This window comes from Tachypleus tridentatus, chromosome 8 (assembly GCF_004210375.1).
Source record: "Tachypleus tridentatus isolate NWPU-2018 chromosome 8, ASM421037v1, whole genome shotgun sequence".
Taxonomy (NCBI): Eukaryota; Metazoa; Arthropoda; class Merostomata; order Xiphosura; family Limulidae; genus Tachypleus; species Tachypleus tridentatus.
Window position 1 is genome coordinate 319,949 of NC_134832.1, and position 144,179 is coordinate 464,127.

Consider the following 144,179-nt stretch of genomic DNA (forward strand, 5'->3'; position numbering starts at 1 on the left):
GTTTGCCTTTGATGAGCTTTAACAGGAATATAATATATTTGTGATTGTTTAAGTATTTTTCGAGAAACTTGCAATTACTTGTGTTGTAACTAGCAATACAATTCGAGTAGAGGCTATAGGCCGTTGAAATCGCTCCTTTTGTGTTCTAATTATACAAGAAAATACAATATTTTTACTGTCTATGATAAGAGAATGTATTGTTCTTTTACCATAAAGCACCAGCACTTTATTAGAGGGCGCTGATAATCTGAAATTTCATGGATTAATGAGGGCCACAAACACAGGTCTAATGAGCTCTGTTGTAAAATCGAGGCTCGGACTAAAGGGAGTAAAAGGGGGTGATGTAGGTCGCGTCTGGATCCGAGCGGCCCGAACATGTTGTTAACTAGACTCCAAACGTGCACTATGGTCAGCGACTTCGGCAGCTAAGGAGAGTAAGGAGTTCGACAATAAAACCGGCTAGACATGCATAAGAACAAATGGTGTAGGAAAGCCGCACAATATACACATAAGATTGATACAGCTACAAGCTACAAATGGCGTGCCAGATCTAGATCACAGAAGTTTACGCTTGGGAGTAATATTTTCGAATTTGATGCTCTGTTTAATCTGTTGTGATGAAAATTTTACTTAATCTTACACTGCGTACAAGACGTAGGTAGATTCTGTGATAGTTCTTTCAAGCCTTGCATGTATACTTAGGCCTAGTGACTGATACTTATGAACTATTGCTTAGATCGAAAGGCTTAGAAGCACACGCATATTAAAGATGTACATTTCGGCTACTGAAAAAGCCTACATCTAGGCCTAATTATGTCATTCGATTGGTAACAACACGAAAATCACAAGAACAAACACACAATTTGTAGGCCTGTGATGCAATAAAACAATTCAACAGACCAAACTGTAGGGGGATTATTGTATGCACCATACCCCCACCTAAAATGAAGGGGGGATGTATCTCCCCATCCCTCCAGGATCCACGCCCCTGCATAAAACACATGAGTATTACTAGTTACAATCATCCAAAAGCAACACGATTCTGAACAAGTAACAACATAGATTAGAAGTGTATTAAAATTTTAATCTCCAATAGGTTATCCCACAATGCATATAACTATTTCTTCAGGGAAACTGATAACAAAGAAAGTAGAAAAAGAGAGACTTTGACTAGCCTCTTTTTTTTATAAATGTCATCCCACCAACGTGGACCCTGTAGTTAACTTTCAATTCTACTATTCGTTGATAAAAGAGTAACCCAAGAAATGACGGTGAATGGTGATGCTAGCTGCCTTCCCTCTAGTCTTTCACAACTAAATTAGGGACGGGTGGCGCAGATAGCCCTTGTGTAGCTTTGCATGAAATTTAAAACACGAACTGTAAATGATCGATATGCTATAAATCTCGTACAGATGTTTTCAGCGAATTAGCCAAACGTGAAAGTAAGTCTTGGACCAAATTTTCAAATGTGTGTCAGAGTTCTATGGGAAAGACGAGTGCATATTTAAGTTGGGCAACTTCTGTTTGTCTAGAACTAGTAACAAAGTATAAAAATCTATAATAAAACTCTGAGGTAGTTTAATAAAACATACGAGGTCTGTTCAAAAAATACGCGGACTGTTTGAATTGCGCGGCTCCAGTTGGTTCCAGGGGAATCCGCTTGGTGTCGCTAGGTTTGCACAGATCAGCTGATTACGACGTCATTTCCCGATTGCAGATATCTTCATTTGTGTATTAGCTACGCGGTTTTAAGTGAAGTGCGATTTTTTCGTTTGGCGGATTTCAGAATGAATGACCTGAAGGAGCAACGACTTGCTGTGAAATTATGTGTTGAACTTGAAAAATCTGCGACTGAAACTTTTGCTATGCTTAACACGGCTTACGGTGATGTTGTTATGAATCGTACGGCATGTTTCAAGTGGCATGAACGTTTTAAGGATGGTCGACAGTCCATTTAAGATGATGAGCGTCCTGGACGTCCTTTCACGTCAACTGACGACCCACACGTCGACAAAATAAACACCCTGGTGCGAGCAAATCGACGTCTGACTGTCAGGGAGCTTGCTGAAGAGTGTGGGATATCAGTTGGATCTTGTTACGAGATTTTGACCCAAAAATTGAAGATGCACCGCGTTGCTGCGAAATTTGTGCCTCAGAACTCGTGAGTTTTTGGTCAAACACTCGATCACTGTTCTTCCCCACCCCCCTACTCACCTGACCTTGCTCCTTGCGATTTTTTCTTGTTCCCCAAACTCAAAAGACCCTTGAAAGGAGAAGATTTGAGACGATTCCCGAGATTAAGGCAAATGTGACGAAGGAGCTGGAGGACATTACAAAAGAAGCGTGCCAGGACTGTTTCAACAAGTGGAAACACCGTTGGGATAAGTGTGTGCGTTGGGGAGGAGAGTAATTTGAAGGGGTCCCAGGCTTGTAACTTCTAAATAAAGTACATTTTGTTTTATGACGTCATTCCGCGTATTTTTTGAACAGCCCTCATATGTTAACATGCTATGAGCCAAAACGACAATAAAATTACAAATATTTTCAACATGTAGGCAATTGCAATAGAAAATAATTATTAATTACTACTGTCCTGACGAGACAAAATTGTATTGTTTGCAATTTACTGACAACAAACCAGACGATAGACACACAAAACAAACGCCAATTGCGCTGTGCATTGTTAATTATGAATTGTTAGTGAGTACATCAACTTCAGAGCATTTTGCCGGATTTTTTATTGTTGGAACAATTAATGATGAGGTTATGTGAGACATCTTAAGGGCACTTTTCAGTGTGACATAATGCTTTATTTCAAATCAGACGTGCAAGTCTCAATGTACACCCTTAAAAATGAAACTTATGCAGTGAATAATTTTCTGCAATATTATAGAGAAAATAAGTTTGCATCAGTTCATGCCTATCAGTGGCGCAGCAGTATGTCTGAAGATTTACAACGTTTGCAACCGAGTTTCGATACCAATGGTGGGTAGAATATAAATAGTCCAATGTGTAGCATTGTGCTTCGTCTCAAACAAACAAAGTATCAGTTCACACTTCTGCATAGAAATCACGGACCAGTGAACATCGAGATAACATTTCTTGAACACAGAAGCCGAAGAAAGAAAGTGACAAATGTAGAGGACGACGTTTATGAACCTTTCATCTTCAGTTTCAAACTTTAACCTTGCATTACTCATTCTTTTTCATATGTCTTTAACTGTGGCATCAGGAAAGAGTGAGAGAAACTTTTTATGTTTGAAATTACTAAAAAATTGCATTTGTTTAATTTTGTCCCAATATTATCTGAATGGCTTGAAAAATCAGTTGAGTATGATATTTATCATAAGTTGGATTTGTCTGATATAATTGAAGCCTAGCTTTTTTTCGCATAAACGCCGAAGGCCATTTCAAAATTATTTAGATTTTTACTTTTACTTTAACTGAAGTGACATTTATGTTCTGAAGAAAATTAGTGTCATTTTGCATTTTGTTGTTACCTTTTAATTTGTTCAGTTGTGTAAGATAGGTATCAGCACATTTTGTGAATGGGTAATATTGTATACTCAAACATCTATTGAATTTATCTATAATAAAATTCTGAAATAGTTTCAGTGTACTTTCAATGTTTTTTGGGTTGTTTTAGTTTCAGTCATCGTTTCAGTTCAAGTAAGATTTGTTTTATTTACATTTTATCTGTAATTTGCCTACTGAATTCACACCTTATTACCACGTGCACAAATCTTGTACAAATGAAGATCATATTGTAGTTACATAGCAATGACGGTTAATTAGCTAATTATTTATCGCAATGTGAAGTTAAATTAGTGAATCAATGCTGGTTTGTACATAGTTCTAATTTATATGAAGCTTGGCTATAGAGTTATTACTATAAAAATTAAAATGTAACTCTATTAATTAACATATGATCCAGGGTGACTTATTCATATTTTATTCTTCAGAAAGGTAAATTCTGAGTTTTAAACAAAGTGTTATCGTTATGGCTCAACGACATTAGAAAAAGAATATTCTGTTATGTATATTGTCGTCCCATGGGTTGGATCGCGGTAAGTCAACGGTAAGCAATGCTAAAATCTGAGGTTCGAATTCCTGGAGTGGACACAGCAGCTAGTCCACTGTGACTTTGTGAAAACATGGTCTTACAACTGGGTGGTGGAAGAGACCCATGCTTTAACCTCTGTCCTGGGGACCAACAGGCTAACTTCAGCCCTAGAAATCAGCTCAAAATGTTCTGTTTGTCATATTTTTGTTTTGCCATGAATTATTAGAGTTAGAGTTTTGTTTATTTGTAGTTAAACACAAAACTGCGCGATGAGCTATTTGCGCTTCGCCCACCATGGGTATTGAATCTAGGATTTTAGTGTTGTAAGTACACAACCAAACCATTGCACCACTGGGGGGGGGGGCATGTTAGAATATTGCCCATTATATATATTATGCTATGCATGGTTTGTTTTGAATTTCACGCAAAGCTACATGAGGGCTATCTGAGCTAGCCGTCCCTAATTTAGCAGTGTAAGACTAGAGGGAAGACAGCTAGTCATCACCACCCATTGACAACTTTTGGGCCTACTATTTTACCAACGAATAGTGGGATTGACGTCACCTTATAACGCCTCCATGACTGAAATGGCGAGCATGTTTGGTGTGACGTAGATTCGAACTCGCGACCCTAGGATTACGAGCCGAGTGCCTCAACCACATGGTTCAGCATGGAATGGATTGTGAATTTATTTTTTTAATATTAATATATGAAATAGTATGGTGAAACTAAACTATAAATTTCAGTATCATATATTAAAATATTTATTCAATTTTGACATTAAAAGAAGAAACAGCTTTTACAGATTGCCGTAAAATAATTAATTTTTAATCACATTAATATAAACTAATTCCTGCTCTTGATAAACAGCGCCATAAGGATTGTAACTCAGTTTTAGTTGCGTGATGCCACTTGTTTATATCACTCATCGCGGCAGTGATTTGAATAGGAAGGTTGTGTAGAAACTTGTGAAGCAGAAAACTTGATTTGTAATTTTGTACCTTTTAAGTTATAAACAGAACGTTTCACAGCGGAACTAGGTAATCGTATACTTTGTGTAGTTTTTAAGGAAGTCTTTGCGATAAACATTTTAATACGAACATAGATATTGTTATCTTCGTAAGATAGTACATAGAATTGCTATAAATTTCTGGTTTAGAATTAGGCTTATATTTTAAACGTCATAATTGTCAGATATACAGAATATAATATTTGTGGTTACGTTTCACTAGGTTAGTCTGCTAGGTACAACAGCTACAAAGTGACCTAGTTGAAACGTTGTAACCATATATATATTGTACTCTGTATGCCAGACAGTAAACAAGTTTTAAGTTCTATGTAACGGGGTGTTTGAATTATTTAGGCTTAGCATTTATTGCTACCAATTTTTTTTAACCAAACGTTTTGTATTATCACTATGAAGTTTTAACATACTATCAGATGTAGTAATACTAGTATTTGCGTATTCACATTCTCGTATTCATGATGAATACAGCTTTTGGTGAGCGATAGAGATATGACAGCGTATCATCACCATTACTAGTAGTAGTAGTAGTTCATGTTTTTGTACTTTTACAACTACATTTAAAGACAACAGGAGAAAGTTGGAAAATGAGTAAACATTAGAGGTCTTAAATAGCGAAAATGGTAAAAAAATACACTACTGGATTTCACAGTAAAAATATTAGTAGACTTGCACTATAGTTTGAATTATGTAATTATTAATTAACAAAAAACAATAATCATACCTGTAAATTGACCTTTTGCACTACCCTGGTCTAATATCTGATTGAAGCAGTGCAAATAAAACTGCTGCACTTGGTAACCTTAGATGTTGAACAAAACTTGTTACAAGGCAAGATTAAAATGTAAACCAGTAAAAGTACTTCAGTTTAGAACCTGTACATGTGAATTTATGTTAATAAATGAAATGGAAACTGTCGATATCCAAATATTAGAAATAAATATGAACTAAATATTTACCTCATCTTGAGGTTGGACATACAGGAACCTTGCCCTTCCACAGTGCAAAGTATACATAGCAATTGAGATAAAGGAATAAACAAATAGCATGATAAAGGGGAAATTTTGTTCATTCTGCATATTCTATAACAAAAAAAAATTGCACACATCACCAAATAGAAAAGTGCAAGGAGCTATATTCATTTTATAGTTTGAATACTTATACAACTTTTTATTCGTGATGTTTAAAAACACGTAGGTCCAAGAAATCTTGATAAAACTGAAATAGAAACCCTTATAACCTTGATGCTTTCAAAAGGTGGACCTTTCTTCTTCAGGGGCAATCTGGATTCCCAAGATTGTTCCTGAAGAAGAAAGATTCATCTTTTGAAAGCATCAATGTTATAAGGGTTTCTATTTCAGTTTCATACAGCTTTTTATACTTTCTGACAAACTTCAGAATTTACAAAGCTCATTCAGAAATTCATTTCATGTTATATCGACAGCAACACAAGATACATATATATATATATACACTTGTTCCCTGCCTCATTTTAAGATGATTTAAAGAAAAGTATTTTATGTTGATGAACTTATACTTGCTCATATAAAATTGATTTTCTCCTCATCATAAATTCTTAGTTCATTGTTGAAATTTGGATGATAGCTTAAAGATGAGCTCTACATTATAGACTATTAATATGGTTACAGTCCTCACATTTCAAGACATTAGTTATGTAATGCTTAATGATATTGATTTAAAACATGAAATATCAGATAGTCTTCCATGGTCTATAATGCGAGAAAAAAAAAGTACAAAGATGCTACATGTCAACTTTCAAGCAGAAATTTATTGTTATAGACAATTATGTTAAGACCATGAAAATGCTGCTTTTGAGGATAGTGAAGTTAAAGTTCAGCCATACTTTTACAGACTGTTTTATCTGTGTATACGTCATATGTAAATGGAATGTCACTGCTGCATCATCAGTTTTCATGGATCTAAGTAACATTAGTGATGCAGTTTGCTACAGGAAGAATTCTTATGTTTGAATATAACTCTACTAGCTTTTATTATTGTTTTCCCCTTTGTCAAGATGGCAGTTGTGTTACCAGGTAACAATCATGTGACTGATGTCACACTGACCTCAGGAATTAAAGTAAAGGAGAGATTTCATATTTAATTGCTTCATGATTGGCAGTTCTACTCTTGTTATGATGTAAAGCAAACTATTCTCAAGACCATGTATTTTTCTTTCTTTTTTTGACGTGGTGGTTAAAATTATCCAGACACATGCATGTGTATATCAACTTAGAAATTGTGAAATAAGGACTACAAAGTTCGTTATATGGCTTTGTTTTTAAATTAAGTGGCTAGTAGGTATTTATTAATGGTTTTGTTTGTGTGTTTTCAGATAGAAAATGTTTATCCTGGATCTAAAGCTTTAACTTTTTTTTCCTGACCACATTATGACCACATTTGGTCTTTTAAACAAATAAGTTATAACAACTATCAACAAAATTATTCATGGTTTGGTGCTATAAAGAGGGCTTATGACATATTCAATAATATAAAACTGACCTTTAGTCTTGCCTGTCTTGGCTGTGTTTTAGTGGACTACTATTTTGTAATATTCAGTTGCATTTCAATTATTATACACTTTATATGTATATCAGTTATTACTATTTAGAAATAAATCATTAAACTTATTTTTCTAAGAAAAAAGAACAACCAAGAAATAAAGCAAACTTATATTTTCTAGCTATGACCTTTGAATTTGGTTGCTGCTGGACATAGGTTGCTAAACCTTTTAAAATTTCATACATGGAGGTTATCAAACAAATTGTTTTTTTAGGTTTTATGTATACAGTTGAATAACCAAAAATCATAAATAACAATACTGATAACATAGAATTCCAATATAATTTATTAAGCTTAGTAACTAAGATGTATTTAGATTTTTATAAAATGTTGAACCTCGAGCAGACTAAAGGTACAACCTACTTTCTTGAAATCTTGGTTTGAAAGATTGTGGTAGCTTTTTCACAGATTAAAATGGTTGATTAATTAAAAATTAAAGATTAAAAATCACTGGGGACATTCTAAGCTGTTTATGTCATACGTTGAAGTAAATGTGTGTGTATATGAGAGACCATTTTTGTAAATAGAAAGAGGTTAACTGAGCCACTGTATTTGGTTCAGTGCATAAGCCATATTTCAGTGAAATAAAAAGATATGAGGTTCTTATTTTATATTCTAACTTGTTAATATTGGTAATTTGAGTTCCTAATTTGTATAAAACGTCAGACAGTATTTTGACATCACAAAAATTAATTTTAAAAAGTGCTGCATTCAATATACCATGTGAGTCACTAAAATTGATATTTAAATGTTCTTTTAATATTTATTTTTAAAATATGAAATTAACTCATATAATATTAAAATTTGTATTGTAATCTACAATATGATTCCAAGCATAGTGACATAAATTCATCATATAGTTGTTTAATAAAAGTTTTAATGCCATTAAACAAATGCAGTGATGTGGAGTTTGACCCCTGACCTGTTGTGAAAGGGTTAGTTGATTAAATTGAATTATAAAGTTTGAAACATTGAAAACAAATCACTTAGTAAGAAATGAACTATTTTTTAACATTGTGAAGTTCATAGTTTGATCAAATTTTTATAATCATATTAGTGAGTGCACTTCATGAATTTTTCCATATGGCATTATACCTGTAAAAACTTTCTATAGTGATGAAAATGCTGAAAAACCATTGTATGATAAACATTATACTAAGTATGCACAATGTTTGGATAATCTATAAGTATAAAAATGTAAAATAAATAAATTATTTGTAATAAATATGTGCACATAGATACATGCAAAATAAAAAATGCTGAAAAAAACAATTATCAAATATTACAAGTAACTCTCAAATATCTGATCAATGTGAAATCATAGCTTGCATTATCAATTACCATTAAAGCTGATTGATTTCAGGTAATATATTCATGAGGCTCTGCACTGAACATTCTCTTTTTGTGTCTAGAGTCCATGCAGTAGGTTAATCCAGCACTGGATGATACACATGTAGTTATTATAGTATTTAGCAAGTTTGTGAATCCCCATCACACCAAAACATGCTCACCCTTTCATTTGTGGGGATATTATAATGTGATGGTCAATCCCACTATTCATTGATAAATGAGTAGCCCAAGAGTTGATGGTGGGTGGTGATGACTAGCTGCCTTCCCTCTGGTCTTACACTGCTCAATTAGGAATGGGAAGCACAGATAGCCCTTGTGTAGCTTTGAGCAAAATTCCAAAACAAATTTATTAAGTTTTGTTATTTTGGTTTTGAAATTTTAATATTCGTTTACCATAAGTATTGAGATAGATGAGATGTAGATTGGTTGTTTTTGTGTGGATGTGTTTGGTAATTCTCTTTATTTTTTACCATTTTGTATTCAGTTTATATATTTGCCTCTTTCTGGATTTAGAAAACTTTTATGTAGTGTATTCTGTCAACTATCTTTATCATGGAGCTTCCTTGTATCCTTGTACAGCATGTTTTTTGTTTATTGATGTTACTAAATCTTGCCTTTTATACAAAAAATGCTCTTGTTTCTGTACAAATTCCTCCTAAAACCTATATTCCTTCTTTTATTCTTTCCTTGTTATGTTTTGTATTTTACAGGTTTTATTTGTCACTCAAACTGTGTAATATCCCTATTTGTATAATACTTTCACTTATTATTTTTTTTAATGTAATTATATCAGGCTGCTGGTGTTACTTGTAAAGTGATATGTATGTTGCTGCTACCTATTTCTATCTCTGGTTTTGTTTTCTCTTCTGTGTATTTTCATGGTGAATCTGTATATCAGTAGTATATTTTTTCTCAGCTTTGGACTATTGTGTGTTTTTGTTATTTGCAAGATCTTTTGTTGTATCTGAACCTGAAGTTTTTCAGTTTTTGTTTGATTTTTTTTGCATGTTGGGCATTTTTGTATTTTGTTTGGTAAATTTTTGATTGACAAAATTTTACCATATTTTAATATTTGAGGAATCAGTGAAGATTGTTTTAATAGGCTTAGATTTTTTGTAATATAGTGTTTGTTATTTAGTATGTTTGAAAATTATCTATGCATGCAGTTTTTACTTTAATTTGTTTTTTTGTAGGTTTTTGATGGTATTTGAGTACACTCTCTTTGTTTATGAATATTTTGTATTTAGTTATTTGCCACTTTTAAATAGTTGAGATTATGATGTCTCTTGAAATGGTAAATGGATTGACCTAGAAAATTATCTCAAGTTGACTCAACCATTGTCTACATGTATCAGCATAAAGTTACCATCTTCTCCTTTGTCTTCAGGTCCATACAGTTATCTTAGGTTGAGAGTCACTTGTGATGTTCTCTCTCCCTTTCCAGAAGTTCTGTCTCTAAGTGGCACAAAAAGTGTGTTAGAAGTAGTAAATTGGTGGAATGTTGCATGTATGTGTGCAGTCATTCATGCTCTCATTAAATGCTTTTTATTTTTAGACTTAAATTTTGAAGTCATTTTTGAATACATAATATATTATTTCATAATTTTTTTTTTCTATAGATTTATGTTAGAGATGTACTAGATGTTGATTATTGGGCTTGAAGGTTTTCTGGAGAAAATAAAATTCTGGGTGATTTTCTGAGATTGAATAGAAATTATGTTAAAGCTGAAAATGTTTCAGTTACAAAATTATACAAACCCATTAACCCTGAGCACTTTAAAAAAGTGGATCTTTTTTCAGGACTTTTCCCAGTTTGTCCCAAATAAGAAAGGTCCACTTTACAAAAGTGCTTGGATTATATGATTTTTATCATTTTGTCTCAAGACTTCTTGAATCTACATGTTTTCCTGATGTTGTGAACATTTCAGTTACTATATCTAGAAGGTAAAAACTTAAATCTTATTGTAGCTTTTTCTTGTATATAGGATTAATCTCCAAAGTGTCAGATAAATTCTGATCTGAAGAAGTTTGTATTTTTAGTTTAATACATCTATTATGACAGATATGTTTACAAAGTGTTTTGATATAAACATTTGTATCTACAATTATCTGCCAGACACTACATTCTCTCTTTTCTTTTTTTATTCCATACCAGAAAAACTTCAAATATTATCAAATCATATACATGCTGCAAATGATGGTGTACTGTTCTGTAATGTTAAAATATCTGTGGTAAAAATGACTTCATTGCAAGGTAGAAATTTAATAGCAGTATGAAAAATATTTATAAAAACAGCAACTTCTTTGAAGGGTCATAGTTAATCATGTCTGAATAGAATATTTATTCTTCATCAGAATTGTATACAGAAAGCAGATAAAATATTCCTATGTGATAAAGTAGGTTATTGCTATTTTTAGAAACTGTAGTTTTCAGCATTCAAGTGTAAAAAGAAAAATGTGGTTTACTGGTTGACATACCTGTTAAATGCATATAGAAAACATAGGGCTCTGCAAGAGGAGTCAGATATGAATGCTGGCTTTTACTCATTTGTGGCCCCAAGAGTGCATGCCATGTTTGGTCAGCGAGCTTAAAGGTTTGCCTGTTGTAAAGGGCCACACAGATTTTTTTTTTGAATAATGGTTTAGATTAACTAATTAATTTAGTTATTTTATGTGAAATTGTTTCTTAGAATATGTTGATTATTGCAAAGTTTTTTAATGTATATAATGTGTTTTTTGTTGTTTTTTTTTTAAATTCTAGCTCAATCATTTGTTGGAAAGCCAGAACTCTTTTGCTATTGCCATGGTTAAAAAGAAGAGTGGAGCTAATTCTAAGCGTAAAGCCCAGCAATCACCAGGAGAAGCAAGTGAGACATCAGATGGTGAAATGCAGACAAGTCAAACAGGTATTTATATCTAATAATTCGTTCATTCCTTAAACTGAAAGCTTCAAAAGTGGTGCTCTGGCCTATGAATCTACAATTTATTTGAAGTGAAAACTGTGAGTCAGTGATTTTAATCTGTGATTACTAACAACCACGTTCCAAGTGGCACAAGATACAGGTTATTAAGGATACATTTGACAGTTATATCAATTAGTTGTAAGGCTCAAATCCAACCTGTTTTTTGCCATTTTATGATGTCTCTTTACAATTTGAATTTTAAATGGGCACCAGAGTTCTTGGGGGCTTTAAAGATAGAATTATTATTTTTATATTTTTTAAAGATATAAAAAGTGTGTGGGGGGGAGGGGGGTCGTATGGAACCCAAATCTGCAAATTTGTTCATTATAGAGAATTGGAATTTCCAAAATAATAGGAAAGTATATTTATAATCTGTGTGAAAACACTGATTAACCTAAAGATCTTACTACATCAGAATTTGACAACAATTACACAACTGTGGTATTGCTCTGGAAGCATTGCAAACTACTTGTGTGTGCGTGATGAGGCTAATTATGGTACTTGTGCAGTTACGAACTCTATTTTTCACATTTGATTTGTTGATTTCAATGCTAGTAAGTGTGTGTTTTTGTTTTGATTTTTTTAAAATCAGAATTATGGTAATAAAAATGGTTTATACATTGGATTACTATTACTGTCACACAAGGTAAGTTTTGTAAAACTACTGGAGAGAGGGTAATTGAGGAGTATATATTAGTGGCAGTACGCTATATTAAAAATTAAGAACAAAAGATGGTAATCTTAATCTATTTTTGTTGTTTCTTTACAAGGAAAAGCATAAAAAGATGTAGAATATATTTTTCAGCAGGTATTCTTGCACCTTCTATCATCCTTTAAATGGATGTTATCCAGAACCAGAAGAGTAGGAATAATGCAATCATTATGAATTTCTTTTTCTTTCCTAAGTATTTTGTTGTTTTAAACTGATTTATTGACATAAATTATTCTTGATTAAAATTGTAAAAAACATGTAATTTCTTCCCTTTTGTTGAGTTTAACTTTTTAAACCTAATATTGAACAGCTTAATTTTCATAACATTCAATTTAAGTCAATCTTATGGTTCAAAACACGAACCAGTGTTTGTGGGTTCCCTAAGTAAGTTATGCTGTTTTGTTTATATATTATTCCTTTCGTTAATAGTATTAGTTGTACCAGTTACTATAGTGAAATTATTTACTTTTATTTTATTTTAATTTGTAACATTTGTTTTACTTTTATTATAACAATAGTTTGCATAGTTAGCTCATCATTTGTATTTAGGGAAAGTCCAAATCTCTTGTTGTTATTTGGTTTATGGATAAAAATATCACTGGTGTTAAGGGTAACTGACAAACTACTGAAATAATGCATTCTAATATTTATAAACAGATAAATAAGAAAAATATATTTGAGTAACTATACTCATGGTTAGGCATCAGTATAATTGATTGTTAAAGGAGGTTGTTTATAAAGTTTGACTATTAAAGGATTATTTTAAGTAGAAGTGAAAATTAACTTTGGAAAATGTCTTGAGCATTTTTGCAGCAGTAGGTTATATAATGTAACTGTTGAAATGGGAAACATACGAAAGAAAGAAGAAACCTTAAAATATGTGGTTGAAACCTTCCAATTGCATGTAATTACCTGTTTTTCTGAAGCATGCAACTTTTATTTTTGCACATCACATAAAATGTGCAAGTCAAGGTGACTTGTGCTGACTTGGTTGCAAATTGTGTACAAACATGGAATATTTACAGACTTCAGAAGTTTGTTTTCAGAGTTGACTTGTAGATTATAAAGCAATGTTCAATGTTAATACTTTCAGTCAGTTGAATAACTTATAAGCCTTAGTTTTATAAATGTTAGACATGTTGTAACTAAGTATAGTAACTTTTTAAAACTTCTGTTAGTTTCTATATTTCTGAGAACTGAGATATTTTTTGACTGCTGTTGGATGACCCATTTGATCACAAAATGCAAACACCAAAAGAAATTACACTAAATAGTATAATTGTTAAACATTTTCTTTTGTAATTTCTTTTAAATAAACTGTTTGCCTAAAAACAAAACAAAGAAAAACAAGAAGTTCACTCAGTCAAATTTGAAACTTGGTTTACAGATGTTTAACAAATTATTTTTAAAACAAGAAACAAATTAGCTGCTTTAGTGTGTATGTTATGGTTTTTATTTTATGAAGTCATATTATAAAAATGTTTTGTTTTCTCTTATAGGAAAATGTCCTCATGTGTCCAAAGCTGTCAATTTTTCTGGAGTTAAGAAAGTACTAAAGGGAATTTTAAATATTGATGAATGTCAAGTAAGTAGGTGTACCAGTCTTCTAATTCCTTATGGAAATAGGCAGATTCTGTCAGTATGCTGGCTTGTTGGTCACTGTTCTGTTTTTGGCTTAAGTATATTCTTGTTGCTTGTGTTAGTTCATTGGCTTTAAGGTACAATTAGGAAAAGACTAGTTTTTATGTGATGGGTTTGTTACGGATTACAGTACATTGGCCATTTCAAGCAAAATTTAAAAATGACTCGTGTTGTTGCAGTTGGACTGTAGATAAACTTGTATTTGGACACTTTCCAGAAATTGTTTGTAGTATGAAAGAAAACAAACAAAACTATGTTTCTTGTGTTCTCTATAAATCTATAATTGTCTACTCAGATAAATACTGCTTGATAACCTGTTTTATTGATATTGATTGAAGGAAATTAAAAATCCAGAAAAAGATATTTTAAGGTAGCTGTTTAGCTGTAATGTACTTTAAATGCTAGCTTCTTAAACTTTATAGAGTGTAGGCATGTTTGTGAATGACTTGTAAAAACAAATTCTCTACTTGGCCTTCACATTGTATAAAGCCATTTACCAACAGGATCATTTGGGAGTGATATGTTCAAAGTATGTTTGGATGCTGATGGCTGTCTAGTTCCAACTGCTGGCAAAAGCAAATAGATGAAATCTGTCCATGTTTAGTTAAGAAATAAGAGAAATATGCTCATAGTAATTGCATTTGAAAGTGTCTTAGTACTTCCAGCATTATAGGTGAAGTCAGTAATGTTTCAATTAGTTACATTTTTGTACGTGTGAATTACTTGATGTTAAATAATACTATGTGATAAATTCCCATGTACATCATGATTGTAGAAGAAGTGTTTTGAAATTCAGTTTTTTCAGATGGTTTTTCTCATCTTTCTAAGATACATTTTCCTATTTTTAAGTTTTTCCATTCCATTTTCTTAGTTTATTATTTTTATTTCCTGCTTTTAATCACTCAGAAACCTTATTTCGACTTATGTTTTTCATTCTGTATGTTTTGCAGTTATTACTGCAGTATTTGAATATTAACTGACTCCACTTTCAGTAAGTCTGATTCTTGATCTGTTAGTTTCAGTGTTCTGCTGTTTAATGCATCTGAAGTAGTTTTTTTATCTCTTATTGTCAGGAATTGGTTAAATGTTGTCAGCATGTAAAAAACAGTTATCAGAGCTTAGAAGTAATGTTTATGTTCTAAATTTAATTTTAATAGTTTAGTGTATTTGTAGGTCAAGATAATAGTGTAGTTTATCAACATTAGTTTTTTGCATGTCTTCACAGTCATGACAACAGGTAGCCATTTCTTGTGCTTAATAGTTTATATTGCCATCTGTTACATTTGGGACTGTGATTTCAGAGATTAGACAGAGTCTAAGAACTTTTAAGTAAGAAACAGTTATAATTGTACGAGCAGTTGTTTCGAGGACAGTAATATTTTACACAGTACAAGTTTATTAGAATTTTCTTTTAAAACCAGTGTAATAATTCTGAACATTGTTTAATATTCATTGAGCATTATTTCTACACTTAGTATGATAGTGAATATTATTTAAATTTTGAAGATTATTTGAGTTTGTTTTTTTTCCCTTGAGCTTTGTTTTACAACTGTGTGTGTTTACAATTGATATTTTTCTTTCACTTTGTAGAAGTATATAAACAAAAGAATAATTTTCTAGATAAAGTATAATAATGTTTGGTTTTGTGCTAAAAACTTCAAAGCTGCTTTGTTAATTGATACACATGATTGTTTATTTTGTTTGTTGTGTAACATATGCAAAAGGGATTTTCGTGGGTTTGTTTTTTCATATCTTGATCTCTAGGTTTGTAAGACAGCAAAAAAAGATGTATCATCTAGCCAAGAAATCCCTTCACAAGATGATATACTTGAAGATCACTCAGTATGGATGTGTTTACAGTGTGGCCACTTGGGCTGTGGTCAGTTCTCTGAGAACAAGCATGCCCTACATCATTATCAGATTCCTCGCTCAGATTCACATTGTGTTGTTGTGAATACAACCACTTGGGGTAAATGGTAAGTCTACAGCCCTATCCCAGTTGTTTTTTAAGTTTAATTTCTTGTGTACAATGAGTTTGTTTGTGCATTCAGATAATTAAGGAGATTTTGTTCTTTAAAGCACTTAAGTTCATGACTGGAATATTTGACAAGTAGAAGAATATGGTTCATTACAAATAGTGGAGGAATTATGCCAGACTTCGAAAATATCTACAGAGAACTGAGTATGTTGTATTAAAATTATTTTGAATATGTGAATCAGCAAGTCATGAAAATCACAACCAATAGCAAATTGTGGAGAAGTGGAATATATCAAGATTACATTTTGACATTGTTTGGTTTTTCATAGGTAGTGTAATTCCACTCAAACATTTTTATACAGTCAGATTATAATTGTATATTTAGATCAAGAATTAGTATATCATAATGATACACCATATGTACATAATGATAATGGAAAACCTAGGAATATGGATCAACTTGAGATACCCATGGTTCAGGAAGTAACGTGTGGTGTCTTTTTAACAACTGAGAATTCATAGGATGTTTATTGCATAAGAGTATAACCAGACATGGTGGTATGGGTTGTAACAAAGCTTTGAAAGTGGTTTATTATAACATACCCAACCATTTGTAATAGAAGAAACTGGTGTAGCCACAAACATTGCAATATTCATTGTAATGGTAAATCATCTGATAGAGCCTACTCTGAAAATTAATAAGATAACAAATATGTCATAGTTGGGGATAGTGTAAGCACATTAATACAGCCAGCTGTCAAGTTTGATAAGTTTTCAACTACATCAAGCTGAACAGCTTTATTTTATTTTTAACACAATGTTTATCTAGTAAACAGTTAACTCTCACAATGGGCATGGTTGATCCAACCTAAAAATTCACCCCAAATTGGCATTTAATGTTTTCATACTATAACTTCTAATATGTTTTGTGTATCTCCTAAAATTACCTAAAATTACCTAAAAGCTATCATTAAGAGTCATTTGTAGATAAAAGTCAGGATTTGTAATGAAATATTTTCACTAAAAATTTCTCCATAAACATATGGAATTAAAGTGTTCACTGCTTCTAGTGCAAACTCATTTTCATACCTTTTTTTCATCTCTAAAACCTCTTAAATAAATGCCAAATGTTTTTTACTGTAAAAATAGAACTTCATGTTGTATGTTATTTTCTCTACCATAATTCTTAATTTCTTGGCACTTACTTTTTGCTGGTGACTGCCAGTGAAATATAACCATATTTTTTTAAACTACTGCACTAAATAATTTTCTGTTTAATAAAATAACACTATGTAACACAAATTTTATTCCTAGATAGTATGCGTTATTTCTTAGTTGTTTATGTTGTAAAAGTACAGAAAATGGCCATTATTCCCTTCAAACTTTGCTTTTGTGACCTGAATAATGAAATTTAGAAATTAACCTATTTTCTATATAAAAACAGGCAAATTTGTACATTTTCATTTACATAACATCAGAATAAAACAACATATGAATCAAGATTTACATGTATTTATACTAAAGTTATACAAAAATGTTTAGAAGTGAATAGTTTTTCGAGATTTTTGACTGTAATGTAAATTACTTTCTCGTATTAGCCCCCAAATATAGTCTCCCATGTTTTCATTATACGCTTTTAGGTAGTGGCATTCAAAGTCCAGTAAATCTCGTTGGAAGTGCTCGCCTTGCTCCTCTGAGTATGCTCCCATGTTCTCCTTGAATTTATCAAGATGAGCATCAAGAATATGGACTTTCAGGGACATCCTGCAGCCCATTTTGCTGTAGTTCTTCACCAGAGCTTCAACATATAATTTTCAGCCTTGTGGTTGCCTAAGAAGCCCCAAACCACTGTGACAAAGCTGCCCCAAGCTTTTTTTTTCCTCCCTACTTAGCTTCTTGGAGAATTCTGTGCACTCCAGGATCTTCTTTATTTATGGTCTAACAATGACACCAGGCTTAACCTTTGCCTCAAACAGCTTATAGAAGAAATCTCAAAGGTACTTGAGGCTGCAGACTCCTTATCAAGAGCTGTGACAGATTGTTTCATAAGACCCAATTTTATGTGCAATGGCAGGAACACCTTCCAGAGGTCCACTAGTGGCTCACACTTGACATTGTGCTTCCCCACAGAGAACTTGCTCCATTGTGGCCAGTTCTATCTGTTGTAGTGCACTGCAGTGTCCCTGCTGTCTTGAAGGCAAAAAACTGTTTTGAAGTCTCCAATAACCTCCCAGCCATATTCATCACACTTCAAGGCTCCTAGCAAGGTCTTGATGCTGTTGTATTCCTCTTTGAGCCAGGGGAAAAGACGAATACTTATTTCTGTTAGGAAGCAGCACAGCTTTGAGGTTTGTTGATGAGCTATCAATGGAAAGGTGCCACTCGTTCAGGTTACAAGCAATTCCAGTTGCCTTGCACAGACCAGATACATTGTGGCAGAAGCAGAGCCCATCTTGACAAGTGAAGAAGCTTGGAAAATGTTGGTGATGCTTCCCCTGACTTGTGACTTGTGCACTTTCATCTACCAAATCCCACTGCTTGAGCCTAGATGTCAAAGCTTGGCATTCAACTTTGTTACACCAAGATCTCTGATCAAGTCATTGATGTCTGGTTGGGGTAGTATGGGTTTTTCTCACCAGCTGCACCTCTGAAATTGTAATTTGGATCTTCAATATCTACCTTCTCTTTTACGACATTCTACATAGTTCTTGAAAATTTTTGTAAGTTCGAGAAAATTCTCTATCAGCTACTCAGCACTGAATCTACCTGGAATGTTTTGGAAAATGGGTAAATTTGAAAATTTCATTACCCAGGTCACAAAAGCAAAGTTTGAAGAGAAAAATAGGTCTTTTCCATATACTTTAGGCATAAGCAATAGAGAAATAACACTTTCTGCTCAGGAAAAAGAAAAAGTAAAAATTTTGTTACATAGTGTCATGTGCCAGAAAACACAGAAAAATAACATACAGTAAGCAGACAATGTCCTATAACTATTGCAGTTTTACTGTTTTTTTACATATGTGACAAGTCATTAAAAATTCAGCTAAGCTTGTCAGTGTGTTTCCTGTGGGAATAAAATTTAAATTGAAGGTGAAATAGACAATTCTCTGTATAAAAAGCAATGAAAAGCAATGAACTATAATACATAATTTGATGGAATAAATGTATTGGCATTGTATTGGTTTTAAGTAATACAGTATTAAATATAATAAAGAACTGTTGGTAATTCGTGAAAGAGAGAATGTTGAGAGATGGGCATAGCAAAAAGATTGCTTTCTAGTTTGTGGCTCTGTAAGCAAATAAGATTGAAAAATACAAAAATTTTGCTTTGCCTGAGGGATGACTATTATAATCAGTAATTTACTTTAAGAAAGCAAATATCCTTCACATAGCATTGTCTGGGGTTTGGCTTTTTTTATCAGAAAACATTTTCATACTATGCTTTTTGCATGATAATATATTGAAATAGGTACAAAGACATATTCAGGCACATACTGTATAAAATTACCACTGTGATTAATTTGCATGTTATAAAATGAAAGTTGGTCAAAGCAGTAACAAGTATGCTGTAAGTAGGATGTATGTTAGTGACTTGTCAATAGTCATTTCACTTGATACTAATCAACACAGTTGATTCTAATAGGTAATTGAGTTAATCTTGCAGCTATACTTGATGACAATGGTAGGATTAGAGGTACTGGCATAACTTTTAGCAGAGTGTGAGTTCTCTTTAGCTAAGACAGTTTAATTTTTCTAACAGGGTAATTCACTGCAATATGTATATGTAGACACACTCTACACACAATTTAGGAACAATTAGGCAAATGTTAGTCCATTTAGGTCACCCTCCACATCATTAAACTAAATTGAATTAACACTCGGGGCTAGCCCTCATCATTCAAATATTTACCAAGTTTCCCTTGACTCTTCATTATGAGCTCAGTTCCAGAGACAGACCTTGTAACCATTTTGAGCTTGTTATAGCTTTCAAACTGTAACTTTTGATATAGTTGAAAGTTTCCAGATTATTAGTACATATTACAAGTCTTTAGTAAACAAAATATCATATTTTTATTTTAAATGTTAAGATTTTTTTAAGCAGTTATTTGCTTGCACTTTTTATTTTTCAAATGTTGACTATCCTATATGCAAAGTACTTTGATTTCAAGATTAAAAATACTTATATGCATCATAAAATTGTCAAATTTCACATACAAAATCTTTAACTTCTAGATAATTATCAAACTTTTAAAAAAAATTATTTTGCAATTTTATACATCTGTGTGTGTCTGTCATAAATTTTATTGATCTTTCAGCCATATCTAACTGACATTACAATTTGCAATGACATGGTGTACATGCTGTAAAGTTGTCATACCCAAAAGTATAAAACTGGCCTTTACAAAATGACCTGTTTCGGCATTGTTCTATTTTGTAAAATAGTGGCATTTCAGTTATATTACAAATGCATGTATATTTATTATTACTTACAAATAAGTTCTTAAATTTCAGGTATTTTTCTTAAAATGTAGAACAGTAAATGAAATATAGAAAACGATTTCTACTGTCCATGATTGTAAAGAAGTTTGCACTTGCTTGACATACCTTGCATGCTAAGTCTTGCTGAATTTCAAATGTGGAGAACATAAAATAACTTTTAGTTTTATGCATATATATTGAAATAACAAAAAATATGAAAAGTTACTCTATTAGTATCCCATAATTCCATTATAATTTACCAGGCTTACTAACTGAACTGTATTTGGGTTGAAAACATGTTTTTGAACAACATTTTCACTTAACCCTTCTTTGTGATTGGTTATAAACACATAATAGACCAAAGCAAGTGTATTTGAGCAAATAGAAAATATAGAAGGGTCTTATTTTACATACTGACTTGTTTATATCAGCAATTTAAGATTCTAGTTCTTGAGAAACCATGGACTTTGTATTTGGGCATCACAAACATCTAATTTGAACTAGAGCTGTATTCAGCATACCACAGTATACACAAAAATTGTTACTTATGATTATTTTTCGTATATATATTTTTTAATTAACTAATGTATAATACTAAAATTGGAATTATACACTTTGATGATAAACCTATTGACACACATTCATAAAATAGTGCAATAAAATTTTTAAAGTCTACAAATGAGTTAACATGCCCTTTGAGCCCTGACCATAGAAACATAGTAAAATTGTAAAGTATATAGCATTAACAGATCTGAAGTTATGAGTTAAAATCCACCATAAGAATATCAGTTGTCAAATTTTGAGAAAAACGTTTGAAAATTGAGTGCAAAATTGTAACTTGAAGGGTATTTGTCTAGTTGAAAAAACATCACTTTCTGCAGATGGTGAAATTTACACACTTGAGGATTCCATATATGCAAATCACAATTTTAATACAAGGGAAATGGAAAATTTTTTAAAACTATTGCCTTGCAAAATTGAGAACCTAAAACTTATTAATATTTGTATTGTTAGCTACATTTTGATGCTGAGTTTATTTGTATATCCTGATAATAAATTACTCTAAATTTTGAATAACTAGGTAAAACCTTATGATATGCACAGAAAAATATGTCTGTAGTGAGAGGATTAACAGTATTATTGTTAGTAGAAAACATATTTCTGCTGTATCTTGTTCTATCTTCTACTGGTATAAAACACAACAATCTCATGAAAATCAACTCATTAACTTGTCAAACTGTCAGCAAGTAATGCATGGCTGTTATGGTCAACTATTTTAAAACTTGTCATGGACATCAGTATATTAACATGTACGTGTAGAAACAGTTAATTATATTTGACAAGGAAATGGTCACTAATTTTTCAACCATGAAGAGATAATTTATCATATACTGTCTGAATCAGCATCTTAGGGGTAAGTAGAGATCTAATAATGAAGCATTTAAATGTGGAGCTGATATTTGTGACAAATTCAACATCTTTGTGGGCATGCAAGAATAATGGCATGTTGGAATAGATAATAATGGAACACTAGTGTATTGAATGTTTGGTTTTACTTAACTTAGTTATAACCTAAAACATTAGCCTTAGAGTGATTCTAATTAAGAACTTAGCACACAAGATCATATATAAAAGTTGTACTGATTTTCACAAGACCCAAAACCCAAGCGTTTTTGAATAGTTCACTGTTCTTCATCTGTTATTCTTTTGGAGAAGAAGATTGGGCTATTCAAATGCCCTGAAGTGAAACGTTGTTCACTCCTTTCCGTAAAATATTTTCTCAACCCAAACAAGCCATTTTTTACATGTATATTTTTCTCTACAAGTGGGTTTTCTCAACATCACTGATTTCTCATGAATATTTTATAACCTGAAGTGCTTGACCTTCTTTGTGACTAAGTGCAGCACTTTTGATCTGTATGAAAGTGAGAAAAAGTCTAGTGTGATATTGTTACTTGCTTAATAACTGTTAATTAAAATATTGATGTATATATTTATAGTTTGAAATTTGACTTCTTAAAGGTGTTATGAGTGTGATGATGAAGTGGAAGCTAACACTGTCCGTCGATTAGAGGATTGTGTGGACTTTATAAGAAAGCATGTTGGTCTGAGCAAAATAAAGCCCACGCCTTCTGTATCTTCAGGTATTTCATTGTTTTTATATAAATGGAGAACTTTGTTGTAATTGTAGTTGGTTCATACTTTTTAATAGTTTATTTTTAATTGAGCTTTATTACAATGTTAAGGATATGGTTTAGGCCATTTCCCAAGAATGGGACAAAAGGCCATCTGAAGGGGATCACCTGTTTTAACCACTTGCACTATTATGCAGTAGTATGTTGTCTTTTAGTCAACCAGCAGTTACTGAGATTTAGTAAAACGTGTGTGCCAAGAACCACAAAAAGAATTATACACTCTAAAGGTTTCAACATGGTGTGACATATTAACTTCAAAAGCAATAAATAAAAATATTTGTACTCTCAGCTTTGGTTTTCTGTTGAAACAGAACATATTTGGGGATTCTGCAAAAGTGCATCTAATGTAAATGGTTAAATGGGGTAGAATTGATTGCCCCTTTTTCACTGGGGGTTGTCAGAAATGGTCATTCTAATTTTTGATAAAGGATTTCATAACCTTTTTTAATTTGTGGTCTACTAGAGCAAGAACTTGATAGTTTTGTTGGTCTATTTAATTTTTACCATTCCATAGTGCTAGGTCAGACCACTGAACATTAGTGGTAAACTAACATATGCAAACAGATGTTTTACACTCAGTATTCTACACAAATTTATTTCTTTTTTAAGACTTTGTGAAAATAAAAAATATTTTTCACATTAATCATGGCAGAAAACAGTAACTTATGAATTGAATGAGTGTTACAGTTGTTGCTGTTGAACACTTTCCTAACATTCATTTATTGTTTCTTCAACAGAGGACACTACATTAACTATTCAAAGAAAGTTGCTTTACCAATACATTATTGGTGGCTAAGTGTGAAATAAGACTGCAAGTAAAATTAAAGTTATCACAAGTGAAAACATTGTCAAAGTTGGCATGTTCCTAAGTTTTTTAAATGTTTTACGAGAATCCTTTGGTCACTATTGTGGGAACTTTTGTAGTTATTTCTTCAGAACCATGAGTTATTTCTTATGTCACTTTATTTTATTTACTTTACTTAATTGTAGGTAGACAAGGATATTATTATATTCAACCTTTTGTGATGTAAGAGGTTGACAATGGGTGCTACAAGAAGCTTGCTTTACCTCTACTCAGCAATTCAAAATTAGTGGCATTTACAAAGACGAATAGCGTTTGATAGCAGTATTCCAATTACATGGGTAGTTGGTATAATCAAAAACTAATTTGGATTACCGTGTTTACTCGCTTATAAGACGGGGATTTTTCCTCGAGATTTTGGGCTCAAATTGGGGGGCCCGTCTTATAGGCGAGGTCTACAGACATAGAAAATAAATTTAGTTCACTCAGTTTATCAGATCGTTCCTCAAATGCGAATTTCAATTCCATTGACGGCAGTGAGGATGATGAACTTTTCAGTGAGTTTATCGGCGGCAGAGATGACGTAGAGCAGGAGGAGAACACAGAGGAATGTGACCTCTACGATGATGGATTGTCCGAGGAGCAGTTTTATGAACTGTTTGGAGATAGCGACAACGAATAATTTGAAGGCTTTTCAATTTCATAACTTGCATACTGATTTGCTGTGTTCTATTAAAGTGCAGTTTGCATAAACTCTTTTAATACTTTGAAGAAATGTGGTTTAAAAGTTAGCATAAACGTACTTTGATACTGAAATATGTTGTGATAAGTTTTGTGCATTAGATTGTTCTTTGTTATGTGTTTTAAATATGAATATTTATCATACAGTAAATAAAATAGTTGATGAAATTCCATTAAACGCTTGAACACCGAGTTTGGATTTATTCATTTATTTTCACTTTTCTATCTCTTCTATTTTTCTCCTTCTAATCTGAAATCGAATATCGATACCTGAAACCCAAAATTAGGTTTCTATTAATTTCCATTTTTTTCACTTTTCTCTCGTTACCTGCTTTCCTTCCTTCGTCTTATAAACGAGTCTAAACAGAATATCGACAATCTCTCAGGTGAAGTTTGGACCCATCTTATAAGCGAATCGTCTTATAAACGAATAAAAACGGTAGTTGATTATTTTTATGAATATAAATATCATCAAATTTCAACTAATCATTGAGTTTACTTTAAACAATATAATTACTGCTTAGAAGTATGTGAATAGTGAGATTGACTATCACACTTTATTGCACTCATTTCAGAAAGGGCAGGTATTTGTGTGTTTTTTCTCATAGCAAACCTACATTGGGCCATTTGTGTCCACTGAGGGGAATCGAACCCCTGATTTTACCATTGTTAATCTATAGACTTATTGCTGGCCCATGGGGCATTTGAACTCACAACCTGCACACAAGAAAAGGTGGGTATCAATAAATGTGAAATAAATTTAATAAAAATAAAATAAATCAGTAAAATAAATGTCATTTTTATTAGCCATTAAAAAAAGTTTGAAATGTCATGCAGGTAGATTATCTGAAGGATTGTCATCTTGAAACATGTATGGTGTAAAGACTCGAAGTTTAGAAGGGAACTCTATCAGAAACGGTTTCTGAGAGGCAAAAAATAAGCCCAGCTTTCAGATGCTCTATTTATGACTGTTAGTTTTACAAGTTGCTTTTCAACTGATTCAACTAGAAATAAACAAGAAATCTTTACAAAGACCACAAATTTGCAAATGTTTCTTACATTCACAAGTTTTATCTACACAGCTAGGAAGTACTCCCCATATAAAAAACTGATTGGGGTGATAAAAAATCCAGTTGTTACTTTTTAAATAACAAATGTTAATAATGTGGATAAATCTAAACATCTATTTAATATCGATGTTTCAGTTATAAGTTATTTTGTAGATGATGTGAAAAGAAATATCAGACAATTTAAAACAATTTGTCTTCATAAGAAAACATGAGATTACAGGCTAGAAGGCCAGATGGTTACAGCACTCATCTTGCAATCTATGGGTCACAGGTTCAAATCCATGTCCTACCAAACATGCTTGCTCCACCAGCTATGAGGGCATTATAATGTGACAATCAGTCCTATTATTCATTGATAAGAGTAGCCCAAGAGTTGGCATGGTGATGACTAAAGACTGTGTGTATTGTAAGTACATTTTAATAAATGAAGATTTAACCAGTACCAATTAGTTAAATTGGGAATGTTTCACTACTGTCTTTTGATCAATGGTACTTGAATATTTTAACAGCAAAAACAGGCAAGTGATCACTAAGTTAAAAGAATGATTATTACTGGGCTTGATTGCCTTTCAGTAAGTACCACTGTGAGTGTAACCCTAAACATTTATGCACCCAATCCACCTCTGGCACATTTAACAGTAAGGGGCTGTTATTTAACTTTTTAATTGATAAAACAGAGGTATTTTAAATCCTTACCTCAGCTGGCCCTTCAGCATGGTTGGTAGATCAACTCTGGATTTATTATTTATCTTGTAAAGAATCATACCACTGAAGTATATATACAGACTAATCACCATTTCCTAGATATGTCCAGTTATTTTGAAGTTTTACAAACCTATGGATGAGTTGTCTTGCATTCTGAACAGTAGTTGTTTCCAGTCTTAATTTATGCTTGTCTTATATTTTGACAGAAATACACTGAACTTTGAAATTATTTTTTGTATTCATGACAGGAGTGTTTGGAAATTAGCTTAGAAACATTAGTAGAACATCAACAGTCCCCACCAAAGTTGTTAAAAAGGGCCTTATATTTATCCCTATGTTTTAAAAAAGAATTGGAAAAAGGTTTATTTTTGTTAAACTTTTTATTAATGGATAGAATTCTTTTATGTTCATAAGAGCTGTATGAATCAATATACTCACCAGGAGGTTTTTGTGGTAAAGGTCAAACTGACCCGTCATCTTCAACTGTCCTCTCCAATAAAGAAGGGGAAAAGACGAATGTTAAGGATTCTGGAAAACCTTCCAAAAATAATGAATCCTCTTTGGTCAAATCAACCAATGGCTTGCCACCAGCACCCAAGGTAGGCAACATTCCTGTTAATAATTTTGGAATTTAATTGCTTTTTCTTATTTTTTTAAGTACTAATTTGCTAATATGCTGGTATCAATACTTTTTTTTTTATATTGTGTCCCTGATGGAGGGCTTTTAAGAGAACTTCAAGAGACAAAGCCAGTATACACGACTATGTGATAACTAGATATCATACACTAAATATCTATCTACTGTAATGTACAGGGTATACCAGAAGTCTAGACCTATGGGAAAGATAGATGTTCCTGAAGATAAACACACTTTTTAATATCAGTTGTACATACTTCAGGAAAGAAAACACCCAAATGGCACAGTATATCAAGAATTGATGTGTATAGCTGTTAATGGCATGCAATTTAAATAAGTAAATTAAGAATGTTTTTTTTTTTCCTGTGGGTCCAGACATCTGAGACACCCTATATATGAGCACATCTTTATTTGTACACTATTTCAAAATTTTAGTATAGGTCTTTGTGTGTGGTTGCAGTTTGAGACAAATCTAGTAAAGAACATCTCCCTCATTTGTAGACTTAATCCATGGCCTTCACATTAGGCCTGCATTCTTTATATTTTATTTACTGGGTTGCTTGCTGCATTGGTTATGTCTTTCCTACAGCTTATGAAAATGTGCTTGGTAAACAGTTTTCTTTCATATAACATGAAAGCATGATCAGTTACTGTTCAATGAAGTTAAGTCCACCATGTCTTCTGCAGTGTAAGGTTTGTTGTAACTGATGTGAGAGCAAAGGAATTTCTATCTGAATCTTGGTTCACATATTAAAAGATTTGAGTGTCCATAGTAAACCCGAAAGCCCCATATAGTCTGTTATTGCTATCAATAGTTCATTTAAACTCTAAGGCATTTTGCTGAAAGGTGAACGTTGTTATAAGTTATTTATTCCTGCTTTGGCATGGCATTTCATTGTATGATCCATTGTTATGTATTTGACTGCATGCATAAGAGTATGGTGACAGTGTGAGAAGACATGCATCAACAGGTTTTAACACTTATAAACTTTGGCCACTTCAAATTTTCATCAGAGTTCAAAATGAACAACTTGAGATGCTTAACCTGTCTAAGGCCAGGTATGGCCAGGTGGGTTAAGGCATTCGACTCATAATCTGAAGGTCTCAGGTTCAAATCCCCATCACACCAGACATGCTCACCCTTTCAGTCATGGGGGTGTTATAATGTGATAGTCAATCTCATTATTTGTTGGTAAAAGAATAGCCCAAGAGTTGGCAGTGGGTGGTGATGACTAGCTGTCTTCCCTCTAGTCTTACATTGCTAAGTTAGGGATGGCTAGTGCAGGTAGCCCTTGAATAGCTTTGTATAAAATTCAAAACAAACCAAACAAATGTAACCTGTTTTGTTTTTTTTAAGGGTGGAGGATTTACAATAAACAACTCTACATTTGACACATTTTCTCTACAGGGTTCACAAATGGCTTGTGATATTTGATTACCATATCTATATGAGATTTATAGGACTGCAATTCTTTAAGTACATGTCTGTGACTTGTTGGCAATAAATGTCAATAATAAACAAACACACAGTCCGCATATTTTATATTATGTATTAAAACAAGTCAAATATATACACACACATGTTGGTTACATAGTTAATTACCACAGTTGAATCCAAAGTTCTTTTTTATTAAAGGTCCACACAGACTAGTTCAATTATATTAGCTGTAGAACCCAATTGACAAAACAAATCATTATTATTCTCTACTCTGTTACCACAATACATCAGTGATAAATTTATTTGTTTCCTTCTTGGATACTCGTGGTGTATACAGAGCTTTACATAATTGTCTTTTACAACAAAAGTCCACATAGACTGCTTCAATTACTTTAGAACCTGTATTGACAAGACAAACTATTAATTCTCTCCTCTGTTATTGCAGTAGAATCTGCATTTATTACCCAATAAAAGCTGCCATGACACACCTTCCTATAGCTAATCTTAAAATCACTCAGTTTATCTAACTAACTTTGTCTTACTTGCACTAATCTGTATATTCATTTCCTGACTGAGGCCTAGAACTTCCTACACACTACAAGGCATTATGATGTTTTGTGACTCAATGAAACAACAAGAAAAACTTAAAAGGTTCAAGTAATGTTACATCAGTTTACAACACTTGAACTACACAACAGATGATTTGTAAAAATTTACATACACAAATATTATTACTTCTAAAAATACTCAATTTAACACTTATTCTTTATAACTATCTAAATTGTAACCTAATATTAAATTTAAGTAAAATAGTCCTGCATATCTAACAGTCTGGTTTCAGAGCTCCTGAAAGTTGTCTTAACTATAACATTAGTTACGTTTTTTGATAAAAAATACTTTCTTTTATATTTGTTACACATTACTTGTATTAAAGAAATAGAAAATTTATTTATGATAAATAGAATTTATATTCTTCTAGGGTCTCCAGAACTTGGGAAACACCTGTTTTTTCAATGCAGTAATGCAGGTTTGTTAAATTTGCACCATAAAATATTTTTTTTTATTTCTCTTTTTATCTCTATATATTCAGTGATAACATATAATAACAAACATTCCATTTAACTGTGACTCAGGTCTGGTTTGCATCCAGGTCCATAACCATCAAAAAACCACAAGAGTAGTCATATTATAATTTTTGATAATGTATGTATACCTCTACACAATTTTGCAGATTATCAGTAAATGTTACAAGGTTTTTTATACAGAATCAAGGTTTTTTCAATTACATATTAAATTTTTTATCTAAAAATTTGCTCATGAATATTTTCTTTTGGGATGTTGACTATCCAACATGGAAAGTAAATTTGATTTTAAGATTAAAAATATTTTTCATCTAAAGATTGTCAAAATTCATTTGTGTAATCTGTGTCCTCTTAAATAACTATAAACATTTTTCTTAAATGTAATTTTTTGTAACTTAACTCTGTGTGTGAGGTTCATGGATTTGATTGACTTGTAACCACCATAAAAACAATGAGGAAACCTAAATTACCCTAGCATGATGATGAGAAACCCACTTGAAGTAAAAAGGTGTCTCAGGATGGCTGGTGTGGTTATTAATACTTTTACTAATAAAGCAGAGAACAATGTTTTGACCTTCTAAAGTCATCTTCAGTTTAAGAAAGAGTTTGCAACTGACCATTGCTGGGCACATGTCTTACAGATGAGAGTGTAAATGGGTACAGGATTGTAAAGGGCATTGCAGTTAGATGTGAGATTATTAATTAGTATAGCTATAAAAGTTTCTTTACATTGGTTCAATGCTAGTTTGAGTTGTTACATAAGTAAGGCTTCTTTGATTTTGCATTTGTTTATATTTGTTTTCTTACTGGGTGTTTTCTATGGTTATGCTGTGTTTATTTGATTTGCAGTGTGAAGGTTTTTGTTCTTTGAATTTGGTTTCCACTTTTCTGCTTGTTTCTCCAATATAGAAGTTGTGGCAGTTGTTGCATTGTATTTTATAAATAGTGTTAGTGTTGTGTTTTTCAGTGTAGTTTTTAAATAGTATGGACTTTTTTGTATCTGGTTTTAAAATAAATTTGGTGTTTACTGGAATGTTGTGTTTCGTTACAAGTTTTATTCAAAGGTTGGGTATTTTTTGTTGATATCTTGAATGTATGGTATGCAGCAGTGGAATATTTTGTAGTTTGTTGTATCTTGGGATTTATTATTGTTTGTTTGTTGTTATCTAGGTGTGGGTATATAATTTTTTCAAGTTTTTAGAAGAAATTTATTGGTGTTGATGAAGTTTCCTAGAATATAATCACATTTTGGTTATGATACACCATTATGATAAATTGCTATACAAATACCAGACTACATAACTAAACTGTGGGTCCAAAAAAAGTATTGTTTTTTATCATTATATTGCCTTTACTCCATTTTTTAAACTTTCAACAAAAAAGGTGACTTTTCTTGTGTTAACTCTTTATAAAAATTGGCAGAATTATGCAATTCAAAACGAGTGTTTTTCCTTGGTTATAAACATTTGATTGAGAAAAGTGGTTGGAAATAAATACTTCCAAAAAAGGTAGAGGTGAGAATAACAGCTGTGGTAGATGTAATTATATCTAAACAAATAACTAAAACAAAATAAGAAACTATATACTTATTGTGGATGTCTTAAAGTGTAATCTGAACAAAAGCAAATAATAATGTACCAATTGCATAATATTTAATCCTCAAATTTGAATCGTAACTTACAGTTTGATGCCAACATTATTGACATACATTCATAAATTAGTACTTTAATACATTTTGAATGTAAGTCTACAAGTGTTATGGCATGCTCTTTGACTCCTACCCACAGAGATAAAATTGCCTTTTTTTTAAATAATTAAATTTGAAAAATATGTAACTTAATTATGTGAATACGGTTAAAGTGGGAGTACTATGGGTTTCAGAAATTACAGGTTAATATAACATCTTTCAAATCCACAATTCCTCAAATGTATAATACTTCAGTCATAATTTAATGGGTCATTTTAAGTGTCTCAAAACCTTTTTTACAACCTAATCAAACAAAGTTTTGTTACAGTCATCAAGCTTATTTATTTATTTAGTAACTTTACAAAATGTAGTTTTTACAATTCTATTAAGTTGCCAAGAATTTAATTAGAATGTAGTATTTAAGTCATAGTCCTACTTGACCCATAAGACCACTTATAATAATTTGTGGCTAAAGCAGTTTAAACCATCTCCCACTAAATCTTCATAATCAAAATGGAGTTTCATTTAACAGTTAATTCTTCATCAAGGTTTATATTACACCCTTTGATATATACATCTCATTCAAAACACAAGTCCCCCCCATGAGACAGCAATAAGTCTTTGGATATACAAAGCTGAAATAAGATGTTTGATTCCCCTTAGTGGACACAGCAGATAGTCCAATGTGGCTTTATTATAAAAAAACACACACACATAATCAAAATATAGATTTGGGAAAACATTCTAACAGTTCTCTACTTTTCATTGAATAAATTTGTCATCTACACTGAAGCATGTTTAAGCAAGGATAAGTAACTTATAATTAAGTTCAGTCTAGTTATTAAAGGCAACATTTAATCTGTTGCATTAAATATTTCTACTCAGTATGTTATACAGTATTTTCTTTAATTTATATAATACCTTTAAGTTGTTTTAACTCTGACATACATATTTAACAAATATTCTTAACCATGTGCCCTTGGTAAAAGGTTTCAAGTGATTTTTACAACAATTAATCACTGTTTAGTCATGTAAATTTAATTATTTGCTTTTTTTAAATAGAATCTACAGGTTGCAGATACTGGCATGGTAAAATATGTTTACTCATTACCTGACTTATAAGAAGGAAAGTAAAAGTGTATTGATTACATTTGTTCAAGTTGTAAACTTATTGTATTTTTATACAAGTATACTTTTTGGAGTTACCTTTTTTTATTATGTCAAATGAAGTTTATTTTTAACCTAACTTAACCTTCTATTTTTTATTAAAAACTTCAATTTCTAAAAACATTCGTGAAATTTCTTCATAAAATTTTGCACTCGTTTTGGTAGTGTTTCTGACTTACACTTTGAAATATAATTGAATTTTACATCTCATTCAAGCCTTCTTATCTTTTATTTTAGCTCTAAAATATGAACATTAATATATTCAGTGCTTAGTTGCTGGTTAAAGGATCTGGTTAGAATGTATTAAAACTTATAATTGATTAAAACCCAAGTTAAGTATATTAAGTATTGATTAACCTCCAGTTAATATGTAATTGGTAGTGTTGTACTTCATGAATTATACTATGAAATGTAAGGTGAACCTAAGAAAAAATTTCGGTTATTTCTGCCATTTTTAAAGTTGAGCAATGCAATCAAAATAGAAATAACAAAATTTGTTTGAAGTTCACATGTACCAGTAACTTACTGTAATACTTGTTTTGGACATCCAGTATAATATACATAATTTTTTTTCTTCATTAGTTGCCAAAAAATAAAACTTTCAGTTGTAATTCTCACTTTACTGACTTTGTAAATTTCATTTGACTTAACTTTGATTTAGTGATAATCATACATCTTGTAACACTGCTACCTGAACTTTTGAACATAGTTACATTTAGTTTGTTCAGAAATGATCAGTGTAACCCATAATGCAGAAACAACATTTCTAAATTTGAAATATCTCTATTTTCAGTAAATACTTGGTACTTTTAGAGTTGTTTACCAACAAACAATTTTTTTTTTAATTCTGAATATCTTGTTATTTTGACAGTGTACTATTTGTTTGTTATACACTTGTCTCAGCAGAATCTTAATCAGACACCATATCTGCTCAACCTTCTCGAAACACGTTGTCAAAGTGATGCATTATGGACTGTGGATGCCCCTGTGGAGGATGATGGAAACAGTCTTCCTTTGAATGAATCCATTATCAGTGATGGCAGATCTAATAAAATTGTAAGTTCTATGTGAATTAATAACCAGTGCAAAGAATGATATGTTATACCATTTCAGTAAGAAGAAAAAGCATAGCAGTACAAATAAAGTGTATTTCTTACAGAACTCTATTCAGGTGAAGCTTCCAGACTGTCATCTTTTGACCAAGTCTTTTCTGTTGTTCCTGAAACTACTGAACAGTTGCTCACAAAAAAAAAGCAGTGTGGTTAATGTAGGACAACTCTTTGGGCAGATCTGTAAAAAGTATGTTATATTCATATTGCTTTTAGAGATAGCTTCATTGGTTTAACATAAATAGCAAATTACTTTATGTATAAAAGATTTCAATGCTATTTTTTAAATATGATTTATTTACCTTTTTGTTGAAAGATGAAGCTTTATAAAAAAAATGGGAGATTTTGTTTAAGTGTATGCACCTTAAAGATTCTCTTTATTGGAATTCATGGCTATTGCTGCCCTTCAGTGGCTCAGTGGGTTCATACCACCAAAAACCTGGTTTGGGTACCTATGAAGGATACAGCACAGAAAGCTCATTGTGTAGTTTTATGCTTAACAACAAATAAACAAACTTTGCTGACTTTAATAAATAACTGATACACATTTTAAACCTTAATTATTTTTTGTTACAACAGAAGAATATTTTAGCACATGTTTTCACCACATTTGTTTGGGGCATCATCGCACCTTTTAATAAATGCTTCAAGATATATAAATAAACCAGTTTTAATGAGTTATGTTCAGATGTTTATTTAGAACACTGTGTTTAACATTTTTATGATGTTCTTTGATTAGTTGTTTGTCCTGCTTACTAAAACTTGTTAGCATTGGTGGTATTGCCATTAAACACCCTATTCAGAAGAGGGTGTAAACTGAAACTTCAGTAAAATCATAAAAACTTTCTTAGTTGTGTAAGAGTTTTATTATAGTATTTAATATAAGTTTGCTATGATTAAGAATATTTGCTTTTACCCACAGAGAGCTTACTTGGAAAGCAAAAAATTAAATTTAGTTTTTATGCTGTAAACATATGTTTTATCTCATGTTTCAGAGCTCCACAATTCCGGGGTTTCCAGCAGCATGATAGCCACGAACTGCTCCGCCATCTCTTGGATGGTGTTAGAACAGAAGAAGTCAGTGTAAGTTGCAGCGTGGTTTAGTTTAGTGAAACAAACTAGCTGAGTAAGAGAAGGATATTTAATTCATTTGAAAGTAAGAAAAAAATATTTATCTTCCTTTCATCAGTACAAAATCAAATTATGGGAAACATGGTTTTTCTGTTTTTGTTTTTCATAGTGTCTTGAATGATTACTTTCTTGCATATTAATCTTAGAGAGAAATGTTGTTGATCCTGTGTTGTTGGAATTTGACTTTGTTTAATATATACTGTTCAAAACAATTAAAGGAACAAATACATATTTCAGTATATTTTTTTCATAACTAAATTTGTGTATGAAAAACATATCCGTTCATCTACAAATGTATTTTTTAAGCTTGTGAGTGAAGTTTGAAGCAACTAAAACGAAACTCACCTCACTCAAGGAGAATAGAGACAGACTTTGTAGGTATTTAGGTTAACTTATTCTTTCGTTCTCCGAAAGTCGAACGACAAATAACCAGGGGCGGTCAAAAACTATTGTTTCTCTTCACCCCACACAAGGCAAGAATAAATTAGTTAACTGAGTACGGAGTAAGTTAAGTGGACAGGAGTGGCATGTAAGTTATTCATCTGACGCGATGGTCACGAATGACCTGGAAGTTGATAGTTTATTGAATTTAATTGAGGAGCGTCGGGAAAAGCTGAGAAGCGGTTTAGCCAGTCGGAGAGACCACGAAGAAAGACGACGAAGGTTCAGCATCACATCCACCAGTGTTCGAAGAATCGTGTCGGGAAAGAAGATGTGGTCGATGTTGACGTGGAGTGAGCAGAGAGATGCAAGCAGTGCATCAGCTTGGTTATAACTTATGATTTTTCTATGAACATATTAAAATTTTGAGATGACTAAATTGTGTTCTGACTGGCCTCTTTTCAGGACTGGGATCTATAAATCCTAAGTAAAAAGAATTTTGATGTGGGGGGGGGAAACAGGAGTACCCCGAGAAAACCCACTTTCACTGTTGAGGTGCCAAAAGAAATCAAGGAGAATACAACTCAAGGTACCCTATATAAGGCTGTTACGCAAAACTATGCATTCCTCATTAATTCTCGAAACAAACACCAACATGGATCTTTTGCAGCTCGTTTTGTTGGTGCGTACCTTCCTCTTGTGTACCCAAACAGTGAGGTGCCATTTGACAGATAATGAGATGGCCAAGGCAGTCCAGATGCTGGAGGATGGCCAGACCCAAAAGAAGGTGGTACAGCGTGTCGGTGTATCACCAAGTGTCATCAGTCAACTTTGGTGATGCTACCAGGAGTCGAACTCTTATGGCAGGATATCAGGTCAAGGCCGTTATTGCTGCACAACAGCCAGAGAGGACAACTACATCATGACTACCGCTCTGTGGGACAGGCTAGCTTTTGCAGCTCGTTTTGTCAGTGCGTACCTTTCTCTTGTGTACCCAAGCAGTGAGGTGCCATTTGACAGAGAATGAGGTGGCCAAGGCAGTCCAGTTGCTGGAGGATGGCCAGACCCAAAGGATGGTGGTACAGCGTGTCGGTGTATCACCAAGTGTCATCAGTCAACTTTGGTGATGCTACCAGGAGACGAACTCTTATAGCAGGAGATCAGGTCAAGGCCGTTATTGCTGCACAACAGCCAGAGATGACAGCTACACCATGACTACCACTCTGTGGGACAGGCTAGCTACGTCTCGGTCACTGCGAAATGACCTTCAGCATTCCACTGGAATCAGTGCATCGACCCAAACAGTTCGCAATTGTCTGCGTGAAGGACACCTTAGAGCCAAACAGCCTGCAAAAGGTGTTATTCTGACAGCACGACACCATGCAGCCAGGTTAGAGTTTGCTCATTAGCACCTGTACTAGGAACTTCATCAGTGGGCCACTGTGTCTCATGATGATGGACGTGTGAGAGTGTGGAGATGCTGAGGAGAGCAATTTTTCACTTGTAACATTGTTCAAGTCGCCATTTCTGGAGGAGGTTCTGTAATGGTCTGGGCAGGCATATGCTTGGGTGGCCACACGGATTTACTCATACTTGACAGGGGTGCTCCGAACACATGACAATACAGACAAAATTCTGGAACCAATTGGGAGGCTATTTGCCAGTGCTTTCGGCAATGGGTTCATTCTCGTGTAGGTTAATGAGCGAGCCCACGTTGCCAAACTGTGTATGGACTTCCTTGATGAGGAAGGAATAGAGACTTTTGAGTGGCCCACTAAATCTCCAGATTTAAATCCAATTGATCATTGTTGAGTGTGTTGTTGAGACATGTTAGTGAATGGCAGCACCCTCCTCAGAATGTGCAGGAACTCCGATAATCCCTGGTAGACGAGTGGGCTGCTATACCCCAAAATATCATTGGTAGACTGATTTGAAGTGCGCCACATCGGTGTTAGGAGTGTGTCACAGCTTGTGGAGGTCATACTAGATATTGAATGTTTCAAACATTTCTTGAATAAATGCATGTAAACTGTTTAAAGTACTGTTTCATATGGGATATCAGTTTTGGTGATATTGGTCATTTTTTAAAATTTTATTTCTCCGTGTTTTACCATTCATCACACATTAAAAAATGGATACAGATGGACCTGAAATGAGGCAAATTACCTTAAAAAATAAAAATATTATAACATTTGGAACACTGAGATAAATTATATAAGAAAACGTACTTGTTCCTTTAATTTTTTTTTGAGCAATTTACATAAGGATGTATATTAGACTATTCAAATTATACTGTCTTTTTGTAATACTGAATGTAACATTATCTATTGCTTAAAAATGCTTGTTTTCTATTATAATAATTCTCCAGTTTGTTTGTCATGAAACCTCTCTCATTCTCTTACTATTTTAATGCATACACACTTCCTTTCAACAGATGTAAATATACTTTAATAGATATGTTGTACAGCATTTTAAAAGCTTGTCAGTTTTTTTAAAGATCTAATGTTAGGTTGTAAAATAATATTTTATTTATTGATAGTATTAACTATAGTAAAGTAAAAAATATACACACATCACAGTTTTAATTTATCTCTCTATCAAATATAAGCTGTACTTGATAAACACTTAACATTAGTTAAGCCTAAAACAAGTGAACTTGTAGATTTTGGTACCTGTGATTATAATTTGTTTGTATTAAATTGTGTATTTAAAAAGACTAATTTTACTGCAGATGTTTTAGACTTCCCTGAAATCCAAGTATAAAGACAGATTAGCATATTAAGGATATTTTAAAACTGTGCATATAATTTTTTTGCAACTGATTCTTTTTTGAATATGATAGAGTTCTGTAAAAAAAGTTTGACAGAGCTGAGCTAAGTTTTTTATCCTTTTGAAGAATCCTGATCATTTAGACAGTTTTGTTTTTTTTAACTTTAGAGGCAGAAGGATGGTATTCTAAGATACTTTGGACTTAGTAAAAAAATTAATCCAAAAGAAGTTGATGAGGAGATGAAGAAAAAAATCAAAGGTTTATAATCAGTTTCTCAAACTTTTTTCTTCCTATCGTTTTGTCAGAATTGTATGTTATTATCTGGAAATTCATGATGAAGACCAAAAGTTCTTCCTGTATCAGTATCAGCAGAGATAAATATTTGTTATGCTTGTTCAGTATTCTTCGTACACTAAATGCAGAGCCATAATAATGCAGTAATCCTCAGATGTGCTGATTGCATGCAACTGTAATTTAAGTTTTGAATGATGATTTAATAGACACCATACCCGCTTTCTACACATAAGAGTTGTAATTTTTCAGAGAGTTGTACATATTTGAGATGGGTGCTTATAACCAATGGAAAGAGAGCTTTGTGAAGTACACTCTCTTCATTGTTATTTTAAAATGTGCTCAAAGAATTGTATAGAGAACTTGTCAAAGCATTTTTAACATTATTGCTGTTTTGTCCTTGCTCTTTCAGAATTTTTCACCTAGAAATGTGTTAATTAGATAAGACAGTTACATTCTATTTAAGTTTGTTTTATATTTTACTTAATTATTGGTTATTTATTATTTAAAATGCACATTTAGAAGGTTTACACATGCACGCATCAAAGGCTGCTTCATTCACAATAGGTAATGGAATATATGAATGCCACTACATACTACTAAGGGCTACAGCTTCTCTGCCCACTATATGGTAATATTGGTTGTCAATTCCCCCTAATGTATGTTGCAATAAAAAACAGAGCTAATGCATGGGAAAGGATAATATATTATTAAAATAAATTATATGTGACAATGTTAAGGCATGCAAAACAAATAATAATGAAAGGTTTCTACATTTTACCTCTGCTTTAATTTTAAACAGTTCATTGCACTATTCTCTAGACTATAGTAGAAATTAGTGATATTAGCTACAGTTAGTAATATCATAGAGAAAATGAAAGAAATGAAACTTAACCACTTCACAGTTGGTCACAGGTCAAAAGCCATGTCATTGCATTTGTAGACTTGCATACAAAATTTTATTGGACTACTATTTTGTGAATTTCTGTCAATAAGTTTGGAATCAATTTATAGAATTTAATTCAAGATTTAATATTATATATGAATTAATTTCTTAATTTAAAAGTACACATTAAAAAAATGCACGCAAATATAGATTTTAATGAGTCACATGATATGTTGAATGCAGCACTGTTTAGAATTAATGAGATTTTTGTGATGTCAAAATACTAAGTGTGTAGTTTTGTGCAAATTAGGAACTCAAATTACTAATATTAACATGCTAAAATATAAAATAGAACCTCGTATCTTTTTATTTTGCTGAGATATTGCTAATATACTGAATCAAACACGGTGGGCCCTATTCACCTCTTTCCATTTTTGAAAATGGTCTCTTATATGCACTTCAATATATGATGTGATTGACTAACTGACAGCGTAGAATGTATCCCTAGAGGTTTTCTCAGCCATTTTAATTTGTGAAAAGGCTACCATGTCCTTTTGAACCAGGATTTCAAGAAGATAGGTTGTCTTTAATCTGCCCAGAATTTCATATATTTTTGTAAATGTAAATACATCTTAGTTACTATGCTTAACAAATTAGTGTTAATTCTATGGTATCAGTACAGTTATTTACGTCAATAATTTTGGTTATTCAATTGTGTAGATATAAAACCTTAGATTTTGTTTGATATCCTCCATGTGCAAAATTTTGAAGTCTTAGCAACTTGTGTCCAGCAGCGACTGAGTTCAAAAGCCATAGTTAAAAGAGATAACTTTGTTTTACTTCTTAATTTATTATTCCATATTTTAGGAAAAATAAGTTTAATAATTTATTTCTAAATAATTATGATGTATATACATATATATAATAATTAAAATGTGACTGTTTATTTCAAAATACTAGTCCACTAAAACAGAGATGACTAAAGGTCAGTTTTATGTTATTGGCTATGTAACCTGGATGCACGTGCACCACATCAATGCAAGTTATGCAAGGTTAGCTGATTGGAAGGTCACTATAATAAAGAATAGTAAATGTATAGCAGATATTTCTATTTTCGTGTTATGTAGTCATTCTAACACGAAAAAAGCATAGTTATATTTATTTCCTAATTTTTGTTATGGTTACAAGGTTGGTCAAGTAGAAGATCTCACATAGTTAAGAATATAGAAAATAACATAAAATATAAAGTCTTACTGAAAACAAATGTTTGAAATGTATTTAGGAGGTTTTAGAAATTATGCAAAAAATGAGATTTTTGGGATGAAGAATTTTTTTTTTAATCATAACATGAAATCACTTTTAACTCAGATCAGTAACAAAAGGGACTGGATATTTTCACAAGAAAAATCTTCAGTAAAATTATCTCATTAGAAATGTAATTTTTTTTGTGTACAAAATATTCATTTACTATAAGTCTACCAAATTTTGTGAAGATGCACACACTGTATAAAAAATTACAGTGCAAGTATGTAGGTTAACTCCTGTATATTATACCAAGCTTATCGTGAAAGGATTAAAAATAATTTTGATATTCTCTTTCAAGGTTTTAGAGGTAATGCAAATGAAATTTAAAGCCTGTAAGTTCAAAAAAACGTTTTTTCTGTTAATGATTTGTTGGTTATGCTAGAGGCTAATTGGGTTTATACTCCTGTAAGTTAAGTGAATTTTGTAAGAAATGTAGTAATTAAAAATTGTGTGTGTGTGTGTGAGCAAGATATTTCAGTATTATATATTACTGTATTATGGTGTAATTGTTGTATGCTGTACTTTTGTTCTCATCACAGGTTTTGGACGACAAGCTTCACATACTCTGGTGGACATGATATTTGGTGGTCAGTTGCTTAGTACTGTGTTATGCGAAGAATGTCATATGGTAAATGATACTTTGTGCTATATACAGTGGAAGCTAGGCACCTAAACTCAGATGAACACAGTTTGTTCAATAGTTATGATTTATATTTAACTTTGGAGCTCTAACAACCTTCATGGGTAATTTGTTTTTAAAGCCACAACTAGCCTAATATAACGTTTAACTTCAGAAACCTATAAAACAGCAGAAATGTTTGAGTAACATGCCATATAAAGATACCAATCAGTTGTAGAGTAATAATCTAGCACTAGTTATATTTATGGAATAGGATGGATGGAGCAAAATGTTAAAAATATATTTTTATTGTTTATTCAACATGCATTAGAAACTTGGTACTTGGTATTTGAAATTTTTTCAATAGTTAATTATCATGGAAAAGTTGGTGGAGAATTTTTTAGTTGCAAAGGACAAAGATAATATGAATTGTATCAGAACATTTGTGTTTTATTTTCTTCTGGAGAACACATACTTGTAGTGGCAACAAAGAATGATTGGTTGAAATACACATACAGGTTTTGCAATGTTACTGAGGGTGACCACTTTGAAAACCTGTCTTCCAAAGTTCCATTTTTGAGGAATGTTGAAGTAAGATTTATGCAAATCTTTGTATGTTCTTATTTTTAAAGTTCCTTATTGGTTATCCAAGATAATTGTTAATGATACTGGGTTTGGACAATATTTTTGCACTAAACAAAGTTGAGCAATACACTCAGCTCATCATAGTTTGGTGAACAGTTTTGTTCATCTCTATTTTGGTTATGGATATATTTGTTGATAATTGATATCTCACTATACCTGTAATCTTGAAAGGAGAAACAAACAGTGCTGGTGCCATTCTGCTTTTCAGTGGCACATATTTACATACAGGAATGTACTTATTCCCTAGACAGAAGTACATGATGCACAAACTGTGAACACTTTTATCAAATCACTGTTCCTTGTATCCAACACTGGATACATTTCTTTTTTCCTTGCTCCATGTCTTGTTCATGAACATAATAAGGATGGAACATTTACTCCTCACAGTTTGATTGCTGGTTAAGAAATGTAAATATATCCATACAGATTTTTTGCTGTTATGACTTCTTGAAACATAATGTCCCATTCAAGATCCTGATACTCACTTTGTTGCACAGTTTTTAATGTTTTAAGATTTGGTCATAAGTAGGCTTGTATTGAAATATTGTATTTATATATATGTAACAATGGCTCATTTGGGTTGAGAAAATATTTTACATAGAAGAGCAAACAACGTTTCGACCTTCTTCGGTCATCATCAGGTTCACAAAGAAAGAGGTAACTGACCGGAAGCTGACCACATGTTTGGAAGGGTTTGTGTAACTGAGTGTCGGAATGTAGAGGGCAGTGTTAAATGTTTGAATATATAAACATCTAAATAACATTCAAACATATAAATAAAATATATATAAATAAAATTATATATTCAAACATATAAATAAAATATATATAAATAAAATTATATATTCAAACATCTAACACCGCCCTCTACATTCTGACACTCAGTTACACAACCCCTTCCAAACATGTGGTCAGCTTCCGGTCAGTTACCTCTTTCTTTGTGAACCTGATGATGACCGAAAAAGGTCGAAACGTTGTTCACTCTTCTATGTAAAATATTTTCTCAACCCAAATGAGCCGTTTTTGCATACATATTTCTCTACAAGTGGGTTTTCTCGACATCACTGATTGTATTTATATGTTTACATGGGACCTTCAGTAAGGTTTAGAGTGAAAGTCCTGAATCAACATAGAGAAATAGCCATAATCTTCTATTTATTAGGTTGTCCAGAAATAAATTTTGTTTTTGAACTGCAAAGTTTGGAAAAATATAAACTAGTGTTGTAAAACATTCTTTAATCAAAGAAAGCACAATTTGCTTCAACACACTTTTGCCAGTGCATAACAATGCTGTTTATGTCACTGCTATAGAAATCAAAGTTTCTGTGGTCAGTGAACTCCCTGAAAGCTTCTTCTGCAGCTGCCTGGTTTTGACAGTGTTTATTGTTCAAAAAGTTGTCAAAGTGCTTGAAAATATGTAGGGGAAAGGTCTGGAGGAATAAGGTTGATGAGGCAGAACCTCGATTTCCACTTTGTTTAATTTTTGGAGTGTTATTCTTGACAGGTTTTATAACACTGATTTTGTTGATCTTTACTCAACTCATGTGGAACTCACTTATCTAACTTTTTTGTCTTTCTAATCACACTCAGGTGGTTGGGAATGCTTGATTTGCTTGTGCCTCGCTTTTCTGTAAACTCGCATACTGTTGTGCGAGGGTCTGTCTCAGCTGCTTCCCTTAATGTGTTTTCATCTAAGGATGGCTTCCTTCCATAACCTTCGTGGTCTTCAGGACTTTCATCTCCATGTTGAAACTTTTGGAACCAATGCTGAACTGTACATTCAGTAACAGATCAATGGCTGTATACCTGGTTGGTGTTCCATGTAATTTCAGTAGCTTTTTGTCCAAGTTTGAAGTCATAGAGGAAAATCAGAGGAAAGTCCTTCTTATCTATGCTGGTTGGGGGTTGCAAAATTTACTCTGAGTAGAGTTGAAACAGCAGATAATTAAGACACGTTGTAAGCGAAAAACACTGGATTAAACCAACGATAAGTTACTCAGTGTTCAGCTTCTAAATGTCGTAGTGAGAATTCCGAAACTTATTTCTGGACAACCTAATACATGAAACCATCAATAAGATTTGGGCTGGTAGTCCTGAATCCACAGTGTTCTTTTTATATAGAACCTTCATAAGGAAATTGATGTAAAGTTCTCTTTACATGGAATCTTCATTAAAATTTAATTTGAAAATCCATTTTATTTATATAGAAGGAATTTTATTGACACCGAATGCCAGTCTTCTGTCTATTAATAAACTTTACCCTTTCATGTCTGTATGGTTTACAGTAATTTTATTACAGTTTGTACAACTGTTATAATGTGTTAAAAGTACATTTTCTTGTAATCCAAAGTTTACAGGAAAAAAAGTTATTCGTTAACTTAAATAATATATTTACTTTGTTTCATTACTAGATTTGAAAATTTTTTTTTAATGGTGTGAAATATTAAGTGTAATAAAGTGTATAGAGAACTTACCTGGGTAAGGGAGTAGTTTTAAGTACAGAAAAGTTTAAAAAAAAAGGAATTTTGAAAAATTAGTATTGAAATAAGAGAAGTTAGTAATATTAAAAAAACATCACTTTTGTAGTTAGGGATAAATACTATTGAGTAAATAATTTAATAGCAGAATAGAGTTTAACACCAAGGAGTTTTTACTGCTTTGTTATAAATGGATATGATTTGTGTTCATGGTTTAAAGTAATGTTGATATTTTTATAATAGTCATCTCAAGTATTCGAACAGTTTATGGACCTCTCCCTGCCTGTGTCTGAAGAAAAGGTATGATACATATATATTTCTAATAGAACAGTTATCAAATAATAATTTTTTTAACTCTTTAGAAATTTCAGATTTAACAAATAAAATGATTTGCGAAAATTATTCAAGGAAAATTGTAATTAAGATTTCAGAAGTTTGGCTATCAGAATAATACACATTTTAAAAAGGTTTCACATTTTTAATTTGTTGTGTGTGTATGTGAAAAAACACAAGCTGAATACTTGTAAGTTTCCTATGAAGGTAGATATTAACTTTGAAAATTTTTACAGTACCTTCTTTTTTCTTTACTTCAAGTGAGCATATTTAAACTCATCAAATCTTTTTCCAGTATGTTTTGATCATCATTGGTAGAAAATCTGAAGAATGGAAAATATTTCATTAGTCAACTTTTAGATACAACTATACATGCCAAATACAACTAAGAAGGTTAAAATTTTATAAAATGATGCAAATATTGTATTAAGTCCATCAGTATGCTCATAAAAAAATAATGTAATATTATGGTAAAATACTGTTAGGGACAAATTATGACCCTTTGAAGGTCATCTCCCCAAATCATTGTCAGTGATCTTTTCTCCTTAACGTAATTTTAATCACGTTTTTTCTAAAAATTACAAAAATTGAAGAATACAAGTAATAGCTTTATTAGTCTTATGAAATTAAGAAAACAATTAAAATTATTAACTACTTTCTGGGCATAAAAAATAAAATGAAAAACTGCAAATGTGATGAAAACGTCTGAACCTCACTAATGATATGGAGATTCAGATGGTACAAGAACTTTCAAGTTATTTACTTGTAATAATCATTCACACTACATATTCTGATAATATTACTTTAGTTCACCTCACTCTTTTAGTCATGTGACTTCTATTAATAGCTTTATATCAGAATTGGCATCATGTTTATAAAACAGAAAAATGGCTGTGATATCTCAATTCAAAAAATTAAAATCACAGCTTTGTAAATATAAAGAATAAAAACTGTTATTCAGAGTTGACTGTTTATTTTTTAAACAGTTTATCTATATATTTAAACTCACTTTTTTATTTACTTTCTTTGAGATTTTAACATTCGTGTTTTCTTATTGAAGCATTACAACTGATAAATATAAATATTAGCATGTCAAATATACACACTTCAATATATAGTGTGATAACCGTTGAATGTTCCTGAACCTAAGTTAGATTTTTTTTGTAAGTTTACAATTTACAATGAATTAGAAGTCACTGCATCATATAGCTTTTACTGTACTATTAATCAACACTGCTCTCACTGTTGACTTAAAAGTCAGGTTTCACATATGTTAATAAACTAGTAAGAACCTGGTGTGTTGTCACATTTATTTATTTTTTTAAGAAAATAGGTTGAAAGATATATATATGTTTAAAACTAATATAAGTGGGTACTATATCTTATTGTTTCCTGGTGATACAGCAATACTTTTACAGATTTAAGTGCTAGATTTTATTTTAGGACTCGTATCCCTGTGGTGTAAGGGCCAGCATGAGAAGGTGGGTAATGCATTCAACTGGCATTTGAGGGTCATGGGTTCGAATGCCCATCCCACAAAACATGCTCACCCCATTGGGGTAGTATAGTGTAATAGTCAATCCTACTGTTCATTGGTAAAACAGTAGCCCAAAATTTGGATGTGGGTGGTAATGACTAGCTGCCTTCCCTCTAGCTTTTCATTGTTAAGTTAGGAACAGTTGGCACTGATAGCCTTTCTATAGCTTTGTATAAAATTAAAAAATAAACCAAACCCTGTGTTGTACATAGCAGGTAGACCAATGTGGATTTGTTCTGACACAAACACACTGTACCTTATCTATAAAGGTTATCATGTTTAAGTAACTGAATTCTAATCACAATCAACTTGTTAATTTGTCAAAGTAGAGCCATCTAATAGTAGTAAAAAAAAATTCCACTCTATGAATTTAATAATTTCTTTTAGCCCATCAGTAACTTTAAAATATAATTGAAGAATTTCTTTGAAGATGGTTTGAAGTAATTCACATTACTGTCTTCAGAATAATTGGATAATGTATAAAATGTTTGTCATGTTGAAAATCAGGTATTGCTTTTGTGACAGGGTCAATATAAAAAACACTTGTTCATGTACACATTTATGTTCTAACTTTTAACACAGTATATGTATCCTCCTAAAGTTTGATGTACTTTCAGTAAACATCACAAGAATTTTGTACACAAAATATAAATTTTTTTATGGCATATTTTTATTGAAGATTTGTTTGTGAATATATCAAGTCTTTTGTTCCTGCTCTGAGTGCAAAGTGATTTTCATTTTATGATTAAAAAAACTATTCTTTATCACAAAGTCTCAGATATTATTTGTGTAATCTCTGAAACCTCCTAAATACATTTCAAAAGTTTGTTTTCAGTAAAACTGTTTTTGTATGTTGTTTTCTGTATCCTAACTCTGAATGGGATCTGTCAATTTGACTAGCCTTGTAACAACCATAAAATATTTTGAAATAAATATAAATTGTACATGTTCTTTGTTCTAGAATGACTAACAATTAAGATGAAAGCACAATGTTTAGTCTAAATAGCTAAAATCATGTATATACACATCTGTGTGTGTGTGTGTGTGTGTGTGTTAATTTTACTATATTGACCTTCCAGTCATGCCTGACTAACGTCAGAAATTGTGGCACACTTGAACTCATGTTACTGTATCCAAGAATGTGAAACTGACCTCTACAAAGTGACCTGACTTGGCTGTATTTTAGTGGACTAGTATTTTTGTAAAGTAGTATCAAATCTCAATTATAGTACATTTTATATATATGTGTGTGTGTTATTACTAGTTACTAATAATAAAACTTATTTGTGACTAGTAATTTTCTTAAAATATAGAACAGTAAATAAAGTATAGCAAACAATTATACCTTCTCGTTAGAATGACCTTTGTACTCATTTACTGTTTGTCATAGTTTGCTAAGCTTTTTCAAATTTCCCATGTGTGTGTGGGGGAGACTGTAAAATGAAAAAGATTTATTTTGTTTTATATATACATTTCAAATAACCAAAAATCAATTACTTTATCAATACCTTAGAATTCCACTATAATTTATCAAGCTTAGTAACTAAGCTGCAATTGGATCTAATAGAATAAGGAATTTTGAGCTCACTAAAGTCTTTACTAGCTTGGAATCTAGCATAAAAAGAACGAATTTGAGGTTTAAATACTTCAGAGATACTTAGAAAGCTGTTGAGGGTCATTCTGATGTTTTAAGTGGTTAGTTACCCATCAGGAACAGAAGAATGCACACAAACGTTTTCAAAAATGGAAAGAGATGGATCTGGCCAGTGTGTTTGATTTGTTAAATATAGAGATATCTCAGTAAATAGAAAAAGTAAGAAGTTCTCATTTTATATTCTATCTTGCCAATATTGATAAGTTAAGTTCCTCTTTCATAAGAAACTAGAGACTTTGTATTTCAACATTCCAAACATCTAGTTTGAACCAAATCTGTATTCAGTTTACTATGTGACACACAAACATTGATATTTATATGTTTGTTTATAATATTTACTTTTAAATTGAGGAATTACCTAATGTGTAATACTAAAATTTGAATTACAATCTGCAGTTTGATACCAAACTAATTGCCATGTATTCATGTAATATTAGTGGAATAAAATTTTGAGCATAAGTCAACAAACAAGATGACATGGTCTCTGACGCATGACCAATGTCGAGAGGGATAGAATAACTTCCATTTAACCTTTAACCCAGCCTAAGGCTCTACAAAAGAAAAAGAAATACCACTTTTATAAACTAAGTAAAATACATCTTATTTCTTAACTGTGTTATTTATGTGTTTTAATCAGTAGAGATTGGTTTCAAATGTACAGTAAGAGTCTAAACCTATTCTAAAATATCTAGTTGAGATGAAGTCTGTAATTTAATTTAATGAATTTTATGTTGAACTTTTAACCAGCATACTATATTTCCTTTCCATCCAATAGGTTTGTGATATCTTTCAGTATTGTTGATTAATTCTGGAAGATTATTGGAAATAATGTACATTTGCTGTGTTAGAAATGTTCAGTTAGTGACACATCTGTTGTTTCATTTTAATCATACATTTTTATAAAAAGTAATAAATTCCTCTGCATTATGTGGTATTTTGGAAATATTTAGTTGGTATTCTTTGTCAAACCAATCATCTTCTCTCTAACTTATGTTTTTGTGAGTGAATGTATATGCTTACAAACACCAAATGATGTATTAAGATGTTGATACACAAGCAACTTGTTCTTTCATAAACATTCATCTTGAACTTGTTTAAATGCACTCAGGATTAAAAAGATTCAGTTTGTGAATCAGTTCTTTTTTATTGTCATGGTTTAGTGGTTCATAAAAATTTGGCTTCTGGTGAATATATTAAGCCATTACTTCAGTCTAAAATATTTCATTGTTATTATAATTCCATTTACATTAAAGATTTTGATATTATTGAAACAACTGCAATAAGCTTTACTGATTTAGTAGAAGAACTGTTCAATAATTTTCAACTCTAATTACAAATTAGGGGCCCTTTGAAAATGAAACTACATAAAACTTGGATCTTATTGCAGCCTGCTAGACCTGGCTTACAGAAGAAAAATATGTCACAGGAGCCTATAGTAGGATGCTCAGTGCAGAACCAACAGTCTGAAAATAATTTCAGCAAATACCAAGAAAAGAAGATAAAAAAACAAAGAAAAAAAGAAGCAAGGGTATGAAGGTTCTATCTTATACAAAATTAAACATTTTTTTTGTAATTTTACCTTAATTACCTTTATCTTTAAAGATCTATAATTTAGTGTTAACTTCCATTTTGCAGGTACTTCACTATGAGATTACATGGTTTAACCTTACAGGCACTGCTAAGGCCCATCAGACCAAACTCGTGACTGTTTGTACTCGTTACAGTTTATATACTAGTAACTTCTAATATATTAAGTGTACCTTAACAAAATTTGGTCGAAATTTGCACATGAAAAGTCAGATTTTTAATGAAGTATTTTTTATTAATATTTGTTTGTCAAATTGTCGATTACTTTTAACTAGTATGAGAGCAAAGTGATTTCTATTCTGAGATTTAAAATACTTGTCTCAATCTCATATTTCACTCGTATAACCTTTAGAATCTCGTAATCACAAGGTTCCAAAGTACATATCCTAAGAGTTTCAGCAGTTAAACATATCCCATAAATTTTCTAAATACTAAGACTAAGTAACTTGTTTCCTACAACACTTACAAAAGAAGCTTCCAAAGTTAATGAAATTGCAATTAGAATGAGTGAAAATATTTACTGTATGGTTCAAAGTTGTGCTGGTGCAATAAATGTATGTTCTGAGCTGATCCATTTACATTAGGTGTTTCAGTACTACTGCTCATCTGTTTGATGTCTGTTGAATTTTGCAGCATGTATGTATGAGGGTGTTATTTGGACAGTTACTTAAAATTTACTACCCTCTTGTTTTTAAAGTTATCAAGTTTTGAATGAGGTTTTAAATTTACCTCAGTTTAGACAGTAACACAAATGCAGTAGGTGTAACTACATATTGGCCTACAAAAGTATGCTATTTTGGCTACTGTACATTACATATAACTATTTACTCATAAATGCTTAAATTTTAGTTATTTCTTAAAACAAAGTAAATGAGAGAAATACATTGAAAAACATTGATTTCGTATACGTACCTGTGTTATGAAATTTTGCACTCGGGCATACTTGCTATCTTAAGCTTTGTTTAGACTTTTGGGTAGGATGTGTAGAAATAATAATTTTTTTAGGCTTCAAACATTAACTTTTGATAAATAGAAAAATACCAAATTACAGTATTAGTACCCTCAAAAGTCCCTGTAATTTAGTAGGGTTTCTAAGTAAAATATATGTGGGTTGAAAAGAATCTCGTTCCTATTCAGAGCAACTACTTATTGTTCACATATCTATACTTTCGACAGAACTTTCTTTCATCTTCAAGTGACTTATAAGCAACTGTCATAACTACATAGAGAGGAAAATTCTCTTTCTATTGGTTATAAACTTGAGCTACTTAGTAGTAGGTGGTACTAGTTAAAAAACTTTCAAATGATTGGTTTGAAGGGCAGAGCCACTCTAGTAGATTTGCTAAATACATTTATATCTTAGCAAATCATAGAGGTGGGAGGTTCTTATTTTATATTTAGCTTGTCTATATCTCAAATTCAAGTTTCTAATTCATTAGATACATATACATGTTGTATGGTGGGCATAATAAAATAAAAACTGAGCAATAAAACAACTGGGCATGTTATGTAACACTCAAAAACCAATACTTAATATTTTTTTCTTTATGTTTCCTTTCAAATTAGGAAATTAAATACACAATTTTAAAATTTAAATTGTAAACTACATTTTGATGCCAATCTCATTGATTGTAAGTAGTAAAAATGTTATTTAATAAAAAGTTTGAAAATAACGCTCCAAACATCGTGACGTGCACTTTAACCTACAGAGGCAGAGCAGGAGCAAAAGTGTTAACAGTTACTAATGGTATTATATTCAAAGTTTTATATTAATAATATACTTTTCAGTTAGATCCAGGTCAGCTACCAAAAACTGAAGGAAAATATATTGGAGTAATTTTAAATTATTGGAATTTTAAAAGAGCAGCTGGTTACAGTACTGTTCCAACAATCATTAAAACAAGATCCTTCTGTTTTATGAAGAATTGGATTCATAAAAATTATATGTAAAGTTGTTAAAAATGGAGTTTATGTTCATAAAAACTAATGTCATGAAACCATATTGATTATAGATACAAATATGTACTGTTGTGCATTTGAGAAACTTGTAGACTGGAACCACCTAATCCTTGCCAAGCTATTTTTAATTTGGAGTACATTTTGCATGTTGCCTTACAAGCTACTGTTTGGCATTTGTGTGGACATGTGACTTTTTATCGATAATGATAGTGTACATTTGCATTGAATTTTTTTAAGTCCTTCACAAATTAAAATACTAGCATAACATTTTCAATTCAGAACATGTCCAAGATCTTTACTGAATGGTGATGATCTTTCTACTTTTCTTAAGTTCAAGCTGTCCATGATTGTGCTGTTGTCTTTTTTGTTTTTAATGAGCAATTTTCATCATAATCTTTCAATTAACTATTCACTGTACCTGTGTTTTTGTTAGAGAAAAGCCAAAGCAGCACAAGCAGCAGCCACCACACTGACACTTTGCCCTCCCTCTAAATCTGAGGGCAGTACTTCTAATGTACATTCTGTGGATGAAACTGAATCTGAAAATGAAGATTGTGCTGGTAAGCATATATGTGATAATATTTCTGTGGGCCTTCAACTAATATTAAGAACTACTTTCTGTTCTAAGTCTACAACATATTTTAGTTAAAATGCTTTAATACATGTTAGACAACACTAGTGTGAGAACTCAGTAGACAGTGTTAGTAAAACATGAATTTTTTAAATTCAGAGGATATGAGCATTTACTTTATATATGTTTTGGTGTGTAGGTTGACCTATTCTTTTTTAACACTTCCTGTAGATAATATTAAGTCATAGGGCAGGTCATTCCTCCATTTGACCATTAGTTTTGTGACTAAAAATGCAGCAAATTACTCAAAGATATTAGAGTAATAAGTCAATATAAGTTTGTAGAAAAGTTTGATACTAAGCACAGTTAATAATATGAATTCAGAATATGCCTGGAAATATTTTAGATTTATTGATGTGTACTATTCTTAAAAGACAAAAAGGAAAATGATTTTTTTTATTACAGAAACATTCACAGCCTATCAGTAAGTAAAGAGACACCTCTTAGATGTGTATATAGATTGTTGTCACATTTGTATGTGTGTATGGGTCATAGAATACAAACAGCCTCACCATAAACAGGAGATAGTTAGGTGTTATATTTTAGTATAGATAGTACTATCAACTCTGAGGATTAACTGTTGAAGGACTTTTTAACATTATATTATGTTTTCTGAGGTATCTGTATCATTATGTAAAAGGTTTAAATAACTCCTCCATTTCAAGTATTTCAAAACAGGTTAAACAACTTTCAGGTGTGAATCATGTTCATTGTTTTTTGTAAACCTAAATACTTGATGTATGTGTATTCTTAGTAGTGTGCAAGCTCTAAAATTCCCCAGAATTAGATAAATTAGGCTTCTATTGTTGATGGGTATGGGTCAGTTTTTAATTTGAAGTCATAAAAAGTATGATTTATAATTACAAGTTGGTTATGTGAAATTTTACTTATACAGCTGCTAGACTGGTTGAAATTGATTGTAGCAGATGAAGTTGATGAAGTAGTTTAATATAAGCTAAGCTGGGAAAAAAAAATTAATATGTCATTCTCTTGGAATTGCAAGGAAGGTGTTAAAAAAACTCCTCTACTAGTCTTATACAGGTCAGGAGGTAAAATGGCATGTTTGTCCCTGTGTAAAACTTACTACTATAGGTTTTGTTTTGTTTTGTTTTTTAGTATCAGTACAAAGCTTACATAATTTCTTTCATGATATTTTTTTCTTAGATTTTTTGTGCAAATTCAAATATTGAATTTGGTTACAAGTACTCCAAACCATTTTTGTCAGAAATACAGAGTGTAGTATTTATAGTTACAATAGTTATTATACCCTGCATATCCAACAAGAACTAGTTTTATGCAACAGGGTACTTGCTTTAATTATTCAGCTACAAACACTGCTAACTATGACATGTATGTTATTCAAAAAGTTAAACTGTACTTGTTTTTGACAACTGACTCTGAATTCCATTTTTTTAACATCTCTTGCTTTGTTGTGAGTTTGAATCTATCATAAGTTAATTGCACAGTAAGGTGCATTATGAAATGGTGTTAAACATTTGTTGCATACAGATAACACTGATGCAGATATTGAAGATAATGATGAGAGTGAGGCCATGCACAGCAAGTCACAGCAGTCATCACCATCAGCTGAGAAGATCGGAAACAAAGAGAATTACCAAAAGGAAACAAACAGTGAACTGCCTTTACCAAACAGTAAAAGTATGGAGGTATTGCAGAGTATAATAAATAATGAAACAGGTGAAAATGACTGCATGGATTCTTCATTTCAAGACAAAATTCAAAATAAGGCTCTCTGTCAAGGAAGCTTAGATAGTGCTGATAAACAAAGAAGCTTAAACCGTTTTAAATCAGTCACTCAAGAGCACATGGAGGAATTGTGCTCAAGCGTGTCAAACATGAGGATTAGAAGAAAGAGTGAAAGCAAAGACAGTTTGTTCGACCCTCCAGAATTGAAGGAATTCAACGGGGCAATTGATGAGCCAATGTCTCCGACAATTGATACCTTTCAGGATTATCGTCATGGGAGTACAGATTCCGGAATAAGTAACGGTGAAAGAGTTGAAAATGGAGGAGAAATCAATGAAACAGCCAAAGAAGTTTCTTCTAACAAAATAAAACAGGAATGGATTGCAAAATCTCTCACCACTCTGTCACCAAGGTATCACCCTGCTGCACATGAATGTTCAGTGATGTCCTGCCTGAACCAGTTTACAGCTCCTGAACTTTTGACTGGTAACAACAAGTTTGGCTGTGAGAATTGTACCAGACTAAAGAATGAATCTTCTGAAGAGAGTATGTATCATTTCAATACATTGTGTAGTTATTGAATTTTGTAGATAATTTTGTTTTTCAAATCCAAAAGGTTCTGTATGATCCTTGAAAGTTTTCATTATAGAATCTTAAAATTTATATTGTAATTTTAAAAAAAAATAGCAAGGTGTACATAAATTTTGAAGTTTTTTTTATTCAGAAGGACTTAAAATTGAACATAATTCAGAAAGCTGCATTCTAGTTTCTCATAACTTTATGCTCTTGGCACATTCAATCTGAGCTTGTTGGAATCTTTTACAGAGTTACATTCAAGCTAATTAAAATACTTTATCATCAGTGACTGTTAATGAGGTTGGCTGATGTAACTGACCTTCTAACCATCAGTTTCCATACTCTTAACTTTTAATGTGGTATTTGTATCTTCACAAAATCTAGCAAGCTTTCAGTAAACATTACAAATATTTTATTAAAAACAAATTGTATTTTTAATTAATATCTGTACTAAGTATTTCTCTGTGAATATATGGAGTCAAAACATTGACTTTTCCAACTGCAAGGTGATGTGTATGTTAATATTTTTAACATGCTTTTCTTCATCTGTAAATTTTCAAATTTCATTTGTGTAACCTCTAAAATAGTGTCTGTGGTGTTATCAGCCGAGATTCCATGTAGGATCTTCATGCTAGTAGGTAGTGTGTTTCCCAACTGTGTAAGATATCTTGTGACACAGCATCAAATAGTGTCTACTACTAGAAGCCCTTTTGAGAACTTGCCTGAAAATAGTAGTAAACTAGCAGCCAAAAAGTAGTTAGTAATTAATACAAGACTACTAGACATAGACTGATCTCTAGTCATCACAGTCTTACTGTATCTTCATAGCTTTTTCATGTTTCATATCTTAAAATTCTGGAAGCATGAAATTGGTAAAACTTCACATAAGTGGAAAATTTGTGGAACTGAGTTTGCTTTTTTCAGATAAGATTTAGATGAGACTAAATGGCATGAAAGAATGATGGCTACGTGTTTAAAGTATGTCTTCATCAGTATATTCATCTTTCTTCTAATTTTAATATTTATTAAAATTTATTTTCATGTAAACTGTTGAATATCTGCAAACAATAAATATTTTATGTGCATGAGGCAACTCGACTAATTATATTAACAGAACACTTGAGCATTGCTAAGAGAGAGAGAAATTATTTCCAAGTTTAAGGCAGAAAAATGTTTTGTTTTAATAAATATTCAAGGTGGAGTGGCATATATATATTATTTTGCTCACTTGGTTACATGTTTATGCTCCATAGATATGAATTTAGTCGAGGCAAAATGAAGTGTCAGTTGTGTCTTTTGAGAAATAAACTTGAAAGTTAAGTACTTCACTGTAGAAAATGAAGTGTTAGTTGTGTTTTAAGATAGTTGTAGCTCAATGAGTATAATTAAAAAATCTTGGTCTGAACCATTATTTGTGAAAAATGTGTAAAGATTGTCATATAAATAATTAATATAAACTTAGTATGCCCACATCCAACATGTTTGACATCCTGTTAACTGTAAGAATAGCAGTCCTTTCCCCTTTTATGGGGGCTTGTACCTCATAACTTAAGTTTGTGATTTCTGATCTTAACTGCTTAGTAACTCACTACCTATTCTTTATGCAGACACAAAGATGGTCTACAGCAATGCAAGCAAGCAACTGTTAATCTTCAGTCCTCCAGCTGTTTTAACTCTTCATTTAAAACGTTTTCAGCAGGTGAGAGAAGGGGTTTGTTTAACAAAGTTGAGTGATACTAATTAAAAGTAGATATCCACACTGTAAGACTAGTTTAATGATTTAACCTACCTAATTTCTGTTACCTTAATACCATCAGACTGTAATAATGTATTTGGAAACCAAACAACACATTTCATTCCTTGTCTAACATCCTTAAAGCAGTTCCTATTAAACTAACTTTTATATCTTTGTCTACCATTGCCAAACAAAGTTAGTGCCATTCTGGAGGCTCTGTTAGCCTAATGTTGTATTTAACAATTTTGGACTTTTATTTTAATTTTCTTGACAATTCCATGCTGTTTATTTGTGTGGCTATTTTGCATTTCTTATTTCTTGGTGTGTAACAATTTGGGTATATTTTAGTTATATTATTTTTACTGGCATCAACTAAGTCATGTTTTTCATGTTAATTGGAATAAATAGTTTCTCTCAGTTGCTGTATTCTTATTGATTGAGATTTAGCTCTTAGCTTTTAAAACAATATATTTATTGAATTTGTAATGCATTTGTAATATATTGTAACATAGTCTTTGAAACTTCCCTTTGTAATGTGTACTTGACATTTATAATACAGTAATTTTTTAAAAAATATTTTCATAAGATACTTTTACCCTCATGACACTTATACCAATGTCATGGAGTGAGGTTCAGCCTAAAAGAGGAAAATTTATTATCTCCCTTTATGAATAATTTAGAAAATGAAAATAATTTAAAAAAAAAAGCCTAAGTGTGCAATAATATGATTTATAATCAATGGAATTTCATGTTTTTACAGTCTTGATATTTTTGTTTGTAGGCTGGCATATCTTTGAGGAAAGTTAATCGTTTTGTTGAGTTTCCACTTCTTCTTGACATGGCTCCTTTCTGCAGCTCAGTATCATTGGTAAGTTTCTGTTTGGTTTTAGACACCTAAAGTAAATTAACAATTATTATTTATTTCAGTTAAGACTGAGAGAATGGAAAAAATAATCAAGAGAATCTTGATTATGAGTCTTTGTTTTTGGTGTGAGTAAGTTGGAGGAATTACTTACAAAACAACAAAACAGTACTAGACCAGTAGTTGTTTTTTATTTGTGAATAAAAATGCTAACTATTCCTGAAGTGAAAAGAATAAAACTGAAACTGAAAGTATCGACTTGGGTTTTGGGAGTCATCTTTAAAAATCTTAACCTTTACTGATAATATTCATGTAAAAAGGCAAATGAGAATTGTCTTGTACAGTGTAGTTAACATTTAATTTATGAAAGTTAAAATATTCAGTTGGTAAGCATAAGACTATGTTTTAAAATCAAAAGGATCTACATAATTTCGATGTAAAGCTTCAAATAAATGCTTTTCCTGTTTAAAAAAAAAAAAGAAGAAAGTAATATACTAGATTATTTGTAATATACAAAGGATGTTATATTGAGAAATTTTGAATACATCATGTAACAACCACAGCCTTTATGATCATAGTGGAACAGAATGTATCGGAACTACATTTTAATATTGTTTGGCATTTTTTTGGAAGTGTGATGGCATTAAAAATCAGTTGTTTTGAAAACAGCATTTAATAATCTTGCCAAAGAAAAATATTTAGACAATTGTAGATGTGTATTCAGAATGTGAATTTAGAAATTACAAGGCAGAGAGGACTCTTGTACTTTATTGTTTGCAGTCATGCCATGCATTTTCTATTTAGTCCTAATTTGTATGTTTCAGAATGTTTTGTATATTCTGAATCTGTATAGCTTCAAATAGCACATGGTTCAGTAAACCACTGACATTATTCTAGCAGCCTTTATTATTTTGTTCTCTTGAAATAATACCTTTTCCTGTTTGCAGAGAACAGTGATGTCATTGTCCTTCATTGGTAGAGCAGATGATATCCAGAGGTTACAGTCACCTTCTTGAGGTGGATTCCTGTACATGGTGAGAGGACCTCCTATAGACAGTTCTGTATTTCCAGTTTACATCCTCTGGGATATGAACATCCACCCACAAGTTTGCTGTATGTGGCAACCTGTGAAGGAGAGGGAAAGGATCCTGGTGGTAGAGAGGTCCAACCTTAACACGCCATTTTGGCGTTGAATTCCTGTAGACAGACAGTCTTGGGTTAATCAGATGGTCCACTTAGGCTACAGTCAATCAAGTACCAGTGTTGGACATTCTCAACAGGTGTCGTAGACAAAACTGTCTGATACTGCTGTTTGGGTATAGTGCTACCAAAACCCTGACATTACTGCAATGTTCTTATTTGGCATTGCAGTGCATCCCCTCGAGGATGGTGTAGATGAGGACAGTGGACACTGAAATGTTCTTATTTTATTATGGATATCCATATTCATGAACAAAAAAAGTAAAAATGAAAAAACCAGAAAAAAAACTTTATTGGAAAGCATTCACGTATGGGCGACTCTGTGATAGTTACTTTCAAAGTTGGACTCAACACTTCAATTTTTTATTCTTCATTTATTGTGTGAGAAATCTCTGAGGCAGATGTCCCCCTTTTTCGTTCAAAGGGGATTAGAGGGGCTTTCTGGCTCCCTCAAGTCAGTGAGGAAGCTGCACTCAGGAGTAATCTTGGTGGAAACATCTTCACCACAACACACTAAACTCCTCCTGAATTTGAAGAGCATTGGTAATATACCCATCAAAGTTACTCCCTATTCTACACATTTATAACACTCAGATGTTTCCAGTGTTAGTGGTTTAGTCACTCAAAGACATCTTGTTGTAATTCTTTAACATGTGCTCCTTGTGGTGGCAAAAACCATGATGGTTGTGAGTATGAACTGGGCCAACACTGTGTTAACTGTAGTTGTTCACACTCATCTTACTCTAATTCTTGCCATAAGCAAGTGGAGGAGAAAGAGGTGCAATGCTTGAAGACTGAACAATACTTTCTACCCAGAGGCTTTGAAGTTACTGTTTCCCCCATTCCATCTTAGACATATGTTGATGGGCTCCATTTCTCTGTGACAGTGGAAGTGCAGAGATCCCAAGATTCCTTCAAAATACTTTCAGTTGCTTTGACAAGTTGTGTCTGTAAGATCTTGATGCTTGTCTTGTGTATTCCTCAAATCAAACAACCACCTCTTTCCCACCCAGTGTGAATTTCTATGAAAATGCTCCACCGTGGACCATCTGATTCAACTTGAAATGTCAATCAGGTAAGCATTTCTGAAGTGACAACATCTTTTTTCTTTTTTTACCCTGAGAAAGCTTATGGTACTACGTGTGGCATTTTGCGAGAACTCCACTCATATAGGTAGCATGGCCATTTGCCCATTTTTATCAAAAATATTTAATGGACTGGTGATTCCAAGTACATGTAGGTTTGACACTTTTCTTTCTTTCCCACAGGAACTTGGAGTCTCTCAGGGCTGTGTCTTGCGTGTCACACTTTTCATTATAAAGATTACTGCTATTACTGGATAACTCCCCTCACTACAGTTGCGAGTAGACTCTACATTGATGACTTCCACATTTCTTGCCAGTTGTTGATCGTAAGGTTTATTGAGCAGCAGCTACAAATTGCCCTCAATCATTTACAGCAAATGGTTTTACCTTTTCTCTCTCTCAAACTTTTTGCATGCACTTTTGCTACCAGCGGGTATTCACTCCAATGTCAACCTCAGTCTTGGTGAAGTTGTGCTTCCTCTGGTCCTCAAGTTCTTGAGGCTTGTATTTGACTGTAAGCTGACTTTCATTTCATACATTAAGCAGTTACGCATATCAACCGCACAAAGGCACTGAGCATCCTCCGTGTCCTCTCTTCCACCTCTTGGGGAGTGGATCAATGTTCTGTGCTCAAGATCTATCATGCCCTCATTTGATTGAAACTGGACTTGAAGATGTTGGACCTCATTCACCATCTGGGTGTTTGGCTCTGCACATGGATACCAAGCCATGTTGGTATTTGTGCGAATGAGCTTGCTGAAACTGCAGCTAAGTCTGTCTGCTCTGGTGCTATCACTGCCCTGCTTATTCCATACATGGACTATGGCCCTGTATTTAAGACTTAGCCCCCATGCCAAACAGCAGTTGACTTGGAGTGAGCAACATGATAACAAGCTTTTCCAGATAAAATTGTCTATCGAACATTGGCTGTCTATTTCCATAAGGATCGGAAAGAGGAAGTTGTCCGAATTAGGCTATGCATTGGGCACAGTTTTTTAGCTCGTCATTTTCTTTTATCTGAAACTGATGCACCAAGGTGTGTGTGGTCTGTGTGATACCCCCTCGGTGTGGATTCCTATACATGGTGAGGGGACCTCCCAGGGAAGGTTCTGTTCTTTCAGTTTACCTCCTCTGGGATCAAAACATCCACCCACGTGTTTGCCGTGAGTGGCGACCCGTGAAGGGGAGAAGAGGATCCTGGTGGTTGAGGGGTCCAACCCTAACACACCACTTTGGCCTTGAATTCCTGTAGGCGGGCAGCCATTGGGTGGGCCCCCCTTAGGTCAGTCGGCTGGTCCACATGGGCTAGAGTCAACCAAGTACCAGTGTTGGAAGTTCTCAATGGGTGTTGTGGATGTTGTGTCTGATGCTGGTGTTTGGGTATAGTGTTCACGAAACCCTGGCGTTGCATCAATGTCCTTGCATGACATTGTAGTGCATCCCCTCGTAGGGCTCCATGGTAGGTGTGGTCAGTGGGTACCAAAATTTTCCTTTTTCCTATGGATCCTCCTTCAAAAAAATTTAAATAAAATAGTGAAAAAACAGTCAATAGGTAAACGACCACGTCTTGAAGACTCTGAGCAGCAGTCTTCAACATCTGTAACACACATACCTCATTTTCTTATATTACATTCTCTTTCAGGAAAACCTTTAAGGCAAATGTCCCCCTTTTTTTATTCAGAAGGGACAAGAGGGTCTTGCTGGCTCTCCAAAGTCCATAAAGAAGCTTCAATCTGGAGACATATTGGTTGAAACATCCACAACCCAACACAGTGAACTCCTCTTGAATTCAAAGGCAATTGGGGTTATACCTATTGAGGTTACTCCTCATGCTACCTTGAATTCATCACGAGGAGTTATTGTTGAGAGGGATTTGAAGAATGTCCCCGAGTCAGAGATTCTTGCTGGTCTCTCCACTCAAGGAGTTTCTGCAGTGAGGCGCATCTCCACTCGCAAAGATGGAGTTACACTGCCGACAAACAACCTTGTTTTGACATTTACATCACCACGTGCACCTGCCACCATCAAGGCAGGTTATCTAATTTGCAGGGTAAGGCTGTACATTCCACATCCTCTCTGATGTTTCCAATGTCAGAGGTTCGGCCACTCTAAGACGTCATGTCGTGGTTCCCTGACATGTGCTCGTTGTGGTGGCAAGGACCACGATGCCTATGAGTGTCACACAGACCCACATTGTGTCAACTGCAATGGTTCTCACCCCTCTTACTTTCGTTCTTGCCCAAAATGGTTGGAGGAAAAAGAGGTGCAGCATTTGAAAACGACACATAACATTAGTTATCCTGAGGCTCAGAAATTGCTGTCAGCCACTCCATCTCACACATATGCTGCTGCACTTCATTCCACAACTACAGTTGGAGTGCAGACAGATCTCTCTGTGTCTCCAAGAGAATCATTTTCAAAACAAATGAAAAGCCTTTTGACCTCCATGGTTAAAAAGGTCGGTGAATCGACTTCCATACATTCCAACAAACCTCAAGATCTACATTCCTTGGTTTCAAATACAGGCATTTCTTCTGATACATCTTTTTCTCCCACCCCAAGATGCAAAACAATCATTCGTTCGCATCATCAGTCACTGGAATCCCCTTCCAATAACAAAGACCTGCCCAATCAACCCAGGGCAGGATCCACGGAGGTCGATAGTCCTCCTCAGACTGAGGACAGTAAGGAAAAAAGATGTGGTGGTAAACAGAAAGGTTCTCCAGCCTCTTCGCCTACCCGTCGTTAAAATGGCCACCTTGATACAATGGAACTGTCGAGGTTTACTTTCTAATCTAGATGATATCAAAACACTGATTGCTTCCTACCATCCTGTATGTCTTTCCTGACAAGAAACATTTTTAAAACCTGCTGATACAGTCACCATTCGGCAGTTTTCTCTGTACAGAAATGACAGGCTGTGTGATGGGCGAGTACATGGAGGGGTGACACTATTGGTTGATCAGCATGTGCCCACCCTGTCTTTGTCACTTAACACACCCTTGGAGGCTGTAGCCATCCGTGTTTCCTTGGGTCGTACCATCACTGTTCTCTCTACCTGTCGTCTGTAGAGACATATAATCAATCAGACCTTGATGCTCTCGTTGAACAGTTGCCTTCTCCCTTTCTAATCCTGGGGACATTTGGGGGACTTTAATGGACATCATCCCCTCTGGGGAAGTTCTGTTATTGATAGGAAGGGTCGTTCTGTAGAGCGTATGCTCTCTGATCACAATCTTTCTCTTTTCAATACTGGTTCTTTGACTTATTTTCATGCACCTCGTCGTCCTTTATCGCTATTGATCTCTCGGTTTGCTCCCCTTCATTATTTTCCCATTTTTCATGGAGGGTTGACAATAATCCATTAGGCAGTGGATACTATACTTTTGAGAGAGACTGGCCGTGGTCAATACCACCCTACCCGCGTGCTCCGGTGGAAGCTGGATCAGGCAGACTGGTTCACTTTCACTGTTCTTGCAGAACTTGATCCTGTCATCGTGAATCAGCCATCAATAGACAACTGTGTGGCAGCGGTAACTAACTGTATTATACAAGCAGCTGCTCAGTGTATTCCTAAAACCTCGACACATTTTTCATGATATCTTCGTCCATGGTGGAATCCTGCTTGGCACGGAAGGCTCAAAAATGGGCCTGGGATACTTTTCGTAGATATCCCACACTTTCGAACCGCATTGCTTTCCAACGGGCTTATGCACATGCTAGGTGGGTAAGACGTCAAAGCCAGAAGGAATCTTGGATTAAGTTCACAACTAGCATATCTTCTACCACCAGTTCCAAGGTCATATGGGACAAGATTCGAAAGGTCAGTGGGCACTACAATTCTGTCCCCCTCTCGATCTTACTCTCTGATGGCCAAGAGGTAGCTGATGTCCGGAGCATCGCTGATACTCTAGGTGAAAGCTTTAACAGGGTATCTAGCACTTCTGCTTGTTCCTCCACCTTCTTGGCCATCAAGACTCGGGCAGAGCGTTCACCTCTTTCCTTTCGAACTGACTGCCTCTTTGATTATAATTGTCCCTTTACACTGGTGGAACTGAAAATGGCCCTTCATCAGTCTGGCAGTACATCTGTTGGACCTGATAATGTACACTATGACATGCTACGCTATCTCTCTCCTGCTTCTTTTGGTGTTCTTCTAATTGTCTTTAACTGGATCTGGCAGGAGAATGTTTTTCCTGATGTATGGCACCAGGCTATTATCTTACCTTTCTATAAGCCTGGGAAAGATCCCAAGATTCCTTCAAACTACCATCCAATTGCTTTGACAAGCTGTCTCTGTAAGACCTTAGAGAGGATGGTTATTGCTCATCTTGTTTGGTTCCTCGAATCAAACAACCTCCTCTCACCCACCCAGTGTGGGTTCCAACAACAGCACTCCACCACAGACCACCTAATTCGACTTGAAACATCAATCAGAGAAGCCTTTCTGAAATGCCAACATCTTGTATCAATTTTCTTTGACATTGAAAAGGCTTATGACACAACATGGAGGTATGGCATTTTGCGAGACCTCCATATATATGGGATACGTGGCCATTTACCCAGGTTATTAAAACATTTTTAATGGACAGGAGATTCCAAGTTTGTGTGGGTTTGACACTTTCCCGTTCTTTTCTACAGAACCTTGGGGTCCCTCAGGGCTGTGTTTTGAGTGTCATACTTTTCAGTATAAAGATTATTGCCATCACTGAACAACTTCCTCTCACTGTTGTGAATGGGCTCTATGTCAACGACTTTCACATCTCGTGTCAATCGTCGAACATGAGATATATTGAGCGGTAACTACAAACTGCCCTCAATCGTGTGCTGAAGTGGACTATGGCAAATGGCTTTAATTTTTCTCTCTCTAAAACTGTTTGCATGCACTTTTGCCACCAATGGGGTATTCACACTGATCCTGAACTCCATATCAGTGAAGTTTCACTGCCAGTGGTCCCTGAGACCAAGTTCTTGGGGCTTATCTTTGACTGTAAGCTGACCTTTATACCACACTTAAAGCAGCTATCATTTTTCATTAACATCTACTTCTGTCCAGTTTTTTTTTATACCAGGCCACGTTAGTATTCGCGGGAACAAGCTTGCAGACACGGCAGCTAAATCTATCTGCTCTGGCACTATCACCACTGTGCCTATTCCGTACATGGACTATGGTCCTGCATTCAAAGCTCAGCTCCATGCCAGCTGGCAGTCCACTTGGAGTGAGCAACGCGACAACAAGCTTTTTCAAATAAAACCCTATATTGGGCTTTGGCCGTCTAGCTTTTGTAAGGTTCGAAAGGAGGAAGTTGTTCTAACTAGACTACACATTGGTCACAGTTTTTTAATTCATTGTTTTCTTTTATCTGGAACAGTTGCACCAGTGTATAGTTTGTGTAACACTCAAATCACTGTAAGCCACATTTTACTTTCTTGCCATCGTTACTACTCTCAACGACGGGACTATTTTAAACATGTTTTGTCCCAGGGTTTGTCTGTAACATTGGACAGTGTTATTGGTGATGGTGACACTGTCCACCTTGATGAAGTTTTTAGTTTTTTAATGGCCATTAATCTTTTTAATCTCATTTAAGTGTTGCATATTTATTCATTACACATTTTTAATTGTGGTTTCCTTTTCAGAGTCTCAATCTCTCTCATTCAATTTGAAATTGAAAATGGCCAGAACATTAAATAACTCAACACCAGGATTGGAAATGCCACCTTCAGGTGACTAACGCTGCTGTTTGAACTACCCGTTAGTCGTTTTGGCGAGTTGTTATTATAGTTTTGCTGCATGTCTTTTAACACTTTTATTGCTTTACCTTTTGTTACTGGCCATAATGACACATAACCCGGAACCAGGACGGAAAGACCAACTTCAGGTGACTGATGGTGGTTCTTATACTTGTTAGTCTTCCTGGAAGGTTATAATCATTACCATTCTGCTACAGGAAGTCCTTTACAACTTTGTAGACTGGATGTCAACATTGGTTTTCTGCCATTTTCTATTTTTAATTGCTGTTTTGTTTTTACCTTCGTTTCCTTTTACGAATTTTACTACATTTACTATACTTTTACCTTTTTAACCGGACATTTGGCTAATCATTATTACGATTTTGCTATATGTCTTTTAACACTTTTCTTATTTTACCTTTTGGTAATGGCTGTTATGACAACATAACCCGGAACCAGGACTGGAAAGACCAATTTCAGGTGACTGACGGTGGTTCTTGTACTTACCTGTTAGTCTTCCTGGTGGGTTATGATTATTACCATTTTGCTAGAGAAAGTCCTTTACAACTTCTCTTACTCTGCTTTCTCTCTTTACATTGTAGACTAGGTGTCAACATTCGTTTTATACTTTTTCTGTTTTTCAATGATGTTTTGTTTTACCTTCATTCCCTTTTATGTATTTTACTACATTTAATTTATTTCTACCTTTTTACCAGACGTTTGGCAGATAGCCTAGCTGCTCTGTGCCATAAAACACTAAATCAATCAATCAATAAATCAATCTGCATGATACTAAAGTCACAATAGCCAACATTTTACTGTTGTACCATCATTATGACCATGAGCGACGGCACCATTTTAGATGTGTTTTGATCATCAGTTTATCCCTGGTATTGGACAGTGTCATTGGCAATGTCAACACTGTCTACCTTACAAATGTTTTTAATTTTTAAGGACTATTGGCCTTTTTAATTTTATTTAAGTTTTTATAACATTATGCCACTGTTTTTACTTTAACTTAATTTCTCTCTACACTTTATAATACTTTCATTGTTTTTATTTTTGATTACTGTTGTTTGGTGCAGATAGTCTAGTTGCTTTACACCATAAAATGACAAATAACAATAACAACACATGGCTAACATTAGTCAACATGGAAAAATACAACATTTCTCATTATGTGAGAAATGCTGGATTTAAACAGTCTATATGGGTTCTCAAGCCAGTTGGTTGTGCAGTTATTCAAATAATGATTACCTTCACTTTGTATTAACACATTATTGTATTTAATCTTTGCTTGAACTCAGTTCATTTAAATTCAGTTTTTATAATTCTTCCTGTTAGTTCTCCTGTTATAAAACAGACCTACCTAATGTTTTTTAAGAAATTCACTTTATCATGAAAAGACCAAAATTTGCTATTCAAAAACAAGGGATTGTGGGTCAATTTGAGAAACCAAGACTATCCATAAAGAGACCTATAACAGGTTGTACCACAGCCATATTAAGTGAAATGTTGCATCTTGTAATGGGTGAGAACCTACAAACACAAAGGTCTGGCAGAAACGGTCTGCAATTCCCGTGCAGCAGTATGCAACATAATCAAAAAGGATCTCCTGAAAGTAATGCAAGTCATGTACAAACAAATTTCTTTTGTAATGCATATGTCCAATGTTGCATTCCTCAAGCAGCTGGAGAATAATGTGAGTATTCATGCTATACCATAACAGGATATACTGATTAAATTGCTGGACCCAGTGATTGTGGATTTCTGTGTGATCACTTTTTTGACATGAATGCTTCGAAACTGGTACACTTGTGCACAAGATGACACAGAATACATGCAAGTAGGAGTGAGTCTTACAAAGGAGCCTTTAGAAGTGGAAATCACCTGCAAGGTTATTGTGAAGATGCACAGGTATTAGAGCATGACTAGACATGGGAGGTGCTAAAATTGTTTTAATATAATGTAATCAAACCTCAGTACAAGAAAAAATTCAGTATTTTATAGTGTTAGTATATGGAAAAAAGATATAGTGAATGATAAAATATAATTTAGTAGTATTAACATCAAGTGTAGAAGTTTCACCATACTTTATACATTTAGTATATAAGAGAAGGAATAATATTATTGTACCTCAGGAACTAATATCTTGGTTATTTTGTTAATGGAACTCACAGTAAAGAGATTTTACTTTTATTATTGTGATGTTGGTTAGAGAATGGTGTAGGTGGTGGTTTATGAGTTATGATGTTGGTTTGAATTAATGTAACTGATGTTTGTTATATTTTTGTTATGATATTTCTTGTAAGTAGCACTAATTAGTAGTTTATAATATATTTATTATGGTGTTGATTGGTTATAATCATGTAGCAATATGGTTGTGTTTATTTGGGGACCCTTTGACAAACACTTTTGAACTTTCAAACAGTTTGGTGCTTAAACAGTTTAGGAAATGAGTGATGACTGGAAAACACACTTGTAGAGAAAAATATATATGTAAAAATGGCTGGTTTGGGTTGAGAAAACTGTTTTATGTAGAGGAGCGAACAGCATTTCAACCTTCTCCGGTCATCATCAGCTTCATGATGACAGAAGAAGGTCGAAACGTTGTTCGCTCCTCTACACAAAAAATTTTCTCAACCCAAACCAGCTGTTTTTACATAGAGTTTAGGAAATGTTTGTTTTAAAAGTTAATGTACCTCTTCTGTAATTTTAAGTTAATTAATTTGCTGTTATTTGACTTTAGTTTAAGACAGTTTCACATTCATGGCTTAAACTGTGGTGAGTGACTGCATAATAATAAAGTTAATGAAGCAGAAACTATATTTCAGGATGGCTGTGGTTATTAATACTGTTACTAATAAAGCAGAGAACAGTTGTATTGAGATACATGTTTACTTCAAGTGGATTTCTCATCATCACGAAACAAACTCTTCCCAGCTGTGATAATTTATTATACAATCAAAAGATAAAGTAAGCTTCCTTCCAGACACTTAATGTTAACAAATATAATTGTTAATCATTTTGATTTTTTTCTCAGTGTATTTGTTGTTGATTCTCTAGGAAATTTAGTAGCATTCTTTCACTGCAACTGAAGTAATCAAGAGGGAGAATTGTTCAAACAGACGTGCATATAATACACATAGCTTGTCATGTTCATGTTTGAAGTACAACTTTCAAAAAAATTAAAAAGGAAAATAGACCACTCTGCTGTTTTGCCAGAAATGGCTTAAGGGCTGTGAAAAAATATTAACTGAAAATTTACAGCATAAGGTGGTTTTATCTGGCCTCGGGTGGATTCTTAAATGTTATTGCATTTTTAAGAACTCATTGCATGTATCTGATTTGCAGATAGCTTTAATTGAAAATTGTTAACTTTGTAAAAGTATATTTGAAAAAATGAGTAATAACATCCACCAATAAGTGCTGTTAAAACTACACTAATAGTTGTATGAAACTATAAATAGCCTTAATTATGAGTAATGGACAAATTACTAAAGCCTTATGATCACTCTGTCCTGTATCATCAGTTAGGTTTCCTCACTGCCAGTGGTGGTTTTGGAATTTATCCCAAAATGCCATATAAATTTGGATCTTCTTGCAGAATTATCAACCACTAAAACCAAACTGTCATAGTTTGAAGCTTGTGGCTATTTAAAAAATGTAATGTTACTGTTTAAATCTAGCTATTGTTCTAACTAAATTATATACTGGGTTATTTAAATGTAGCATTTTAAGTTGTTATAAGTTAAAGAAACAGATGCAGTCTTGCATTATAGTTAGCACATGGAAAGTTCCAGCTAGAAGTTCACAAGAGAGTAGCACAGTCTATGCAAGTGTATGGCCAGTACTGTATCAGATCTAGTCCTACCTGTTTCAATCCACTGTAAAATGTAAGGGTGATCTACCAAAGAAAGTTTATTTAATGGGCTACACTCAAAAGGGGAGGGCTTATTAAGAGAAACTAGAAAGTGACCAAATTCTTAAAAAGTGGAAGCATAATTTAATAAAAATTAGCATAGGATTTGAGGAAACTCAGATATATATTTTTAAGTATATATGGAGTTATGAATACTGAGACTTGTGTTAATGTGTGTTAGGTCAAAATAAAGTTTTGTCTCTTATAACAACTTGTGCTTGTAAATAATTGTTTGCATATTTGATGTTATAATATTGTGGTATATACACAGTCAGTAATTTCACCATAATAATTAATTCACACAACCTTTAGTGACAGTGAATAAATGTTACATTAATTAAATGGATGCCCCTTAAAAACTATTATGAATTATTAGGATTACACCTGTGTTACATCCCATATTCTGCAATCTGAAAACTAGTGATAGCAGATAATTAAGGTGTATGTAAAACTTAACTGATAAATGTAATATTTGCTTAAGCTTTATTAAGTAGCTTTAAACAGTGAAACTGATGGTGTTTTAATACATTGTTTAATGAACTTTTGTAAAATTGTTTATAAAGTATTATACCTCTTCTTTTTAACCGTCATTCCTTTTCTTCTTCTTGCAAGGTTGACCATCAGTTCCAGGTAATTGCTTTGTAATGCATCTGAAACATCCTTTTGTGTGATCAGTTGTTATTTGTCAAATTAAACCTTAAAACTCAGCAGATGGTTTAAATCTAAAAGTACTGCTCCTACTTGATAACTGTTTTTTGTGTATTTTAACTACAGTATAGGAAATAAGATCTGTCTCCTGGTTTTCAGAGTCTGGACCATGTGAAGAAAGGTCAGAAGAAAATTCTGTACTCCCTGTTTGGAGTAGTGGAACATAGTGGACGTTTGACTAGTGGTCACTACACAGCATATGTGAAAGTGAGGTCTGTTGTGCCTCCACAGAACTTTTTGTGTACACACCCATTAAGACAGTGTGAGGTTGATCAGCTGATGGAAGATATGGGCAAAAGGTGCCACCAAAATCAGGCAAAATGTCTTCCAGACATCAGCAGCAGTTTTCAAGAGGAGATGGAAAGCATGTCCACACTTCCAGGGAAGTGGTATCACATCAGTGACTCAAGTGTCACTGAAATATCAGAGTCTTCAGTGCTGAGAAGTCAAGCTTACTTGTTATTTTATGAAAGAATGGCTTAAAAGTTACTGATGTTAGCAAAAACGTTTTGGTTAAAAGTAAATTATAATGTTCATCTTAAAGTAATTAGGCAGTAGTACTGATCTGACAGTGTTTTTCTAGAACTTGTGAAAGATATGACACTGATTTTGTGAGATCAAAGAAAATATAAGAATCTTTACTGACTAAATTGAATGAAATATTTGAAATTTCTTCATAGTCACCTTACACAAATGTTTTTATTTCTGTATCAAACACTGTAAACATTTTGGATGCTAGACTTGGTGCATGTCATAAAACTCGCTAGACAAACAAGAATAATGTTGCTGGAATTAAAGGGAGGGTTGGTTCTGGTACTGGTGAGTGGAATTCATGTCACCTGGACTACCAGTTTAGCCATTTTACTTTGTATATTGGATTAGTAGTTTCTGTATTCTTGTTGTTTATTCTATTATGGAAAACAGCTAGTAGTTACACACTTTCCTAAAAATTTTAAATTAGGGAAGTTAGCCCACACAAACTTTTAAAAAATGCATACCTAAAAAAGAAAATTATGTATACATCCCTCAGTAAGAAAACATCATTTTGCACTATAAAAAAAATCTGGTTTATCTATTTCACTTTATAAAAAATTTCTCGTGGGTTATTTATCAAGAAAGAATCCATGTTTGCACCTTATAAATCAGACATTTTTGTAAAACAGATTTACCAAATTTTTCTGAAATGATCCATCTGCATACAATATCTTTGGGCCATGTCTGTAAAATGTTTAATTTAGACACGATAGCAAAGAAACATCATAAATATAAATTATCTATACAGTTTGATATTAAGTGCATTATACATGTTCATCTTCATCAAACTGGGACATAACTTTATCCTCTGGTAGGTCTGAATTTAGGAACTTGCACTTGGGTTCAAATTTGTGAGATACAACTTTAAGTTGTTGGTACTTTACAAGAGTGATTGGTGATCCCTTATCATAGATTGTGGGTTAATAATAAGGAATGGCAGCTCAGTAGCTTTGCGATAAACAAAGTTTTATTATGAAGTAAAACTGATTATTAATGGATTGATTTTGTTAAATGTTAAAGCAAAATCTGGAAAGTTAGTTTTCTTTTTCTGTCTGTGGTGGAGAGGCAAGTTTATTCTGTGTCTGTTGTGGAGAGGCAAGTTTATTCTTCTAACATTTTGGACAATAATTTTTATTCTTTCTTTTAATTCTACCCCCACCTCTATGGTGTCATGAACTTGACCTGTCATGAGATCAAAATAAATGATTTATCTGTATTCTAAAGACAGCTGGTATGGGTATTAAAACTTTAATTAAAATAAAGTACAGTATATATCTTTGTTTATTTTAATTAAAGTTTTGATACCTATACCAGCCATCTTTAGAATAAATTTTTACTTCAAGTGGATTTCTCATCATGTTTTGTTACCTATTCATCCTTTTTTACTCTTTTACCTTACAGTACATTTGACGATTTTCTCAAATTAAAAGTATTTGCAAAGTTTTTTATGTTGTAAATAATGGTTGGTTACATAACTTGTCTTTCACTATTGTTACAAACCTTTTGTTTTAATGAAACCTATTTGATGCTGGGACAAGTTATACAGTTCAGGTTTACTTTTAAAGAAAAAATACTTTTTGAAAAGTTTTGTATAAAATATTAGTTTTCATAATTAGAAACTTTTTTTGTGATCATAAAATATTTATTTGAAAAAACCTGATTTATTTATTTACTACCTAGATAACATGATTTTAATGAAAGAATTTCCTTTTTGATTTTATTGGGTTAATTTCTAAGAAATAAATTAGGTTCTTCAAGATTGTGTAAGAACAGTACAGAAAAAAATCAAAAGTTAAAAGCATACCAAATGTTTTTGGGATTTTTTTTTGTCATTTAAAGTGCTTCACACTGAATCAAATTGAGTTGTTTATAATTGAACCAAAATGGAATTAGTACTAAAGTTGTCCAAATAAGATGTGCTCATAGAAATTCATTAGAAACCAAAATAATGAATAATACTTGTACTTTTTGCCAGTTTATATATATATCAAACCTACATATTTTTCTAACATCATTACTGTAAAAATAGTGGTGAACAGAATGATAGTGTTTGTGTCATTCACAAGTTTCTTGTTTTCTTCACTGAAATTACAAATTTTAGTGACACTTGTTTCAAATTTCATGCAAAGCTACTCTAGGGTTATTGTTTGTTTGTTTTGAATTTTGCACAAAACTACTTGAGGGCTATCTGTGCTAGCAGTCCCTAATTTAGCAATGTAAGACTAGTCCTCACCACCCACCGCCAACTCTTGGGCTACTCTTTTACCAACGAATAGTGGGATTGAGCGTCACATTATAACGCCCCCACGGCTGTAAGGGCGAACATGTTTGGCACAACTGGGATGCGAACCCGCGAGCAACCCTCAGATTACGAGCCACATGCCTGAACACGCTTGCCCAGGCCAGGCCCTAGGGTTATTGAACAGTGATAAACTAGAAGGAAGGCAGCTAGTGAACACCATCAATTCTTGGCATGTTTGGTGACAGAGATTTGAAACTATAGATTATGAGTAGAGAATCCTAACCACGAGGCCTTACTTTTGGTGAAGAAAAAGAAATTTGTAAAAGAGGTGTACAGAGATTACCAGCTGGTGATTACTTGAAATTAGTATGAACTGAAAATTATACCATTCTATCAACAAAGAGCTTCCTGTGTTTAATTTAGTTGCCTGGAATGGTTCTTATTAGAATATTGATACAGAACTAAAAAGAACAAGTGCCTAGTAAATAGAGTAAAACAGCACCAAATTATTGGTTGTTGGATAATAAATCACTGAAACCCCAAAATATAAAAGTTTTCAGTATTAAGATTTCTCTTAAGGAATAGAATAACTATTTCATCAGTAATGAATCTAGAGTACATTAGAACTCTAATCTTATGTGTATACACATATCGTGTATTTTGCATTAAGGAGTCGATTATTGTGTCTTCCATTTCTGAGGATTTTCAGCTGTTATTCATTGTTCCTCAATACCTGTACGAACTTTTATAATTTAAGCTTCTTATCTCGAATCTATTTTCTAATATCATTATGCCAAGTAACCTCTTTCTGCCTCTTTCTTTGATTTTACTTAGAGGTACCTCCGCCACTCTTCCCTCAAATTGAATTTTATGATAATGGATCTCTTTCTGCTTCTGGCTCTTTCTTTGATTTTGCTTCTTGGGATCTCTGCTATACTTCATTCCTAAGAATAGCACATTTTGTGTTTGTTATACACATCCAGCTGTGGCTTTCGTAGAAGCCAATTCAATTACTTCATTATAATCTGAAATGGATGACAGTGAGGTTGATGTCTCTTGTCATTACTATACAGTAACTAGATTTTTCTTAAATATTTAAAATTCACAAGTTTCACAGTCATTTAGAGTATCTTTAATTTCTATTGCAGTAGGCAGTAACATTTATTAATTATAATTCCTGTTACAATACTTCTCTCAACAGTAATGAAGTATTTTTAATTTCACTTAAAATTAAGTGTAATATTGTTCTTCATGGAACTCAATAATAAATGGCCTGTAGCAGTTTAACTCAAGTAAAGTTTGGTACAAAGTATGTATGTATGCAAGTAATGGATTGTCAATGAAATGTGCAAATATTGGATATCCTTAGCATTAACAAAAATGAACTTTTGATTTCATTGCAAAGATATCTTAAATTGGTTCTGTTCATTGTCTATTAAATAATCTGTTATCCGATAACTGATAGAACAGTCTAAATAAGCATTATCTGATTTTACAGCTTTCCAGTTGTTTTTTTTATGATGCCTACAGTTGTGTGTTCAATGTTGGTTTGTTTTTTTCCTTTCCTACAAGTTGAGTTGTTAAACTATAAAGAATGTGTAATATACAACACGTGTGAGTTTGGTGTTTAGGTTGCAAGAGTAACAGTTCAAATATTCTTGTTCTCTAACATGGGGAAAATTAGAACTCAACATTTTAATTTACAAACAGATACCAGCTGCTGTGGAATTCCTAGAGTGGAATGTAAGATCATATAAAAAATAAAATGGAAACACAACTCACACTTAGATTTTTATTCCAGCTGTTATCTTTACAGTAGCACAGACAACAGAGAAATGAAGACTATAACATATATTTAACAGGACTGGCTTTATACAAAATTTGTTTCAGTGTGATACATATATACAGTTGTATTGGAATAACCATTATGTACATTAAATTAGCATAGAAGCTTCTTGGATAAAGACCTGGTAATGCGTGGGGCAAGATTGTGTGGAAGAAGGAAAGTTGGAAAGTATAGTTATGGACTTTTGTTTAAATTAAATATTTGACTCTTTCTTATGCCTGTGATTGTGGGTAGGGTCTCAGATTCAATAATTACTATTTTTCCTTCTCATAAGTGTGATTGATTGTAGTCTTGTTAGTACTTAAGATTGTAATGACACTATTGCAAAAAGAAAAGGACTGCCCCTCTGTCAGGATATAAGTTGAACTAATAATTCATCCCCTTCTGAGAACACCGAGGTTGCTAAAAAAGTAAAAGAAAGAACTTCTCTCACTGAAAGCAAAGCAACACCAATTTTATAACTTTACAGTGGTGACCTTCAGCTCATTAAAACAAAAGGTTATTATAAAGAGGAAAAAGTCATTCTTAAACATATTGTGAAAAGTTCAAACCATCCATAATATTATTAACAGATTGTTTTATTTGAAAATAAAGTTCAGGCATTTCATTGTATAAACTTAAGGACTACTTTGCTTTCTTCAGTTCATCTATATCATGTGAAGTTTAGCACTGCATCTCTTACAAAAGAAAAAGCATTTTAACTACATATGTTACAACAAAACATCCACATTCTTTAACCTTAATTTTCAATAAACAAAACTGTTTCAAGAGGTGATAGTCACATCCCCATGTTTTCCTTACCTGTACTGTACATTGTTTTTAAATTACTTTGACCTAAACCTATCACTCCAATAACTTAATACTTTCTCTCATGCTAAAATTATGCAACAATGATATAAAAAGAACAAAGTCTTCCTTATCCTTAAAAGTAACATTAATTTACCAAACAAAAACAACTTTTCTATCATAGGTAAAATATGAAGTGCTGTGTAAGGCTGCCAGAAAATACTGAATACCCAACAGATGTCTGTATTGATGATAAAATTTCTATTTGACTGATAATTAGTAAAGATAACTATATGACATGAGCATTTTTATGGAAATTATAATGCTTCCTGTTCTGAAGCCAGAATTTAATTATATATATATATATATATATATATATTAATATATATAATATACACATATAAAACTAATCTCTCTCTCTCCAGTGTATCGTGGGGGATTTCCTAATAACAAGCATTCTAGTAATATAATCTACAACAAAACAGAGTTGCATTGAGATCTAATAAAACCTTTTGTGATTTAACATCTTTTCCACAGCTTAACTGTATCCATATGTCACTTTTATGTTAACATTATTCTTTAACCCAATGTTTCAGTATGAAACTTTTCTTCTTGACAAAAACACATTGTAAATTTAAGTAACTAGTAAATTATAAACAGTTTTAAATTTGTGTCATTAGGTAAATTTTAATGGACCTTTCTTTTAATGAGTGCAGTGAAAAACTTACTGGTTTACCAACCCCAGAAACTGGGACACAAATTTCTCTTTCCTCTCCCAATGCAGAAAAATAGTTTAAGTTTCATGTTGGAATGAAGCCATCTTTAGTACTATTATGATAGTTTCAAAGAGCTTTTCAGAATCTACAGTTAATGCAAATTATGACACATTCGAGAGAGTCCCCAGTGAAGAATTAAACTGAGCCAAAGTAGCTGTTTCTCCAGTTCATGGAACGTGCAAGAAGCAAGCTTCTGATCACCACATGAGGCAGTCTCCCAAATTTAAGACAAAGTCAACTTTCAACTACAAAACACAATGATGGGAGTTCTGGTCAATTTAAAGCCTCTCTTCAAGGAACTTTAATATTTGATTCACTGAGCAGCTTTAAGTAAATAAACCAACAGGAAAATAAGAACTACAACAGTTTATACAAACTTGTCCTTGTTATGGAATAAAAAATACATTAAAAAGGACACAGCATTTAGAAAACTTAAGTTCATGTAAGAAAGGATTTGGCTAAAAAAAAATTCAAAATACATACTTGCTGATTTCAAAAATAAAATTGATAATAAGCACAAGAATATAAAGATATACATAAAAACAAATATACACAAGTGGCTACTTTATACACCACCAGTTTGATGAGCCAAACATCCATAATTTTAATAGGAATAACCAAAAACTAATTTTACTGGATTTATAACTAACCATAATTAAACTGCAAAACGATACTAGTGAGAACTAATGCACATCACGCTGAAGCATTTTGACACATCTCTGTAAAAAAAACTGTACCCTTAAACTGTTGTGTAGATTTTATTGGCATATTCATTAAGCCAGGTGCAAAGAAGTTATCTTTTTTATTTCCTGTTTGCCAGGGTCACCTGAAAATTAATACTCATTTGTGGGACAATATACACTTAATGTACAAGAAGAATAAACTAAAATACATTTAGGATGGTTGTGACAGAGCTAAAAGAATTAGCTTTATTACAGAAATGCATAATTATTCTCATATATTTCATAAAAGTAATATTTGTTACCAGTCACTTCAGTGCCATGCAAGGTGGATTAATACACCTTGTTAAAACAAAGACATTGTTAAAATAAGAATCTAGCAACACAGTCAGCAAAATATTAGTCTTACAATTAAACAGCTGTTAAGATGCATGTCACAGGTGGCAGAATATTACTGTCATAATCTGAGTAATTGAGTTTTTCATAACTACTAGTCAAATGATACATAAGAATTGTTTAATGACACTAGGTGGATAAATTTATCACAGACATCAACTAAGGCATTAAGATATGTTCTGTGTATATATTAAAAAGTACTTCAATGGCTTACAATTACTCAAAAGTTTTTTCTTGCACAGATAAAACAGTCTAAGTTATTTAACTTTAAACATTTCTTTTATTCATATGAAGCTTATTCTTTGCAAGAAAGGGGCAAATAATGCAATATGTATTTACAAGTCAGGGGTTCTGTATTGTAAGAACTATGCTCAAACAAAGAAAAATGTACTTAACACTGAATAGAAATAAAGCTGAGAAAGAAATAGAAATTTAGAAAACAAATTTTTTTTTTTAAATCTACAACTTGTTACAAAACAAATTATCACAGACAAGTTGAAAAAGGTATTGATAGACAAGTTTTATAAAAACACTTCACACAGAAACACGTTTATTTTAAGATTTATGATGATAATTTAATAACATTACAAAACCTCTGATCAATACAGCTTCCTTAGTTCACAAAAATACATTCTCATATTTATAATCTAATTTGTAACACCACTCATCACAAAATTCATCATGAAACAGAACTTTCACTTCATCTCATGGCAAGAGTAAAGTAAGTAACTTATTCAAAAACCAATCTCTTTTCTATTTTTGGTGAAATACTTTCCATGTAATTTACATTAGTTTTAACATTTTTCCTTTATAGCATTAAGTCCTGTTCTACTTGGCTACTTTCTTGCTAACTAAAACTTGGCTACTTCTACCATTTTATTTACCTTCTATGTTATTTAGTTTGCTTAGAACAGAAGTTAATATTTATTTCAAGACAATCACCAGCTCAATTTTCAGTCTTAAAAGGTTGAGATATCTGAACGTAAGGTATTTTTCATCATAAAAAGCAATTTACATTACTATACAATACAGAATTAAACAAAACTGTTTAGCCACAATTTATCTTAAAAATCTATTCTTTTTAAGCTAGTTTTTCCCATAAACAATCTAGCTATTTAATAACTGGCTCCTAATTTTTTTTTGCCAGAAGTTGTAATGTTTCTGAACATTTTCTCTCACAACTAAAAATATTTTTTTCAAATATTTATATTTTATGTTTGTATATACATACAAGGTATACATTTGATATACATGATCCAATTTAAACATATCAAACTGGATATGTATAAATTGTTGTCACAGATCCACATACTTGCACTTATTTTACCCATGAAATACATTTGTTTCTTCACAGCTGTTATTCATGCCTTCTTGTGCTTGCTCATGGTAACATGCATATTGTAAAGCCATATACTATTACCATTACATTGGTCAGCTTGGTGAACCTGAGCTATCCATCTCATGAAGTCTAAACTTAATGTTCCAGCACTATTAAACATGTGTGCTTCTGTGATCATTTCAAAATCTGCATTTCCAGCAATAACTGCTGAAACACTTATATTTATTTCACCTATCTCACTGTTGCATCAAGAAAAGTAAAGAAAGAATGGTAAATTGTCACAATTCCACCAAGTTGGCTCTGTAAGTGAACCTACAGTGACCTTTAAGTTGTTCATAGTTCCAATACTCCTAACCTATAATAGAGCTCAAACTTCAGAACACCCTAAAGTTATCCAGCCAATCAAATAAAACATCCCATGAAAGTGACAGAATTAAGGGAAATCGAGAATAATGAGCTAGGAAAAGAAAATAATTAACTCCAAAAAAGTTGAAAATGTGGAGGAAATACCACAGAAAATACATAGATTAAATAGATATATGAACTTTGACTTAATCTGTACTAAAAGCAATAAACTGGGATTACAAAAACTTACATTTTGCATTGGCTAATGCATATAATGATACAGATGAACAAGTTTATTGCTCTTCTCACATAAAATAATCTACAAGTTCAATTTTTCACTTGGAGGATACAAATTTTAAACACGTCCAAGGCATTACAAAATCACCAAAATGTTCACTATGTAACAACTGTTATATCAGCTCATTTGTATAATTACTTACTTGGTTCAGTGTAACTACTGTTACACAAGACTATCTGTATAATTATTCACTTGGTTCAGTGTAACCATCATTACACAAGACTATAATTTGCTTGGTTCAGTGTAACCATCGTTACACAAGACTATAATTTGCTTGGTTCAGTGTAACCATCGTTACACAAGACTATTTGTATAATTCACTTGGTTCAGTGTAACCATCGTTACACAAGACTATTTGTATAATTCACTTGGTTCAGTGTAACTAGTGTTATACCAACCATCAGATTGTACAATTTGCTCACTAGTTGTACTGCTACTTTCATTACAACTATCTTCAAAGTTTTAAAACCAATTTGTATGAACAAATTAATTTAAGTATGTCTATCATGAGCATAACTTCATACATTTCAGAAATTATTTTATTTATATCTTATCTAGCCTTTAATGAAACAATAAAATTAGCCAATATGTGACAAAAATAAATTCAAAATTGTATTTGCCACTAATGTTATACAGATACTTTTAAGTAATCATCAGTTGAAAATTTGTTCATTAGAAACTAAACTTTTCTAGTTATCCAATCTTATCACTGGAGCTGAAGGTGACCTGACAGGCCAGGGTAGATTGGAATTTTTTCCACATCCTTAACTTTCCTTTTCACTCATGGCTAAGCATTAATAGTGAACAAAAACAAACTGAAGTCTAACAATATATAGGATTAAAAAGACATTTACAAAATATAGTAGTGGGATATCTGTTTAAAAGTGAAATAAAGTCAGACATGTTGTATGCATGGCTCTTCTGTAATCAAATACATAAATTAGGTACTTTGTTCTGAAAAGGAGTTAATAAATCATGAGTGAATCTGTCACTGTATCATTTATGATAGTTTTTTACTTGATATTTTGCAAAAAAAATAAACCATAAAACAGAACAGTTTATCATAAATTTAGAATCTTATGTCTATACAGGTATGAAAAAATTAAGTGGCAGTTTAATGAATCTTAAGAAATTACTGAAAGCCTCAAAAAGAAACATCAGTATGTTTTAGCTTTACATCTATGGAAGACAAGTATTTTACAGAAAATCATGTAATCAATTCACCTAGGTACATTTCCTTTGTATCTTTATCAGGCATCTTTGATACTAAACACATTTTTACAACTTTCTATCTAGATGATGGATCTCCACAATAACTTATATTTTTCTCCAAAAACGAAATATCCCAATTATCCATCAAGTAAGGTAATGCTAAAGACATTGGTAACATCCTTTTCATAAAGCCATGCCTTAAAGCACATCTGACTCACTAATTACAAAAATGTCAATCTTCAGTCACACTGAACACAAAATAATTATTTAAACTTGTGTATAACAGGCATTTTGAAGAGACATACATACATACATGATTACTCTAGTTCTTAGTATTACATGCACATAGATGACATTACATTTAATGCTGTTATAAAAACATATCGCTTGCAAATCCTACTTCATCTGCTTATTTCTTCAAAAAGTACTAATTTAACAACTCATTTCAGTGGTAGGTTTCTGAACAGTGCTCTTGAAATCAACTGTGGGCTGGATGTTACTGAGTGTTAGCTTTCTTTAATATACAAATGGTGGGACAAAATTAAACAGGTCCACTGCCAAATTTGGAAGTTACTGCCTTTACCAAAGAAAATAAGTGTTAATAAAATGTAAAAAACAGATAACAATAGGATTGGGGGGCAATGTTTAGGTTGTTTGTGAAACAATCCTACACTATAAATAGGTGGCAAAAAGCACTGTATAAGTTGTTTGTCAAAAATGATTCTTCAATAAACATAAGGAGGGAAAAATGGTTTTGCAAATGCCTAAAGACAACACCAATCCAGGAAAAATCTTAAACTGTACATCAATCACAGTTGGTAATACCAAGCATATAGCCAATGAATAACACACCAAATAAAGCAGATATAACCAAAATATGGTAAAATATCCAACTGCAACTGATCAGCAGTATTTTTCACACAGAGAACTAAAATAGCATTGATATCTTTCACCTAAAGTTGGCTTACTAACCAACTCTGGAATCCAGGAAAGATTGGAATTTTTTTTCTTTTATCAAGTCCCAAATACACTTCACAAGTATTCCCACAAAAAAAACCACTGCTATACATAGGGTATTGATGTTAACACACTTCTAGTTCAGTATTACATCACACTACATTAGAAGAGATGGAAAACACAAATTTCACTCTCTAGGAAACACTATTAGCAATTCCTTCTGATGAGACTAACAAATCCATCAGCTGGGAGAAAGAGAAATGGTTAACACAAAATATTTTTAAAATATCTGCATTATTGTGCTTTATTAACCATGTACAGAGGACCAGGCTGAGGGAACAAGTGGGTGACATCATGCACAATCTTGCCATATTTCAACTAATGAAGTGATATTTTGTAAAAATCTATGTAAACCAGGATTTTGCATCACTATTCATCCTAAAACAAACAATGTGTTTTAAAAGAACAACAGCACTAATAATAACCTAAATGTTTCACACCAAAGGCTGAATTATTAGGCAATTTTTAAAAACATAGAATGACAAAACCATATTTTTGCCAATTTTGTAAGGAATATCTCACTCTCTCTCTCTCTTTAGCTCTACTAGTAATAAAGTAAATATTTCAATTTAAAAATGTTGAAAGCACCTAAAGTATGGAAGTTTTAAGCATTTTCAGCCAGCCAGGAGAGGCAGTATCTACATGGTGGTAGGCTAGTGTTATTTTCTTCACTTGGCTTAATTAATAAGCAGGTGATGTGAAAAAAGAGTTAAAATTGTCTTAATGACTAGGAAGGAGGTGACAAACAAGTTAAAATCGCCTTTACATCTGTTTAACTGAATCACAGTTGTGTTTACTATATCTGGATATACTGTTATTGTTAAGACCACTAAAATGTGAATATCTATGTGATCCCAGTCCAGCTGGTACTGAAGTTTACTCACCTAGTAATAATGTCTTAAACTCTACAAGATACAAATCACGTACAGGGTAAGAAAAACATAACACTGCTAAATTTTAATGCCTTTTTTTTTCCCAGCAGTAGCTACAAGATACATAATTTGTTATAAGCAGTAGCTACTAAATATGACTTAACTCATTACAAGAATATCAGTTTGAGTGTAACTACTTTTATTCTTATTACAGAAAGAGATGTGCTGAAAGCCGACCATCCCTGCAAGAGGCAAATCATTTCTTTACCCTAAATCCCCTTGATATGGTCTTCGAAGCATCATCGTTGAGACTTCAGCACAGCTAAACATCAGAAACTTTATCTTCGACATATGGAAGCAGAAGGACCTTGTTCATAACTCTTGGTAAAATTGAACTTTAGTTTGATTGTTACATGCTTTCTATTCTCAAGGTGAATTTTGAATACACCTTTGAAAAAAAACAAGGGTAATATTGGCTTATTTGACTGTGTGTGTTGTACTTTGGTTTGTTGTGGAATTCCTGCTCTTATAAAACCTTCATAATATATGAAGCCAATCAGAAAAGGTTTTGCACTAAAGAATATATTAAGAGATTTGTTAATAAGTCACAACAACTTTGCTTCAAGTCTAGACTGATGCTTGATAAACAATGGCAAAGAAGTTTTTTCGAATCTACAAATAATAGAACATATACAGACTACACAACATTAGAACTTATAGCCTCCCATGGGAATACTGGCATCTGGGTTAAACTGGAATTGCTGATTGCCCTCATCAACACTAGGGGCCACACGAGAATCTTCCTCCTCTGTTCCAAAGTAGTGCTCAATAATATCAAAGGCTTTTTGATAAATCTCCATGTTTTCATGAGACTGAAGAAATTCAATTTTATCCAGACCTGCAAATGTTACAAAAGAAAACTGTTACATTAACCCTATGCTCAAAATTTCAGAGTATTTGTACATTCTTCTCATGCTTTAAAAACACTCACAAAATTAATCTAAGCTATTATGAAACAAGAAATTAAAATATTGTGAAACTCTATGTTAGAAGTAATATTAATCTTTTCAAATCCAGAGATTAAGATTTTTAAAACAAAGTGCATTACAACTGTAATCTACAAATAAATGTAAAAGCTAAGGACATCAATAGAATGTATTGATTTCAATTTTCAAATTAATAAAATTCAATTATATCCAATGTTTTCTGATAAATCTCCATGAAATTAAAAATACTCAATTTTATTCAAACCTGTAAGCAGTCATCTTTAACTTTGAATTTATAGGATAGAGGGAAGCCAAAAACATCTGCCACCAGCCCTTCAGCTATCCTAATTGCTCAGTAGGAAGTGACTATCACTTTTATAATGCACCAAAGTGTGGAAGGTTTTGTGGCAACAGGTTGCAAACCAACACTTCACAGTATCATTGATCCATAATAACCTCACTAAGTTTACTGAAGCTTTAATGCATCATGGGGCCAATCACAACCCCAATGAGTTTAATGAAGCCTTAAACCACCATAGAATCAATCATAACCTCAGCAAGCTTACTGAAGCTTTAAAGCATCATGGAACCAGTCATAACCTCAAGCTTAATGAAGCTTTAAAGCATTATAAGGTTGATGCTATTTATTTCTATCCCCAACATATTTTAAGTTCTTTGCCATGAGCCCTGGTAATGGATACAAGATCTCATTGGCACTAGATACAGTAAATACAGTGTAGTTGACATTAAAATACTATAGTCTTTTCTGTTGCACTCTAGGATTCTCAGAATTGAAGTTTTCTCTCACTGATGCTGTAGCTATACAACCACCTCCATCTCAACAGATCTTGTGAATTAGAGCAAAGTTAGTTCAAATAATAAAATAATAATTAAAACAATAAAAAATAAAACAGTTCTGACATGAAGTAATGCTGTGTTATTAAATCTTACTTATAAATCTAACTAGTAAATAAATTAAATAAAATGATTACAGTTCACTTGCTTAATACGATTCCATCTTACACTTTATTCACAAAACGTGGAAAAACAATGCCTAGACCTCGTGCATGCATGCGCATGTGTGATGTTCTAAAAACAAGTGCATCCAAGAAATCTTGATAAAAATGAAACAAACCCCATAACCCAAGTGCTTTTGAAAGATAGACCTTTCAAAAGTGCTCAGGTTATAGGATTTCTATTTCATTAATATATACGTGTCATATCCTAGCCAGACTGATGAGCCCTGATTTTCTGAGAGAAGTGTCACTGGAACTGGATATAATAAATTTAGCAGGTGTGATATACTATAACAGGTAACTCCTTATATATATGCAAAAACGGCTCGATTGGGTTGAGAAAATATTTTACATAAAAGAGCAAACAACGTTTCGACCTTCTATGTAAAATATTTTCTCAACCCAAACGAGCCGTTTTTGCATATATATTTCTCTACAAGTGGGTTTTCTCGACATCACTGAGGTAACTCCTTGACTTCTACTAATGACTTTTTACAATCCTCATTACTGCTACTGAAACACCAGCAAATTGACTTGGTAATACAGTTTTACTGTTACTGAAACTCAAGCAATCTGTCCCAGTAATCTGGTTTTACTGCTATTGAAATAGCATCAACCCATCTCTGTAGCCTGATGTTACTTCTACTGAAACACCAGCAACCTGTCTGGGTAATCTGCTTTTAGTATTACTGAAACACCACCAACTACTATGTGTAGTCTGGATTTACTGCTGCTGAAACACAAGCAAATTGATAGTGTAATGTGGTTACACTGATACTGAAACACAAACTTGTGTGTAACCTCATTTTACTGCTACAAAAACACAAATTTGTGTGTGTAATATGGTTTTACTGCTCTTGAAACTCACCCAACTTCTCTGTGTAATCCAGTTCTACTGCTATGGAAACACCAGCAATTTGTTTAGTATGGTTTTATTACTACAGAAACACCAGCAACCTGTCTGTGTAATCCAGTTCTACTGCTATAGAAACACCAGCAATTTGTTTAGTATGGTTTTATTACTACAGAAACACCAGCAACCTGTCTGTGTAATCTGATTTCACTGCTTCAAAAACACCAGCAACCAGTCTGTTTAATCTAGCTTTACTGCTACTGAAACAACAGTAACTTGTCAGTGTAATCTGGTTTTACTACAACTAAAATACCTGCAACCTGTCTGGGTAATCTGGTTTTACTGCTCTTCAAACACCAGTAACTTGTCTACATAACCTATTTACAGAGCTACTAAAACACCATCAATTGTACATGTATTTGTTTTACTGCTCTTGAAACACCAGCAACTTGACTGTTTAATCTGTTTTTACTGCTACTCCAACATCAGCACCTTGTCAGTGCAGTCTGGTTTTACAGATCTGCAAACACCAGTAACTTGTCTGTATAATCCTGTTTACATAGCAACTGAAACACCAGCAACAGTGATGTATTTGGTTTTACTGCTCTTCAAACACCAGAAACTGTTTCAGTAATCTGGATTTACTACTATCAAAACATCAACTTCTCTGTGTAATATGGTTTTGTTGGTTTTGAAACACCAGGAATTTGTCTGTGCAACCTGAGTTTATTATTATTATTGAAACACCAGCAACCTGTGTGTATTTGGGTTTTCTGCTCTTGAAATATCAGCAACTTCACTGTTTAATCTGAATCTACTGCTCCTGAAACACCAGTAACTTCTTTGTGTAATCTGGATTTACTGCTTCTGAAACACCAGCAAATGGTTTGTGTTATACAATTTTATTGCTACTGAAACACCAACTTCTCTGTGTAATCTGGTTTTTCTGCAACTGACACATCGGGAACATGTCTCCATAATCTTGTTTCACTGCTCCTAAAAGAACAGCAACTTGTCTGTGTAATCTGGCTTTACTGCTTCTGAAACACCAACAACCTGTCTGTGTAATAAGGTTTTACAGCTGATGAAACACCACCAATTTGACTTTGTAATCTGTTTTTACTACAACAGAAACACAACCAACTTCACTGTGTAACCTGCTTTTTCTGCTACTGAAACATCAGCAACCAGTCTGTATAGGCTGGATTTACTGCTTTTGAAACACCAGCAACTTGAATGTTTAATCTTGTTTTAATGCTCCTCAAACACCTAGAACTGTGTATTAGGTTTAACTGATCCAGAAACAGCAGCAACTAGACAGATTAATTTCATTTTACTGTTCCTGAAATGCCACCAAGCTGTGCGTTTAATACGGCTTTACTGATCCTGAAACGCCACCAAGCTGTGCGTTTAATACGGCTTTACTGATCCTGAAACACCACCAACCTGTGCGTTTAATCCGGTTTTACTGATCCTGAAACACCACCAACCTGTGCGTTTAATCCGTTTTACTGATCCTGAAACACCACCAACCTGTGCGTTTAATCCGGCTTTACTGATCCTGAAACACCACCAACCCAAGTATTTAATCTGGCTTTACTGATCCTGAAACACCACCAACTTGCCTGTGTAGTCTGGTTTCACTGCTACTGAAACACCACCAACTTGCCTGTGTAGTCTGGTTTCACTGCTACTGAAACACCACCAACTTGCCTGTGTAGTCTGGTTTCACTGCTACTGAAACACCACCAACTTGCCTGTGTAGTCTGGTTTCACTGCTACTGAAACATCAACAACTTGCCTGTGTAGTCTGGTTTCACTGCTACTGAAACATCAACAACTTGCCTGTGTAGTCTGGTTTCACTGCTACTGAAACATCAACAACTTGCCTGTGTAGTCTGGTTTCACTGCTACTGAAACATCAACAACTTGCCTGTGTAGTCTGGTTTCACTGCTACTGAAACATCAACAACTTGCCTGTGTAGTCTGGTTTCACTGCTACTGAAACATCAACAACTTGCCTGTGTAGTCTGGTTTCACTGCTACTGAAACATCAACAACTTGCCCGGGTAGTCTGGTTTCACTGCTACTGAAACATCAACAACTTGCCCGGGTAGTCTGGTTTCACTGCTACTGAAACATCAACAACTTGCCCGGGTAGTCTGGTTTCACTGCTACTGAAACATCAACAACTTGCCCGGGTAGTCTGGTTTCACTGCTACTAAAACATCAACAACTTGCCCGGGTAGTCTGGTTTCACTGCTACTGAAACATCAACAACTTGCCCGGGTAGTCTGGTTTCACTGCTACTGAAACATCAACAACTTGCCCGGGTAGTCTGGTTTCACTGCTACTGAAACACCAACAACTTGGCCGCGTAATCTGGTTTCACTGCTACTGAAACACCAACAACTTACCCACGTAATCATGTTTCACTGCTACTGAAACACCAACTTGTCCTCGTAATCATGTTTCACTGCTACTGAAACACCAACTTGTCCGCGTAATCATGTTTCACTGCTACTGAAACACCAACAACCTGTCTGTGTAATGTGGTTTCACTGCTACTGAAACACCAACAACCTGTCTGTGTAATGTGGTTTCACTGCTACTGAAACACCAACAACCTGTCTGTGTAATCTGGTGTCACTGATATTGAAACACCAACAACCTGTCTGTGTAATCTGGTTTCACTGATATTGAAACACCAACACCTTGTCCATTTAATCTGGTTTCACTACTCCTGAAACACTGGTAACTTGTTAGTGTAAACTGGATTTACTACTTATAAAACACCACCAACTGGTCTGTGTTATACGATTTTAATGCTACTGAAACACCAACAACTTCTCTGTGTAATCTGTTTTTCTGCCACCAAAACATCAGCAAACTGTCTGCATAATCTGGTTTCACTACTCCTGAAAGAACAGCAACTTTTATGTAATCGGGCTTTACTGCCCCTGAAAAACACTAGCAATATGTATGTGTAATCTGGATTTAGTGCTACTGAAACACCAACAACCTGTCTGCATAATCTGGTTTCACTGCTCCTGAAATACCAGCAACTTGTCTGTGTTATCTGGTTTTCCTGCTAGTAAAAATCCAGCAACTTGTCTGCATGATCTGGTTTTCTTGCTATTGAAACTCCAGCAACTTGTCTGTGTTATCTTGTTTTAATGCTATTGAAACACCATCAACTTCTCTGTGTAATCTGGTTTAACTGCTGTTGAAACATCAGTAACTTGTCTATGTCATCTTGTCCTACTGCTCCTTAAACACCAGGAACATGACTGTTTAATGTGGTTTTACTGCTCCTTAAACACAAGCAACCTGTTTATGTGATCTGGTTTTATTGCTACTGAAACACCACCAACCTGTTTGTGTAATCTGGTTTTACTGCTACAAAAACACCACCAACCTGTTTGTGTAATCTGGTTTTACTGTTACAGAAACGCGAGCAACTTGTCTGTGTAACCTGGTTTTACTGCTACAGAAATGCGAGCAACTTGTCTCTGTAACCTGGTGTTACTACTACAGAAACACCACCAACCTCTCTCTGCAATCCTGATCCTGAAATACCAGCAACTTGACAGTATAATCTAGTTTCACTGCTACTGAAAGACAAACAACCTGTCTATATAATCTGGTTTTACAACTACTGAAACAACCTGTCTGTGTAACCTGGTTTTACTGCTCTTAAAACATCATTGACTTGACTGTTTAATCTGGCTTTACAATTTCTGAAACACCACCAACCTATCTGTTTAATAGGGTTTTACCGCTCTTGAAACAAGAGCCCCATGTCTGTGTTTAGTTTTACTGCTACTGAAACATCAGCAATCTGACTGTGTAATCTTAACTGTTCAGTATGAACTGTTGGCCAGATTGTTTATTTTCACAGAAAAGTAAAAAGAAAATATGGTTCTTTAATTATTTTTCCTCCTGCTTCCAACAAAATTACTAGAAGAGATGGTTAGTTAAATAAAAACTGACAATTGGTACATGATATTTTGAAATATTTAGTTTTACTTTAGCATTAATAATTAAAAGTCACCACAAAAACTGACAACACCTGTACTTGTAATTATATGAAAAATTTTCTGTACAAGCCTTATTGTGGGACCTGTTTTAATACTGTTAATGTAAGGTGTTTATTGATGTGTTTAGTTAATTTGGTTTGCTTATGTCACTGTTCTTAGGCAGAGGTGTAATTCTGTTTGAACTAAATAAAAATTGGGTCATATCTTTAGCTACTTACATTTATTTTTCTTTTACTGAAACTAATTCTTCTAAACTTCTGGGCCCCACTACAACAAATATACTCCTAGCCTTTTTTAATGCTGTAAAATATTTTAAATATGAGAAAACATTGTCAGCTTATATCAGATTATATTTCTGAATACTACCTGACTGATGATAGAATGAGCATCAATACAGTAAATATCCAGGTTGAATGATTCTTTATTTGTACTTAAGCCTTTTTTTCTAAATCTATTAGCTTTAGAGATGAAAGAAATATTCCTTAAGTCATATAAAAGAAAACTCAGAAAGCAAATTACTAAGAAAAATTAACAATTAATACACTACACATTAATTCAGTGTCCATGATGACAAAAACAGTTTGTTTGCCCAAGTTTGTTTTTTGTGTGTATGGAGGGGGCTCTTATTTGTGAAAGTTAGTATATGACCAAAAATCATAAAAAACATTAAGTGACCAAGAAGATGGTTAGCTAAATATACTTAAATATATGTAAAAGAACTTATACAATTAATTTTGTTTGAATGCACTGATTATTAAGGGTACTTAAACAGTGTTCTTCCATTGGTAACTTGTATTAATATATTTAAAATGATAAATGAATTATACATTTTGCACTTCATGCTTCTTCTAATGTTTATTTTTTTGAATGCCCACTTATAGGATAGTTTATCAACATACCATAACACTCTTCAATCATGACAGCATAAGGGTTAACTCCACTGTGATTCTTAGCATCTTGCTCTCCAAGTCTGAGAATATTTTCCAATCCATTTAGAGCCACTTGAACAATTTTTGCATCCATCACAGTCAACAGCTCACAAAGTGGAGGAATACATCCTTGCTCCACCAGAAACCTTCAGACATTGGAAATAATTAGTGGGAATTCCATGATCTCCTGGACTCAAATTAAATTTCAAGCTGTCAAACTTCTATCTTACTGAATTATTGCAATTCAGTTTTCCTCAACCTTAATGAAATACTTAACCTTATAAGTTGCTCTGAACAAGAATAATTGTCTTAAAAAATTGACCAATCTCAATAATAACATATTACCTTTAGAAATTTATTCATTTAATGTCTGACTTTAACGGAAACCAACTTGCAACTTCTGCTACAAAATAGGTGGGATATATTCCGTGTTCTCAGCCAATGCATCTTTACAGTAAAAACAGTCCCAAAGATCTTACAAGATAGTTCTCAAATTTACATAATTAATGCATGAAATAATTCTTACGTTTATTCAATGGGATCACATTCATTTCGTACATTTAGCACATTTGACAAAATATCATGGAAAAGAATTTAAGTGAAAAATCAAGAAAGAAATACAAAAACTATCAAATAATCTTTAATATTTTCTTAAATTTCAAAATATACAGTTATGTAGCTTGTGAAATGTAACAATATGGTCATTAGGCCTAAACATATAGTTATAACCTGTTGAATGAAGAGCTGCTATTGAATGTTTATTAAATGTTCTTTGATATGCAATTGACTCTGTACCAATTTTTTTTTCTAACTTGGGATAACTAGAAGAATGCATTTTTTTAACCATAATTAATTTCAAACAAAACCCTTAATAAAGTAAATTTACAATCTTAACTTTGACATTATTGATGGTTAGCCTGTTGATGGTTAGTCAAGTCCAAAATATTGAAATAAATAATCAACATCTGCCATTTTGTTGTTTATTTTAATGAGTTTCTTCTACCACTGACTTTTTTGTTCTATGATTTTATTACAACCACACTTACAAATTTCTAAATGTATTAGCCTACTCCTACCAATAAAAAAAAGGATTGACCATCATATTATAACACTCCCACAGCTGAAATGACAAACATGTTTCGTATGACTGGGATTCAAATCTGCAAACCTCATATTGTGAGTCAAGCTCCCTAACCACCAGGCCATTTTTTTTTCTAAACAAATAAAAATTCAGTACAGTACTAACAATATATGTACCAATAAATTAGGGTTAACTTATCAACATTTCAAGACCTCAACTGCAGAAAAAAAAGAAGAATAACCAACAGTAAGTACAAATTTTCTTGTGTTTTATGCATATTTTTTATTTATTATAATAAAAGTAACTAAAATGGCAAATTAAACACAACATGTTAAAGAAATAAATAATTAACATCATGAGGTATGCATGTGAGAACTTGTATAGATAAGGCAATATATGTAAGCATAATGAAATATTTTAATACATACTACACATTTTGACAGAGCATTAGTGTGTCTGTTTTGCCAATGCTCCATTGAAACACGTAGTCTGACAAAAAAAAAGTAAAATATTTCATTATGCTTACAAATCCTTGTGTATTTTATTTATACAAGTGTCCTATTGTAATGTGCTTCTTTACACAATTTTTTGTATGTAAGATCATGTGTCTCATAATAAATAATGTAAATAACATGCCTTATTCAGGGGCTCCTAGCTTGTTACACAGACGTAATAGTTAGGCACGATTCAAAGAGTAACAAAACAATGAAATTAAATAAAAAAATAGATGTAAACGGTTACAAATCTGAAGATATTTGTAATAAATTATTGTAATTGTTTTGCTACAGTCTGCACTTCATCTTGAGAGAAAAAAAAGTAACTTCCTTTTATTACATATTATTTATGGTGGTTACAAAGCCAATAATGTGGAATAAGTTTTCATAGACTTATGTTAGAAGATATGACCACAAATTATAAATTTACTGAAAAGGAACTTGATGTTAATTTAGGAGGTTTTAGATGTTATGAAAATGAAAAGTGTTAACCATAATATGAAATACATGTCTAATCAAAACAAAAACTCTTTGCACTCAAACTCTACTCCATAAATTCAGAGATATCTTTAGTAAAAGTATTAATTAAAAAAAAACTCGCATTTTGTGTTCAAAAAGCGTCCACTAAAAGCTTGCCATATTTTGTGAAGATACATTAATTACATTAGAAGTTATATAATGTACAGTTTTACAGTAAATTGGTAATTACAGCAGTTACAAGGTAGGTCAAAATGGTAAAACCTGTATGGAAAGGGTAAAATATTTATTATTTAAAGATTATTAAATATTCATTTTACCTTATTTGTTCAGGAGACCCTCCTGATGTTGCATTTGTTATAGCCCATGCTGCCTCTTTTCTGGTTTTAAACTCAGCTTTTCCCAGTATTTCAATAAGAACAGGAAATATGTTGGTATCTATAACTGCCTACAAAAATTAACTAGGTATCATATAAACTTGAAATTTCATTCAATAAATCATTACAATGCATCTTGCAAAGTAAAGAAAATAAACTAAGAATATCCAAAGAGAATAAACACACTGGAATTCTGATGGTTCTGAAAGCCTAGTTTACAAAAAAAAACATTCCAAGTGCAACAGTCATATACTGTAGGACTAACTAATAGCTCATTAGTTACTGATATTAGTTACAATAGTTATTTGTAACAAAGCTGTTATTAAATACAAAAAATTCTATGGTTTTCCAAATCCACTAGGGTAGTATTTAAAAATCAGTGACTACTATAATAGTCAAATAGTAAAACAGGTTGTCTCAAAAATACAAGCTCACACTGATGCAAAATATGTTGTTTTTAAATGTAGGATTAGAACTACTACACTACCTACCTTATAAATCTTATATTTTCTTGTTAGTCATTGTTATTGTTTTTTCACTTTTTAAAAAAGTTTAGATAACCATAGCATTTAAAAAGTGAATAAAAGTCATGAATCTCAGCTTTCTTCCTAGATATTGTACAAAAATATTCCACAGTTTTTGTGTGATTCAACACGTGTTTCAAGACAACTTCAGCTTAATAACTTCAAGAATGAATTTCATTTTGATTATCCTAAAAACGTCTAGTTTAACTAACTGAAGAATGAACCTTATTCTGAATACCCACATGAAAGTTTAGTTCAACTACAGTGCCTTGTAAAAGGATTCACACACAACCTCTGTAAAGTTTCCACATTTTGTTGCTATCCGAGTTTGTAATTGGAAAACTTTCAAATGGGACTTTATATTTAGAATCTACATAATCTACTCCAAGCTGAGGAAGCTGAAAAAACACTGATATTACACAAGTTACATTTTTAAAAAATTAGAACATTTTCCACTGCACAAGTATTCAATCATTCTGCTATGGCAACTCTAAATCAATTCAAGTGCAAAGATTAGTTTGAAAGTTCACAAAATTAATGTAATGGACTTAGTCTATGTTTAATCAAAGTAGTTTAACTTACTTCACAATAAACACATCTGTTCAAGCCAAAAGTCACAAAAAACCAACAAATCAGGAGAAAGTTACAAGAAAAGTTCAAAGTCACTAATTATCTCTTTCAATACAGTGAATTCCATCATCAAGATGTGAAATTTGCTTCATACAAACCAGTCATTGCCCATATCAAGTTGCCCTTCCAAACTAAGCAGCCAAGCAAGCAGAAAGATGATTAAGGATTCACTATAAAGCCAGCAGTGACTTTGAAAGATTGACAAAGTTCTATGTCTAAGGTGGGAGTTAGCTTTCATACATCAACAATATTTCAGTCCCTACACAGAGCTGGCCTGTATGGACAAGTGGCAAGAAAGAAGCAATTATTGAAAAAGAATAATCTTAAACCTCACACAAAGTATATAACAAAGAATGTAAATTATACTGCAAACACACGGCAAAAGGCTGTGGTCAGCTTAGACAAAACCGAATTTTTTGGTCTGAATTCAAAGCATTACAGTTGGTGCAAGCTCAATATAGCACACCACCCAGTCAACACTAACCCAACTGTCAAGCATCATGTTATGTGGATGCTTCTCATCAGCAGGAACTGGGAAACTTATATGGATTAAGGGGAGGATGGATGGTGTAAAATAGAGCTAAATACTAGAAGAAAATCTGCTCGAGTCAGCCAAGAATCTAAAACTGGGTCAAAGATTCACATTTCAGCAGGACAATAACCTACTCACTTTTATTATTCTAACAGCATTACAGTTAATTATTTGACAAACACAAATAAGCCTGACCTGTATTTGCTGTCTATTTCCCGCTGTTATGTTGGATATCGTCCAGCAAGCTTCTTTTCGGATCGACTCTTTAGATGAAGAAAGTAGGTGAAGTAGACAAGGAAGAGCATTGCAGTTCAGCATTACTTGCGTTTGAATATCATCACCTGTTACTATGTTTCCTACTGCTCTCAGAGCTGCTGATACCACATTCTGGTTACTGTGCCTGAAAGAAAATTAGTCACAATAGAAACTTCATCAAAAATACTTTTTCTGAGCTAGCAAAGCAGCTGAGACTGCTAAGAATTTTGAAATATTTTAGATCAATTAATACCTCAGTTCTGAGTTTACTTAGTGATTAGTTAGATTACAAGTTACAGCTTTTATAGTATCATATTTCAATCACTGGTGTGATCATTATAAAAAGCTTATGTACTTGAGAATGATTGCACAAGTGATTGAAACATCATATCTGTTTGAAACCAATCTTACTTATTGTAAAAGTTACAACCTGTAATGTAATAAAGACTGACAAAAGACTGAAAATTATTTGACACTAATATATAGCCTATCAAAAATGACAGGGTAAGCATTATCACTCCCACCTTACAGAATACCCTAACCTCACATTTCATAGTCAACTGAAATAAATTCTGAAACAAAGCTTTACTAATAAAGATAGAAAAATGCAGTTAAGGTAGTCAAACATCAGTAAATTCCTTTTGAGCCAACCAAAATCAAGAATGTTCATGAAATAAATTTGTGGCATCTTCACAGAACAATTAATGGTGAAAAACAGTTAGATTAAGAACTTCTAACTGATGGAAAAACCAGTGCATATTTGTAACACTACATTTCAACAATAGCTTTATGTCATGTTGCTTAACAATAAATGAATAACCAAATACTGTTGTTAATCTATGAATCAAAAGTATAAAATAAAATACATGCACAACTAAACTGTACAAAATATTTCTTGATCTCTAAACTTGGAGTCTCCATTGATAAAAGAGGATTGTTTATTATTAAAATGTTGGCAATATAACAAAATAGATTAGCAAAGAAATTATTTAATTTAATATTGAATTGATATTTTCACCTTCATGATAAATTTTATATATTTGGCTCTAGGCTAGCTGATCCCACATTGTCCTTACTTTAGGCTTATTATGCCAACACATTATACTTTATAAGGTTTCATCACACACAAAACCCCAAGTCCCCCTTACATCTAGGTCACTAAAATCATAACAGGCAGATTGTAATTAAACTATTCTAGCTGGATAAATGCATTTTGGCTTTTATGGCTTCTATTTTGAGAAAATGTGTGTGACATGACATGTGTTGGCTTTTATATAGGTTAAAATTTAATATCAAATATTAAGCAGTAAATATGGAGAAAGTTCCTCTAAATTCTGTAGTTATGAAATGTTTTCTTGCATTTGTCAGCTAAAACATTTGTATAGTTAACCATTCAAAGAACGAAATTTTTCTTCCATAAAGACAAATTAAACTTAACTTAAAATCATTAGTTTTTATCAATTATATTTAAAATGTTTGAGGACATGTACCCCTGGGCTAACATGAAAGTGACCACACTAAAAAAAACATGTAACCCTGACTAACATGAATGTATATATATGAAATTGACCAAATTAAAATTTTCTCTTCCACTTGTCAGTAACTATTTCTTGGGAGTTCATGCATGTTGTACTAAAATAGACTGACATCAATTAAAATAAAGTTTTCACATTTACTGGAGTAGGCTTACTTATTAATGTAAGACTAGTCTTAGTCGATGACGTATGCATAGATCTGAATAAACATATATGATGAAAAAGCTTCTCTAACATTCTACTTGCATTATAGGATAGTAGAGGGACACTTTCAAAATACTCCACAGCCTTGTGTATCATTACTCACTCTCAACAGTTTAATGTGCATTTCCAAACAAATACAAACAAGTACAACATTGCTCTTACACATAATGACAAGATCCACAGAACAACTAACACTCTACACTTTCCTGCCTCTCTGTCAGTCAAGCTTGATTTTGCAAAATTTATTTATTTCAGTTAGCTATGAAATGTGAGGCTAAAATATATTATTGGGTGGGAGTGGTAGTACTCTATCACTCATTTAAAACAAAAGAAAAAAATTACATTGTATTTTAGCCTAAATTATGTGTTTCTGACAATAATTATACCACTATCAAACCACCATAAAGATTTTGTAAAATCCCACAACAAAGCTGTTATTTGTTCAAATATACTTAGATAATATTCAGATAATTTGATAATATGAATAGCATCTTGACCACTACTGTGTCTTGTACCCCTGTAAATAATATGAGCTCTGTGGTACTTGGTAAAAGGTGTAGTTGGCACTGGATATAGAAGACAATGTTATACATTTTTCCTTATGTGGAACTACATGTAGAAGATACAGCATGGTTCACATAGTGTTACACCTTATTCTTTACATGGAACTACATGTAGAAGATAATCATGAGATTTTATAATTTACAAAAAAGAAACAAATAAATTACATTACAAACAAAAAAAAACTAAGGCTCTTAAGCCTATTAAAAATAAAGTCAAGTGCGTAATGTGCAAGTTGTTGGAGTATGCAGACTTTACTGTAAAACTAAAGGTGGATTCTGGAACCAACAATTTTATATGCAAAAACGGCTCGTTTGGGCTGAGAAAACACTTTTACATAGAAGAGCGAACAACGTTTCGACCTTCTTCGGTCATCGTCAGGTTCACAAAGAAAGAGGTAACTGACCGGAAGCTGACCACATGTTTGAAAGGGGTTGTGTAACTGTGTGTCGTAATGTAGAGGGGCGGTATTAGATGTTTGAATATATAATTTTATTTATTTTATTATATTAATATAGGTATAAAGGCGTTCCTTTATATTGGTTTATTTTGGGTTTAAGTTGTTGTATAAGTAAGGCTTCTTTAATTTTGCGTTTGTTTATGTTTGTTTCTTTATTTAGTATTTGAGTGTTTTCTATGGTTATGTTGTGTTTATTTGACTTGCAGTGTTCGAAAACTTGTGAAGGTGACTTTTTATGTTCTTTGAACCTGGTTTCCATTTTTCTACTTGTTTCTCCAATATAGAAGTCGTGGCAGTTATTACATTGTATTTTATAAATAATGTTGGTGTGGTGTTTGTCATTGTAGTTTTTACATAGTATAGACCTCAGTTTTGTGCGGGTTTTGAATAAATTTGGTATTAATTGGAATGTCATATTTTGTTACTAATTTTGCCAAATGTTGGTTATTTGTTTGCTGATGTCAGGAATATATGGTATACAGCAGTATATGGTTTAGTGGTTTTTTTTGATTCGTGAGCTGTATTTACTTTAGTTGGTTGATTTTGCTTTCTGTCTAGGTGGGTGCATATAATGTTTTCTCGGTTTGTGGAGGAAACTTATTGATGTTGGTGAAGTATTGTTTTATTTTGTCTAATTCATCGTTAATTTTATCTGGTGAGCATAGTTTTATGGCTGTGTTTATTTGGTTTCTTAGTATGTTGAGTTTTTGTTTTGTTTCATGTGCTGAGTCCCAAGGAATGTATAGTCCAGTATGGGTGATTTTTGGTGGATTTCTGTTTGAAATTGTGTATCAGTTCTTGTAATTTTGAGGTTAAGAAATGATATTTGATTGTTTTCTTCCTGTTCATATGTGAAGTTGATGTTGGGATGTATAGAGTTAATGTGATTGAAAAAATTAAGTATGTGTTCTGTAGATTTGAATCCATAACCGTGTCATCTACATATCTGTACCAGTATAGTGGTGGATGTAATGCTGTGTTAATTGCTTGTGTTTCAACTTGTGTCATAAAAATATTGGCTAGAACTGGTGATACTGGGTTGCCCATGCTTAGGCCATTTGTTTGTATATAGTTTTGGTTGTTGAACATGAAGTTTGTCTTTATCGTGGTGAATTCTATGAGGGTTGCTAATTGGCTACTGGGAATGTCTATAGTTGGGTTAGGGTCTCGGATATAGAGTTCTAAGGCTATCTTGCAGGCTTCAGTGGTTGGAACTTCTGTAAAGAGGGATATAACATCAAAACTGGCCATTAAGGCTTTATGATTAAGTTGATTTAGATTAGACTTGAAATTAAAAGAGTCTTTGATAAATGAGCTGGCTGATGTTACATATTTGGAGAATGCCCATGCTATGTATTTACCAAGGTTGTAATTAAACGATTCATATGTGGACATTATTGGTCGTAATGGACAATCTGGTTTATGAGGTTTGGGGATGCCGTATATTTCACAAATACTTTATTCCTACCTACGTAAAACCGACTCACTCTCACTACAAATATACGGCATCCCCAAACCTCATAAACCAGATTGTCCATTACGACCAATAATATCCACATATGAATCGTTTAATTACAACCTTGGTAAATACATAGCATGGGCATTCTCCAAATATGTAACATCAGCCAGCTCACTTATCAAAGACTCTTTTAATTTCAAGTCTAATCTAAATCAACTTAATCATAAAGCCTTAATGGCCAGTTTCGATGTTATATCCCTCTTTACAGAAGTTCCAACCACTGAAGCCTGCAAGATAGCCTTAGAACTCTATATCCGAGACCCTAACCCAACTATAGACATTCCCAGTAACCAATTAGCAACCCTCATAGAATTCACCACGATAAAGACAAACTTCATGTTCAACAACCAAAACTATATACAAACAAATGGCCTAAGCATGGGCAACCCAGTATCACCAGTTCTAGCCAATATTTTTATGACACAAGTTGAAACACAAGCAATTAACACAGCATTACATCCACCACTATACTGGTACAGATATGTAGATGACACGGTTCTGGATTCAAATCTACAGAACACATACTTAATTTTTCAATCACATTAACTCTATACATCCCAACATCAACTTCACATATGAACAGGAAGAAAACAATCAAATATCATTTCTTAACCTCAAAATTACAAGAACTGATACACAATTTCAAACAGAAATCCACCGAAAAATCACCCATACTGGACTATACATTCCTTGGGACTCAGCACATGAAACAAAACAAAAACTCAACATACTAAGAAACCAAATAAACACAGCCATAAAACTATGCTCACCAGATAAAATTAACGATGAATTAGACAAAATAAAACAATACTTCACCAACATCAATAAGTTTCCTCCACAAACCGTAGAAAACATTATACGCACCCACCTAGACAGAAAGCAAAATCAACCAACTAAAGTAAATACAGCTCACGAATCAAAACCACGCGAAACCATATACTGCTGTATACCATATATTCCTGACATCAGCAAACAAATAACCAACATTTGGCAAAATTAGTAACAAAATATGACATTCCAATTAATACCAAATTTATTCAAAACCGACACAAAACTGAGGTCTATACTATGTAAAACTACACTGACAAACACCACACCAACATTATTTATAAAATACAATGTAATAACTGCCACGACTTCTATATTGAGAAACAAGTAGAAAATGGAAACCAGGTTCAAAGAACATAAAAGTCACCTTCACAAGTTTTCAACACTGCAAGTCAAATAAACACAACATAACCATAGAAAACACTCAAATACTAAATAAAGAAACAAACATAAACAAACGCAAAATTAAAGAAGCCTTACTTATACAACAACTTAAACCCAAAATAAACCAATATAAAGGAACGCCTTTATACCTATATTAATATAATAAAATAAATAAAATTATATATTCAAACATCTAATACCGCCCTCTACATTACGACACACAGTTACACAACCCCTTTCAAACATGTGGTCAGCTTCCGGTCAGTTACCTCTTTCTTTGTGAACCTGACGATGACCGAAGAAGGTCGAAACGTTGTTCGCTCTTCTATGTAAAATATTTCCTCAACCTAAACGAGCCGTTTTTGCATATAAATTTCTCAACAAGTGGGTTTCTCGTCATCACTGGAACCAACAATTCTTTCCCATGAGTATACAAATACTACTTGTTAAACAGTCCAGAGAAACTGTCACATTTTTTACCTAATTATAGTTTAAGATATTTGGATACAGAAGATATGTATGCAGTAAGTAACAATGTAACATGTATGTGAAATAGAGAGTAAAAATATATATATGGCCACTCCAATGAAAAAGAAAATGGTTTGACAAGCTGGCACAACTAAGTCACGGTTAAAAGTGTCATATATTGTTTAAACTGATAAAATATCACAACTTTTTGGAAACATTTCAAGAATATTTCTTATTAACTATACAATACTAAACAAATATATAGGTTAGATGCATCATAACACACTGCCAGTCAAGGAATTCACCACAGCATCATGCCTACACATAGCAACACAATCACCAGAAGTTGTGTTGTCATGAAACACAGATCTGCAACATAAGAAAATGATTTTTTCTAATAAAAGCAATAATACTGTACTTAACTTCTTCCTCCTAATTTTTTTCTTTATATCATGTCATTTACTGATGAAACTAAAAATCACTCACAGAATACCATTTACTGGCATTTGCAGACACTAGTGCATGGCAACTATTAAACCTAAAGCACTGTTACATGCCTTCTTCAAATATTATCTAACAGTTTCAGACTATATCTGAAAATAAGTAAAACAAAATACAAAAACATTATATGATACATGTACATATGCATACAAGTGTAATAAATGCTTCCAGAAATCCTTTCTTAGCAAATTTTTCATTCTCCATAAATCTAGAAAAACAACATATACAATCCAGAAAAATTAAACAGAAAATTCTACATACATCAGTAGTTCCACAAGGCGCCTGCAGACTCCAGCATCTATAACTGCTTGAATCTTTTCATTAGGACCATCCGAGAGATAGGACAAGGCCCAGCAAGCATCACCTAGGATACTGTCATCACTATGAAACAACAACCTGGCTAGAACTGGCAAACATTTTGATACCTGAAAATACAAAAGTAGCTATTACCACCAAGCAGAATATAAATCAAAGACAATGCAGAAAAATCACTTACAAAATTTACTAACATCGGAGGTACCTAGTTTTTTTACATTACAAAACTGAAATTATATTTTAATATTAACTTCTGATCAGAACAAGCTTCGTATTTAAAATGAATCTAACAAAAAACAAGGTAATGAGTATAGCTAATTAAATACAGTTTTCATACATTCTTATTTTTAAAGTTAAGAACACACCATTTCATTATATGGTGAGACAGCAACATTTTCAGCCATAAATTTAATATGTCACAAGGTATAACCAGCTAAAGAAATACAGGTTAGTCCATTTATACATGAAGTTAACAATATGAAACAATCTCTGATAAAAGAAAGATTGTGAAAAATGCTAAATACAAAATTCCATGTATTAAACATTATAATCAATAGTATTAATAATAGTAACAACAACAAAATAGCAGAGTATACCTTACAAACACAAACACTGGATGTTAGCTTCAAGTACTGTCTAAGAATCAATGTTCATCCAATAATGTAACACCAGTATAACTGCATATAAGCAAAACTTCTCACAGTCCTCCCAAAACTGTTTATGGCTAATGTAAATTCATTAAGCGGCTCTAACAACGTAACTTAATGAGAACCTGATACCCGAGATTCTGCTACATGTATAAAACAGTGTGGAATCAAGCAGCAGGATGATACCAATAGTAAAACTAAAGACTAACATTTATAAAAATACAAAATAACAAATAAGAGATAAAATGAATACCTGAATCATGCATTAAATAGCTAGAATAGCATCAATTTGATGAAATCTAAAAATTCTAAAAGTAATAAAATAGGAGAAAAAAAATATAGTACCAGTATTATTTGCTATGTGGGTAACACAAGTAATCCAAGTTATAATTAAACTTCTGTTACCCAATAAAACACATGGTACAGGAAGTAACCTATAAAGTTTAGTATTCTATGAAAACTAAATTGTAAAAACAATAATATTTGAGAAAGTTCAATAATAATAATATTCAAAAAAGGTAGTTGAAAAGTTGTAAGTGTGACAGAAAGTAAGCAAAAATTAAAGTAATTTAACATGATGACATTGTTAGACCATATATGGAACAGATATACAGCTATCATTAATTACATACAGTAAAAAATTAAACTTCTCATTTTTCAACAATGTTTTTACTACATGATAAACAATTTTAAAGCAAATAATCTTGGACATTTGAAGCTAACCTAAAAGTAAACGTAACTGTAACTTACACACAAAATAATCACATAAAATGTAGTTTTAAAACATCATTAACAAAGATCATTGTGAAAATTACATTCAGTTGTGGATTTTTCAGAAAACTAAACCTCCAATACATTCTACATCCAACTTTGTTAATTGCAAATGTGGTGAAGTGAATTCCCAGATTCTCATAAAGCTCTTTTAAATTAAACATTGCAGAGGATATAGTTTTTATTAGGAGTAGTTTTAAGTTAAACAAGAGCAAAATACATAGCAACTGAAAATTTTGTTCATTTGGACCTAGACAGAACTCCATAATTCTATTTCACGTGTCATGTATGGAAACTGCTGAGCTTTAGTTTTAAAACAAAGAAAAGGACATGGTAAAATTAGGCTTGACAGCTTGCCAAAAATGAGGTTTTGTGATAAAGTCACCAAAAGCTGCACATCCGTATCAGTTCATACATTTACACCAACATGAGCAGCAAACTGATAACATTCATTTATGGTGTACATTCAGAACCAAACATAAGTGGCAAAAGCCATTCCATCCACTAATTACACTGGTTTACAAAGAAATTGAGGCAAGCACAAAAATAGCTGTTTTAACCTAATTTGGGGGTGCTGAATTCAGATTTGAAATCCGTTTTTACTCATCACCCCTAGTTTTTTAGATATGCATACTGTACATTTTGTACACATACTGTACATAAAGGCGTATATGCATTCAGGGTTAATTTCTAATATTGTGTGACTTATGTCTTCTTTTTTAGTTATTATGCAATAAATGTAAGTGATAGCTATATATCAAGACGGATTTTGGCAGTTAAGCGTAGCCAACACGTCTCAATCAACAGCCAGTAGTGCACTGGCAGTCAACACCTCCAGTAAATAAGGATCTTCTTTCCTCATCAGATGAAGAAATGCCTCCAAGGGAATATTCTGCCAAGTCAATCTCTTCCGAAGATATTGACTCTTCTTATTCAGGAACAAGTGGCAACGAGCCACACTGGATCACGCAAGAAGACCTGAATGACCTTGCTCGTGATTTGTATCTGTCAAAACAGCAGTCAGAGCTCTTGGCTTCTCGGCTTAAACAGTGGAACCTAGTCCAGGAAGATGTAAGGATCACCAGTTTCAGGAATCGGAACAAAGACCTTGCTTCATTTTTCGACATGGAAAACAAGTTGTGCTACTGCACAAATGTACCTGGCTTGTTCACTTTCCTTGGTTTGCCACATAATCCTTCAGACTGGCGTCTTTTCATAGACTCTTCCAAGCGAAGTCTCAAGGCTGTGCTTCTGCACAACGGGAATAAATATCCCAGCATTCCCACTGCACACTCTGTCCATCTAAAGGAGTCCTATGACAATATGGAGCTTCTTTTAGAAGCTGTTAAGTACAACCAGTACCAGTGGAGTCTGTGTGGGGACCTCAAGGTCATTGGTCTTCTTATGGGTATGCAAGCGGGCTTCACAAAGTACTGTTGCTTTCTCTGTCTCTGGGATAGTCAAGCTGTATCCCAGCATTATAAGCAGAAAGACTGGGGGTCTAGAAGCACTTTCGTTCCTGGCAAACACAGCGTCAAGGAGAATCCTCTGATTGACATGAAGAATGTGCTTCTTCCTCCTCTTCACATCAAGCTTGGTTTGATGAAGAATTTAGTGAAGGCCATGGACAAAAATGGTGCTGCCTTCCAACACTTGTCTACTGTTTTCCCAGGTCTCAGTGCTGCTAAGCTCAAAGAGGGCATCTTTGTTGGACCTCAAATCCGAGAAGTGCTGAAGGATACTGATTTTGAGGAGCTTCTTACCTTAAAGGAACTGAGAGCATGGGAAGCATTTAAGTCAGTCTGTAGTGGCTTCCTTGGTAACACACACGTGCAAATTACCAAGCCTGTATTGAGAAGTTGCTAAAGACTTATGAGGATATGGGATGCCGAATGTCACTCAAAATTCATTTTCTCCATTCCCACCTCAACTTCTTCCCTCTAAACCTTGGAGCAGTGAGTGATGAGCACGGAGAAAGATTCCACCAAGACATTACGAAGATGGAGAGCAACTACCAAGGCAAGTGGAACCCCAGCATGATGGGAGACTTCTGCTGGATGCTCTTACGTGACACCCCGGAGGCAAAATACACCAGATCATCTAAGAAAACACACTTCTAACTGTCTGCGGTACTATGAATTGTGTACATTGTGTCATCCAAGTATATTTATTCCATCAATGTTCTTTATCTATCCTGTTTTATCTGTAATAAGCTGCTGCAACTGTTGAAATAAGCACGTATATACTCTGTATATACTAAAATGAGACTATTTAAAAGCAAGAACACTAGAGGTGATAGAGCAAAACTGTTTGTAAATTTGAATTCAGCACACCCAAATTAGTAAAAAACACCTATTCACATTCTTGTCTCAGACAAAAAATATTTTTTTGTAAATCAGTTTTATACGTAGTGAGAGAAACAAGGACACCTATATCCCACCTATATCTGTTACATCTGGATTGCTCAATCATGTACCATAACAGAAACACTGATTATGAAGTATGAAGATGTGTTTACAAGAACCACAGTTTGAAGGTCTTAAGCAGTTTAGGATGAAGCAATTCTAATTCACCTACAGTGCAAATAATAAGGGTAAAACTGTTCAAACTCACCTACAGTGTGAATAACAAGGACAAAGCTGTTCTAATTCTCATGCAGAGTGAATAACAAGGGCAAAGGTGTTCTTAATTCACCTGCAGTGTGAATAACAAGGGCAAAGGTGTTCTAACTCGCATTTGCGGTGAATAACAAGGGCAAAGGTGTTCTAACTCGCATTTGCGGTGAATAACAAGGGCGAAGCTGTTCTAACTCACATTTGCGGTGAATAACAAAAGTGAAGTTGTTCTAATTCACATTCATGGCGAATAACAAGGGCGAAGCTGAATAACTCACATTCACAGTGAATAATGAGGGTGAAGTTGTTCTAATTCACATTCACGGCAAATAACAAGGGTGCAGCTGTTCTAACTCATCCAGTGTGAATAACGAGAGTGAAGATGTTATAACTCACCATTATTATAAACATCAAGGGTGGGGCTACTATAGCACACCTTCATTCTCAATAACATGGTGAAGCTGATCTAACTAACCACCAAAGTGAATAACAAGGATGAAGCTGTTCTAACTCGAGAAGCAAATACCATTCATTTAAGGTGTACCTTCAAGACACCACATAAATGGCAAAAGCAATTCCATCTTTTCAGTGATGTCGAGAAAACCCATTTGTAGAGAAATATATATAATATAGAGAAAAATAACCAACATTTGGCAAAAACTAGTAACAAAATATGACATTCCAGTTAATACCAAATTTATTCAAAAACAAGGCACAAAACTGAGGTCTATACTATGTAAAAACTACACTGACAAACACCACACCAACATTATTTATAAAATACAATGTGATAACTGCCACAACTTTTATATTGGAGAAACAAGTAGAAAAATGGAAACCAGATTCAAAGAACATAAAAAGTCACCTTCACACGTTTTCGAACACTGAAAGTCAAATAAACACAACATAACCATAAAAAAGCACTCAAATACTAAATAAAGAAACAAACATAAACAAACACAAAATTAAAGCCTTACTTATACAACAACTTAAACCCAAAATAAACCAATATAAAGGAACGCCTTCATACCTATATTAATATAATAAAATAAATAAAATTATATATTCAAACATCTAACACCGCTCTCTACATTCCGACACTCAGTTACACAACCCCTTTCAAACATGTGGTCAGCTTCTGGTCAGTTACCTCTTTCTCTCTTTGTGAACCTGACGATGACCGAAGAAAGTCGAAACGTTGTTCACTCCTGTACATAAAATATTTTCTCAAACCAAACGAGCCGTTTTTTCATATACATTCCATCCTTTCATTAAAGGTAGTGAGAGAAAAAAGGACACCGTTATCCCACCTATACCTATTACATCTGGATTGCTCAATCATATACCACAACAGAAACACTGCTTATGAACTATGAAGACATATTTACAGAAAACATAGTTTGAAGGTTTTAGGCAGTTTAAGATGAAGCTGTTTTAATTCACCTACAGTGTAAACAACAAGGGCAATGCTGTTCTAATCTGCAGTGTGAATAACAAGGGTGAAGGCATTCTAACTCGCCTGCAGTGTGAATAACAAGGGTGAAGGCATTCTAAATCGCCTGCAGTGTGAATAACAAGGGTGAAGGCATTCTAACTCACCAACAGTGTGAATAACAAGGGTGAAGGCATTCTTACTCACCAACAGTGTGAATAACAAGGGTGAAGGCATTCTTACTCACCAACAGTGTGAATAACAAGGGTGAAGGCGTCCTAACTCACGTGCAGTGTGAATAACAAGGGTGAAGGCGTCCTAACTCACGTGCAGTGTGAATAACAAGGGTGAAGGCGTCCTAACTCACGTGCAGTCTGAATAACAAGAATGAAGGCGTCCTAACTCACGTGCAGTCTGAATAACAAGGGTGAAGGCATTCTAACACACCTGCAGTCTGAATAACAAGGGTGAAGGCGTTCTAATGCACCTGTAATGTGAATAACAAGGGTGAAGGCATTCTAACTCGCCTGCAGTCTGAATAACAAAAGTGAAGGCATTCTAACTCGCCTACAGTCTGAATAACAAGGGTGAAGGCATTCTAACACACCTGCAGTCTGAATAACAAGGGTGAAGGCATTCTAACGCACCTGTAGTGTGAATAACAAGGGTGAAGGCATTCTAACTCACCTGCAGTCTGAATAACAATGGTGAAGGCGTTCTAACCCGCCTGCAGTGTGAATAACAAGGGTGAAGGCATTCTAACTCGCCAACAGTGTGAATAACAAGGGTGAAGGCATTCTTACTCACCAACAGTGTGAATAACAAGGGTGAAGGCATTCTTACTCACCAACAGTGTGAATAACAAGGGTGAAGGCATTCTTACTCACCAACAGTGTGAATAACAAGGGTGAAGGCATTCTTACTCACCAACAGTGTGAATAACAAGAGTGAAGGCATTCTAACACACCTGCAGTCTGAATAACAAGGGTGAAGGCGTCCTAACTCACGTGCAGTCTGAATAACAAGGGTGAAGGCGTCCTAACTCACGTGCAGTCTGAATAACAAGGGTGAAGGCGTCCTAACTCACGTGCAGTCTGAATAACAAGGGTGAAGGCATTCTAACACACCTGCAGTCTGAATAACAAGGGTGAAGGCGTTCTAATGCACCTGTAATGTGAATAACAAGGGTGAAGGCATTCTAACTCGCCTGCAGTCTGAATAACAAGGGTGAAGGCATTCTAACTCGCCTGCAGTCTGAATAACAAGGGTGAAGGCATTCTAACACGCCTGCAGTCTGAATAACAAGGGTGAAGGCATTCTAACGCACCTGTAGTGTGAATAACAAAAGTGAAGGCATTCTAACGCACCTGTAGTGTGAATAACAAGGGTGAAGGCATTCTAACTCACCTGCAGTCTGAATAACAATGGTGAAGGCGTTCTAACCCGCCTGCAGTGTGAATAACGAGGGTGAAGGCATTCTAACTCGCCTGCAGTGTGAATAACGAGGGTGAAGGCATTCTAACTCGCCTGCAGTCTGAATAACAAGGGTGAAAGCATTCTAACACACCTGCAGTCTGAATAACAAGGGTGAAGGCGTTCTAATGCACCTGTAGTGTGAATAACAAGGGTGAAGGCATTCTAACTCACCTGCAGTCTAAATAACAATGGTGAAGGCGTTCCAACCCGCCTGCAGTCTGAATAACAAGGGTGAAGGCGTCCTAACTCTCCTGCAGTCTGAATAACAAGGGTGAAGGCGTTCTAACTCGCCTGCAGTGTGAATAACAAGGGTGAAGGCATTCTAACTCGCCTGCAGTCTGAATAACAAGGGTGAAGGCATTCTAACACACCTGCAGTCTGAATAACAAGGGTGAAGGCGTTCTAATGCACCTGCAGTCTGAATAACAAGGGTGAAGGTGTTCTAACTCACCTGCAGTCTAAATAACAATGGTGAAGGCGTTCTAACCCGCCTGCAGTCTGAATAACAAGGGTGAAGGCGTTCTAACTCACCTGCAGTCTGAATAACAAGGGTGAAGGCGTTCTAACTCGCCTGCAGTGTGAATAACAAGGGTGAAGGCGTTCTAACTCGCCTGCAGTGTGAATAACAAGGGTGAAGGCATTCTAACTCGCCTGCAGTGTGAATAACAAGGGTGAAGGCGTTCTAACTCGCCTGCAGTCTGAATAACAAGGGTGAAGGCGTTCTAACTTCGCCTGCAGTCTGAATAACAAGGGTGAAGGCGTTCTAACTCGCCTGCAGTCTGAATAACAAGGGTGAAGGCATTCTAACTCGCCTGCAGTCTGAATAACAAGGGTGAAGGCGTTCTAACTCGCCTGCAGTCTGAATAACAAGGGTGAAGGCGTTCTAACTCGCCTGCAGTCTGAATAACAAGGGTGAAGGCGTTCTAACCGCCTGCAGTCTGAATAACAAGGGTGAAGGCGTTCTAACCCGCCTGCAGTGTGAATAACAAGGGTGAAGGCGTTCTAACCCGCCTGCAGTGTGAATAACAAGGGTGAAGGCGTTCTAACCCGCCTGCAGTGTGAATAACAAGGCTGAAGGCATTCTAACTCGCCTGCAGTGTGAATAACAAGGGTGAAGGCGTTCTAACTCGCCTGCAGTGTGAATAACAAGGGTGAAGGCGTTCTAACTCGCCTGCAGTGTGTATAACAAGGGTGAAGGCGTTCTAACTCGCCTGCAGTGTGAATAACAAGGGTGAAGGCGTTCTAACTCGCCTGCAGTTTGAATAACAAGGGTGAAGGCGTTCTAACTCGCCTGCAGTGTGAATAACAAGGGTGAAGGCGTTCTAACTCGCCTGCAGTGTGAATAACAAGGGTGAAGGCATTCTAACTCGCCTGCAGTCTGAATAACAAGGGTGAAGGCATTCTAACACACCTGCAGTCTGAATAACAAGGGTGAAGGCGTTCTAATGCACCTGTAGTGTGAATAACAAGGGTGAAGGCATTCTAACTCACCTGCAGTCTAAATAACAATGGTGAAGGCGTTCTAACCCGCCTGCAGTCTGAATAACAAGGGTGAAGGCGTTCTAACCTGCCTGCCTGCAGGCTGAAGGCGTTCTAACCCACCTGCAGTGAATAACAAGGGTGAAGGCGTTCTAACCCGCCTGCAGTGTGAATAACAAGGGTGAAGGCGTTCTAACTCACCTGCAGTGTGAATAACAAGGGTGAAGGCGTTCTAACTCACCTGCAGTGTGAATAACAAGGGTGAAGGCGTTCTAACTCACCTGCAGTGTGAATAACAAGGGTGTGCACTGTGAATAACAAGGGTGAAGGCGTTCTAACTCGCCTGCAGTGTGAATAACAAGGATGAAGGCGTTCTAACTCGCCTGCACTGTGAATAACAAGGGTGAAGATGTTCTAACTCACGTGCAGTCTGAATAACAAGGGTGAAGGTGTTCTAACACACCTGCAGTGTGAATAACAAGGGTGAAGGTGTTCTAATGCACCTGTAGTGTGAATAACAAGGGTGAAGGCATTCTAACTCATCTACAGTCTGAATAACAAGGGTGAAAGCATTCTAATGCACCTGTAGTGTGAATAACGAGGGTGAAGGCATTCTAACTCACCTGTAGTGTGAGTAACAAGGGTGAAGGCGTTCTAATGCACCTGTAGTGTGAATAACGAGGGTGAAGGCATTCTAACTCACCTGCAGTCTGAATAACGAGGGTGAAGGCGTTCTAATGCACCTGTAGTGTGAGTAACGAGGGTGAAGGCGTTCTAATGCACCTGTAGTGTGAATAACAAGGGTGAAGGCATTCTAACTCGCCTGCAGTCTGAATAACAAGGGTGAAGGCATTCTAACTCGCCTGCAGTGTGAATAACAAGGGTGAAGGCATTCTAACTCGCCTACAGTCTGAATAACAAGGGTGAAGGCGTTCTAACTCGCCTGCAGTGTGAATAACAAGGGTGAAGGCGTTCAAACCCGCCTGCAGTGTGAATAACAAGGGTGAAGGCATTCTAACTCGCCTGCAGTCTGAATAACAAGGGTGAAGGCGTTCTAACTCATCTACAGTCTGAATAACAAGGGTGAAAGCATTCTAATGCACCTGTAGTGTGAATAACGAGGGTGAAGGCATTCTAACTCACCTGCAGTCTGAATAACGAGGGTGAAGGCGTTCTAATGCACCTGTAGTGTGAGTAACGAGGGTGAAGGCGTTCTAATGCACCTGTAGTGTGAATAACAAGGGTGAAGGCATTCTAACTCGCCTGCAGTGTGAATAACAAAAGTGAAGGCATTCTAACTCGCCTACAGTGTGAATAACAAGGGTGAAGGCGTTCTAACTCGCCTGCAGTCTGAATAACAAGGGTGAAGGCGTTCTAACTCGCCTGCAGTCTGAATAACAAGGGTGAAGGCGTTCTAACTCGCCTGCAGTGTGAATAACAAGGGTGAAGGCGTTCAAACCCGCCTGCAGTGTGAATAACAAGGGTGAAGGCGTTCTAACCCGCCTGCAGTGTGAATAACAAGGGTGAAGGCGTTCTAACCCGCCTGCAGTGTGAATAACAAGGGTGAAGGCGTTCTAACCCGCCTGCAGTGTGAATAACAAGGGTGAAGGCGTTCTAACCCGCCTGCAGTGTGAATAACAAGGCTGAAGGCATTCTAACTCGCCTGCAGTGTGAATAACAAGGGTGAAGGCGTTCTAACTCGCCTGCAGTGTGAATAACAAGATTGAAGGCGTTCTAACTCGCCTGCAGTGTGAATAACAAGGGTGAAGGCGTTCTAACTCGCCTGCAGTCTGAATAACAAGGGTGAAGGCGTTCTAACTCGGCTGCAGTGTGAATAACAAGGGTGAAGGCGTTCTAACCCGCCTGCAGTGTGAATAACAAGGGTGAAGGCGTTCTAACCCGCCTGCAGTGTGAATAACAAGGGTGAAGGCGTTCTAACTCGCCTGCAGTGTGAATAACAAGAGTGAAGGCGTTCTAATTCGCCTGCAGTCTGAATAACAAGGGTGAAGGCATTCTAACACACCTGCAGTCTGAATAACAAGGGTGAAGGCGTTCTAATGCACCTGTAGTGTGAATAACAAGGGTGAAGGCATTCTAACACACCTGCAGTCTGAATAACAAGGGTGAAGGTGTTCTAATGCACCTGTAGTGTGAATAACAAGGGTGAAGGCATTCTAACTCATCTACAGTCTGAATAACAAGGGTGAAAGCATTCTAATGCACCTGTAGTGTGAATAACAAGGGTGAAGGCATTCTAACTCACCTGCAGTCTGAATAACGAGGGTGAAGGCGTTCTAATGCACCTGTAGTGTGAATAACAAGGGTGAAGGCGTTCTAACTCGCCTGCAGTCTGAATAATAAGGGTGAAGGCATTCTAACTCGCCTGCAGTCTGAATAACAAGGGTGAAGGCATTCTAACTCGCCTGCAGTCTGAATAACAAGGGTGAAGGCATTCTAACTCGCCTGCAGTCTGAATAACAAGGGTGAAGGCGTTCTAACTCGCCTGCAGTCTGAATAACAAGGGTGAAGGCGTTCTAACTCGCCTGCAGTGTGAATAACAAGGGTGAAGGCATTCTAACTCGCCTACAGTGTGAATAACAAGGGTGAAGGCGTTCTAACTCGCCTGCAGTCTGAATAACAAGGGTGAAGGCGTTCTAACTCGCCTGCAGTCTGAATAACAAGGGTGAAGGCGTTCTAACTCGCCTGCAGTGTGAATAACAAGGATGAAGGCGTTCTAACCCGACTGCAGTGTGAATAACAAGGGTGAAGGCATTCTAACTCGCCTACAGTGTGAATAACAAGGGTGAAGGCGTTCTAACCCGCCTGCAGTGTGAATAACAAGGGTGAAGGCGTTCTAACCCGCCTGCAGTGTGAATAACAAGGCTGAAGGCGTTCTAACTCGCCTGCAGTCTGAATAACAAGGGTGAAGGCGTTCTAACTCGCCTGCAGTGTGAATAACAAGGGTGAAGGCATTCTAACTCGCCTACAGTGTGAATAACAAGGGTGAAGGCGTTCTAACTCGCCTGCAGTCTGAATAACAAGGGTGAAGGCGTTCTAACTCGCCTGCAGTGTGAATAACAAGGGTGAAGGCGTTCTAACTCGCCTGCAGTGTGAATAACAAGGGTGAAGGCGTTCTAACCCGCCTGCAGTGTGAATAACAAGGGTGAAGGCGTTCTAACCCGCCTGCAGTGTGAATAACAAGGCTGAAGGCGTTCTAACTCGCCTGCAGTGTGAATAACAAGGGTGAAGGCATTCTAACTCGCCTGCAGTGTGAATAACAAGGGTGAAGGCGTTCTAACTCGCCTGCAGTGTGAATAACAAGGGTGAAGGCGTTCTAACTCGCCTGCAGTGTGAATAACAAGGGTGAAGGCATTCTAACTCGCCTGCAGTGTGAATAACAAGGGTGAAGACGTTCTAACTCACGTGCAGTCTGAATAACAAGGGTGAAGGCATTCTAACACACCTGCAGTCTGAATAACAAGGGTGAAGGCGTTCTAATGCACCTGTAGTGTGAATAGCAAGGGTGAAGGCATTCTAACTCACCTGCAGTCTGAATAACAATGGTGAAGGCATTATAACTCGCCTGCAGTGTGAATAACAAGGGTGAAGGCGTTCTAACTTGCCTGCAGTGTGAATAACAAGGGTGAAGGCATTCTAACTCATCTACAGTCTGAATAACAAGGGTGAGAGCATTCTAATGCACCTGTAGTGTGAAAACAAGGGTGAAGGCATTCCAACTCACCTACAGTGTGAATATCTGATACTCCTTTTTCACTTTTAACAATTGTACAAAGAATCTTGTTAAAATTATTACCTCTTCAAACTTTGGAGGTGGATTTTTCCCTCTGCAAAGGTTCGATAGAGCCCAAACTGCATTTCTTGTCATTGATATTCTTGCCGACTTGTTAATTAATCTAAAAAAAATACATTTCAATATAATATTTTATTTTCAAACATTTTACAGTTACACTCTTAAAAACAATGTACAGTCATGATGAGAGCAACAAATAAATGCAAGAAAACAAATCAAAATGCAAACTTCAATACTTAACAATATTCACCATTTCTCTGTTGAGATATACTTTGAGATCCATTTAGAGACATTTTTGTAGAAGTACCCTATATTAAGATAATGAATGCTGTATTGGTTTGATTATCAAACCCACAATATCAGAAAGAAACCTGATGATGTCTAACACTTACTGCAACAGAGGAAGAAGAATACCTTCAGTGAGAACATAATCTCTACACTCAGGACTATCACCAGCTATGTTTCCTAATGCCCAAACAGCCTATAAATAAGAACCAATATTACTATCATACTCCATAAACTTGCACACAAAATCTATACACAATATTTATCTTAAATAACCTTCTGCTTGCATATCAGTTTTTTGAAACTTTTAATGTATTAGCTATTTATTTTGCAAAATCAAGGCAAAATATTCACTTCTGTGTACATCCAAAGAATAAAATTACATTTACATTCAAATCCTCTTTCCATGATACAGTTAAGTATTACCTTCCTATCACCAAAATACAGTCAAATGTTAACCTCTATGTTACTAAGATATAATCTAGTTGCACAATAACCATTTTGTTATTGTAACATTATTGAAAATTAATCCTTTAACTACCAAAATACTATGCATATTTTTCAGGCTGATGTAATTTGTGTATGCATTTCCTGAAGTACAAAATTATTACTTTTAAAAAATGGATGAAAATGTACACACACTGTAAAAAATGTGAACTGAGACAAACCACAAATCCATATCCCATGTTGGTAACCAAAGGGTTAGCATGTGAACAGCTTTTTAATACAACAGTAATTTCACAAAGCATACCATGTTTGATGATTAAATCTTATTACTATTACTGACTCAATTTTCTCTGGTTTATTAATCACTTTAAGAGATATAACGATTACATGAATGGCAAAAAATGTCATGAGATTTAACCCCTTACAGCTGACTATCCCAGGTTTCAGAAATAATTAACTTCAGTCATTCTTCCACACAAGAAACAAATATATATATATAGCTGAATTTTATTCAATAAAAAGTTTCTTAATTTCCACAATTTTGTTTTTAAATTTCAAATATTTTTGTCAACTTCAAAATGCACTGAAGGAAAACAAAGCTTGTAATTTTTTTTCTGAGTATATTATGTTATTCATATCACCCTAAGAACTCAAAATAGTTTTGAACAAAATTAAATTCATTCAGACTTTGTAACTTCTGAACAAATGTACTTTTGGTCATTTACTATTTACCAACCTCAGATGTTATGATGTAATTGCTTATATTGCAACTTTTAGATGCTGTGTACCAGTGATTTAAGCATTGTTTTTTTGTTTTTTTTTAAACTGTACAAGTGAGTAATGCTTCCATTTCAGCAGATTTCCTTAAAACTGAAACAAACTGAAAAGAGCTTAATTTAGCAGAGTATTGTTTGATGCAATGATATTTTTGAACAATTTTCATTATAATTACACTTTCTTGATGAGGAGAAACCCACTTTAAATAAAGATGTATCTCACAACAGCTGTTATGGGTATTAACACTTTTGCTAATAAAGAAGAGAACAATATTTCAACATTCCTAGGTCATCTTCAAGTTAACAAAGAGAGTTTACAACTGATCGTTGCCGGGCACATCTTATTTATACTCTCGTCCCTAAAAGATAAATAACCCCAAATAATTTCTAACTGTTCTTTCTCTTGTTGAAATTAAACAAGCCTGCATGTGTAATTCAGAATTTTTAAACGAAAACAAAACACATTGAAGTTTCTATTTTAAAATTCAATAAAACATTAATACAATGAACTGGTTATAAATCAGATGAAAGTTGCTCTTATGCCTGAAAAAAATGTACACAGCAAAAAAGTAAAGATGAAACAGTAGAGCACAGCAACGAGAAAATTTAACACAAGAAAAAATAAACTAATAAAAATGAAAAGTAGAAACAACAGGCCCTTAAACATCAAGTTGATAAGTATACAGATAAGTGTTTAGTAACTTTTATTAAAAATATCGTAAAGTTCATTACAATACCAAGATACCATGCAAAATGACAATATTTCAATAACATATTATTATGACAAATTCATAATGAATGCAGTATCTCAATATGCATAAATACATTTTGTCATAAAGAAAATACTGAAATCAGTGTTACATTTAGTGAGATTAACACTCCTACGAAAAGACGTTTCTAGTCCTGATTTCTCCAAGCCTGTTCCCCTGGCTGTGGTTTCGCTAGATAGTAGATAGGAACAGTGGGAATCTCATTAATCCATTCATTAATGGATTTAAATGGCAATTTCATTTAAATACAAAATTATTAGCCTAATATTAATAACCTTTCAAGTTGCTCTGGGGCCTGTTAGGCCCCACTTTTTGTAGGAGTGTTAATACATTGTTTTTAGAGAAAACCCAAAGTAAATGCAGCAAACTGTTGGAAAACTTACTACACAAGATACATTCTCACATTATATTCAAACAATGCTGGACTGTAGGGTATGCACAAACATGGCAAAATTACTTTTTATAATTCCAAGCCTTCTATTAGTTTGTTCCATTTAACTATAGCAATGACACCACCTTTAAACCCCTTTCTGTGCATATTATGTGTGTTTTCTTAAAGCAAAGTCACATTGGGCTATCTGCTGTGGCAAGTTATGAATAACATACAAATTTTAATTAAACCACTTTATATCCATTAAAAATAGCTTTTGCTGTCATGTGATCTGCTTGTGGTTACAATTCTCATCTTTTAAGAGTTCTTTTAGAAGAAACTAAGTAGATAAAGTAGACTTTTATTTCAACCAGCAAAAATTTACAAGACATTTCATTACCATCTAGAGAAGTTCCAAAATTTTCTTCTTACCCTAAACAGTTGGATTTTTTTAAATTTATTTATTTTTATTTTAATGTCAGCCATGCCCATTTGCAAAATTAAAGCTGTGTTGCTGTGCAAAATTTTGAAGCTGAATGGCATGTTTATAACCAATAGAATGATCAATTTTCCTCTATTAAGCTAAATATGCCAAGAGACATTGGTTCTACAAATTACATTGGAAAAAAATTAGTCCATCGTTGAGAGTGGAGTTCCTAGTATTTGGCTATATTTTCTAGCCTTATACACGTTTGATAGACAGTCAGATTGCATTTAAGTTTTATGCATATTTTAGTTACTTATATATTACTTGTATTTTAAAATGTATATTTGAAAGGTTTAATGATTCTTAGAAGTAGCTTTTCCTTCCCTGAATTGTGAAAACACAGACACTAGACATGAACAAACACCTAATTGTCTACTCACTCCACGCCTGTGCCTGAAGTCAGTGAGTAAATGTGTTTTTTAAAGAAGCCGCATGCATAAATAATAAAAGATGAAGAATTTGAAAGAATTGATTTACACAACACAAGAAAGTTTTATTCACCTATCAATTACCTGTAAAGTTTGTTGTAAATAAATATATGTAGAAACTGACTGTCCTATATTATAGTGACAGTTTAGTATGCTTCAATACATCCTTCTTACAAAAAACTTGATAATGTGTTGGCTATCCCTCTGAAGTATATGTACGTATGTATGAGTACACACACAAACACATTTGATGTATGTGCACAGGGTCCCTAGAAAGTGTTCTGTTTCCAGACTATATAAAACCAAAATTAAGAGTAATGTATTTTTATTTCTTACTTTTCAAGATTATGTTATGCTATGTTGTAGCCTACAAAGTGCATAATTCTTCACATGATTCATGATGTGCACATTTTATTAACACCATGACAGTACAAACTATAAAATTAAGCATCCCTTAAGTGAAATCATTTTCGTGTCTACTAACTGACTGACTGAAACAAAACACTACTGTATTGGGGAGCATGTGGTTAAAAACCTGTGTTCCCTTTTTTGGAAAACTGATATATTCACACACACAAACATAAATATAACAGTTTATACTCCCCCCCTCCCTTTTCCTGCCTTGAACACCATTCTTTCTTAAAATGCAACATACTCTGAAAATATGATCAAATAAGATGGATGGTGGGAGGTATATGTTGGCCTTCCTAGTTACAACTGTTTTACCTGCTCTTGGACATCTTCATATTCTGAACTAAGCAATTGTATAAATATGGGTACAGCACCAGCTGCAATGACAACACTTGTCTGTTGAGACGTTCCAGATGCTATATTTGTTAGTGCCCAGGCTGTTTCAAACTGTTGAGAAAGGAAGAAAAAGTAACTATTACTCAGGAGAAATCATTAGTAATCACACAGTTACTTTTACCACTCAAGTTATTTTTTACCAATCAAGAATGATTAATAATCATACAGTTACTTTCACCATTCAGAAAAATCATTAATAATCAGTTACTTTTACCATTCAGGAGTAACCATTAATAATGCTATGTATCAAAATTTTTACTTTTTCTTGTTCCTGGGCAGAAAGTGTTATTTCCCAATTGCTTATGCCTGAAGTATATAGAAAAGACCTATTTTTCTCTTCAAACTTTGCTTTTGTGACCTGCATAATGAAATTTTCAAATTTACCCACTTTCCAGGACATTCTAGGTAGATTTAGTGCTGAGTAGCTGATAGAGAATTTTCTCAAGTTTACAAAAATTTTCAATAAGCTTTTAGAATTTTCTATAACTTTCCATAGCAATATATATATATATATTGGGTTGAGGAATAATTTGTGAGCATTTTTTCAAGTTAAAAAAATATATTCATAAATGAAACGCTTTCGCAAAATATTTCATGTCATTTGGTAGATAATTTTTTGCTCTAATAGATGGTGTGTTTGATTTTCATATGTCTTTAATTTTTTGCTTTCATTTTCAGCTCATTAAATGGAATGTCAAGTGGACAAAATCGAGCATTTTCGACACCATCTGCTTTTCGCATTTAATTTCTTGCAATTTCGTTTAAAACAATGCATACTATATACCTAGGTATTACATGAAATAAAGTATCATAATAAATGTTTTGGGTGTAATGTGTTCATGCATTGAAGTATTGTATAGTCTTGCATGTAATGCTTGAATTAAATTATTTAAAAATGCTCACGAATTATTCCTCAACCTAATATACACACACACACACACACACAGGGGCTCACCACTCACCACTTCAGTTTAGTTCTAGCTGCTAAGTGAACACAGACCTATCTGATTTTATCAGAGATGGCATCAAGAAGCTGCAAGCATTCTCCAAACCCATTCTGCTATGTATGTGGCCAATTTATCAAGACAAGAGCAAAATGGTACTTTGACAGCATCTGCTAAAATGTGTGAAGCCTACAAAACATATTTCAGCATGCCTATCGTGGATCAAGACAAACCCTGGGTGCTCATTTTACCTGCAGGCACTGCAAAAAAACTCTAGAATGTAAGATGAACAATTTTTGCTTGGATAGTAAGATTTTATATTATACAGCAGGGACACCACAGTGCACTACCACAAGAAACACTGGCCACAACGGACCAAGTTCTGTGTGCAGAGACACAATGTCAAGTGAGCCACTAGTGGACCTCCAGGTGTTGTTCCCACCATTGCACATAAAATTAGGTCTTATGAAACAATTTATCACAGCTCTAGATAAGGAGTCTGCAGCCTTCAAGTACTTTCGAGACTTCTTCCATAAGCTGTCTGAGGCAAAGGTCAAAGCTAGTGTCTTCATTGGACCACAAATAAAAAAAGGTCATGGAGTGCACAGAATTCCCCAAGAAGCTCAGTAGGAAGGAAAAAAAAAGCTTGGAGAAGCTTTGTCGTAGTGGTATGGGGTTTCTTGGGCAATCACAAGGCTGAAAATTTATATGGAAATGGTTGAGGCTCTGGTGAAGAACTACAGCAAAAAGGGCTGCAGAATGTCCCTGAAAGTCCATATGCTTGACGCTTATCTTGATAAATTCAAGGAGAACATGGGAGCATACTCAGAGGAGCAAGGCAAGCGCTTCCACCAAGATAATCTGGACTATGAACACCACTACCAAGGAGCATATAAGGAAAACATACTGGGAGACTATATTTGGGGGCTGATACATGAAAGTGATTTACATTACAGCCACAAATCTTGAAAAACTACTCACTTCTAAACATTTTTATTCATTTTTGTATAACTTTAGTATAAATACATGCAAATCTTGATTCATAGGTAGTTTTATTCAGACCTTATGTAAATGAAAATGTGCAAATTTGGTCATTTTTACATAGAAAATAGGGTAATTTCTAAATTTCATTATTCAGGTCACAAAAGCAAAGTTTGAAGAGAATAATGGCCATTTTCTTTACTTTTACAACTTAAGCAATTACAAAATAACACATACTATCCAGGAACAAAATTTGTGTTACATAGTGTAATCAAACAGTTACTTTTACCACTCAGAAGTAACCATTAATAATCAAAAATGAAACCAAACAAATCTCTGTAGCCAATTTCTGTATCAGGTTTTGTACATTGAAATAACCTGCTAATCATAAATTAAAATCTGGAAGATATGAAAAGCACACTAACATTTGATTTTCAGAGACAATTATAATTCCGTGCTATTATAATTTATAACAGAGAAGCTACTTTTCAGGTCTATAAAGTTCTACATTCAGGAAAGACACTCACCCTTGTACCTGTAATTCAAACTAACCTTTGACCTGTTGATAATGACTCCAAACTTCAGTTGTACAGGTTACAATAATTTAATTTTAGTAATATTCATAAACTGATAAAAATCAAGACTTATTAAACAAATGCACATATCTGTAGAATATGCATCTTGTAAATATTTGCTACCAAAGGCCTTTTTTTTCCAGTCTTACTTTTATAAACATGCACATCGTTGACACACTAAGCCATGATGAGTATTTAAATGTAGTGCTTCATGGTTAAAAATACAAACACAAATAGGAAATGGATTTATTAATAAACTATGGTTATAAATAAGGATTAAAAAAAGTCATTTAATTTAGCAACACACTAACTTATAAATTTAATAAACTGATGTTATATATAGAGGATAATTCATTAAGTCTTACTTTTAGAACATTTTGATATAATTCTGAAACTTAGGTACCTATAGTTCATGAGGTCATAGAGGATGAACTGTACTGAAACTAATTTTTCTAACTTCATGCCTTCTGACAGTTCATTTGATTTGTTGTTTATTATTCACTACCTTTTTAAAGTTAGAAACTTGAATTTTGTGGTTTCTGCTAATGTTAAGAAATTTGAAATTATTTCAAGTTTAATAGAGAGATGAAAAGTACGACATGAATCAGTGGGGTAAAAACCTTAAAAATAGAATCATGTTTAAATAGTGCTTTTAAATGAAAACACTCATGAATGTGTAAATAATTTTTGCTTAGATGATGGTACCAGGAGTTTGCATTCTGACAAAATCATCAAAAGTAAATGTGAATACAGAATGAGTTTAGTTGGTTATTTGGCATTCTATGATCAAGGGCATAGCCAGAAATGGCCATTGGGGAGGAAGTTTAGTTTGAGTGCTTGATGCAAGTGCCGCAGGTGCAAAGCCATGCTTGGAGTGTCCAGGGGCATGTCCAGCCTGGGACACTGGAAATTGCAATTCTGATTATGTCAGCATTGGTAAACAGATACGTTGACTCCTCAAACACTCTGATGAGTTTTAGACTGAATATTCATTGCTATTAGTTATTGTAGGCCTACAGCCACAGGATGTTAGGCCTGCTCTGTGAAATACAGCTCTAAGCCTTTCTCTACGAGGTTATTGTACTCTCATAACAAACTTTCTTATGTGCAAAATAACTTAATTACTACTATGTCTTTCTGTCTCTTTTAGATAAACACTGAAACCAAAAAAATGCCTCCTTGAGAATGCCTGGAAGCCAGGGAGTGATTATGTTTTCCCCCAGTGTGGTCCAAGAAAGCTGCGTTTTCAGCATCGTTGGCTCTCACAATGGAGATAGGTACTCTACAGTCAACATGCAAAGGGTGCTTTCTGCAAGTACTGCTGTCTTTATGCTCCTGATGGTGCTGGTGTTGGAAGCCAAAAATTGGGACAACTAGTGAAATTTCCATACACAAACTGGAAGAAGGCTGTTGAAGACTTCAAGGCACATGAATTGAAACAGTACCACCAAGACAGCAAAGAAAAAGCTAACAATTTTTCTACAGGTTGTAAACACAAGTTCATCTGTGCACTTGCAGCTTGATGCAACTTACAAGCAAGAAATTGAATAGAACTGGCAATATTTAATGTCTATTATTGATACTGTATCGCTGTGTGGGAGACAGGGTTTAGCTGTGAGGGGAAAATATGATTCTGGTCCAATGTTTGTTGATGAAACTGATGAGGAGCCCATCAATAATGATGGGAATTTTTGGGCAATTTTGCACTACAGGGCAAAGGGTGATGTCAAGCTTTCAGCAAGCCTTAAGAGTACAAAGAGGAATGCTACATATCAGAGTCCTCAAATTCAAAATGAAATCATCAATGCCTGTAATACTCATATTCTTGATGCTTTGGACAACAGGGTTAATGCTGCAAAGTGTTTCTCAATATTAGCTGATGAAGCAACAGATATTTCAGGCATTGAACAGTTTTTGCTATGTGTTAGATAATTGCATGCCAATGACAACTCTGTTGCAGTGAGAGAAGAATTTTTTCAATTTATACCTGTTTATGATGTGACAGGTAAAAACTTGGCTGATGTTATCATAACCAATCTGACAAAATATGGTATTGATATGGCTTACCTGCAAGGACAAAGGTACGACAGTGCTGCCTCCATGAGTGGGAAATTCAATGGTGTCCAGAGACACATAACTGATAAATTCCCACTTGCACCCCTATGTACACTGCAGTGCCCATTCCCTAAACTTGACAATTTCTGATGCTTGTAAAGAATTTCCTGTGCAAAATTGCATGGGAGTAATTTCTAGCATTGAAAACTTTCTCAATACACCCAAACCAAAGCACGTTTTGGCTCTTTCGGTGAAGAATAAAGCACCTGAATCAAAAAAAAAAGTTTGAAAGGTCTCTGCCCCACCAGGTGGGTTAAGAGGCATGATTCAGTCATTGACTTTCTAGAATTAATTCATGCAGTTGCAGATGCCCTTGAGACCATATCAGGTTGGCAAGACAGAGATTCTGCCACACAAGCCAATCAATTGTTGTGTTCTATAACACAGCCAGAATTCATCATCATTCTACTTACCATTGCTAAACTGTTTTCCTTTAGTTTACCTCTGTGCAACTTACTGCAGCAACAGAACATTAATTTAGGTGCTGCGATGCATCATGCAGAAATAGTGGAAGATTTAATCCGTTTACTTAGAAATAATACTGTGAATGAATTTAACATTTTCTGTGAGGCTCAAACTCTGTGAAGTGAGCTTCAAATTGACATCATAATGCCAAGGCAGGCTAAAAGACAGATGTACCGTGCTAACCCACAAACCACTAACCCTGAGGAATACTTTCTTATTGTTGTATTTGTACCATTTGTTGATCACTTTCTTTCACAAATATGTGACCATCTGTCCAGTCACAAAACTCTCCTTACAAACTTCATGTGTCTACTACCATCAGGATCTACCACAGCATGGTCAGAACCTACAGCACAACAATGTGACCAAATTAAAGAGTTGGTCAATGAATACAAGGCTGACATTGACAGCACTTCACTAGCTGCATTAGGTGAACTTAGGGTTTGGTACAAATCACTTGCAAACAACAGACCAAAAAATCTCATAGATGCATATGCAATGTGCAATGCAAAAATGTTCCCAGTCATTTCTAGACTGTTGAAAGTATTTGCCATGCTGCCTGTGTCAACGAGCTCAGTGGAGCATTCATTTTCAACTCTCAGAAGACCCAAAATGTATTTGAGAAATACCACCACTGAAGATCGATTGAATGGCCTGGCCTCATTATACATTCACCGTGATGTTAAAGTTGAACCAAACTATGTTGTAGATGTCCTGGCAAGAACGAACAGGCGTTTGAGCCTTTCATAGATATTCGATTGTATTTCTCTAGTTCTGACAAAACTTGCTGTATTAAAAGTGTTCAATAAGAAATTTGCATTTGACCATTTGTTGTGTGTGAAATTATCTGCCATACAATCACGGATCTTTATGAAACTACACAGGTGGCAACTGAACTTGTCTAAAAAAGTTTGGGTCCGGGAGGGGGGGCAACTCCCCCTTGGTTATGCCCCTGTCTATGGTGCAAAGTAACAAAGCTTTCAGCACCAAACAACCAGTAAAAATGAAAATAACAGTGAAATTATTATAAAGTCTAAAAGTAAAACTAGTTAAAAGAGTGGTCCAATGTCAGATAAACAATTAAATACAATTAAAAATGACCTACAGCCCTTAAAAAATTAAAAATATTTATAAGGTGGACAGTGTCACCATTGCCAATGACACTGTCTAACATCAAAGGTAAATCTGTGGACAAAATGTCTGAAATGATGCTGTCATTCAGAATTGTAATGACAGCATAACAGTGAAATGTAGGCTATTATGACCTGAGTATCACATCGACCATGCATTGGTGCATCAGTCCCAGATAAAATGAAACAATGAATTAAAAAACTGTGACCAATGCATAGTCTAGTTAGAACAACTACCTCCTTCCACTCCATACAGAAACAGGACGGCTAAAGTCCAATAGAGGTTTTTTCTGGAAAAGCTTGTTTTCATGTTTACTCCAAGTCAACTACCAACTGTCACAGAGCCAAGCCTTCAATACAAGACCAAAGTCCATGTATGGAATAGGCACGGCAGTTATAGCACAAGAGCAGACAGAATTAGCCAGTGTCAGTGAGCTTGTTCCCACAAATACCAACTTGGCCTAGTATTCATAATAACAGGATAGAAGTACAGGGTGTTTGGAAAGTCACTGTGCACTTATATATTTATTGACAGAGGAGGTAAATATGAATGACAATTATAAACAATGTTGAAAGTGACCCTCGTTGGCATCAATACAGGCCTGGATCCTTCTTATTTTGTTTCTAAACACTGCTATCAGTTGCTTGGCTTGAAATAGACTGAATAAAATATGATTACAAAACTGCACAGCGACTTTCCGAACACCCTGTATATGATAGAGAGAAATGATCCAGTCTGTTTTCAATATGAACAAGAACAGGGTGAGAACTAATGTGAAGCAATTTCATGGGCAGTAGAGAGCTAAGTGAGTCGGAAAAATAGTACAATTTGAGTACTACTTAGCTTCTACATGATCCAGGGCAAAAGAAATGATATAAAATTTGGCAGTGGACACAGAATCTGTAGAGGGAATTCTATGTACAACTACCGAGGGCACAACAGATCTTTAGCACAGAACATTGTTCTAATCCCCAACAGGTGGAAGAGAAGACATGAAGGACTTTCAGTGCCCTTGTACACTTGACTTGTAGCTGCATGTTGCATGGTATAAAGGTCAGCTTACAGAAAGAAATGAGCCCCACAAACTTTGCCTCGGGGATCACAGGAAGCACAACTTCACCAACATGGAGTTCAGGACCAGGATGAATACCCTTTTGGTGGTAAAAGTGCATGCAAACAGTTTTAGAGAGAGAAAAGGTAAAACTGTTTGCTATAGTCCACTTTGGTAAATGCTTGAGGGCAGTGTAGCTGCCGCTCAATAAACTTCATGTTCAACAACTGACACAAGATATGGAATTCATAAAAAATACAGGTGATTGCACTGGTAGGAGGGAGTTGTCCAGTGGTAGCATTAATCTTTATATGGAAAAGTGTGAGATTCAAAACAGCCCTGAGGGACTTCAAGTTCCTGTAGGAACAAACAAGATAGTATCCAACCTGCAGGAACTTGAAATCACCAGTCCATTAGAAAAGTTTTAATAAAAATGACAAATGGCCACATAACCCATATGAGTGGAAATCTCACAAAATGCCATACCTCCACATGGTATCATAAGCCTTTTCAATGTCAAAGAATACTGACACAAGATGTTGCTTGAGAAAGGCTCCTCTGATCAACATTTCAAGTCTAATAAGGTGGTTAATGGTGGAGTGCTGTCGTCAAAACCCACAGTGGGTGGGCAAGAGGAGGTTGTTTGATTCAAGGAACTAAACAAAACAAGCATTAACTATCCTTTCTCAGGTCTTACAGAGACAACTCATCAAAGCAACTGGATGGTAGGTTAAAGGAGTCTCAAAATCCTCCTCAGGCTTAGAAAAAGGGAGGACAATAGCCTAGCACAAGCATAAGGAAAAGAATCCTCTTGCCAGATCTGGTTAAAAACAACCAAAAGAACAGCAAGAGAGATAGTGCAGCTTCTCATAGTGCATATCGTCAGATCCAACCAATGTACTGCCACACTGATAAAGAACAAGCTTGAATTCCACCATTGAATTATACACATAGAAACGATCTGTCTAAAAGGAAAAAGGTGATCGCTCTGCTCAAGTTTTTATGGCTAAAAAGGTAAGGGATGAAGCAGGAGTGCTAGATACCTGGCAAAAGTTTTCACCAAATGTACTGCCAATGTCCTGGGCATCAGCAACTTCCTGGCCATCAGAGAGCAAGATTGAAAAAGAGACAGAAGTATACTGCCCAGTGACCTTCCAAATCTTGTCCCATATGACTTAGGAACTGGTGGAAGAATAGACGCTGGTTGCGAATTTAATCTGGCTTTGATGTCTCATCTGCCAAGCATGTGCATGGGCCCACTGAAAAGCAATGCAGTTCAACAGTGTGGGATATCTATAAAAGATGTCCCAAACCTGTTTTTGAACTTTCCATGCCATAAAACAGGCACGATTACACCACTGATGATGATATCATGGAAAAAACATGTTAAGGTTTTATGTATAGACTGAGCAGCTGGTTGGACAGTACAGTCAGTTACTGCTGCCACACAGTTGTCTATTGATGGCTTACACACAATGGCAGGATCAAGTTCCAAATGAGCAGTGAAAGAGGACCAGTTGGCCTGGTCCAGCTTTCACTGTGGCACACAGATTGAGTGGCATCAACCATGGTCAGTCTCTCTCAAAATGACATGAAAATGATCACTGCCCCATGGATCACTGTCAACCCTCCATGAAAAGTGAGAGAAAAGTGAAAGGGAGCAGACAGAAATAGCAGTAAAAGACTGACTAGATGCATGAAAATAAGTGTAAAAAACCAGTATTGAAGAGAGAAAGGTTATGATCCGAGAACATACGCTCTATGGAGTGACCCTCCCCCATCAATATTAAGACCTCCCCAGAGAGAATAATGTCCATTAAAATGTCCCAGGATTAAAAAATGGAGGCAACAACTGTTCAATAAGAGCATCAAGGTCTGATTGATCATAGGTCTCTCCAGGAGACAGAGAGAATAGATGGTGATGGTATGACCCAAGGAAAGACTGACAGCTACAGCCTCCAAGGGTGTATTGAGTGGCAAAGATAGAGTGGGCACATGCTGGTTGACAAGAGCTGCCACACCTTCATGCACTCATCCATCACACAACCTGTCACTGCCGTATGGTGATTATATCTCCAGGTTTTAAGAACATTTCCTGTAAAGAAAGACACAGGATGATAAGAATCAATCAGCACCTTGATATCATCTAAATTAGAATGGGAACCTTGACAGTTCTACTGCATCAATGTGGCCATTGTTATTTAAATGAAGGAAAAATGGGCAAAGAACCCTTCTATTTTCAACCAAGTGAGCAGGTCTCTGTCATTGGAAGGAAATTCCAGTGACTAAGGACATGAACGAATAATCATTCTGTATCTCGGGACTGGAGAAGAAGACGGACCTGAGGAAATGCCTAAACCCAGAACCAAATAAAGTGATCTACAGAGCTGCTGGAAGGAATGGTGGGAACAGAAATGGGTGTGGCATTGACTCATCAACTTTCTTAACCAAAGAGGGCAAAAGACTTTTCATGTGGTTTGAAAATGATGCTGTTGGAGGAACAGACAGAACTGTTTGCATTCCCACTGTAGCAGTGGAACTAAATGCAGCAGCATATGTTTGAGATAGAATGGGGTACAATAACTTCTGTGCCTCTGGGTATGAGATATTGTCCAGTCTTTCTGTATTGCACCTCTTCCTCCTCCACTCACTTAGAGCAAGATCACAAGTATGAGGGGTTCGGACCATTATAGTTAATACAGAGTGGGTCTAGTTTGTACTCTTGATTGTTGAGGTATTTGCCACCACAACAAGCACGTTAAAGAACCACAACATGATATTTTAAAGTAACTAAACTGTTCACACTGGAAGCATCAGAGAAGGTCAGGAATATATGGCCTCACCTTACAATTTAAATATCCTGCCTTGATACTGGCAGGTGAACCTGGCAATATAAACGTCAGATAATTACATTTATAGGCAGCATTATTCTGTCTTTGTAAGTGGAGATTAGACACACTGCAGAAATGCCTGGCTGGACAAACCAGCAAGGATCTCCGACTCAGGAATGTTCTTTAAATCCCTCTCAACTATAACTCCTCTGGAAGAATTCAAATTTGCATGGAGAGTAACCTCAATGGGTACATCCTCAATAGACTTTTATTTCAAGAGAAGTTTGGTATGTTGTGGTGAAGATAATTCCACCAAAATGTCTCCATAGCATAACTTGGGAGAGTTAGAAAGCCCCTCTAATCCCTTTTGAATGAAAAAAAGGGAGACATCTTGTCCTAATGATTTATCAGATAAGAAATGTATACTTAGAAATTAAGGTACAGAATCTGACACATCCATGTGTGGTTGTATTCTGATAATCTGTTTTTCTTAATTTTTTTATGAATGGATGGGGGGGGTATCCATAACAGAGGGAATACATTTCAGTGCCCACTGTCACTACCCACCATGAAGCCCTACAAGGTGAAGTACTGCAATGCCAAACAAGGATACTGCAGCAATGTCAGGGTTTTGTGACCATTACACCTAAATATCAATATAAGACACAATGTCCACAACACCCGTGGAGAACAACCAACACTGGTATTTGGTTGATCCTGGTCCAAGTGTACCAATCTCAGAGGTAAACTGAAAGTGCAAAACCTCCTCTGGGAGGTCCCCTCACCGCATGCAGGAATCTTCACCAAGGGGAGACAAGGAATCAGCAAAATGAAATTTAACTTAGTCAACAAGAACACCATTTAAAACATTTTAATATTTGTGTATTCATTATTCTTTTTTATAAATAATGGCACAGGTTTATGCTTCCAATAGTGTAGTTTATTCACGATGAAACTTCAGAACAGTTTTAAAAAAATTTCATTAAATTAAAATGTTCAGATGGTGCTTGCACCTTAGGAAATGACTATAAAAGAAAGGATAATTTCTTGCTGATAAGACTTTGGATGTTCCACTAATGGAAAGAAGTTAACTAAATATTGCTGCAGAATACCCAAATCCCAATTTAACTAAAATATCAAGTAATTTTGGGTCAAGTCTCAATTTGGGGCTGAAACACTAAATTTTGTATTCCCTTACTACATTTTTATAAAGCGTTTTTGTTCTTCAGTGCCAATATACTGAAATTTGACAATAAAAAACCACCACTATTTAATTTCTTTTGTCAAATTATGCCCAATGTGATGACAACAAATGAAAAGTTTACAAATTATTTTGTCCCAATCACACTACAAAGATTTATACAAGAGATATATAAAAATCTGTATAAATTGCATAAATTCTAATGTTAAGTGGGACAAAGTTCTGAAAAGTGTCATAGATCAGAATTAGTTATACTACTTATGATTTCATTAGCTGTCCCATAAACAAGATGATTATGCTATTTACAAATGTTTCTTCTAATATTTGATTATAACAAGTACCTCAGTAAATGAAATGCTGTTAGTACTAGGTGACTGCAGGAGTGTAAGTGGTCCCTCATCTCCCCATGCTGTACAGAGAAAAAAACAACAAAAACTACAGATACTATACTTACTTGTAATGTACAATTGTCTGTTCGTTGGAGAAATTCAACAAACCGAGGAATTATTCCAGTTTGAATAACTTCATCAATTGGTGGGTTAGGTTCTACAAAATATGAATACAATTACAGCCATATTAAACATTGTGCTATAACAACAACCTTCCATTAAAAAAAGTTACACACTTAAAAAATTCAGTTTCTTCCTAAATCCCTTTTTCTCTACATACATTTGCTGTTAGTTTAACAAAATATCTAAAAGTTCAACAAACTTCTGAGTGACCACAGTTCTGTGTATTATGTGCAGAGTGATGTTCATGTTTTTCCCTTTTAAATAACAGTTTCTGTACATGATACAGCTCACTAAAGTCTAACTTCAAAACAAGTTATCGCGAAAGTTATTACCTTTCGATAAAAGCTTTCTAAACTTCTGAGTGGCTGCCAGCTGCTGTTCAGTGTTGTCTGTATAAAGTGATGCAACCATCTCAGGTGTAATCATTGGCTGAAATGAAACAATTTTTGTAATATTATGTGTATTTCTAAGAACTCAAGAATGATGAATGACAGCAAAGTTAATTAAATTATAATATACCAACCAATACAGACCATCTACTCCGTACAACTTGTGAGAGTGTACCATGTACTCCATACAACAACTTGTAAGTGGATCGTCTCCTCGGTACCACCGCTTGGGAGCGTGGATCGTCTCCTCGGTACCACAGCTTGGGAGCGTGGATCACCTACTCGGTACAACAACTTCCAAACATGGATCACATACTCAGTACAACAACTTGCAAACATGGATAACCTACTCAGTACAACAACTTGTGAATGTGAATCACCTACTCAGTACAACATCTTGTAAAGTCTGTATAACAACTTATAAACATGGATCATCTACTCTGTATAACATGCAAATGCCACACCTACCAATGTTAAATTCTTTGAAAAAAGGTTCATATAAACTAAAACTGATTGCTGTACTTTGAAATGGAGATCAAACTAATACTGCACATCACTCAGAAACAATATCCATGAATGACATCCTGTTCTTTATGCACAGGACTCCTCTTTCACCAATATTTATTTACTGATGATATGGACCTAACTGATTTACTGCAAAATCTCTCAATCTGATTGGTCAGAAATAAGACTACAGGATCAATATAAAAGTGGCTTAAAGAGGGTCTCTGTTAAATACTTTATATTAAGTGATCAAAAATTATTCTAGTTTGAAAGTGCATAACTTGGTGTTTCAGTCAATAAAATACAATGTTGTTATTAACCCTATTAAAAACTCTCCTAATGTGAAATGTCATGTTTTAGTTATCATTTGGATATCAAGAAAACCACATAACACCCTAGCCTAGTGTAACTTCCTTCAAAATACACAATCTACAAAATAAAAGCTAAGAAAAGATAACTAACAGCTAATGTTTGTAGCTAAAACAGTTATGATATAAAGATACAATATTTCCAGAAGCAACTAATTATTGCTCATAAAGTATTAAATATTCAACAATTTATTTAAACATTCAAGAATACAAATCCAATACCTGTGAGGCTCCATCTGCCTTATCCTGGATTAAAGCATTTAGTGCATCTACATCATGGTCTGAATCAGGAGGCGTACTTAGATTTCTTCGTTTGTACAGCTATGAAATTAAATATTAAAATGTTGAAGCCTATCACAGATTAGATGTGAATCATACAGCATGTATTACAAAAGGAAATACTTCTTTAAAATCTTTTCCCTACGAGTATTTTTTGTATTTATCAATGGAACTAGTTCCTGTTTAGGAACTTGACATTTTCACAATTTCTCATTAAACTATTTCGAAAATAATTTTTTTCATTCTATTTATTTTGTTTATGCATCAGAGTTGTGATTACTGTACTTGAGATGACAATGGTAGGACAGTAGAGATGATTTAATATCTTCACTTTTGTTTCAAAAGTTTTACATGACCATTTTCTTACGACAACAGTAGTAACATATTCTAGGATTTTTAGCTTCTTTTGGCAACATTTGTTGTTTATTGAAATATGTTGTTTTATCTATCAAATCCCTGTTAGAAAGTTAATTTATTTATTTATAGCAATTTTTTTACTACATACAGATCATGTAGAAAAATCATACATGCACAAGCTGATTTTAAAGCAGTTATTATACTCCAGTAGGAAATCTTCCAATAACCAATAGTACATCAAAACATCATTCACTGTAAAGTGGTTTCCGACTCACAAACCACAGTCACTTAAAAACAGTTTCATATTAACTCGTTCTCAAAAGTTCAGTTTCCATAGAGATGTACAAGTACAAAGTTTTCATGGGTTCAGTGTGACAATCTTACAGAAACAGTTCCCTTTGTAACAAGTAAAGAGCCCTTAAGGTTAAAATAGAATAATTTTAAAGGTTCATTTGCCACAAAGTCTCAAGTCTGCTTAAAATATATGAATCCACTGCCAAGTACAAACTCTTTGTTAAGTGTATTCACTAGTTAAAAAAAAAGGTTCTATAAATACTAACAACTGTCCCATACCTGCACAGAAATATTTTTTTAGATTAAACATGACTGTTTCAAAAGTTAGTTGGTTGGTTTGGTGTTTTATGGTGCAAAGCAACTAGGCTATCTGCACCAAACATCAGTAAAAAGTTAAAATTAAAGTAAAATTACCAAAATTCATAAAATGAAATTAAGGTAAAAAAAAAAAACAAAGTTTGATTTTTGAATTAAAACAAATAGCATTAACTCCAATTTTTATATCTAGTCTACAGCAGTAAGAGAAAAACTGTAGTAATACAATTTGTAAAGGACTTTCTGTAGCATAACTGAAATTATCATAACTCACCAGGAAGATTAACAGGCAAGTTCAAAAACCACTGTTACTAACCTGAAGTTGGCCTTTCCAGTCCTGGTTCTGAGTTATTTGATGTTATGGTCATTTTCAGAAAGTAAAGTAATTAAAGTTTTAAAAGATTTGAAGCAAAATATTTTATTATAACTCACCAGGATAACTAACGGGTAGTTTAAACAGGAGCCTTAGTCACCTTAAGATTGCCTTTACAATCCTTGTTTTGAGCTACTTGACATTACAGCCATTTTCTAATTTGAAATCGTACTAAATGTATTTTGATTCTCAAAATGGAATCACATTAAGATATGTATAATGTATAAATTAAAAAAGTTAAATTGCATTTAAAAGATTAATGGCCTTTAAAAAACTAATTAAAAACATTTCCAAGGTGGACAATGTCACCATCGCCAATAACACTAACGTCACAAATAAACCTTGGGACAAAACATGTTTAAAATGGTACTGTCATTGAGTCATAATGACGGCAAGACAGTAAAGTGTGTCTTATTGTGACCTGCGTGTTACACAGACAACACACTGGTGCATCAGTCTCATAAAAAAGAAAACAACAAGTTAAAAAACTGTGACCAACGTGTAGTCCAATTAGAGCAACTTCCTCTTTCTGATCCTTACAGAAGCAAGATGGCCAAAGTCCAATAGAGGGTTTCATTTGGAAAAGCTTGTTTTCATGTTCCTCACTCCAAGTCAACTGCCAACTGGCACGGAGCAAAGCCTTGAATACAGGACCATAGTCCATGTATGGTACAGACACAGCAGTGAGAGTTCCAGAGCAGAGAGATTTACCTGTAGTGTCAGCGAGCTTGTTCCCACAAATTCCAATGTGGCCCAGTATCCAGAAAAACTGGATAGAAGTAGATGTTAAAGAGAAATGGGACAGTCAATTTTGAATATTGGCAAGAACAGGGTGTGAAATAACATGATTCAATTCCAGGGCCAGTAGAGAACTAAGCAAGTCGCTAACTATAAATAGAGCAATTTGAGTACTGCTAAGCTTCTATGTGATCCAGGGCAAGAAAAATGGCATAAAGTGCAGCAGTGAACACAGAAGCTGTAGAGGAGATTCTGCGCACAACCACCAAACCACGACAAACCATGGCAGAGCCCACACAATCACCTGATTTTGAACCATTCGTATAAATGGGAATGGAAAGATGGTTTGAAAGATGTTTGGCAAATATAAAACGATACTTCCAATCGTGAGTATCGACCTTCAGATAACTCAAAGAAAGGTCACACTTGGGAATGATAAGTCATGGTAGGATGAGCTGACCAGTGGATACAGCAATGTTATCCAAGAATAAACCCAATTCATCCACCTGCTCCTCAATACAAAGGTTAAAAGGAACAATAGCAGGTCATCTGTTATGAAAAAATATGGCCCACCGAGAAAGGGAAACACAACCCCGGGTGGGATGCTTTGGCAAGAAACAAAGTTTCAAAGCATATACTAAAGACAGTTGCAAACAGCAGAGGTGCAAAGAAGGTTTACAAGACTGTGTATAAACTCTGAACTGGGGAAGTGTGGAACGCCCTGGTTATAAAGAGGAGGTTGTTTGATTCGAGAAACCAAACAAGACAAGCATTAACCATCCTCTAAGATCTTACAGAGACATCTCAAAGCAAATGAATGGTAGTTTGAAGGAATCTTGGGATCCTTCCTAGGCTTAGTGAAAGGTAGGAGAATAGCCTGGTGCCAGGCATCAGGAAAAACATTCTCCTACCAGATCCAATTAAAAACAATCAGAAAAATAACAAGGGAAGCAGGAGACAGATGGCACAGCATTTCATAGTGTATATCATCATGTCCAGTCAATGTATTGCCAGACCAATGAAGAGCCAGTTTGAGTTCCACCAATGTATAGGGAAGATTACAGTCACAGGGAAAATCAGCTCAAAAGAAAAGAAGTGATTGCTCTGCCCAAGTCTTGATGGCTAAGAAGGTGGAAGATGAAGCATAAGTGCTAGATACCTGGCAAAAGCTTTCGCCTAGAATATCTGTAATGCTCTGGGTATCAACTACTTCCTGGCCATCAGAGAGCAAGATCAAGGGAACAACTGTATTGCTTACTGACCTTTTGAATCTTGTCCCATATTACTTTGGAATTGGTGGTAGAAGATTTGCTGGTTGTGAACTTAATCCAAGAATCCTTCCTGTTTTGATGTCTTACCCACTGAGCATGCACACAGGTCTGCTGGAAAGCAATGCAGTGCAAGAGTGTGGGTTACCTACAAAAAGTATCCCAGCCCCATTTTTTAGCCTTCTGTAACATGTGGCAGGCAGGATTACACCACAGACGAGGATATCATGCAAAACATGTCAAGGTTTTAGGAATACTCTGAGCAGCTGCCTGTATAATACATTCAGTTACTGCTGCCACAGTAACTGATGGCTTATAGATGATGGCAGGATCAAATTCAGCAAGTGCAGTGAAAGAGGGCCACTTTGCTTGATCCAGCTTCCATTGGGGCACAAAGGTTGGGTGGCATCAACCACAGCCAGTCTCTCTCTCAAAATTATAGGAAAATGATCACTGCCTCATGGATTATTGTCAACCCTCCATGAAAAGTGGGAGAATAGTGAAGGGGAGCAAATTGAGGGATCAGTAGCAGTAAAGGACAGACGAGTTACATGAAAATAAGTATAATAACCACTATTGAAAAGAGAAAGGTTGAGCATATGCTCTGTAGAATGACCCCTCCCATCAATATCAGCACTTCCCCAGAGGGGATGATGTCCATTAGTTCCCCCAGGATCAAAAAGGGAGACAGCAACTGTTGAATGAGAGCATCAAGATCTGATTGATCATAGGTCTCTCCAAGCAACAGGTAGAGATAACAAACAGTGATGGTATGACTCATGAAAGCAAGGATGGCTACGGCCTCCAAGGGTGGGTCAAATGGCAAAGACATGGCAGGCACACACTGGTCAACCAGCAGTGCAACCCCTCCATGCACTTATTCATCACACAGCCTGTCATTTCTGTATAAAAAGAAAACTGCCAAAAAGGTAACTGTATTGGCAGGTTTCAGAAATGTTTCCTGTAAGGAAAGCCATATAGAATGGTAGAAAGGAATCAGGGTTTGATGTCATCCAGATTAGAATGTAAACCTTGACAGTTCCATTGTATCAAGGTAGCCATTTTTATTTATGTCTGGGCAAATTTGGTGGAAAGCCCTTCTGTTTACAGCTACGTCTTTTTTCTTTATTGTCTTTATTCAAGGGAGGTCTTTCAACCTCCATGGATACTGCCCTGGGTCAATTGGGCAGATCTTTCCTGTCAGAAGAGAATTCCAGCAACTAAGGACATGACTGAATGATTGTTTTGCATCATGCATTGGGGGAAGAAGATGTACCTGAGGAAATGACCAGCCCCAGAACCAAAGGAAGTGAATCTTGGGGTTTGCTGGAATGATGCTAGGGAGAAAGATGGGTGTTGAAGTTGATTCATCAACTTTTTTAACCATGGAAGTCAAAAGACTTTTCATTTGATTTGAGAATGATTCTTTTGAAGGCACAGAGAGATCTGTCTACACTCCCACTTTAGTTGTGGAACGAAATACAGCAGCATACGTCCGAGATGAAGTGGTGAACAGCAACTTTTGTGCCCCAGGATAAGTAATGTTATGAATCGTTTACAAACGCTGCACCTTTTTCTTCCAACCATTCAGGGCAAGAACAAAAGTAAGATGGGTAAGAGCCATTGCAATTGATGCAATTAGGGTCTGTTTCACACTCAAAGGCATCGTGGTCTTTGCCACCACAATGAGCACATGTCAAGGAACCACGACGTGATGTCTTCAAGTGATTGAACCACTGACACTGGAAACATCTGAGAGGGTTTGGAATGTATGGCTGTACCTTGCAATTAAAATAACCTGCCTGGTTGCAGATGGACATGGTGATGTAAATGTCAGAATGAGGACATTAGTTGGCATCATAATTCCATCTTTGCAAGTGGAGATGCGTATCATTGCAGAAGCACCCTGGGTGGAGAAACAAATGAGAATCTCTGACTTCGGAGGAGTGTTCTTCGAATCCCTCTCCTCATAACTCATGACGAATTCAAAGTAGCATGAGGCGTAACCTCTATAGGTACATCTCCAATTGCTTTTGAATGCAAGAGGAGTTAGTTCACTGTGTTGAGATGTGGATGTTTCCACCATTATGTCACCAGAGCAAAGCTTCTTTACTGACTTTGGAAAGCCAGTAAGTCCCTCTAGTCCCTTCTGAATGAAAAAGGGAGACATCTGCCCTTAAGGTTTGTCTGAAAGATAATGTAGTATAAGAAAATGAAGTACAGGTATTACAGATGTTGAAGACTGCTGCTCAGAATCTTCAATATGTGGTAGTTTACCTATGGGCTGTTTTTCACTATTTTATTTACGTTTTTATTTAGAGGATCCATAATAAAAAAAGAATATTTTGGTGTCCACTTACCACATCCACCATGGAGCCCATGAGGGGATGCATTACAATGCCAAACAAGGACATTTCAGCAATGCCAGTGTTTCATGAGCACTATACCCAAACACCAGTATCAGATACAATGTCCACAACACCTGTTGAGAACATCCAATATTGGTACTTAGTTGACCGTATCCTAAGCGAACCAGCCGACTGATCCTAGGGGGGCCACCCGTCTACAAGAATTTAAGGCCAAAATGGTGTGTTATGGTTGGACCCCTCAACCACCAGGATCGTCTCCTCCCCTTCACAGGTCACCATGCACAGCAAACATGTGGGTGAATGTTTAGATCCCAGAGGAGATAAACTGAAAGAACAGAAACTTCCCTGGGAGGTCCCCTCCCCATGTACAGGAATCCACACCGAGGGGCTATTTCAAAAGCTTAATTTACAAACAAACCTAATACACAGAAATGTCTATTACAAGAAATTTATCTGAATGAGTGAGATAAAATTGAGACTATAATACAATGTTCATACAATCGAAAAGATACAAAGATATTATATTACATAAAATAACCACCTCATGTTCACGCTTCTGTTTTCTCAGCTGTACACCTTCTTCTTCTCGTCTTCTCCTTAGTTCCTGGGCATCCAAACCAGTATTTTTATATCGATATCTATGAGTACTAGACATGGTTGATCTGAGGTTAGCTGACAAACAAGAACTGCAAAAGGTAAAATATCAGTTTCAGAAATATTAAAAATACTTCCTCTTATGTTACATCTTTAAGTGTTTTGTTTTTTTACGATTAACAACAGCATTCAGTTTGATGTATACAATCATTTTCAATTTGATTTATATTTATTAATATATTTCCTTTTATACTTTATTTTGTGATTATCTGCCACTTTGGCTATTACCCATAAAAAAATGGCAGAACTAATAAAGATTCACTGGCAACCTACAACACGACCTGTCACAATGGCATTAAGTCAAGCTATTTAACAATATTTATGCAGAAATGTAATGGAATGATGGCAACTGCCTGTCATAGAAACACAAATATAGAAGATTACATTTTAAAAGTGTTTTGCCTTTCATTTTCCGATGGAAGATTTTTCAACCATTGTCCTGTACACTTTTGTTTGTAAACCAGGCAAAAGCTATCCATTCAGCTTGATTCCCTAAAGAATACTCTGCCTAAAAAATATGTGTTAACACAGTGACCCCATGCTGGCAAGGACTAAACAAGGCAATAATGTAATGAAAGTGTTTCAACTAAAATGTTCTTTTAATAATACAAAATGTCCTATGTCTGTAACAGTATAAACCAAAACTTCATACAAATATGATAAAAAAAAAACAATTTCAATTGCATTCCCATTTGTGTGTTAAAGTAGTTTCATTTTTATGACAAAATAAAACATGCAGCATACAGACATCATTTTCACATTTCATCTAACTCAGGGGTTCCCAACCGGTGGGTCGTGACCCCCTAGGGGGTCGCATAGCCTTGTTAGAAGTAGCTTGGGATAACATTAATTTTATTTGATCAATTACATTTTCAAGTCGCGAGTGCCAAAAGGTTGGGAACCCCTGATCTAACTATTAGATATGTTGTTACCTGGCTTCTGAAAGAAAATACTTATTTGTGAGTTCTTCTGTGATCTTGTACATGTAAGTTATTACACAATACAAACTTCTATTTACATTTTCCTAACACAAAATAGCACTTCAAACAAGTCAATCTATTTGTAGTTGTGGCTTTTAGATTTAAAAGATCTACGTGTGAGTGTGTGTGTTTTAATGAAATTTAACAATTATATCCAAATGAAGCTAAATGAAAAAACAAACTCATGAGGAAGAACTACATTAAAAACAGCAAATCCCAACCTCTGATCAATTATATTATAACCATAAAATATTCAAGCTATAAACCAAAACAAATTAACATGAAATAAAATACACTGCATATTTTTAAAACAAGGATCCTACAGTACGAGCTACAATGTGGGATTATAAAATGTATCCTAGGTTTTGGAGATAACTGCACAAGTAAAACCAAGACTGTGGCAGGGATACACCATCTCTCAGTCTTAACCTTTAATTCACTAGTCTCACAAAAGAAAATCAAAAATTAGGAGAGCGAGATGTGGGTGTTCAAGCCCGTTACCTATATCATCCTTCACTGCCTGCAGACAGTTGTGAGAAGGTGACTGTTCTCCCAAGTTAAAATGAGAATAAGAAAAAAATTGGAAATTAAGATTGATAGACAGTGTATCTCCACCACAATATGGGTCCTACTTCCACAGTTACCTCTATAACCTAGGATATATTTTATAATCCCACATTGTAGCTTGTAACCTAGGATCCTTTTTTAAAAATATCCAGTGTATTGTTTTTTCATATTAATGGGTTTTGGTTTATGGCTTGAAAATTTTATGGTTATACTATTAATTAATGTAATAAATAAATATAACTTTAAAAATGATCATGCAAAACACTTACTTGTATACATCATAAAATATAAATTAAAAGTTGATGTTTCAAGTTTAGAAAAAGAGAAATCAAATGTAAAATCTTCATATTTGATAATTAATTTTAGACAAAATATTCAATGATTCACAGATTTCTAAAATTATTCATCAATCTAAAAGCAATAATATTTTTCCTTGTAAAAAGTTAAGACCAACTGTCATTTATAAATATAAAGTTCCAATTGGCCTATTAATATATAATCATAAAAGTTTTTTAGCTAATTTAAAGGTAGATGTTAATAATTTACCTTCTGAATGTGACAATAGTTTACTTGTTCATACTTTTCACAAACATATTACCAGTAATTTAGATATTATAAAAGACAAAATATTACATGAAATAAAAAAGGAACTAACTAAAAAAATAGCAACAAAATGTAATAAAAATATTCTAAAATCTCTTGAAAAAATATTGATGAATATACTTTAAAACTTAATTATATTACAGTTTATCCACCTAGATGGTTTTTAAAATGGAAATTATATATACTTAAAAACAAAATTAAATTATCCCATATAAATATGAAAAAATACCATACAGATTTATCATTTCATCAGCTAAATAAAAGATTAAAGAACTGCAAAAAAAAATGTTATAGTTCATATTGATAAAGCTAACTAATATTGGTATAATTTGCAAAACACTATGTATAAATTACGATAAAAGAAATTAATAACACAAACTTTTAAACTTGTCAATCAATCCAAAAATACAGCAATTAATAATTTCATTAAAGCTTATCATAAACTTTCTTCTGGACAATCCTAATGTAGATTTGCTGCTTCTTTACACTATTCCAAAATTACATAAATCTCAAATTAAATTTAGATTTATTTCAATTCAATAAAAACAATTATCAAACAACTGGCTCTATTATTAAATAAATTACTTAATATTTTACTTCATAAAATAGAAAATGTAAGTATTAACAATAAAAGACATACATTTTGAATAATAACGAATAACCAACCTATTTTAAAATGTCTAAAAGTGTGAGGAGGTAAATAGTATTCAAATATTTGATTTGGTTGGATGGTTTGTTGTTTTAAGGCACAAAGCAACTAGGCTATCTGCAAACATCCAGTAAAAAGTTAAAATTAAAATAAAATTATTAAAAGTTATAAAAAGAAATTAAGGCAAAACAAGGCAAAATTTCATTTCTGAAATAAAAACAAACAGTATCCAATTTTTACATCTAGTCCACAACAGCAGGAGAAAAACTACAGTAATACAAGTTGTAAAGGACTTTCTGCAGCATAACTGTAATTATAACTTGCCAGGAAAACTAACAGGTAAGTTCAAAAACCACCATTAGTCACCTGAAGCTGGCCTTTTCAGTCCTGGTTTCGAGTTATTTGACATTACAGCCATTTTCTAATTTCAAATCAAACTAAATGTACTTTGATTCTTAAAAGGGAATCACATTAAAAAAATGTCTAATGTATAAATTAAAACTCCAACTCCACTGCCAACTGGCACGGAGCAAAGCCTTGAATACCATAGTCCATGTATGGTATAGACACAGCAGTGATAGTACCAGAGCAGAGATTTACCTGCAGAGTCAGCAAGCTTGTTTCCACAAATACCAATGTGGCCCAGTATCCAGAAAAACTAGATAGAAATAGCTGTTAAAGAGAAATGGGACAGTCAATTTTGAATATTTGCAAAAACAGGGTTTGAACTATCATGATTCAATTCCAGGGCCAGTAAAGAACTAAGCGAGTCACTATAAATAGCGCAATTTGAGTACTGCTTAGCTTCTATGTGATCCAGGGCAAGAAGAATGGCATAAAGTGCAGCAGTGAACACAGAAGTTGTAGAGGGGATTCTGTGCACAACCACCAAACACAATAAACAATAGCAGAGCTCACAGAATCACCTGATTTCAAACCATCTCTATAAATAGGAATGGAAGGATGGTTTGAAAGATGTTCAGCAAATCACAGACAGTATTTCCAATCAGGAGTTTCTGCTTTTCTTAGACGACTTAAAGATAGGTCACATTTGGGGACTGTAAGAAGCCATGGTGGGATGGGCTGACCAGTGGATACAGCAATGTTATACAAGGACAGACCCAATTCTTCCAACTGCTCCTGGATACGAAAGCCAAAAGGAGCAATGGCAGATCATCTGTTCTAAGAAAGTACAGCCCATTGAGGAAGGAAAACACAACCCCGTGGGATGCTCTGATAAGGAATGAAGTTTTGAAGCATACAGTAAAGACAGCTGCAAACAGCAGAGGTGCAAAGGAGGTTCCTGAGACTCTGTGTATAAGCTCTGAACTGGGGAAGTGCACAAAGCCCCAGTGCAAAGCCAAAATCCTTGAGGATAAACAGGGTCCAGTTTCTTTAAGGCGAGGTCCTGGCAGAGCCATGGACCAGTGATCCATAGTCTAGTTTCGATTGAATAAGAGCACGATATATCTTTAGCACAGAACATCGATCCACTCCCCAGGTGGTGGACGAGAGGACATGGATGTTCAGTGCTCTTGTACATTTGTCCCGTAGCTTCTTCATGTGTGGTATGAAGGTCAGCTTATGGTCAAAGATAAGCCCCAAGAACTTTCTCTCGGGGACTACAGGTAGCACAACTTCACCGATAAGAAGTTCATGATCAGGGTGAATACCTCATTGGCAGCAAAAGTGCATGCAAACAATATTAGAGAGTTGTTAAAACCATTTGCTGTGGTCCACTTCAGTAAATGATTGAGGGCAGTCTGTAGTTGCCCAAACAAAAGAAGCATTAACCATCCTCTCTAAGGATGACAAAAAGCTTGTCAAATTGCATGGTAGTTTGAAAGAATCTTGGGATCCTTCCTAGACTTAGAGAAATGTAGGACAATAGCCTGGCACCAGGCACCAGAAAAACATTCTTTTGCCAGATCTGGTTAAAAACAATCAGAAGAATAGCAAGAGAAGCAGGAGATAGATGGCGCAGCATTTAATAGTGTACATCTGTCAGGTCCAACAGATATAGGGCCAGTTTAAGTTCTACCAGTGTAAGGGGAAGATCATAGTCATACAAAAATCAGCTTGAAAGGAAAGAGGTGACTGCTTTGCCTGAGTCTTGATGGCTAAGAAGGTAGAAGATAAAGCAGAAGTGCCAGATACCTGGCAAAAGCTTTCACCTAAAGTATTGGCAATGCTCTAAGTATCGGCTACTTCCTGGCTATCAGAGAGCAAGATCAAGAGGAAGACAGAATTATATTGCCCACTGACTTTTCAAATCTTGTCCCATATGACTTTGGAACTGGTGGTAGAAGATATTCTGGATTTGATATTTTATCCACCAAGCATGTGCAAGGCCTGCTGGAAAGCAACGCTGGACGAGTGTGTGGGATACCAACTAAATGTATCCCAGGCCTGTTTTGAACCTTCCATGCCATGTAGCAAGCAGGATTCCACCATGGACGAGGATATCGTGGAAAGCATGTCGAGGGTTCAGGAATACACTCAGCATCTGCCTGAATGATACATGCAGTTACTACTGCTATACAGTTGTCTATTAATGTCTTACAGACAATGGTAGGATCAAATTTGCAAGAGCAATGAAAAAGGGCCAGTTTGCTTGATCTAGCTTCCACAAGGGCATGTGGGTCAGGTGGCATTGACCACGACCAGTCTCTTGCAAAATTATAGGAAAATGAACACTGCCTCATAGATTATTGTCAATCCTGCATGAAAAGTGGGAGAATAGTGAAAGAAAGGAAATTGAGAGATCAATAGCAGTAAAGGACAGACCAGGTGCATGAAAATAAGTACAAGAACCACTATTGAAAAGAGAGGTTGTGATCAGAGAGCATACACTCTACATAGCAACCCCTCCAATCAATATCAGCACTTCCCCAAAAGGAATGATGTCTATTAAAGTCCCTCAATATTGAAGAGGGAGATGGTAGCTGTTCAATAATAACATCAAGGTCTGATTGATCATTGGTCTCTCCAGGCAACAAGTACAGAAAACATATGGTACAACCCAAAAAAACATGGATGGTCACAGCCTCCAAAGGTGTGTCGAGTGGCAAAGGCAGGGTGGGCATCTGCTGATCAACCAACAGTGCCACTCCTCCATGCACTTGTCCATCACACAGCCTGTCATTTCTGTATAAAGAAAACTGCCAAAAGGTGACTGTATTGGCAGGTTTCAGAAATGTTTCCTGTAAGGAAAGACATACAGGATGGTAGGAAGCAATCAGTGCTTTGATGTCATCCAGATTAGAACATAAACCTCGAAAGTTCCATTGTATCATGATGGCCATTTTTATTTGTGTAGGTGAATTAGGTGAAGAGCGCTTCTGTTTATGACCACGTCTTTTTTTCTTTATTGTCTTTATTCAAGGGAAGTCTCTTAACCCAGGGCAGGATTCCAGCAACTGAAGATGTGAACAAATGATCACTTTGCATCTTGGAGTTAGAGAAGATGTATCCAAGGAAATGCCCGTACCCAGAACCAAAGGAAGTGGATATTGGGGTTTGCTGGAACATATGTTAGAGAATGTAGTATAAAAAATGAGGTATAGGTGTTACAGATGTTGAAAATCGCTGCTCAGAATCTTCAAGATGTGGTCGTTTACCTGTGGACTGTTTTTCTCACTATTTTATTTTTTTCTTCAGAGGATCCATAATAAAAAATAGAATATTTCAGTGCCCTCTGAGGGAACACATTACAATGTCAAACAAGGACACTGCAGCAACTCCAGGGTTTTGTGAGCACTATATCCAAACACCAGCATCAGATACAGTGTCCACAACACCTGTTGAGAACATCCAACATTGGTATTTGGTTGATCCTAGCCAAAGTGAACCAGCCAATTGACCCTTGGGAGGCCACCCCAAGGCTGCCCATCTCAAGGAATTAAAGGCCAAAGTAGTGTGTTAGAGTTAGATCCTTCAACCACCAGGATTCTCTCCTTTCCTTCACAGGTCACCACATACAGCAAACATGTAGGTGGATGTTTAAATCCCAGAGGAGGTAAACTGAAAGAACAGAACCTTCCCTGGGAGGTCCCCAATCCACACAGAGGGAAACATTTGATTTTACATTATATATCACAATACCATTAAAAGATTTAATCATTTTAAATTCATTAATAGAGCAACATTATCCTTTTATAGAACTGGAAAAAAAGTTCCAAAAACATAAAAGATATATTAAGCTTCTGTATTTAGAATAATTTTATATTTTTCAATAAACAGGTTTTTAAGCAAATAATAGGAGTTCCAGTTGGAGCTAACTATTCAACTTGTGTAACAAATTTATATTATCATGAAAATATATTTATTGAAAACTATGTAAATCCAGATATCTTTACTTTAACTTAGATATACTGATGACTTAATTGGCATAAATAATTAGAAAATATATAATGTTATTGACACCATTTATCCAACAGAATTAGAAATTTAAAATACTTCTATTTCTAATACAGATGCACATTATTTAGATTTAGAATTTAAAGTAATTGATAAGAAATGATGTCAATATAAGTATTTTTGATAAAAGAAAAGAATTTGATTTTCCAATTTATGGGTTACCCTCCTTACATACCA

At 34.3% G+C, this 144,179-nt stretch overlaps 2 protein-coding genes across 6 annotated transcripts in view; one reads left to right on the top strand and one right to left on the bottom strand.

The window, feature by feature from the left end:
- The first annotated feature begins 4,964 nt into the window (after window positions 1-4,964).
- Usp16-45 (ubiquitin specific protease 16/45) lies at window positions 4,965-73,544 on the top strand. 4 transcript variants are annotated; one of them, XM_076517272.1, is made up of 19 exons: window positions 4,965-5,103; window positions 11,779-11,923; window positions 14,192-14,277; window positions 16,098-16,309; window positions 22,813-22,934; window positions 26,718-26,902; window positions 29,358-29,405; window positions 33,221-33,370; window positions 33,474-33,613; window positions 34,419-34,506; window positions 37,873-37,963; window positions 40,727-40,815; window positions 44,172-44,228; window positions 48,840-48,980; window positions 51,432-51,558; window positions 53,139-53,882; window positions 55,520-55,611; window positions 56,429-56,515; window positions 69,257-73,544. In XM_076517272.1, the coding sequence occupies exons 2-19, from the start codon at window positions 11,821-11,823 to the stop codon at window positions 69,638-69,640; spliced, it is 2,946 nt and encodes a 981-aa protein (XP_076373387.1). In that variant the 5' UTR covers window positions 4,965-5,103; window positions 11,779-11,820; the 3' UTR covers window positions 69,641-73,544. The 4 variants fall into 4 exon arrangements, with proteins under 4 accessions (XP_076373387.1, XP_076373388.1, XP_076373389.1 ...); XM_076517273.1 differs by having other exon boundaries at window positions 26,745-26,902; XM_076517274.1 differs by having other exon boundaries at window positions 26,763-26,902.
- Window positions 73,545-76,966: 3,422 nt separating this feature from the next.
- Kap-alpha1 (karyopherin alpha1) overlaps window positions 76,967-144,179 on the bottom strand; it is a 73,305-nt gene continuing 6,092 nt past the window's right edge. For both annotated transcript variants that reach the window (XM_076517276.1, XM_076517278.1), the window contains exons 2-13: window positions 136,672-136,816; window positions 130,360-130,458; window positions 129,209-129,305; window positions 128,819-128,910; window positions 116,990-117,121; window positions 113,093-113,181; window positions 112,704-112,803; window positions 100,416-100,579; window positions 93,635-93,839; window positions 91,697-91,824; window positions 89,295-89,470; window positions 76,967-82,398 (exon numbers count right to left, since the gene is read on the bottom strand). In XM_076517276.1, the coding sequence (XP_076373391.1) occupies window positions 82,208-82,398; window positions 89,295-89,470; window positions 91,697-91,824; window positions 93,635-93,839; window positions 100,416-100,579; window positions 112,704-112,803; window positions 113,093-113,181; window positions 116,990-117,121; window positions 128,819-128,910; window positions 129,209-129,305; window positions 130,360-130,458; window positions 136,672-136,785 (1,587 nt within the window). In that variant the 5' untranslated portion in view covers window positions 136,786-136,816 and the 3' untranslated portion in view covers window positions 76,967-82,207. The remainder of the gene's footprint in view (window positions 82,399-89,294; window positions 89,471-91,696; window positions 91,825-93,634; window positions 93,840-100,415; window positions 100,580-112,703; window positions 112,804-113,092; window positions 113,182-116,989; window positions 117,122-128,818; window positions 128,911-129,208; window positions 129,306-130,359; window positions 130,459-136,671; window positions 136,817-144,179) is intronic.

What these genes read in the sequence shown, in the direction of transcription:
- Usp16-45 (XM_076517272.1), top strand. Translation starts at nt 11,821, where the DNA reads ATGGTTAAAAAGAAGAGTGGAGCTAATTCTAAGCGTAAAGCCCAGCAA. An exon ending in ATGGCAGATCTAATAAAATT is followed by an intron (nt 33,371 to 33,473) that starts GTAAGTTCTATG and finishes TATTTCTTACAG; the next exon opens with AACTCTATTCAGGTGAAGCT. An exon ending in TTTGGGCAGATCTGTAAAAA is followed by an intron (nt 33,614 to 34,418) that starts GTATGTTATATT and finishes CTCATGTTTCAG; the next exon opens with AGCTCCACAATTCCGGGGTT.